The following is a 144,179-nucleotide window of genomic DNA, read 5'->3' as shown; positions in this document are numbered from 1 at the left end:
GCCGCATAGGCGGACTCAATAGTAAAAACCTGGTCACACTTGTCAAACACTATGTTTGGCGAGTGTGACCAACCTGTCAATCACTTTCCAAGCAATGCTTCAAATCGCTTGGAAAGTGCTTGAATATCGCACCCGAAAATCGCGACAAAATCGCGATCATAATCTCGGTGAAATCGCGCAGAAAAAAAACGCGAGATTTCTGGAAAGGAGTCCGGTTTTTGGTGTGCGTTTTAACACGCAACGTAGGCACATAGCCTTAGCGTCTACATGTTTGGCATTTCTGTAGCTATGACAGCCTGCCTAATTTATGGGGGCTGGTCTTACTGGTCACTACAACGTATTGGGGACTTCAACCTACTGGTCACTACAATCGCACTTAGCAATTTTCACTCAGCATCATCCACTGCTACTTGTTTCTGGAAAACACCCATCGATTCAAAATCGTCACAACACCTGTAGATAAATTTCCAAATTGGGGTCGCTGGAGGGTGTGTTCTGTTTTTCTAGAACTTAGGAGCTATGTATTCTTGGAATATCTGCACTCCGGGAGGCAAAAGGCATTCTATGCCTCCAGAGTCTCGCCGTGTGGCTAAGCAGTACTGTACAGCCACATATGGGTATTTTTACATTCAGAGAAAATTGTGGGATGAATTTTGGTGCCTTTCTTACCCATTTGCTACTGTGAAAATGTAAAATCTGAGACTAAAACAAAATATTGGTGCTAAAAATATTTTTTTTTCTTCTTGGCCCAATGGTATAAAATTCTGTGATACACCTGTGGTTTCAATATGATCACTGCACACCTAGATGAAATCATTGAGAGGTGTAGTTTGTCTGATTTTTCTCTTTATAGGTATTTTTGAGTAAAATGTAAATTGCTATTTTATTCTATAAACTATTGACAACATGTCTATGAATTTCCAAGCACTAAATTTTGTATCTATTTTCAGAAAATGAGAAATGGTCAAAATAATAAAAAATGCAGTACTTGAGACCTCAAATAATGCTAAGAAAGCAAGTTCATAATCATTTAGAAACAGCAATACTAATGTTTTAACTCGGGAAGAGTTCAGAAATCAATGTTTTGTGGAATAACCATGATTTTTAATCACAGCTTTCATGCGTCTTGGCATGCTTTCCACCAGTCTTTCACAGTGCTTTTAGGTGACCTTATGCCACTCCTGGTACAAAAATGTAAGCAGTTCTTTGTTTGATGGCTTGTGACTATCCATCTTCCTCTTGATTACATTCCATAGGTTTTCAATGGGTTTCGGTCTGGAGATTGGGCTGGCCATGACAGGGATTTGATGTGGTGGTCCTTCATCCACATATTGATGACCTAGCTGTGTGGCATGGCACATTGTCCTGCTGGAAAAAACAGTCCTCAGAGTTGGGAAACATTGCCTGAGCAGAAGGAATCAACTGTTTTTCCAGGATAACCTTGTATGCGGCTTGATTCATACGTCCTTCGCATAGATTAACCTGCCCAATTCCAGCCTTGCTGAAGCATCCCCAGATTATCAACGATCCTCCATAAAATTTCACAGTGGGTGCAAGATACTGCCTTGTACGCCTATCCAGGTCTCCATCTAACCATTAGACCAGGTGTTGGGCAAAGCTGAAAATTAGACTCATCAGAGAAGATTATCTTATTCCAGTCCTCTATGGTCCAATCCTTATGGTCTTTGGAAAACTTCAGCCTGGCTCTCCTTTGCTTCTCATTGATGAAAGGCTTTTTTCTAGCTTTACATGACTTGAGCCCTGCCTCAAGGAGCCTGTTACGAACTGTTCTTGCCATGCACTTCACCCCAGCTGCCATTTGCCATTCCTTTTTTAGGTCACTTGATGTCATCTTGCGGTTGCTGAGTGACATTTGAATAAGATGACTGTCATCCCGGTCAGTGGAGAGTCGTTTAGCCCTCTGCCGGTCTCTAGCTTTGTTTTCCCCAATGTCTGCTGCTTGAGCTTGTTATAATGGACAGCCATCTTAGAAATATTAAGGATGGAGGTAACTTGACGCTCACTGTGTCTCTCTGCTATTCAAGCCAGAATTGAACCCTTCTTTTCCCTCACTCAAGACTTTGTTCTTTTCAACTCCTTTAGCATGGTTAAAAGTTATTTTCTCTAATCCCCTCCATGACAGCACACAGGAGGTTGCCTCCCCATACTAATTAGGGACAGGAAACAAGGTTAAATAGCCCTCCCCTTCCTCTAATCCCCAGTGTTTTCCTGTCCCTAATAGAGATGACTAGGTTCTGTGTGCTCCGTGGATAGGGCCGGCGAGATCCCGGAGTTTACCTGTGAGCCGGGCAGCCTGGTCGATCGTCCCGGACCTTCCTCCACGGACCCTGCTCCTGCCGCTGGCGAGACCCGCACCATCCTCCGGTGCTCCGGCAATGCTAGATGGTGAGTCGGGCTGGGGGACTCGCGTAGCTCCCCAGCCCAGGATCCGCTCCCCCCGCGGGCCGCAAAAAAAGAGAAAAACAGGTGGTGCCAGGAACTGAGGGGGAGTGATCTCATCCGATTGGATGAAGTAAGGAAACGCTGGATCTCGGTTCCTATTTAAGGACTCCATAAGGTAGGACTAATGTCTGCTTGATGGATGCGTCTTCCCTGAAAGCTGCTTCTGCAGAGACCAGCACAAACCCTGGCCCAGTGAGTACACTTGGAAAAGGGTATACACCTTATTGGTTTAGGACCCATCCTTAGGGCCCCCCCTCCTTTTCTCTTTCAGGGAGACAAGGATCCTACATCAAAAACAGAAGAAAAACCTACAAGCCGCAAATGCGCCATCTGTAGGAAAAAAACTCCCCTCCGATTATAAAAAGACCTTGTGCCAGCAATGCACGGCAAAAATCGTCCGGGAGAAAAACCATCCCTGATAGAGGAAGTAAGAGGGATGGTGCGACAGGAGATCCAGTCGTCCCTGGCTACCTTTTCCCAATCATTCGGGGGGGGGGGCCCTCAACCTCAAGGAAGAGGAAATATGCCCCTGAGGACATCTCAGATTCCGAACCTGAGTCATCGGTTTCAGCGGATTGGAGGGAAGAGGGTGAATTTACCACAACCCAGACAGAAGATGATAGAAATGGTTCTTTTCCTCAGACGATATGGAGGAACTACTCAGCGGTCAGGAACACAATGGGAGTAGAAGAAGATAGACCACCCCACTCTGTGCAGGATGATCTATTTGGCAGCCTGAAGTCTAGGAAGAAAATGGTTTTCCCTAGCCATGATAATATCCAGAATCTAATCTTGGAAGAATGGGAATTACTGGAAAAGAAGTTAAGTATCCCAGGCGAAATGAAGGCTCGGTTTCCCCTGGATGAAGAAGCCATGAAACCTTTAGACTGAGATTCCTAAAGTAGATATCCAGGTAGCTAAAAAAAAAAAAACTACGCTACCCTTCGAGGACTCCTTGCAGCTCAAGGACCCACTTGACCGAAAGATGGATTGTCTACTGAGGAAGTCCTGGGAAGCCTCAGCAACTTCCTTTAAAAACAAATGTCGCATCGGCCTGTGTAACTAGAACCCTATACCTCTGGCTTCAGCAGCTAGAGGACCATATAAAAAGAGGAACTCCGAGGGAAGATCTCCTAACCTCTCTACCACTTCTACAGAAGGCAGCGGCCTTTTTAGCGGACTCCTCGGCAGAATCGGTCCGTATTGCGGCAAGAATATCCGTACTTTCCAACACTACCAGAAGGGCCTTTATGGCTGAAAATGTGGAGATATCTGTTGTGAATTCCCTGGCTAAGACTTCTGAGCCGAAGCTCCCTCTGGAGGTAGTGGAGCTGGCCAGATTGACAGAGGTCTGCCACATGATGATGATGATGATGATGATGATGATGACGACTGGAGATCTGGGGTTACTGATTGGAGTATTTAAGTCTGCAGACTTCCTGCAATCCCTGCTGGTGATTGCTTTCCTGTGCATTCAGAGGTTTGAGGTCTCCTGCCCTGATCCTGTATTGTTCAGCTAAGTGGTTCATTTGCTAATCCTTTGCATCTGATCTGGTTTTGTCTCTCTCTCTGCTTTTTGCGGGTTCAGCTTGCTCCTCTGGGGGCTGTGCTGGACCACCGTTCTATATGTTACAGCCTGTGTCAGTTTGTTCAGTCCCCTGTTATATTGGTCTCTTTTGCTTTGCTCCCAGTTCATACCGGAGTGCTGATATAGTGGGGATGAAGTCGTGTGACTTTAGTTTTTTTTTTTTTTTTGTACATCAGACGTGTTGGATTTTTCAGGGTTTTTGCGTGATTGCAGACAGTGTCTTTCCTTTCCTGTCCTGTCTAGTCAGTTTGAGCCCCATCGTTTGCTCAGTCTATTTTTCTGCTTGCATTTGTGTTTCATCTTGTCTCACCGACAATATATGTTTGGGGGCTATCTATTCCTTTTGGGGTCTGATCCGGGGCAGTTTAGATTTCACCTTTCTTGCTTTAGGCTTAGTTAGCTCTCTGGCTGTGCCGAGGCGTCTAGGACATCGTAGGTACGCTCCACGGATACTGCTAGTTGTGTGGATAGGATCAGGGGTCTGCAATCCGCTCAGTTACCAACCTCTCTGGTTTTCTGGTGGTTTAGCCTGTTTCTGCCATCCTCCTCGGTGACCCATTTATAACAGATATCCTATCGAAGTCAAAATTATGCTCTATTCCATTCAAGGGCAAATACATATTTGGTCCAGCGCTGGACAAACTATTAGAGAAGGTGACCGACAAGAAGAAAAATCTCCCCGAGCCGAAACCGCCCAAGAAAAAGCCCTATCACCCACACCAGGCTCAAACCCCTCAATACAGGGTAAAGGAAAAACAAGGCGATGGAGCTACTCAAAAGGCGGAAGAGGCAGGAATATTTTTCACGACTCCCGCTCAGACAGAGATAAGAAATGACGCCAAGCAGGTAGGGGGCAGAATTGCCGACTACTTCCCGAGTTGGCAGAAGATAACTACGGATCAAAGAATCCTAGACTCGGTCAGATGGGAAATAAAAATAGAATTCTCCTCCAGCCCTCCTCAGAACCTGGAAGTAACACATCTTCCTTTCGGCAAGACTTCAAAAGTTCTGCAATTGGAACTCCAAAAGATGCCATCATCAGTGGTAATCTCACCAGTCCCAGAACTGGAGCAGGGTCAAGGCCTCTACTCCAGGCTGTTCTTAGTAAAAAAAAAAAAAAAAAAAAAAGCCAAGTGGGAAATACCGAGTCATTATCAACCTAAAGATGATGAACCAACGCTTCAAGAGGGAATCGATAAAGACCACGATACCATTGATCGGAGAAGGCTTTGCCATGGCTACCATAGATCTCCAAAGAGGCCTATTACCACGTATCCATCTCATTGGCGATATCTAAGGTTTGCGGTCAATCTAGACTAAGAAGTGCACCACTTCCAGTTCAGAGTTCTGCCTTTCGGAATATCATCGGCACCCCGAACATTTACAAATACAATTGCAGAAGTGGTAGTATTCAGAGGAAAGAAAATGTCATCCCTTACCTGGACGACCTCCTGGTCATGGCTCCCTCCAACACCACTCTAAAGCCCCCATCACACATAGCGATCTCGCTAGCGAGATCGCTTCTGAGTCACAAGTTTTGTGACGCAACAGCGATCTCGCCAGCGAGATCGCTGTGTGTTACTCTGACCAGCGACCGGCCCCCCTGCCAGGTATCGCTGATCGTCCTGGAATGGCCAGGACATTTTTTGATAGCTGGTCTCCCCCTGGCTAGCACGCATTGCTGCGTGTGACAGGCGGGAGACCAGTGTTCAGCGAGCTGCCGCTGGTAGCTAAGGTAAACGTCGGGTTTCTAAGCTGCGTGCAGCGCTTAGAAACCCGATGTGTACCTTAGTTACCAGCGTGCTGGTGCAGGGAGCTGGTAACCAAGGTACACATCGGGTTTCTAAGTGCCGCTCGCTGCTTAGAAACCTGATGTGTACCTTGGTTACCAGCTCTCTGGTAACTAAGGTACACAGTGGTTAACTAAGCGACGTGCGTTGCTTGTTACCCTCCTGTCACTGGTGCTGATCGCTGGTGAAGCTGCCTGTTTGGCAGCTCATCAGCGATCATGTAGCGACACACCAGCGATCCTGACAAGGTCATATTGTTGTCGGGATCGCTGGTGCGTCGCTATGTGTTACAGGGCCGTAAGACAACACCTGCAATCAGTCCTGCAGACCCTGGCATCTCTGGGCTGGATGGTAAATTTGGAAAAATCAGACCTGAATCCCTCAACCAGAAAGGTCTTTCTAGGGATCCTCCTAGATTCCCAGAACCAAATATCCTTTCTTCCGTCCACCAAGCAGGTAGGCGTGAGATCAAAAGTTCGGACTCTAAAAGGTCAGAAAACAGTGACCATAAGGTTTGCCATGTCAGCATTAGGGTCAATGACTTCTTGCATCCAAGCGGTCCCCTGGGCCCAGGACCACTCAAGGATGCTCCAGAGATATATCCTATCCCACTGGAACAAAGACCCGGAGACCCTCAATACGAGAATCTCCCTACCCCAGCACGTAAAACTGTCTCTCAACTGATACTGATAGCTCAACCAGGGAAACCTAGCAAAAGGGACACCCTATATACAATATCCCATGATGTCAATCACAGCAGACGCCAGCAAACGCGGTTGGGGGAGCAATATCACCTCAGGGAGTCTACCAGGGTCTCTGGCCCAAAGGCATGGGAAAACAATCTTCCAATTACAGAGAACTGAGAGCGGTAGAAGAAGCTGTAAAGGCAGCAGAAACCTCAATCCAGGGAACCCATGTCCGGATTTACTCCGACAATATGACCACCGTGGCCCATCTATGTCATCAGGGCAGCACAAAATACGGAAGCCTGCAAAACGTGTCAGCACGAATATTCGGCTGGGCAGAATGCCATCTCCAGTCCCTATCGGCTCACCACCTGAAAGGATCCGACAACATCGAGGCGGACTTCCTAAGCAGGACAGACTTATATCCAGGAGGATGGAGCCTCAATATGAGAGTATTGCATGCCATAACCAAAAAATGGGGTCTCCCAGAGGTAGACCTATTTGCGAATCGGGAGAACGCCAAAACAAAGCAGTACTTCTCCATAGGTCCAAACGAGAAACATTCAAGGGTGGATGCCTTCGCTCACCCATGGAACTTCGGACTGGCATACGCCTTTCCATCAATTCCCCTAATACCAAGAACTCTGCAAAAGGTCAGGACAGACGGGGTCAAAACTATCCTGATCGCCCCTCTCTGGCCAAAAAAGGAGCTGGTTCAGAGCCCTAAAACTAATGAACTCAGAGGGTCCCCTGATCTCATACCTTTGGACCGCGATCTTCTACATCAAGGTCCCATCCTTCACCCGGCTCCCCACAGCTTAAGCTTGGCAACCTGGCTTCTGAAACCACAATCCTGAAAGCCAGAGGCCTCTCAGATGCGGTGACATCCACCTTACAAAAGAGTAGGAAACCAATCACAAACGCCATATATTCCAAAATATGGAAGACTTTCTCAACATGGTATGGATCCACTCCCATGGATCCCTTCCACCCAGACTTGGCAAAGATCCTAGATTTCCTACAAGGCGGCTTATCCAAGGGTCTAAGACCAAGTACCTTGAGGATCCAAGTATTAGCCCTGAGTTCTTCGACCAAAACCTAGCAGAGCATCGATGGATCAAGAGATTTATGTCAGCAGCTTCCAGAATCCGGCCAAATAAGTCCAGCGTGGTCCCAGCTTGGGACTTGAATATAGTACTAAAGGGTCTAATGAGCCCTCCATTTGAACCTATCGACAATAAACTATCTGGGTATCTATCCTGGAAAACAGTACTAGTAGCCATTACAACGGCAAGAAGAGTGGGCGAAATTCAGACTCTGTCCATCAGAGAGCCTTATCTAAGAATTCTGGACGATAGACTAATTTTCCGGCTAGACCCTTCCTTTGTGCCAAAAGTGTCTTCGGATTTCCACAGGTCCCAGGAAATAATACTGCACTTCTTCTGTGATAACCCAAAGGATGAGAGGGAAGAGGGATTCCATTCTCTGGACGTCCGGCGAGCAGTCCTGGTCTATTTGGAAGACACAAAACTCTGGAGGAAAGATCAGAATCTTTTTGTTCAGTATGGCAGACTGAACAAAGGGAAATAAGCATCCAAAAGCTCCCTGGCTAACTGGATCAAGAAAGCAATCACGGCCACTTAGGCTATGTGCACACAGTGTGGAATGTGCTGAGGAATTTTCCGCTCAGATTTTACTAAATCAGCAGGTAAAATGACCTGCAATTCTCCTGCAGATTTAGTGCATATTTACTGCATTTTTTTGTCCGTTTTTTTTTTCCCCCTGCGGTTTTCCACCTGCGGATTTCTAGAATGGAGCAGGTGGAAAACTGCAGCAAAACCGCACTAAAGTGACATGCTGCATTTTTCAATCCGCAGCAAATCTGTGCGGAAAAAAACGCAGCATGTGCTCTGCGGATTTTGATTGCATTAGGCTATAATGGTACTGTACATCACATGCAGTCCTGCTGCGGATCCGCAGGGCCAAATCCGCTGCGGATCCGCAGCAGATTCCGCACTGTGTGCACATAGCCTTATAAAAATCAGGATCTACCTCCTCCGGTATCCCTGAAAGCCCACTCCACTAGAGCTGCCTCCGTCTCCTGGGCAGAAAAGGCTAATGCATCCATCGAGCAGACCTGCAAGGCTGCGAACTGGTCTTCAGTCCATACCTTCACTAGGCATTATAGACTAGATCTCATGTCAGTATGATATCTAGCCTTTGGCAGGAAAGTCCTGCAAGCCGTGGTCCCTCCCTAAACCATTATTCTTTGGTATACCTCCTGTGTGCTGTCGTGGGGGGGATTAGAGAAAATAGAACTACACTTACCGTTAGTTTGGTTTCTAAGACCCTCCACGACAGCATGGGTAATTCCCCCCCCTCCCCCCTAACAAATTTTGTTCATGTGACTTATATGAATAAATACTATTTCAAGCATTTACTCTGTGGTCCTTGGAAAACACTTGGGATTAGAGGAAGGGGAGGGCTGTTTAACCTCTTGTTTCCTGTCCCTAATTAGGATGGGAAGGCAACCTCCTGTGTGCTGTCATGGAGGGTCGTAGAACTACACTTACCGGTAGTTGGGTTTCTATTTTTTTTCATTCCTTTTACTTTTAGGATATTACTAGCACTTGTTTTGCCATCCAGCTTGTCCTATTGCAAGAGGATTGGGAACACTACAGCAGGGTTTTTTATACTTTCCTTCGTTAAATAAGATTTTGTTGAGGTGAACTAATCAGAAGCTCATTAAGTAGAATGAGGGGTACTCTGGTTGGAATTCAACTGACACTGTAATTGAATGGCTGTCAGACATGTAGAGAAGCTGATTTTTATAAAACTGTGCAGTGGTCTCTTCATTTTTGCCAGAGCTGTACCTGTAGCCCAGCGAAAGAAACTCCTCAATACTATTTTATATTGTCAATCCGTTGCCTGAATCTTGAGAAAGCGATGATGTTATGTATGCAGAATGCACATGAGGTGGCAGAAGGCAGGAAAATACACATAACTAAGCTCTTCTTCCGCGACTTAGGAACATTCTTGGCGCCTCCATCTTTTGATCGATTGATGTCAGGGCCGACCAGGACATTGCACGTCTGCGCAGATCAGCAGCCTCCTTGCTTTTGGGCACAAACTTCTTGTGTTCCTGAAAGCCTAGTAAATATTACAATGCAGAAGCAAGAAGACTGCTGGTGCCATTTCCTGGACGATATCTTAAGGGTTAAAAAAAAAAAAAAAATTCAAATGCAGCCATTTAGCTCCAAGAATGATTGGCACTTGGCAGGGAGTGAAACAGTCAATCAATGCCTTTCCCTGTCTCAGGCTGCAGGGTACAGCGGATATTTCTGGGTGCACAGCCATTCTACAGAGGTCGGTTGATGGATCGTTGTGTAATTTCTCCTTTTGGACATGTTGTACACTGAATATTAGACACTGCTCTCTGCAGTGTGCTGTCAGGCTGTTGTAACTCATCTCAGTGCGATCGGATGGCATCCTAGCTGTCACTTTGTATACAACTACTATTCTCTCCTGGCAATTTTTCTTTTTTCATTTTTTAGCAGATTGTGCACTGCAGATGGGCTGCGAAATATAATATATGTTCCCTGAGGGATCTAGTGCCCATCGTTTACTGAGGTCTGCCTGTATAAACTGACTTTTACACAACTGCCGATCAGAAAACCTTTACCTGTTTACATAGCCAGAGCAAAGTAATCTGTGCCCATTGAGTGACCTGTAATAGAGCGCCCAGGGCACAGGCTGCCATTGGCCTGGGCACTGCCTGTCCTGTTTACCCTCCATGATGATCATTAGATAACTGCACCCAATGAATGAGCGTTTTGCTCGTTCCTCGAGTGATCGACATCATGTTTACACTGAGAACATATGGCTAAATAATCGTTTCTAAGGATGTCAATATTTCTTTCCCTTTAAATGCAGCTTTATTTTATTAATAAAGTATGATGTCTCAGATGGCTATGTGGTTTTGGCTTTTTATGCATTTCCCAGGAAAAAAAATAACCCTTTGTATCTGTTATAGTCATTATTCCTGTTTACTAGTACTGTTAGCGGAGTATTTAAAGCCTTCCCTAAATATAGACCCGGCCAGTGCCACCAAGGAGGACGGCTTCTGAGGGATGTTGTGGACACTTCAACATGTTGTGAAGAGCATAATATTTTACCTTTAATAAGTAGAAGTGTAATCTACATAATTTTCTGTCTTTATAACTTTAAAAAGCCGCTTGTATGATGGAGAAGCTCCCCCATGTTGGTGCGTTTGTGTTGTATAATAGCCATGTTTGTCACCTGCTGGCTGAGACTGGGGGCTTATATTATATTACTGTAAATAGGATTAAACGTGACAACGTGTGCTGAAAATACTCCCATCGATAAGTAACCCTTCGTAGTTTCTAAGCCCCCTGCCTACTTGGCACATGTGGTGTACATGGCTACAGGGTGCCGGATGCCACAGCTGGTTTCCCTTTTTCTCGTTCCCATGTTGTAGGGTCTGTTAGACGCTTACATACAAGCTGCATGTATAGGTGGTCTTCTTGGTGAATTCTTGGTCAGGTTTCGTTAACAACTGCCCACTTTTGATGTAGCGGTGGGTAATTTTGTCATAATAGTTTACATGAAAAGATAAATTACTAAATTGCATGAATGCTTGTTATTAGAAACTAGATGAAGGCCCGATGCTGTCACAATGGGGGCAGGCTTTGCAGTGTTGAGAATCTCTCCCCCCGTGTGCTCACCCACCTATCCGCTCTCTTTCCCCATGTGCTGACTTCTCCCGTCTGTGCGCTCTTCTTTGACCTGTCTACCTCATGTGCTATCCCCCTTGTCTGCTGTCTCTCTCCTTCCTGTGCTTTGTTCTCCCCTCATTTGCTGTCCCTTTTGAGCTGTCTAGTGTTTGACGAGTGTGACCAACTTTTTACTATTGAGGCTGCCTATGCAGCAACAGTAGTAAAAAGATCTAATGTTAAAATTAATAAAAAATAAACGTGTTTTTCTCCCCTTCCGACGTCCCGTGCAGCGTTCCCGATCATCGCGATGCTCCCATTCCCAGTAATGCCTTGCGAGACCTTTGATGATGTAGCTGTCTCGCGAGACCGCTACGTCATCACAGGTCCTTGCCACAAGGCATTACTGGGAACGGGAGCTGGCGGGAGCATCGGTAAGGCTGCGCGGGAAGCCGGAAGGTGAATATAACACGATTTTTATTTTAATTCTATTTTTTACAGGAATATGGTGCCCACAGCCTGGAGGACAGTCTCCTCTCCTCCTGGGTACCATCCACAAATGTTCTGCTTACTTTTCGCATGGTGGGCACAGCCACATGCGGAAAGTAAGCAGAACAATGCATCCCTATGTGGGTGTAATCGTTGCAATTCTGCAAAATTAATGAGCGTGTATTTTTCCGCGATGCGATTCCGCCGCGGGAACATCCGCAGCATTAGCACAGCAAGGCGGGATCCCATAGGATTGCATGGGATGCTGTTTTTGCGTTTTCGCGGCAAAATCGCGTGTTAAAAGCCGCCGTGAAAACACTGCAACGTGTGAACACAGCCTAAGAATCTATCTTCAGCAAATACAGATTTTTCATGTTACTGAGACTGGAGAATGTCTTCCTCTTGGGCCACATTCACTCACTCAGTATTTGGTCAGTATTTTACATCAGTATTTATAAGCCAGAATCAGAAGATGTGAACGTGGCCTTCCTCTCTCCATAGAACTTTATGGGCACCAATTGTCATCTCCTATCTCTGTAAATGGGAAAGTCTTTATTTCCTATGGACAGATTTTACCCATGAATTGAGAATAAAAGATCTGTCCAGGAGGAGAAGGAAGCACATTTCCCATGTAAAAGATATAAAGTTTCTTATTTTCATGTGTATTTGGGATTTTATGAAAAATAAATGAGTGTTATACTTTAAGGGGAGCTACTACACCTGTTGACCTGTGAGTATTCGGGGTTGTTTGTTGCCATGTTTGTGCTTGGTTTAGCCATAGAAACAATTCATTAGCAAGTGAGTACAGCATCCAAGGACCTCACAAAGCCTTCAGTGGTCCAAGAAGCGAAAGCCCTTAGTTTCGATTTCCCAGAGTTGAAGGCTGTGGAAGCGTCTATTCTTCCATGAGAGAGAGGTCTGTGTACAGCAGTGATTAATGCAGTACGAATTTCTTTAGATCTGCAAAAAAAGAAAGTTTCCTCTTAGTTTGAAAAACAAAACCTGTCCCTGAGCCTGAGCCAAGGGTTCGGAATAGACTGTAGCCCCTGATCCCTGCCAGGCTCCCAGGGATGGCACAGGGCCCAGCTATGCCGCTGTACGTCAGCTGCGGGGCTGGATTCCTGCCTCTATTCCTGGCTACGCCTTTATCTCTAGGACTATATAAGCCCTCTGCAGACAAGCAGAATTTTCTTTTCTCTCGTCAGCTGCTACAGGGATTCTCGTGGTAAGAACGTTCTGCCCATGTAGATAAGCTGCTCCTGGTGGTACCGCGGCCACAATGGCTGCCAGCCAGGTGACTGAGGCCTGGAGGAGACGCTCTTGGCTGCTGTGTTGTGACATGTGGGAATTTGGTATTTTACATTGTTTTTTTTAGAAGAAGTTTCTTTTTTTTAAACCATGCATTCACCGGTTTCTACATTTTTATTGTTCATAATTTACTGTTTTGGATCCCAAGTCTGTAATTAGCCAGTTATCCTTACTGGAATAGTAATTGCTGTTATGCCCATTTAGCTTCTTGTACGTTTAGTTAATAATCTGCCTGCGGGTGTTGTAGAGATGTAATGGAAAAATCTCTATAAATATATCCAGAGGAGGGTGCGATGGTATTGTATGTGGGGTGGGTATCATGGCGTATATAGGGGCGCATCAGATTACCTAAAGTGATAGGGAGATCACGCCGTAGCCATCACAATGATTGAGGATTTTTCTTATAACCTTGGAATGTTATTAAAGAGGTTGGTTTTTCCATTAATGCATTGATTTGTGTCTAAAATATATTGTTTTGCACTTTGTTTTTTTTAAAAGTTTTACACTGTTCCTTGTTTTCCTGCTCACAGACTTTGGTCATAAATCAGCCGACAGGAGGTAAATAAGAGTCTCCCATTGATCCAGAATTTGCTCACTGATGGATTCTTTTAACTCCTCTTGCAGCCAACAATAGACATGCAGAGACTATAGAAGGCAAAAGGTGTAACATTTTTAATGAAACACAATTACAGAAACTATTTTTTAGCTAAGATTAGTACATTTAAGAAAGATAATAGTCTCCAATGGTGAGCAACCCTTTTTAGGCTATGTGCCCACGTAGCGTTTTAAAACGCTCACTAAAAACCGGACTCCTTCCCAGAAATCGCGCGTTTTTTTCCGCGCGATTTCACCGCGATTTTACCACGATTATGATCGCGATTTTGCCGCGATTTTCGCGTGCGATATTCAAGCACTTTCCAAGCGATTTGAAGCATCGCTTGGAAAGTGATTGACAGGTTGGTCACACTCGTCAAACATAGTGTTTGACAAGTGTGACCAGGTTTTTACTATTGAGGCCGCCTATGCGGCATCAATAGTAAAAGATAGAATGTTAAAATGCTAAAAAAAATAAAAAAATTCGGGGTATATTTACCTTCCGGCGTACCGCGCTGCCATCCCGGGCCTCAGCGTTCCCAGTAATGCCTTGCGAGACCTGTGATGACGTAGTCTCGCGTTGCTATAGCGATCTCGCGAGACTACATCATCACAGGACCTTGCCGCAAGGCATTACTGGGAACGCTTAGGCCGGGAATGCAGCGCGGGACATCGGAAGGTAAATATACCCCGATTTTTTTATTTTTTATTATTTTTTTTACAGGGGGATGGTACCCAGGGCCTGGAGGACAGTCTCCTCTCCTCCACACCGTGGGTACCAACCGCACATGAGATGCTTAACTTCCCGCATGGTGGGCATAGCCACATGCGGGAAGTAAGCGATTCTCATGCATTCCTATGGGTGCGGAATCGCGGCAATTCTTTGCGATTCCGCACAAAAGAATGAGCATGCTGCGTTTTTTTCCGCGATGCGATTCCGCCGCGGAAAAAAGCGCAGCATTAGCACAGCATGTGCGGAATGCCATAGGAATGCATGGGGGGCTTTCTGTACACGATTTTTAAACGTTTTCGCGCCGAAAATCGCTGCAAAAACGCTTAAAAATCGCTACGTGGGCACACAGCCTAAATCTTTCATTCGATAGGTAAATACCCAAATTCATAGTATCAGAGATTTTTGTTTTCTTTAAGGGAAGCTGTCACCATGAAAATGAAGTTCAATCGCAATGCAATAGTCAGACTGTTCATTACTGTGATGACTGCATAGAAATACATGCTGTCACCCATGGGGTTGTGATATCTGACACAGTTTATATTTCTCGTAACCTGTGTTTTATTCACGTGAGCTCCTGCTCTTTCTGGGATTTTTGTCCCATTGGGCAGTCCTATCAGTGATTGATTGACAGCTACCGCTGTATTCACACTTACACATGGAAGGCTGTCAGTCACTGATAGGCCTGCCCAATGTACAGTCAGTGATTGACAGCTGCCTCTGTATACACACTTATACATGGAAGGCTGTCAGTCACTGATAGGCCTGCCCAATGTACAGTCAGTGATTGACAGCTGCCTCTGTATACACACTTATACATGGAAGGCTGTCAGTCACTGATAGGCCTGCCCAATGTACAGTCAGTGATTGACAGCTGCCTCTGTATACACACTTATACATGGAAGGCTGTCAGTCACTGACAGGACTGCCAAAGGGACCAAAAATCCCAGAAAGAACAGAGGATTTCATGATTAAAACACAGATTATTCTGAATGTTTTCTTTTAAAACTGTATATTCATGTACTCAGCTTCCCTTGCTCTATAGCATGGTGTCTGTAGATTGGGCTCTATTTTCATGGTGACAGACTCCCTTTAATTGAGGGAAACTAAGGAGAACCAAAACCATAACTATGAGAATGGAGCAAGGAGATTAGCTGTTCTGTATCAGAAAATATATGCGGTTTTAGTTCGCAAAATATATTAAAACTGGGGATAAACTAGAATATATAACTATGTATAGTACCTGCCATTCCCTGTGTGCTTCCGCTATGTAGCAGTTTTACGCTTCTGGATACCGGTCAGTGATTGCATAGTCTAGAGGGGGTATCCCAAGGAATGGCGTGGTACCTACCCACCGGTCTGTGCGGAGAATGGCAGAAGTACCGTTCCCAATAGCCTGTACAGGACTTACTTCTGTCTGGTGCTGAGGCTGGAGCTCTCAGTGTTCTGGTGTTTCCTTTTGTTTTTCTTTCTACGTGTTGTTGGTTATTAGCATTTTGTATGATACAACCTCGGCTTTAGGTCTACAGAACCCTATGAAGGCTGAATACACATCTTGTGCTGTTCTCGTGCCGACCGGGCACACACTATTGAACCCATCAGCTCCTGATACTTGGTGCTTGTTATTGGTTTCTGGCTGCCACGTGCCGATTACCTCATCGGACACATACTTTTCAGAGCGTTTGTAGACTGAGTCAGATGGTTATTAGCCTAGTGTTTGGATTACCCAAGGGAACATGGTCACCAAATAAAACTATATTACTGCTTGATAGATGAGAAAAGCCTGATAATCAATAAGCACAAGGACGCTCTGCATGCACAGGTACAGGCTCGCACTTGTGTTAGTGGGTCCGTTGGTCTCTTAAGTAACCAAATATGAGTGTTCTCGCGTATGAGTGCATTAAATTGCTTACTTTACCTTATGGGGTCTGTAAACCAAACTACTTGCACATTTCGTTAGTTTCAGAAGGTATTTTCAGCGTATCCCATTAAGTGATTAATGGCTTTCATTAAAAACTGTAGGACAGGTAGTCTGGCTGAGGCGGAGTATTCCCACTGGCCTGTAACAGGGCTGCAGATCGGCCATCTTGTCTGTGACACATGACCCCTACAGCCAGTCAGGGGTGACCATGATGAAGATACTGTTATGGCAGCTGCCAACGGGCACAATTCTTTTTAATTATCATATATAAATAAGGCTTTGCACTTGATGTCACATTTTATTTATTTTTATATCTGGGAACTGTATTCACACTTTTTGTGGCTTTAGTTTGCATCCCCCCCCCTCCCTGAAAAAAAAAGTCAGGGATACTGAAGGCGAGCCATTGAGTTCAATGACAAACTGAATCGAAAAGGTGACATTTATCATATTTTGGATTCCATTTCGCTCACTTAAGTCATTGACTGACTGAATCATATCTGTATGTGTTTTTTTGGGGTTTTATATGGGAGCTCATAACTGAATCCAGTAACGTAGACACACGTAGTCTAAACCCAACCTTAGGGTATGTGCACATGGTGCGGATTCTGCTGCGGGTCCGCAGCAGATTTAGGTGCGTTGCACCATTGTTTTCAGTGGTAAACTGGAAAACGCTGTGCACATGCTGCAGATTTTTTCGCGCTGTTTTGCTGCGGTTTACAATCTGCAGCATGTCAATTCTTTAATGCAGAAAAGCTGCAGTTTCACACCTCATCCATTATGAGGTGTAAAACCGCAGATAAACCGCAGGACCTTAGTCCTGCAGATTTATCTGTGGTTTTTACTACAAAATCCGCAGAGCCAAAAAACTCTGTGCACATAGCCTTAGACTTCTAAACGTTTTATGGCAATACAAGAAAATAGAGGTCTCAATAAGATGCTTCAAAAACTTGATAAATTGGGGTGCCGTAGTATAAACCTGTTCACCCATTGGAAAATGCTGGGAGTTCTGCGATGATCTGCAGACTGTGCGTCGGTGGTTAAAGGGCTGTTTGTTGGGAACTAATGTATATGAAAAAAGATGACTTTACTGGCTTGGCGTTGGGATCGTATGTGGTTTTATTGTTCCGTGTGCTGATGGTGGCACAATTATAGGGGCGCTGATCATTTTGGCTTCTGGGATCAGTCGAGACTTTATGCCCTGCATTAGAAAGTTACTGTATAATATTGATGATTGTTGTCACAGTTTCTCCACAACTGTCTCTCAATATAAAGCAAGAGTTATTACTAGCACTAGTGCTGAATAGACCGTGAGACATTACCTTCGGTACTAGGTTACACATGTTGACATTTACTAAATGAAATTGCAATATTGCTAAATAAATTTGGTTTTTACAATGATAAGTTACTACCTATCCACTGAAAATGGATGAGCTTCCTGATCGGTCAGGGTCTGAAATCTAGAAACCCCACCGATCCCGAGAAACACTGTAAAGGGCCCCATCTGAATGGAGCCAAGGTCAGGCTTGTGAGCCTCCTTTCCACTACATTGATTCTTAATGGGAGTTTTGGCAGTCACTGTGTCCACAAGATGCTCGGCTCTGTCCGTGCACAGGTTGCGCGTGCAGGGGAGGACAGGCCGCAGAGTAGGCCTGTTGGTTGGCGTGGAACAGTGGAGATGGAGTCAACCTTCTCCTTGCCTGTACACTGTCTTCCCACCAGAAGCCCTGTTTTCGCACGCTCAGTCCCTTTTATGTCCACCCCGCCCCCTACAGTCATGTGCAGAAATCTGCTTCAGTCAGAAAGTCCTTCCCCCGGTATCACTGGTGACTGCCCCGACAGTTCCATCATGGGGACACAAGAAGCTGGCCTAGCCCGGTCCATCTCCCTACAAGGGGGGTAACTTGTCCTCTGGGTATAAACCTCCCTTCTGTGCTGTCATTTGGGTAAAAAAACTTTTATGAAGCTGTGGAGTTTCACAGAACCAGGGTGAGAATGAGCAGTCTGCAGGATGGGTAATAACTTGATCAGTGGGGGGCCAACCTAACCTATCCTAGGGGGATTTCCTCTCCTGTGGATGATAACTTCACAACCCCTTTAGCTCCTTATGAAATACATAACAGTATAACGCTGCACAAGGTCTTTCAGGGACATGAATGATGAGGGAAGGGAGGGGAAGGCACGCCATAGCATATGTCGCTGTTTACCAACTTCTAAGGGATTTTGGAACATGAAGAAAGTATTCTAGACAATTACTGCTTGCATCTATGTCCTTAGTTATGATTAGTGTGTGTACGCTTTTTACCCTCCTTTTCTTCCTTTTAAAGGAATAACCATTTCTATTTTTTTGTCCTGGAGACTGAAAAATATCCAGTGGACATTCTGTATCCAGAGCTGAGGATAATAGTCATTCTTTCCCCCACATTAACCAGGATTGTGCTTTTACTTTTCCTGAAATTGAGCTAGTCTAAGTCCTCTTTCACACTTCCGTTTTTGACCATCATTCAAAATCCGCCAGTTTTTTAAAAAAACGGATCCGCCATTTTTTTTTTGGCGGATCCGTTTTTTTCCCCATTGAGTTGCATTACCGGCGGATCTTGACGGATGGCCATCCGTTGGATCCGTTTTTTTTGCAGATCCGCCAAAATGTTTGCGTCCTCCGGCATGCCTGGACGGACCCTGCAACGTTTTTTTGGCTGCAGGATCCGCATTTTTCAGTGCGCATGCCCGGAGAAAGGAAGTCAGCCGGGGATTTAAACCCTAAATCAAATCTCTCTCTCTCCCCTCTCTCCTCTCTCTCCTCTCTCTCCAGTTACAAACGGATCCGCTTTCCGCCATTTTGGCGGATTTTATCTGACAAGAAAAAACGGAAGTGTGAAAGAGGCCTTAGAATTGCGGCTTATGGGCAAGAACATATTATCTCTTGGGGTTTGAATGTGATGATCATAGGTGATCTGAGCCACCTTAGTATCAACCTTAGCACATTATCATCACCCCCTCCCCATCATTCAGTACTTCTCTTTAAATTTTGACACAGTGTGTGATCAAGGCTGCAATCTCTGGTTTGTGAGGCCATCATCCTGTTTCTCGCCATCATTGCTGTATGCAACAACCCTATTTTAGCGCTGCGTATTATCTCAGATCCAACCATCTATTATTCCAAATGGCACCAGAAAGTATTGAACCATAGGGATAATAGCCAAGAAAGTACAGTTGGGAGCCCTCTGTATTTATGAGCCTGATAAGCCTCCTCTCCTTCTCTTGCCTCTCGCCAATTTATGGCTGCAGTGTATCTACACAAATACATTACAGGGTATGGAACAATGTTGGGAAGGTGCTGGCTCTTAGGATGTTGCTGCGTTGTATGTGGCCTGACAGTTGGATCTACCCTGATAATTTGCTTCCCTTAAATGGGGCGGTATATCCTGACAACAGATCTGCTTTAAATATCCTTTTCAGCACCGTTGTCAAGGTCATGTGCAGTGTCATATATAATCGCCTAATGCATCTAAACATTCCTCGCCTTCATTACATACCCACAAGCGGCTGTTATTGTGCATTCCTGTTTTTTTTTTTTTTTTGTTTTTTTTTAAATTCGTTTATTAAACCATAAGCAGTCTTACTATACATTAAGCTTGATACAAATTATATATATATATGTTCACCTCTCCCAAATCTTTTTGAATTTGCCCGGGCACCCTCTATTTTGATACAGTGTACGTTCATATGGGATAATCGAATTTACCAGAGTGTTCCAGGACCCAAGAGAAGGAGGTGAATTCCCCATCCACTGTAATGCAAGTATCTTGCGTGCCATGAACAGCGTCTCCCGTAGAAAAATCCCAACATAATGACCCCATGCCTCCTCATCCCACACTCCAAACAGACAAATCAGTGGCTCAAGGGGAACTGGGGTTTGTACCAAAGATTTTAATAATGACGTCACCTCCCTCCAGTATTGCGCAACAACAGGACAGCTCCAGATCATATGAATAAAATCTGCATCTATTGAATGACATCTCAAACATTCCGATGACTGGTATCGGCCCATCTTAAAGAGTCGAATTGGAGTCAAATATGATTGATTAATAATATACAGTTGTATCATCCTGTTGTTGGCAGACGGAGACACCCAGATTGGTGACTCCAGGATTTCTTCCCATTCTTCACCCTTTGTATCTGGGATGAGCCTCTCCCATTTCTTCTTAACGGAATCTAAGGCACATTCTGTCCCCACTGACAACATATATGTATATAGAGAGGAGATGAGACCCTGAGGGCCCTGTGATTGGAGAATCCCTATCAGGGGTAGAGACGAAATGGCATTCTCTATACCCATACATCTCATGTGCGATTGAAAGGCTGATCTTAGTTGTAGATAACGGAAAAACCCACATCTCCTGTTCCTGCGCGACACAACCTGCTGATACCACTGTTAACTATAAAAAAAAAAAAAGTGTGAATAACAGAAATTGGGAAATTGTTCTATATCTAAAAAAATGAACATGTCAGATGGAAACAAATTTTCTACCCAGGGATCAGTGTTTGTTTTTGTAATCATGAACTAATCAGCAGAACTCAACTATTCAGTCTCTTCAATTAAGGTTAGTTTGTGCAGATCGGTCTCTACTATGTTGACTGAATCAATTTGCCCAGAAACGACTTCAAGTTGATTTTCCAAAAATTCGTGGGTCCCCGCAAATTTGAACATTTTGTGCGAATCGGACGAAAATGAAAGGAAATGTCCCGCACCATATCACACACTGCTGAAGAGTCACATAATGTCAGGCACTGCCAGGTGGGCTTCACCAGAATACCCTGTAGTTATTACATCACATGGTTAGGGCAACCAAATCGGAAAGGTCTATCACTGCCGGAATAAAACATGAGCGACAGCCAAGGAATGCCATTTTAGGATTTTACAGCCTAGAGGTAGGAGGTCAGAGCGTACAGCTCATTGCACATGAGGACAGAAAAAAAGTCAAAATAGGATTGTGGTATACTACTGCAGTGGTGAAACACATAGAAAATGGGAGTGTTTGTCTCAATCTATGACTAATATCCAAAGACTCATGTAAAATAGGGAGGTGCTGGACCTGCAGAGTCATTGTGAGTGTGAATTTATTGATCTGTGATATTCTGAAGTAACATCACCTGAATAGCACCCTTTTTTTAAGCTTCACACACTTCAATTACGAGCCAGGAGGGCAGTTTAATACCTTGTGTCCTAATTTTGCTAGTATAGAAGAATCCTGATATTTCATGTTGCCTGTGTTTCGGACAACATGATTCTAATGACCTGTTCGCTTTAATTGATGTCTGGGCTCTCTTGTGTCTCTCTCTCTGTCATTCACTGTGGATGTTGTTTCATATGTGTTAAGTTTGTACTTACCGTTTTCTTGTTTGCTAAATAATTGTAGATGCCAGAATTCCAGAAGAAAACTGTCCACATAAAAGACCCAGCAAAAGTTGAAGAGATAATATGTGGATTAATCAAAGGGGGCGCAGCCAAGTTTCAGGTAAGTGTTGTGACTTGTATTGCCATATGGATATCAGCTTACATACTGTAGGTCTTGGAGGAATTGTCTTATCAGGATAAGCACATGGTATACTGATGCTGCGCCAGTCATCCATGGAGCGAGCTTCAGCCTCTAAAAGCAGCCAGCGCAGGGTGAAATGTAAAATGGCATGTAAATTTTACATGAGAAAAGTAGTTGCATTGAAAAGTCCCAATAAAAATATTTTTTTCAGGGATTAGTGATGAGCGAACATGCTCAGATAAGGTGTTTTCCGACCATAATCGTGTGCTGAGTGTCTTCAGCGTGCTTGAATATTATGTTCGAGTCCCTTCAGCTGCATGTCTCGTGGCTGTTTGACAGCGCAACGCATGCAGGGATTCCCTGTTTGTTAGACAATCCCTGCATGTGTTGGGGCTGTTGACCAGCCATGAGACATTCAGCCGTTAGGACTCAAACATATTTTTCGAGCACGCTGAAGTCACTCAGCACCCGAGCATGCTCTGAAAACACACTGTCCGTGCATGTTCGCTCATAACTATCAAGGATATAATGAAATCGCACCATTGAAAAACAGGTGTCCAACTCTTCTGTTATTATTGACCACGGATAAAGGGAGCCTAACAGCTGAATCATGATGTCCGAATTTTAGGCCGCATGTTTTCGGCTGTAGGATATGTCTACATGTAGGATTTTTTAAGCATTTTTATTTCTGCTGTTTTTTTGTTCTGTTTTTTTTTTTTTTTTTTTCAAAAAGGAATCTGTAGTTCTTGGACTGGCCAGTGGCTCTCCCGACCTGAGAATGACTGCTTCATATACAGTATGTCTGAGTCTGAGCATTGTCCTCTGATCTCGGGCTGAATTATATGGCCGCCTGACTGCGCCCTAAGATTACTGCTATAGAGTTCAGTTGTGGATGGCATGCTGGTACCTTTTGGGTTGTGACTTCTGTTTTTTAGGTAATGTCAAGTTCCCCACCCGTATTTCCAGATGCTCGGGCTGCTTTGTCCTTCTCTTCTTCCCCTCTTGTTCACTTTGGCTGCAGTGTATAACCCCAGGCACAGCAAATATGTAACCTAGAAAACGATAGTGGAGATCCCACACTTGTGCTTTAATAAAAGGCTTAATGTGTTCTGTCTGATGGATCCATAGACAAAGCTGTTGTGATCTTGTGTCTTCTGGAAGTCATTTGGTGCAATTCTTTCTCTTCGTAGGTCATAACAGATTTTGATATGACATTAAGCCGATTTTCCCACAATGGAAAACGATGTCCCACTTGTCATAGTAAGTATACTTCATCTAAAATTCTGAAAAAAATAATTCCGTGCATTTGTTATTTAAAATCTTTACTTTTTCATCTCTAGATGTAATCGATAACTGCAAATACGTAAGTGATGAATGTCGAAAAAAGGTATGTACCATGTTATGTGTCGCTGAATGTTAATGGGGCTGTCTATGGTGGCACGGCTGCTCTTTAGTAGCTGAGTCATCTCTGGTTTTCAGGTAGCGGGTACAAAGACCACAGTGGGCTGCTGCATGCAGTGTTGGAGGCCCATCGAATAATAAGATTGCTTTCCCGTACCCTTAGAAGTTTCATGAAAATGTGTAGATTTAATCAGCAACGCCAGTCACTGTGTTGTGAATGTATTAATCTACTTATTTAATGCCGGTTTCCTCTCAGGAGGCCATAGATTGCATCATTAGGAGGCAATGCCAGCATGGGAGAAAGAAGGTGGCACGCTACAAATAAACTACAGAGCACATTATAATATAGTTACCTCCATTTTTAGTCTTTTCTTCTTCATTTTGTTTGTCTAGTTACATGAACTGAAAGAAAAATACTATGCGATTGAGATAGATCCAGAGATGACCATCAAAGAGAAATACCCCTATATGGTTGAATGGTAAGTCAGATCTACACCGCCATGTGCCTGCACCCCAGACGAGGAACGACCGTTGTAATACATAGTCCGCTACATGCCTGCGCCCCAGATGAGCTCTGACCATTGTAATGCATAATCCGCTACATGCCTGCTCCCCAGACTAGCTCCGACCGTTGTAATACATAGCCCGCCATATACCTGCACCCCAGACAAGAGCTGACTGTTGTAATACTTTGTCAGCTAGCCGACCATTGTAATGCATAGTCCGCTACAAGCCAGCTTCCCAGACGAGCTCCGACCATTGTAATGCATAGTCCACTACATGTCTGCTGCTCAGATGAGCGACGATCACTGTAGTGCATAGTCCGCTACATGCCTGCACCCCAGACGAGCGCCGACCGTTGCCATACATAGTCCGCCACATGTCTGCTCCCCAGACGAGCGCCGATCGTTGTAATGCATATAGAAAGAACACCGTGAGCACAACTCAAGATGGTGCTAAGGATAGGTTACCAAACCGTTAAAGCAACAAATATAAACCTAGCACTCAACTTAAATATATTTGCAAGTAGGTTTATTGTAGTACACCACTTGAGCTAATCCTCCCCCCCTCAAGTGGTGTACTACAATAAACCTCCTTGCAAATATCTTTAAGTTGAGTGCTAGGTTTATATTTGTCGTTGTAATGCATAGTCCGCCACATGCCTACACCCCAGACGAGCGCCGACCGTTGTAATGCATAGTCCGCTACATGCCTGCACCCTAGACGAGCGCCGACCATTGTAATGTATAGTCCAGTAATAGAAGGCTTCTCGATAACAATCACATCACAGGTTTGGGCCACAGGTAACATGGAGACGAGTTGTGATACACACAGAACAAAATGGGAATGAATGTAGCACACAAGTGGGAGAGGTTATGACCGGATTATTGTGTAGGACGTCGCCCTCCATATTAAGACTAGTGCAGTCAAAAAAAAAAAAAAAAAATATATATATATATATATATTTATATCAGCCAAAGGAATCCAATTTTAAAAGGATACTCCATTATTTAACAAAAATTGGCCACATAGAGGAAATAGATTAAAATAAAGACATAACCAACACTCTCCTGTTTCATCTAGTGTTGCCTGCTTCTCCCTGCTAACTGTCCGCTGCAATGACTTGCCGTCCATGTGCACGTAACCGCTGCAGATTCACTGGCTGCAGCTGCAAGTCCCTTTACTACTTTTGTATGTTCTAAACCCAGGATAGAAACAATATGAGCATATACCCTGCAGTAAGTAAAAGCAATAGTGCATCTAAATAACTTGGAGTACGTTGTAAACACTGTTTTCTCTAATAACCTCCCGGGTGCTGTCGTGAGAGGTTATCCTCTCATCCTACTAGGGACAGGAAATACGAAAGAGGTCAAATAGCTCCTCCTACCCTCGCTCCTCAGTTTTTTCCTGTCTCTACAGGTAGGGATGAAGAGATCATCCTGGGTGCTGTGCTGGTGGCAGACACCTGAGGGGAAAGAGAAAATCCTAGCCGGCCAGCTGGAGTTGGTTGGCGTACCTTCCCTCTCCGCGCAGCTGCTCCTGTCTCCTTGTGGACTCAGGACATGTGCTCCCTCTGTCTGCACTCTCGGTATAGGTCTGGGGGAATCTTCGGAAGGAGGCCTCCTCGAGCTCTCCGTCCCAGCCTGTCCCCCTGCTCTTGCAGCGTCCTGGCCATGAGAGAAGCTGGCCTGCTTTCAGCGTCTCTCTCCCTCACTTGCGGTCCAGTGGCTTGGGCGCCCAGAAGTGACGTCAGACGCCGGCCGGCGAGAGCAAAGCATCAATACCGGTATGCGTTCCAGGCTGGAATGCAAGGGAACATTGTGAAAGAAAAGATCGGATTAACCCATGGCGACTACCGGGAAAGACAGGTCCCCCACTTTAAGGTCCTTAAGGAGGAACAGCCTTCCCTACAGGAGGACACTAAAGGCATCGTACGCCAGGAAATTCAAGCTTCGCTGTCATCATTCTCTCAATTAATATCTGCCCCTAGTGCTCATCCAACAACAAAAAAGAGGAAGCTGCAGCAGGAAGAGGATTCGGACTCGCTGGATTCATTCCAGGAAGAGTTCTAGGAAGAGGGCCAACTGAGCTCGGATTCAGACTCGGGAGAGAATAGATACTACTTCTCCGCAGTGAATATGGAGGAACTCGTAACAGCGGTGAGAAGAACCATGGAGGTAGAGGAAGAAAAGCCAATACGATCCGTACAGGAAGAAATGTTCGGCGGCTTACGTTCTAAAAAGAGCCTGTACTTCCCCATACATAAAAATATAAGGTATAAGGGAGCTAGAGGAATGTGAGATTCCTGAGAAAAGTCTGAGTACTCCATCAGAGCTAAAAGAAAGATTCTCAGTAGACGACGAGTTGGCAGGGTGCTGGTCCGAAATACCCAAAGTAGATGTTCAGGTTGCCCAGGTAACAAAGAATACTACCTTGCCTTTTGAGGATTCCTCGCAGTTGAAGGACCCCTTGGAACGTAAGATGGAAGGTCTCAGGAAATCCTGGGAGATGTCGGCAGCACTATTGAGCACAAATGCGGTCTCCACATCGGTCGCAAGATCAATGTCCTGCTGGCTAACCCAGCTAGAGGACCAGTTAGCATCAGGCACTCCCGAGAGGAAAACCTGGCTTCTCTTCCATTGCTGCAGAATGCTACGGCTTTCCTGGCAGACGCCTCTGCAGAGTCCCTCAGAGTAACCGCTAGAGCTGCGGCTCTATTCAACTCTGTAAGACAAGCCCTGTGGCTAAAGTCATGGATGGGGGATGTTGCGTCAAAAATGAAGTTCTGCTCCATTCCCTTTAAGGGCAAATATATGTTTGTACCTGCACTAGATGAATTGTTAGAGAAGGCCTCAGACAAGAAGAAATCTTTGCCAGAGCCTAGGACTGCAAAAAAAGGGTGCAAAAAAGAGACCCTTTCCTCCTCCATGAGAGCAATCCCCCCCCCCCCCCCAATACAGGGGCAACGGCAAAATGGGATGATGGAGCTACCCCAAAGGGGGCCGCGGTAGGAATCTTTTTCTTTCCCAGGGCCAGTATAAGTGTAGACCATGACGCCCAGAGAAAGGTGGGAGGCCGCATCTCCTGCTTCCTCCCAAGGTGGCGGGATATATCCGCCAACTCCTGGGTTCAAAATTCTATTCAAGAGGGCGTAAGATTAGAGTTCTCTTCTCGTCCCCCACAGAAAATAAGGATAACTCAGCTACCGACTCAGTCTCTCCAATCCACACTGGAAACGGGTCTGAAAAGCCTGCTAGCCTCAAGGGCTATCTCTCCGGTCCCCGAGAGCGAAAAACGGGTCACTACTCCAAGCTCTTTCTTTTAAAAAAACAAAAAAAAAACAAACGGGTCTCACAGAACTATAATAACTTGAAGCCCCTAAACCAGTTTATCTATTACAGGTGATTGAAGATGGAGACCCAAAAGTCAACGGTTCCCCTGATAGGGAAAAACTTCAGCATGGCAACAATCGACCTACAAGAAGCAAACTACCATATCCCAATTCACCTCAGTCATCAGAAATTTTTAAGGTTCGCCGTAACCCAGGGAAGTGCTTCACTATCAGTTCAACATCCTCCCATTTGGGCTCTCATCCGTGCCACGAATCTTCATGAAGATTGTCAGAAGCCATGGCCCACATCAGGGGTCTTCATATTTCCATAGTCCCATATCTACACGATTTCTTGCTAATAGCACAGTCAGCGCAGATCCTGCGAGAACATACAGGGATGACCTTACAGGTACTAACATCACTCGGGTGGTTAGTAAATCACGAGAAGTCAGAGCTCACTCCATCTACAAAGAAGATCTTCTTGGGGATCCTTCTGGAATCTCCGACCCAGACATCCTTCCTGCCCAGGGAAAAGCAGATACAGCTGAAAGCAAGGATAAATATGCTTTGGAGCAGGAAGTCGGTGTCATAAAGGTTTGCCATGTCCATCCTCGGATCCATGATGTCATGCATCCATTCGATAGCCTGGGCCCAGGCACATACCAGAGACCTTCAGAGGGCTATACTGGCACAATGGGACAGATCTCCCAGATCAATGAAATAGAGGATACCAATACCATTCCAAGTACGAGCTTCATTAGCCTAGTGGGTCAACCCAAGGTAATTAAACAACTGAGTGCCTTGGATCCAGAGCCCATTAAGTACCATAGAAGTAGACGCCAGCAAGAGGGAATGGAGAGCTATGGTCTCTCAGACATCCTTCCACGGTCTGTGGTCGGTCGAGATCAGCAGACATTCCTTTAACTTTCGTGAACTAAAAGCAGTGGAGAAGACTCTCAAACAGCCAGGTCTATAGCCCAGAAGACCCATGTAAAGATTTACTCAGACAATGTGACCACGATCTCCCATCTCTGGCATCAGGGGAGGTCAAAACACAGATCTGAATGCCATATCGGTGAAATTATTCTCCTGGGCCGAAAAATACCTTCTCTCGGTTTCTGCTCTTCACATAAAGGGAGCAGACAACAGCGTGGCAGACTTGCTAAGCAGGAAAGATGTTCATCCAGGAGAGTGAAGCCTAAACCCAGAGGTATTCCAGTCGAAAGAAGGGTGTACCCAGAAGTCGACCTATTTGCGAACCATCAGAATACAATAGTACCCCCGATATTTTTCTCTAAACCCAGACGGCAGATGCTTGGGCAAGGACGCCTTGGCCCACCAATGGCAATTCCGTCTGGCTTACATCTTTCCTCCAATCCCGCTGTTGCCAAGAACTCGCCAGAAGATAGGGACGAACAGACCAGAGTCATTCTAATGGCACCACTTTGGCCAAAACGAAGCTGGTACGGCACAATATCTAGCATGAAGGTGGACGGTCCTCTGATCCTTCCACCAATCAAGAACCTCTTAAACCAAGGTCCAGTCTATCATGCGGACATAGAATGGTTACGGCTGACAGCTTGGCTTCTGAATACGTAATCTTGAAGGCCAGAGGCCTCTCTGATAAAGTCATCGGCACACTTCAAAAAGCAGGAAGCCAGTAACCAACGCCATATACCAGAAGATGTGGAAAACCTTTAGGTCATGGTATGCTCCAGAGAGTCCAGACCCTCAACGACCAAATATCGCCCGAATCCTAGATTTTTTGCAAGACTGGTTACAAAGGGGGCTTATACCCAGTACCCTCAAGGTACAGGTAGCAGCATTAAGTTCTTACTTTGATCAAGCCTTAGCGGAACACCGGTGAATAAAATGATTCATGACGGCAGCTACTCGTATTTGACCAAGACCAACTAGTCGGGTTCGCCCTTGGGATCTCAACATTGTCCTAAAGGGATTATCCTTAGACTGATTGGGCTGGAAAACAACATTCCTGGTGGCAGTCACAACTGCCAGAAGAGTGGGGGAGTTACAGGCAGGCACTCTTGGTGGAAGAACCGTACCTGAAAATAGGGGATGACCGACTAGTGTTCCGATTGGACCCCTCCTTCCTGCCGAGAGTAGATACAGATTTCCACAAAGACCAGGAAATAATACCTTCCTTTTGTCAAAACCCTAAAAACAAGAAGAAAGAATTCCACTCCTTAGACGTGAGAAGATCAGTCTTACATTATCTAAACAGGACTAAAGCGTGAAGGAAAGACAAAAACCTGTTGGTGCAGGCCTACGGCCAGAACAAGGGAAAGAAGGTATCTAAGGCTCCAGTGGCTAACTGGGTAAAGAAAGCAATTACCCAGACCTATGAGATCCAGGGCATAACACCCCCAGAAAATCTCACAGCTCCCTCCACCAGAGCAGTAGCGACTTCATGGGCAGAAAAAGCCGAGGCCTCCGTCGAGCAGATCTGCAGAGCCGCCACCTGGTCGTCTGTCCATACCTTTACTAGACATTATAAACTTGATTTATCAGCCATCAAAGACTAGTCATTTGGGAGAAAAATTCTCCAGGCAGTAGTCCCTCCCTGAAACTACGTAGTCTTTGGTATTCCTCCTGGGTGCTGTCATGGGAGGTTATTAGAGAAAAAGGAATTAGACTTACCGGTAATTCGGTTTTTAATAACCGACCACGACAGCACAGTTATTTCCCTCCCCGCTGTACATGTATTTCAATTATTGTTAAGCATTCAAACTGTTGTGGTCCTTTATAATAACACTGAGGAGTGAGGGTAGGAGGAGCTATTTGACCTCTTTAATATTTCCTGTCCCTATTAGGATAAGAAGACCACCTCCTGGGTGCTGTCGTGTTCGGTTATGAGAAATCGAATTATCGGTAAATCTATTTCCTTTTTTGATCAAAAAAAGTGTAAAAACTGTCCACCAGCACCAAGGTGTACCACAATCGGGATGGTCCTAGCCTCTAGTATTAAGACCTTACCATGTGTTAAATCAATGTGAATAAGGTCAGAGCAGCACCTGGTCCCAAATGGACACCCAGCAAACCGGAAGCTTTATAAATGTAAGGTCCAGCTCAAAGAAAGTGCAGGTGAGGCTGTGGTCTTCCTAAGTGCAGAAACAGTGCTTACTAAGTTTCATACATTATTATAAGCACACTTGCTTTTACTTGGCTACTTACAGCAGGGCGTATGTTCATTTTGTTTCTGTCTTGGGCTTTGTCTGGTTTATAGCCAGTAGGAACAGGCTCCTATTTTGCATGTACTTATACTCCAGTACATTTTCATATTCAGCATTGAATGTAGAGTTCACAAGCTCTGGGGTTTTTTACTGCTGTATAGCCTGTATAAAGGGCTGCCTATTGTTTTTAAACGCCTTTTGATAATCTGCTAGATTGATTTCTAAGGCCTAAATCGCTAAAAGAAGATTTACTTCTTCACATGATGTAGCCCCCTTATGTATATTACACACATTATTGGTAGTGCATCTTTACTGCTAGATGTCTCTACTAGAGTTGAGCGACTTTGGTCGGATCGGGTTTCATGAAACAAAATTTGTTTCAGATGAAACTGGTCCGACTAGGGCAAAAAAAGTCGGAGTTTCGTCCGAAACCCGACCCCAATGCAAGTCAATGGGGAATAAACGTCGGCATTGAGCAGATGACATTCATCCACCCAATGCCGACTTTTATTCCCCATTGACTTGCATTGGGGTCGGGTTTCGGACGAAACTCCGACTTTTTTTGCCCTAGTCGGACCAGTTTCATCTGAAACAAATTTTGTTTCATGAAACCCGATCCGACCAAAGTCACTCAACTCTAGTCTCTACTTCTCCACCCTGACAATTGCGCAACAATCTAACATTTTGCTCCTTGTTTAAAAAAAATCCTTGTCCTCTGCAGCACATTGTGTGTTAATAGGACATGTGCTGCCAAGAACTATGGTCGCTTATGCGCACAGACCGATCTATTACCGATTGTTCTGTGTGCATTGGAAATGCAGTTTCCCGGTCTTAACTACTGGCGATCATGAACAGACTCCTCTTAATAGTAATATATTGTATTTTCTTTTTTAGGTACACAAAGTCACATGCACTGTTGATTGAACAACGTTTTCAGCAAGACAAACTAGAAGAAGTTATAAGGGACTCTGACATCATGCTTAAGTAAGTTGTTATTCATAATTTATGTGCAGACAATAACATGCAGGGTCATCTCGCACTTCTCACGTTGCATGGATTTAATGTCTAGCTTCACAAAACACAGAAATGCAAAGCCACAGAAAGAGAACTAAATTTCCATAAAAAATTCAAGAATTAACACCGCAACAAAAGTGCAACAGTATTTACCTGCCCAGGTCACAGAACCAATGCACTAGGATGTCATAAAGATGGAGGCAACACAGGTGCAAAATACTGATGACACAATCAGTCACAACCCACCAATCCATGGACGGAGTGGTTGCCTAGTATCGGCATTGCACACAGATAAGGTTTGTATAGGGCGCTAATCACACACGTAGTGCACAGTGACTGGCTTACAGCCTGTTAGTAATGCCCATACCATCAGATTAGGTGGGCTGCCCAGCCCTAGTGCATCCCCAAGAACAGGCAATCTAGTTTAGAAGGCCAGCGTTGATGGGCTTGGTTGCATCCTGTATAAAAATATAACATGCAAGAAAAATATATATGGTATGTATGAGGTATTGGTTGTTATTTTGGTTGAAATACCCAGGCTTGTAACCCGCGCCAAGGATCCTCATTGCCTTGCAAGTCCCTACACTAAAATTGAAAAGTAAAGCCACAGAAAGAGGATTTAAAATTCCTCCAAAAATTAAAGAATTAACATGGCAAAAAAGGGCAACAGTATTTAACTGCCCAGGTCACAGAGAGTATTAAGACTGACCGTCAATTTCAAACAGAAATCGGGTGTGAACAGATGCTTACCAAGAGGAGCCCTCTCCATATTAACCAACAAATAAAGTAGCACTCTGTAGTGCTATAGCATGCAAACATCAAATTTGAATTGCATTACTGCACTAGAAAATATGAAAAATTAAGAATGCTTCGAGCATAAATTGACCAATTCATGTGTACCCGGCAGCCACCATAAGGCGATTCTCGTTGTTGGGAGCTATCCTGTGGGGACTCCTCTCATGGGTTGCCTACATTAATATGGGAAGGCAGGATCCTGCTGTAATTAAAACCACCAGAGCCTGAGGGCGGAGTGCTCCCTCACAGAACCTATGTATACAAATATCAGAAGATTGACTGTCACTTCCAAACAGAAATCCGGTGTGAACCAGTGCTTACTAAAGGCCACGTCACACTAAACGATGTACCAGCAATCCCACCAACGATCCGACATGATGGGATCGCTAGGACATCGTTAGGCTGATCGCTGGTGAGCTGTCACATAGACAGCCCCAGCGATCAGGACCAGCGACGCTGGACGCTGGTTTCTAATGTAAACGTCGGGTATCCAGGAGCCGCGAGACTCCTGGATACCCGCTGTTTACCTTGGAAACCAGCATGTACGCTAGTTTCCAAGGTAAACAGCGGGTATCCAGGAGCCGCGCCGCCTGGATACCCGACGTTTACATTAGCAACCAGCGTCCAGCGTCACTGATCGCTGGTCTCGCTGCCACACGCAGCGATGCGTGCTGGGCAGCGGGAGTCCAGCGATCGAAAAACGGCCCAGGCCGCTCGAGCACGATCAGCGATAACCGGCAGGGGGGCTGGTCGGTGATCCCCGTCACACACAGCGATCGTTGATGTGTCACAAAATCAGCAATCTCGCTAGCGAGATCGCTTAGTGTGACGTGGCCTTAAGAGCGACCATCTCCATAAATAACCAACAAATAAAACACTCTGTAGTGCTATAGCACTACAATCAGCCTCTGGTGGTTTTGATTACAGTAGGATCCTACCTTTCCATATAAATGGAGGTTATCGGTCAATAAGAGGAATCCCCACAACATAGGTCCCAGCAACGAGAAATGCCTTCTCGAGGCTGCTGGGTACATGTAAATTGGCCAATTTATGCACTAAGTATTTTCAATTTTTCCTATTTTCTAGAGCAGTAATGCAATTCAAATGTCATATATTTCATATTTGCATGCCATAGCGCTACAGAGCGCTACTTTATTTTGCACGTCACAGAGAGTACCACACTCCACAGAAAACAGACTCCAATTCATCAGGGCTGTGGAATCGGTAAGCCAAATCTGCGACTCCGACTCCTCAATTTCCCTTACACCGACTCCAACTCCGACTCAGACTCCCACAAATATTGCTTATATTTAAGTGAAAAATTTATTGTAGTACAATGTGAACATCAGACATTTAATCATTTCTATGATCTAATAATCAAGATATTTAGATAGAACATAATATCTATTTATTGGAATACAACTTTAGAACACAAAAAACTGTAATAAATTGTAAATATGTAATACACCGTATAATATCGATTACATACGGTACAGACCAAAGTTTGGACACACCTTCTCATTCAAAGAGTTTTCTTTATTTTCATGACTATGAAAGTTGTAGATTCACTCTGAAGGCATCAAACAATGAATTAACACATGTGGAATTATATAATTAACAAAAAAGTGTGAAACAACTGAAAATGTCTTATATTCTAGGTTCTTCAAAGTAGCCACCTTTTGCTTTGATTACTGCTTTGCACACTCTTGGCATTCTCTTGATGAGCTTCAAGAGGTAGTCACTGGAAATGGTCTTCCAACAGTCTTGAAGGAGTTCCCAGAGACGCTTAGCACTTGGCTCTTTTGCCTTCACTCTGCGGTCCAGCTCACCCCAAACCATCTCGATTGGGTTCAGGTCTGGTGACTGTGGAGGCCAGGTCATCTGGCGTAGCACCCCATCACTCTCCTTCTTGGTCAAATAGCCCTTACACAGCCTGGAGGTGTGTTTGAGGTCATTGTCCTGTTGAAAAATAAATGGTCCAACTAAACGCAAACCGGATGGAATAGCATGCCGCTGCAAGATGCTGTGGTAGCCACGCTGGTTCAGTATGCCTTCAATTTTGAATAAATCCCCAACAGTGTCACCAGCAAAGCACCCCCACACCATCACACCTCCTCCTCCATGCTTCATGGTGGGAACCAGGCATGTAGAGTCCATCCGTTCACCTTTTCTGCGTCGCACAAAGACATGGTGGATGGAACCAAAGATCTCAAATTTGGACTCCTCAGACCAAAGCACAGATTTCCACTGGTCTGATGTCCATTCCTTGTGTTCTTTTGCCCAAACAAGTCTCTTCTGCTTGTTGCCTGTCCTTAGCAGTGGTTTTCTAGCAGCTATTTTACCAGGAAGGCCTGCTGCACAAAGTCTCCTCTTAACAGTTGTTGTAGAGATGTGTCTGCTGGTAGAACTCTGTGTGGCATTGACCTGGTCTCTATTCTGAGCTGCTGTTAACCTGCGATTTCTGAGGCTGGTGACTCGGATGAACTTATCCTCCGCAGCAGATGTGACTCTTGGTCTTCCTTTCCTGGGGCGGTCCTCATGTGAGCCAGTTTCTTTGTAGCGCTTGATGGTTTTTGCCACTGCACTTGGGGACACTTTCAAATTTTTCCCAATTTTTCGTACTGACTGACCTTCATTTCTTAAAGTTATGATCGCCACTCGTTTTTCTTTAATCAGCTGCTTTTTTCTTGTCATAATACAAATTCTAACAGTCTATTCAGTAGGACTATCACCTGTGTATCCACCAGACTTCTGCACAACACAATAAGGCAAGAAATCCCACTTATTAAACCTGACAGGGCACATCTGCGAAGTGAAAACCATTTCCGGTGACTACCTCTTGAAGCTCATCAAGAGAATGCCAAGAGTGTGCAAAGCAGAAATCAAAGCAAAAGGTGGCTACTTTGAAGAACCTAGAATATGACATACAGTATTTTCAGTTGTTTCACACTTTTTTGTTAATTACATAATTCCACATGTGTTAATTCATTGTTTTGATGAGTTCAGAGTGAATCTACAATTTTCATAGTCATGAAAATAAAGAAACCGCTTTGATTGAGGTGTGTCCAAACGTTTGGTCTGTACTGTGTGTATGTGTGTGTGTGTGTGTGTGTGTGTATATATATAATATTACACACACACACTCACTATGACTTATCTCGGCTAAGATAAAGCCTAGATCCTCAGGCTACATTCACACTATGGGCGTAGCCAGGATCAAACCTGGGGGGGCAGAACCTCATACTGTTCTGCGGAATTTCATACTGCACACCTCAGCTGCTGCAGAACCTCATTCTGCACACCCCTACACTTGAAAATAAAGCCTGCACCTTAAGAAGATGTGGTGGTGAAAGCAGTTTATTTATTCCAACTATCAATTGATGTTGATGTGTTACAGAAGACGAGCAATGCCTGTCCTGGGCGTCCTTTTGGGCAGCTATGAGGTGTCCCTGACTGGTGCTAAAAAAAGGAGTGTTAGTCTGTGTGCTACCCAGCTTTCATTCTTTTTGGTACAGATACGATATGGATAGACAGATATGGATAGAGCAGATTTCTAATCTGCTTTTGCTATTGAAAACATTATCTATGAGCTCAAAAACCTTTCAGGTGATGCAGTTTTTTAAAACGCTGATCTGCTTTTGCAACTGAAAAACGTATCCTCAAAAAACGCTGTGTGTGAATGTAGCCTTAGATCAGGAATAGAACAGTCATTTATAGGACATTTCATAACTTTCCCAAATTCCTATGAAAAAATATTCTGCACATTCTGCATTGAATTACTGTACCCAATTTATTATATATTTTCGGAGTTGGTCCATTTTATACAGACTCCGACTCCACCAAAATGAGCTCCGACTCCACAGCCCTGCAATTTATCAAGACTGACATTTTGCACTTCAGTGCGCTGGAGTAAAATGCACCAAATTCATTAAGACTGATCAATAAGGTGATTGCACCTCTGTATGAATGTGACTCCTCTTTCAGCTGCTGCATGCAGCCAGATGGAAAGTAATCTGCTTAGTGACTGGAGTCCAATTCTGTTGTAATTTACACCTTGTATTTGGTATAAATTGTAATGAATCTGATGGCCAGCAGCCCCTCCTTGCAAGGTGTTACCCACTTACCCAGAAGTTAATGCAGATAACCAGAACAAGCGTAAAAATGCCAAGAGTTGCAAAAATTTTGCAAGATTTCAAACAATTTTACAAAACTACTTGCTGAATCTGACCCATAGTGTTTAATTTTAATGACCTATCTGACAAAGTTCTTGTTAATGCTGGGCCACACTGCAGCCTCAGCTAAGATACGTTCACTATGGCGCTGTTGCATTTTTTGCCTTTTGCTTGTCACACTTGCAGGGATGCTATGTGGCCACACTTAACAAGATACTGTCATGTAGCATCGACATAGCCCAAGCCTAATGGCACGTTGACCGTCTCTCTTCTATTACCAATTTCCTCCACCGATAAAGTTCCCTAATCGTTTTTTGGATTAAAATTCTTGATTCTAGACAGTGGGAGTACAAGATCTACCAATGTGTTTATTTTTTGTGCTGTAGTCTACTCTAGAAGGGCACAACGGCAAATCAAGCAGAATTTATTTTATGCTGAATCCAGTAAATATTGTGCGCCATTTCCATTTATTTGGCTTTTATGTTCACCAGCATAAAGCAAAGAAAAAAAAAATAGAAAAAGGACTTAACCCAACCACCATTACAATTGACGAATCTTGGCAAGCGTACTGGTTTCTGAAATGTAACTGCTCTGACCTGAATTCTTCCTGTAACAATAAATGTATGTTTTTCAGGGAAGGATACGAAACATTCTTCGATAAGCTGAATGAACACACTATTCCCGTATTTATCTTTTCAGCCGGGCTTGGTGATGTCCTGGAAGAAGCTATACGTCAGTCTGGTGTATACTCCCCCAATGTCAAAGTCATCTCCAACTTTATGGATTTTGATGAAAATGTATGTTTTATAGTTTTGGATACTGTACTGTAAGCCGCAGCGAGAAATATTGTGGAAACTGTTCAGTATATAAAAAAGACTTCCATTATTGGAGTTTTGGTGATAGGTTTCCATACTGAATAGAGAATTGCTTTAATTTATCAATAATTTGTGGCAGTACCATTAAGGTGTTCATGTGACTGAGCATCGCTGCTTCTCCCAGCAACATCTGCTAATTGTCTGCAAACTAAAAGCGTCACCTTGTATAAGACTAATTCCTGCTGCCAACACAGAGACTAAAGGTACTGTCACACTTAGTGATGCACCAGCGATCCCGACCAGCGATATGACGCGGTCAGGATCGCTGGTGCATCGCTAAGTGGTCGCTAGTGAGCTGCCACACAGGCAGATCTCACCAGCGACATCGCAGGGGTCGGGGGTCGCTACTTACCTGTCAGACCAGGCGATCCTGCGTCCTTCCGCCCGCGTCCACGCTCGTCTCTCCACAGGAAGCCCAGCAGGAAGCTGACGACGAGAAACAGCCCAGGACGTTCTCGTGCAATCAGCGATAACCAGCGGGGGAGCCGGTCGGAGGTAAGTATCAGACACAGAGATATCGCTAGCAATATCGCTGCTACGTCACAAAACCAGTGACATTATAGCGATATTGCTAGCGATATCGCTTAGTGTGACAGGCCCTTAAAGATGGTTTTATTACTAATGGGGTTAAGATAAAACAATCCTTTTGTGTTTAAAATGGTAAGTAATACAACTAACTAATATACATAAATAATGAAAAGCTGTTCGGCATGTCCAGTAATGATCCGTTAGAAGGATCCAGCAGCGATCTGTTGGCAAATATGTTGTGCAGATACAACTTTTTAGTCTGTTTATAAATAACTGATCTCTGCTCGCTCTGTTTTTTTCTGTTTTTGTTTGTTTTGTTTTTTACCTTGAAGTCTATCGAAAAAGGACCCTTTTTTGCTTACTGGATGCGTTACAAATGGAAGATAACGGATGGCTAATTAACAGATGTTTTCCATAGACTTCAATGTTAAAAAAAAAAACAGATGATATCAGTTTGTTTTTTTTAAAAAAACTGCATAAATTTGTGTCTGCACAATTTCTTTGCCAATGCATTACTGCTGGATCTGTTCTAACAGATCATTAGCGTGACATGTGACCATAGCCATAGCAAGCTTTTGTGCAACTGAGTTGGCACATCAGATCTGACTAAGGCCCCCGTCACACATAGCAACGCACCAGCGATCCAGACAACGATATGACCTTGTCAGGATCGCTGGTGTGTCGCTACATGATCGCTGGTGAGCTGCCAAACAGGCAGCTTCACCAGCGATCAGCACCAGTGACAGGAGGGTAACAAGCGACGCACGTCGCTTAGTTACCCACTGTGTACCTTAGTTACCACCGCGCTGGTGCAGGGAGCTGGTAACCAAGGTACACATCAGGTTTCTAAGCAGCGCGCGGCTCTTAGAAACCCGATGTGTACCTTGGTTACCAGCTCCCTACACCAGCGCACTGGTAACTAAGGTACATATCGGGTTTCTAAGCGCTGTGTCTATCTGCCATGTTTCCCATGCCATCCTGTCTGTGTACTATCACAATTTTGCTTTCTCCGCTCCCCGTACGGTCAGACATGGCCAGTACACAGCAGGGGCACATTTATAAGACGATCTCAGCACAGGAACATTTTATTTAACATCCAATTGTGGAAAATATTATTATTCCAAGATCTATTGATTTAAAATGAACCTTTTGTGGTAAAACCCATTTAAGCAGAGTTCTGTATATGTATGAAGTTTTTTGGAATTTGTCCGGTAACTCTTTGGAGACGTGCATGGATTCTTTCTGATAATACTATTTTTCTGCGTGACCTGTTTTGGTTTAACCCCTCTTATTCTATAAATGCAGCCTTGTAGTCCTTACTTGGTGTACCCCAGTCTTCAGTCTCTGAAGGTGCACCACCATTTATAATGCAATGTTGATGATAAATATTTTGTATTAAAGTTTTTTTTTTTTTTTTCTATATTGACTTCCAGGGTGTGATAAAGGGATTCAAAGGAGAATTGATCCATGTTTACAACAAGCATGGCGGTGCCTTAAGGAGGACAGAATATTTTAGCCATTTGAAAGAAAACAGTAACATAGTGTTACTGGGGGATTCCTTAGGGGATTTAACAATGGCGGATGGAGTGCCTAATGTGGAAAATATACTCAAAATAGGATTCCTCAATGATAAGGTAAGAATAGCTGCCTGTGTGTGAGCCTTGAGTGTAATGTCAGTTTTTACAGTTCATAAGGGCATGAATTGGGACCTTTCTGTCACTCCAGGGACCCCTTCTGCCGTATTATATGCATAGGCCGTGTAAAGGTGTATTAGAGCTCAGAGACCACATTTGGGGCGCTGATTTTGTGGATGGATGCAGAGACGGACAGAATTATATCATAATCATTCCATTGGGCTCCTAAATATCCAGGGCTCTGTTCTCCACTAGCCAGCTCTGGAGCTAACCAAATATGGCTACCTCGGAGCCACTGATGGAAAAGGCTATTAGTCTACATTCACATTTTGCAGCTGTGGGGCATTTTTTGTTCTGCAGTAAAATGATTGTGCAGGGACAAAAACAAAGTGAATGTGGCCTCAACATGTGAAGGCTGTGTCCACTGCGCTAATCAGCTGTCAGTGCCCAATAGGGGCTGCACTAAGAATTAAAGGGGTAGTAACTTCTTTGTCATTCATGGCATATCAAAAGTATATACATTAAATGTCTGACACAAACTCTTACAGGACACTGTAACGCCACCATCAGCACTCTTCAGGCAGACCACCAAGTTTTTAACTTTGCATATTTTTGCTGCTTATGTGGATTTTCTCCATAGAATTGTATTAGATGCTGTAAAAACCGCATGTAATCCGCACACGACTGTATTAATAAAGTTTTTTCAAAGCCAGATACCAGGAAGTATCAAAAACAAAGCAGCTTTATTTAAAACCTGACATAACAAGAAGAGACAAAACCGTAGCCTCAAAAATAAGCTAAAAATACAAGTAACCTAATTTACATAATAGGTGTAGAAGTGATGCAGAAAGTCTGCCCCATAAAATGCTCACCAAATACGCATTGTGGGATCATGGCCTAATCGTATGTTCACACTGTTTTTCTTACCAGGATTTGGAAATAGATTCTGCTCCTACATCCACATCAAATACTTCATTGAATGCTCTGAATAAGTTCCTACTGACTTGAATGGGAAAAGCTCCATTAGTGCACACAATACTGTTGTCTTTCATGTTATTTTGAACCTTTCCCACTAAAAATATTTGTAGTGAATCTGATTCTAAATCCTGGTAAAATCCTGTGTGAATAGTCTCTAAAGAGGAAGAGGTGATGCATCATGGGTTTTTTACTTACTGCCTAAGATTTCAGAATTCTCATAAACTACAGTGGAGTGAGCCACAGACCCCAAAGACCACCTAACTCGTACTCTTTTCTGTAGTATCATATGGGTTAAGAGATGCCATTCTCCTGAAGTATGAGGCATCCAGAGATGTCTGCACAGGGCACCATTACTACGTGCCAGTCCCTGTGTGGCTGCTCACATATCGGGAACCTGTCAGACAAGCAATGTCCTGTCCATATGGTTGGGGGCCGCACAGTATGGCATCGTGGGCTGCAGGTTGTGCTCCCTTGGTCTATAGTAAGCTTTGTATATAAAAATTGTGCCAACTTAAGAATGAAAAATCTGATGCTCTGGGAGGTGAAACATAAATGAAGTGTTTCCTCAGACTGTAGTGTTGGTGGCTTAGCTCTAATATAAGCTATTGAGGTCTGTTTGTAATATAGCTAAAGGAACAAAAAAAGCGCAATAGGGTCTTATCCGGGTTATTGCAGAAAAGATAAATTAGAATTTACTCACCCTTTTTAGGAGAGATTAAAGCATGTAGGATCAGTAATCTGCTTGCTGCACGTCCAAAGGTCAACTCTGCGACCGCTTCAACATCTGATTTCGGAATAAATTCTTGGACTTTTGTGCGCTACCAGATAAAATCACTAATCCAGTGTTTAGGAGAAAGATTAATCCATTTATTTCCCAACGCGTTTCGAAATGTATACCATTTCTTCTTCAGGGGTTGACATAATATGTCATCCCCTGAAGAAGAAATGGTATACATTTCGAAACGCGTTGGGAAATAAATGGATTAATCTTTCTCCTAAACACTGGATTAGTGATTTTATCTGGTAGCGCACAAAAGTCCAAGAATTTATTCCGAAATCAGATATTGAGGTCTGTTTGATTGCTGTCTAACTCCTTGTACTCCACTGAATGAAGCGGTTGCAGTGCCCCAGTTGATTGGTGGGTGTGGAGAACCAGGTATTGATGGGCTATATTGAGGACCTCCATGTTAATAAATGTATCACCTATCTTGTGGAAAGGCAATATGTGGTCTATAGGACATCCCTTTAATGATGAGGCACGTTTTTCTTAAGGCTCTGCCAGGTTACTCCTCTGATATGCCTCCTGGCAATATACTAACAGTTGGGTGGTACCATTTATGTGGTCAATGGAGCACACTTTGACTTTATCGAATTTATTCTGCTGTAGGGTCACATCCACTGGAAAGGGATGGTAATGCTAATTTGTTAGGTTTTCTAAAATATTTTGCTGCTGTTCTGCATTTACCAGATTGCTCTTTGCATAGCAGCGCGCAAAATGCCCAGCAATTCAAATGCAGAGATTATTCCCTGTATGTGCACATTCTGTAATATTATATTGTGCAGGGTGAGTCACTCGTTACTTTACCTGGAGAAATTGCTGTAACTTCTAAAATAGACCATGTATTGTACTGAAATTTGGACTATACATACCTTGGTTCATGAGAAACTGATGGTTTTAAAGCAGGTGTTGAAAATGTCCACTGTTCGCATCCAAGCACGCCTGTACTATTGTTTGAATGTATTCCGCAGGATGTCTGGGGTCATAGCCTGAATTTCTCGCTGTATGGCCCCAAAGGATAAAATCCAGCAGTGTTATACCAGGCAATCTTGGTGGCCACAGACCCATGGAGGTTACTCTGTCTTCAAACAAGGCTTCAATACAGTTTGGATGGTGGATTTCGACCCCCAAAATTTCTTTAGAAACTCACATTGGCACCTTTTTAAGGACTTGGTTTTCACAATGAAATTGCACTCCTCCAAATGTATCTGTACATTCACAAATGAAGACGGAATTGACAAAAGTGAAAAGCAAGTCCCACACACAAACTACTGACATGCTGAAAGTCTATCTCGTAGTGGAGACCACCGGTGGGACAAGTCAGTGAGACCACTCTGCACAAGGATGTTTCTCGTTGCTGTGGTTCATTGCTCTCTCATTTCTCATGATCCAAGTTATGTACAGTCCACATTTCAGTACGATAGATCGTCTCTTCTAGAAGTTACAGCAGTAGCGAGTGAACCTCCATGTACTTGTATTAGCACAGAAGTAAATGTCTTGTATGTTTGTTTCCTTTCTTTGCAGATCGAGGAGTCTCTAGAAAAATACATGGACTTGTATGATATAGTGTTAGTCAAAGATGAAACTTTGGATGTGGCTAATTCCATTCTGCAAAAGATCCTTTAGGCTGCTCAGATGGAAATCCCTCCCACGCCAGCATGTAGGACTCTTCAACTGCTGGTTTGGTTTTTCTCCTTGTTTGTGATTTTTGTTTTATTTTTTATTTAAATATATTTCCTAAACCCATTTTGGACTTTGAAAGCACCTTACCTTTCAGCACTGCTGCTTTATCATACCTCTGAGTTTTATCGTCTTCTACTTCTGCAATCCGTCCGTCACCTTGAATGCAGCTAACCAGCAATATAGAATGGCAAGAATGAAGAATGGAACCGTGTAAAGAGATGAAATGGATCTTTATTTTCTTATGCACTATTAGATGTTGTATTTTGTATAAGCATATATGTTTTGAAGGCCAAAATGTGCTCGTGTTAATGCTGTTTGTACAATCTTTTTATGTATTAAAATATCTACTTTATTCATTGACCCCATGTACAGAGCTTCAGTTACACTGCACTGTAACGTAAGGCTGATCCTTCTACTAGACAGTCTTCTACAACTGTTCTCTCATTGTCCAATATGTCCCTCAGCCACTCCAAAAGATTATCAATAAAGCAAAGGACGTTATTCAGTGCTGTGAGTGCAGGGAGAGTGGATAACAAACAGAACCTGTTCTCTCCCCACACGCTAGAAAAGGAAAATAGGAACTGAAATTGAGTAACATAAAGCTTGGACAACGTGTTCCTGAGAACTACATTGCTGGTGCCTTTTACTGCTCTTCACAAGTCCACTGATAGGGGGTGCTGGTGGTCTGTGTTCTCAACCTACCAATGCGTTCAACGGAACTGTATAAATCCTAATGTAGTGCTCCCCCTGGTGGTGGCTAATTGGCTGCAATGTGATAAGGTTAGAAAAAATAAGTGTGTGTATTCTGTCTAGCGCTGTAGAAAGGCGATTTTGGATTAAAGTAAAATGGACAATTTTGCTGCTCTTTAAGGACAAATTCAGACAAGTTATTTGGGGTGACTGCATTTAATGGATATAAATTTGATATCTACAGTAAGTTAGATTTTTTGGGGGGAGGGGTGACGTTTTTACCATTTGTTGTAAATGTTAGGCTGGTTATTACATTTCTTTTTTTTTTTTTTTTTTCTTTGGCTCTGCTGAACCCAAGTTAAATTAAACAGTAGGATTTGGGAGTGATTGCAATAAAACCATCCTGAGAGCTGAGTGCACAAACTCTGCTCTGCACAGCCATACTGGATCTGCTGTACGCCGTTTGTGCAGATAGACACAGTACATCTAGGAGAGAATAGCTGTGTGTATAGTGTCATGGAATCGCTCCTCCATCTGAAATCTAAGGTATATGGAGGAATAGCAAAAGCCTTATGCACCTTTTATGACATCGTTATTACGGTTCTGTACCAAACGGAGCAGTAATGTCTGTGCAGGAGCCCCCAATCCCCAATGCGATATTCATCCTACAGCTGAATATCTCGCCTCCTATGGAAACCTTCAAAAGGAACCTGAAGACCTACAGTAACCTCCCCCCACTATCCACCAAACCGCTGCACGACCAGCCCTACCCTCACCTCCTGTATCCTCACCCACCCCCTATAGACTGTGAGCCCTCGCGGGCAGGGTCCTCTCTACTCCTGTACCAGTTGTGACTTGTATTGTCCATGATTATTGTACTTGTTTATTTATTTATTTATTTATTTTTTATTATGTATACCCTTTTTCACATGTGATGTGCCATAGAATGGCGCTACGAGACTGCCATTATCTGGCCGCAGAAGACTGAAAAATATAGTCCGCTATGAACACCGCATTTACTACCCAGTATTACCCCGCTTCTGATCTTGTCACTGTGACATGTAATTATGATGTCTTTTATGGGGCTATTTTTTTTCTTTTGAGTCATGGAAAACAAAAAGCCACAATGCAGAGTTTATCATTTATTTATAAAAGTTGATCACTTTGCACTTGTAACATTTATTTAATTATTAGATGTGTATCTTTGTAGGTCGGTTTACATATACCAATCGTCTGTGCCTTATCACAGCCACACACTAAAGGGATTGCCTGGTGAAAATGTTACTGCCCATTGTATGGATAGATAGCGTGCAGATTGGTAGGGGTCTGACAGCTGGGACCCTCCACGATCAGCAGATCTGTGAACTTCATCCCTGTTAGAATGAAGCGACCGTGCACATGCCGACTGCTGCTCCATTCGTTCCATGTGGAGCTATGGAGTGTTGCGCTCACCTTCTTCCAGCAGATGAAGCGGTGGTCGGCGTGCTCCTTATGGGGGATCAGTTCTGCTGATCAGTGCAGGTCCCCATGGTCGGACCCCTACCTATCAAGGTGTAATCGCCTTTGGTGTGGATAGGTGATGACTTATTTTCACCAGCCAATCTAACGGACATCATATAATCCCACCCATGCATTGCGGCAAAGAGCTGAACCACTTGTAAAGCCGCTGTTCTCCATTGAACTACAGCACCATTATTTGATTTTCCCAAATAAGCTGCACGTGCCCAAAACTATCCAGTCTACGGTGGCAAACGGCCACACAATAATAAAAGTAATACAGCAAGGCGGCTATTGGCTCCAACAAGTGGGGATGGTTTCAGGGGAGTCTGGCTGTTGGGAGTGCGGAAACTTGAACTTTTAGGAAATTTTTTCATGTTTTGCAAATACAAAGTATTCTGTAAATAAAAGAGATTAACACTGAGATGTGCATGAATCAACCAGCTGCCTAACAATGGATTTTATCAGTAAGGAAAGTAATCCAATAACATACGGGGATGGTTTCTGGCATGTCAGTGGCCTCCATACTACAGGACCCAAACTGTTCTCTACAAATGAATGAAGCGCTAATCTGCTTACATATATCATTGCTCCATGTGCCCAGATAGAGCACCCACCATGGTGCGGTCTGTGTGCACAGTACATCACTATAACGGCAGGTGCAGACGAGCGTGTTTTCAGTCCTAGTGCAATCCACAAAGCATTGGATCGAACTTGGACCGTGTAAATCCATTCATGCAGTAGATACGCAATGAATGCAAATAGCACCAAAATGACCCCACTGAGTATATGGGGTTTTGTCATCTTACTGGAACAATAATGCCTTGAACATCGTGAAAAGTGCGTGCTGATACATTTGTGTTTGACAACTCACCTACCCTATTTTTCTGCCAGAACTGTCTTTACTATCTCTTGATGTCTTTGATCTAACATGTTAGAAATGAGGAATGTAATGGATATTTTCTCTCTCCAAAATCTCGGGGTCGATTCTTCAAGACGGGCATTTTGTATGCAAATCTAAAGAAACTGTGCGACTCCACCAGAAATATATTCTGGTGAGGGGCTGATGTACAATTGTTATAATTTGAAACTTTATCGGCCTAGATGATGATAAATTTGTCGGGTGCGCTTGTTCTCGGCTTGTCCAAGCTCCGACTATTTTCCCAAAAGTTACCTGGGCTGGCTGGATGGGAATAAAACCACCTACATTTTTGCAGCACTTGCCCCCCCCCCCCCTTTCATTTCAGTAAATCGTTTTATTAACCAATGGACTAACTACCAAAGGGAGGCTATCAAGTTAAAGCTCATCCATTGAAGTGATATATAAACCAAAGAAAAAAATGGAACCAAGAGCAATTAATAAAATATAAGATTTTATTGTTATACAAAATAGAATAAAATACAATTTTGAGAAATTAGTTATAAAATTAGAAATAAGGGAATCGGCGACACCCAGTTGCCACATACAGGTATAGGTAGGTAACAGTACAAATTGCAGTATCTGAACAAAGGCATATAAAAGGAACGAAAAATGGCTCTCTATATCCCTAAAATACAAAGGCGCCCAATATCTTCGCAATATTCACAGAGTGCAATAATGCATGAGAATAGTCCAAAATTAGGATTAGGCCAGGTACATAAAGAGGAATATAATCCTATATCAATCACAGCTACTATCTGGGGGAAATAAGTATAGCCACCAGTCTGAGACAAATATATATAAGAAAATTGGAAGTGACCCTAAAATAGGAGTTACTGGTAACCACAGATAAAAAGGCTGTCAGCCAATGTGAGAGAGAGAGCCAGAGGTAAATAAAGTCTGTAAGGGTACGTGCACACGCTGCGGAATCCGCTGCGGATTAATCCGCACGGATTTTGCAAAAACCGCAGATAATCCGCAGGTCCAAAGACCTGCGGATTATCTGCGGTTTTGCCTGCGGTTTGGTCCTGCGGATTCACTATCTCCACAATGGTGGAGATAGGAACCCGCAGCGGTTTCCGCAGAAAGAATTGACATGCAATTCTTTCTGCGGATTCAAAACCGCAGCAAATCTGCGCGTTTTTTTCCGCAGCGTCGGCACAGCGTTTTTTTTTTCCCATTCAAATGAATGGTACTGTACACCGCAGCTAAAACTGCTGCGTGTCCGCAGCGGCCAAAACCGCTGCGGAATCCGCAGCGTGTGCACACAGCCTAAGCGAATACCAACCTATCTAATGTGGACAGCGGGATAGTTGGTAAATAACTCTCACATTGGCTGACAGCCTTTCTATCTGTGGTTACCGGTAACTCCTATTTTAGGGTCACTTCCAATTTTCTTATATATATTTGTCTCAGACTGGTGGCTATACTTATTTCCCCCAGATAGTAGCTGTGATTGATACAGGATTATATTCCTCTTTATGCACCTGGCCTAGTCCTAATTTTGGACTATTCTCATGCATTATTGCACTCTGTGAATATTGCGAAGATATTGGGCGCCTTTGTATTTTAGGGATATAGAGAGAGCCATTTTTCGTTCCTTTTATATGCCTTTGTTCAGATACTGCAATTTGTACTGTTACCTATACCTGTATGTGTATGTGGCAACTGGTTGTCGCCGATTCCCTTATTTCTAATTTTATAACTAATTTCTCAAAATTGTATTTTATTCTATTTTGTATAACAATAAAATCTTATATTTTATTAATTGCTCTTGGTAACAATTAACTAACTAGTAAGATTGGACGTTTTTTACTTTTGAATGACTGGCTATTTTTTTTCTACCACTCAGAGCAGCATTAATACAAGTAAATAGGAGTGAAAAATTCTCATTCATTTGTACTGAAATTCTCATCACTTCTACAGTACAGTGGAAGTGGTGCCCAGATGAGCCCACTTCTTGGGAATGCTGGGGGTCCCACTGGTGGGATCCTCACCATAAATGTACAAGACGGAATATCGTTCTACTGAATCTCGTGCATATTTTGGACTGATTTTGCTCTAGAATCGGAAATCTTGATTTCTACTATACTGTCTGCCAATTTCTGGCACAAATTATAAGAAATCCACTAGAAACGTTGTAGGGTGGTGTAAAACCCCTAAAAATCATAACTTTTCTAATGCCAGTTTTGTATTAGTAAATCACTTGATGAATGCCCCCTTAGGCTATGCGCACATGGCATCTTTAATAGTTTTCCAGGTTGAATCTGCTTCCATAAAACACCGGCAGCTTTGCGAATGTTCTTGTGGCCCCATCTTTTACTCTATGCTGTGAAATGCAGAGAGCAGGTGTCTTCCCAACAGAAGCCCCCTGAAGAATAAGCATGTCACTTCTTTTCATCACTTTAATTTTCCAAATCCAAAAGCTGTTAAAAGACATGCTATAAGACGGTACATGGACGCAGCAATGGCGTTTTGACAATTGTGCATTTTGTTAATTTCATTGGGCAAAATCTGCCTGAAAAAGTCACTGTGTGCACATACCCTTAATTTTTTTTCTCTTGGATCATAGTGAACAAAAGTAAATTTACCCTTACCTAACTTAATACTGATTGTATTAAAGAACCTGTTAGGCTACTTTCACACTTCAGTTTTTTGACGTCGGTCACAATCCGTCGGATCGACGTATCCGTCGCAGAGTGTGAAAAACGGATGCGACTGATCCGTTTTTTTTGCCGGATCCGACTGCCCTATAAGGCAGGTTTATATACATTTGTGGCTGTGGATATTGGAGCATGCTCAGTTTAAAAAAAAGGAATCCGTCGCTGGATTTCGTCATTTGACGGACAGCGACAGATCCGGCGCCCATAGGCTTCCATTCTGGCAAACGACGGACGGCACCGTATCTGTCGCTGTCCGACTCTTTGACAGCGACAAAAAAAGTTACTTTGCCCGTCATCTCCGGCCGCCGGACAAACAATTTCCGAAGGATGCAGCGAACGACGGCTGAAATGTGCGGCCTTCAGTTGGAATCCGTCGCTAATACAAGTCTATGTGAAAAAAACGGATCCAGCGGCATCAGCTGCCGGATCCGTTTTTTCAAAATTTGACGGATTGCGACTGATGGCAAAAAACTGGAATGTGAAAGAGGCCTTAATTAGACATCTTCAGTAGACCATTCCATTAGTAGAGCCTTGCCTACATAATAACTTAAAGCACCCGTCTAGTGTTTTTTTCTTCCCCATTTTAGTAATGGAATGGTGCCACTAATCTAAGATCCCGACCCCTACTATTGTTAACAGCTGCCATTTTTATCTGTTAGTGGATCCGCTCAATGCAACTTCAGCAGGTTGTGGGCTGCAGGATAGCTCCAGTGTTAGTAGAGTACAGCTGCTGGAATACTCATCGCTCTGCACCAGACTGTGCGCGAGGAAAGCAGTGAGTATTCATTGCTCTTCAGTTGCGCAAACATTGTCAGCCACTGGCTTTCAGCTGCTGCCGGCGGTCATGTGTGCCGCTGCTTAAGAGAAATGAATATTCACCTCTCTGGGCGCACAGTCCGGCGCAGAGCGGTGACTATTCCAGAAGCTGTGCTCTGCTTGTGAGCATCGCATGACTTCCCTGCCTTGTGCTGCTTACAAGCATAAAGCAGCTGCTGGCAATGGAGCAGGACGCTGCGAGGGAGCGCCAGGAAGGCAAGTGTAATGTTTTTGTTTTCTGATGGGGCCCTGCATGCCAGGATGGAGGCCAAACATACCAAGATATTATTATAGAGAAATGAATATTCATTGTCTTCCACGCCCATGGGCGTGGAATGCAATGAATATTCATTTCTCTTTAGCAGTGGGAACAGAAGATGGCCGCAGCTGCCAGCTCCAGCCTCCTGTGACCCGCTGCTCCGCCGACGCCGCTCCCCCACCACAGCCAGACCCAGTACATCCGGACTATAAGACGCACCCCCTTATTTTCCTCCACATTTTGGAGGAAAAAAAGTGTCTTATAGTACGAAAAATATGGTAATACATGGGGCAGGAAACCTACATTAGTGGGACCTCCCCAGGGATGATACAAATAAAATCGCTGGAGTGGTGCTTTAAAACCACTTGTGAATCATAGTCTCATGAAAACACTACTTTATCCCACTGAGAAGGAATCCCTTTTACGGCGGAACTCTACAACACTTATGGATTCTTCCCTCTATAGGAGTAATGAAATTAGTCACATGCGATTTATGGTCACCATATAGCTTCAGCCTAACCCCACATATAGGCATAGAAGGAATGTACATTATTGCAACTGGTATTGTGAATAACAGCGACAATCTGCCTTTCTGGTATTATAATATATAGAGACAAGTATTTATTTTCTAAACCTTTTCTTTCAGATTTCTGGATGGTTTTTCATTTGAGATTGGGACCTCAGACAATTTTACTGTCAAACTCGTCAGAAAATACTCCATGTGGAGTGTTGTATGCGGTGTCAATGTCCTTGTATTCAGTGATTTATACCATCCACTCATTGTACTTTTCACCATCTCACTAAGCTTTCACAGTGCATTCGGAGACAAACTCTGGCTGAATGTTACAGTTCATCGTGTCTTTCTTTATCCTCTTGGGCTTTTAACTTGAACTCTGCTTTTGTTATTTTGCCATCTTCATTTCGATCTTGGTTTTTAAACATGTTCTCTATAATCTTGGCTGCATCAAAACCAGGGGCTAGTTTTCCTTTACCCGTTTCAACCTGGGCATTAATGTATTCTGAAAACTACAAGAGTAAAAAGTTAAGTGTCAGCACATTTCTCATCAGTTGTGTGAAAGACAAGTTCAGAAGGAAAAGATACTAATAACTATGAACTACCTCTTAGGTGCAAAGAGAGATTACACATAAGGGCATGTGTGCAGAACATTTCCGGTGGTATAACCGCCCAGTCTTTGTAGGTGCAGCTGCTTCAGAAAAAAACCCGAGGGTCTTTTTGCTAAAGTGGCTTATGTGTATTTGACATTATAGTGTCGGGTGGCTTCATAGTAGAAGACATCTGAAGAATGAACATATTCTTTTAACCACTTTACAGTTTTCTAACCCCGGAGGGGTTAAAATAAATGCCATTAGACTGAACATGAGCACTGCGATGTTTTTACATTGCTGTGCACTGTTCATTTCTTGGAGCGGTGTTGCGGTGCTTTCTCAGGTGGATTTTTAGACATTCGGTACACATACCCTAGGGTGCGTGGATAAGTAGAGATATTGGGTGTGAATGCCAAGGGAAGGCTAATATAAAATAATTTTCAAATATGAGACAAATGGGCATCGTAATCAGCAGAAAAGAATGGCATGCGCTGTGTACTACTCTCCGTCCTAGAATTTAGATATGAAAGCCCTTCTTCAGGTCTGAACCCTAGTGGGTGTCATGTATGTTGAATTCTTACCCAATTTGCTTTAATGACCCCTGTGATAAAAGTAAAACACAAAAAACCTCTACTGTTAACTGCTATCAGAAGGAAAATGGCAGAATTTTAGTTCTGTCATACTCCTATGATATACTAAGACAAAGAAACCTTGGCATGCCTCTGCTGGTACAATGGTGGCCCATGAAGTCCTAATACCCTTCATCTCGCGGCTGGCTTACTTTGCTCACACTACTAACACCTCTGCTATTTCATTTCTGAAATGGCTTTACCTTTTGATGAGTCGCACATCGAAAAATAGAGTAAAGATACGTCCCTACTTACACAAAGACGGTAGCAATGCATTGGCTTGTGTTTGATGTTTGCATTTCTATATTCCTTGTGTAGATAACGCCCAGTCATTCTTATTACATAGATATCTGGCACATACCTCTTCCAAAGATATCTCCTCATTTTCATCTTTGTCAATCTCTTCAAAAAGGTTTGGTACCACGCCGCCATTCCATATGAACATGTATCCATCAGGTAGGCCAGGTATCAATTCCAGCAGTTCAATGTTAAATATCAAAACTGCACTTCCCGGTACTTCTCCCTCTGACATATGATGGAATAAAGAGGACACAGAGTTTCATTGCCACTTTTCACACGATGACTACATGTAAATAGCCATTATAGATAACTCTCTGTTCATATTAGCATCATTAGATACGGTGTTATCCCAGCATGTTCCTGTGCTAACCGAGTGTCTTCAGCATCCTCGAACAATAGGTTCAAGTCCCCGCGGCTGCACACCTCGCGGCTATTCGACAGTCACAACACACGCAAGAATTACCTATTTGTTAGAATTTTTACTTAAAGCACAAAGGAAATGTGTCATCTTTAATTTTAGCGCTTCTAGAAATAATTTCATCTTCTAGCTTAAATGTTCACAATGACAGTAATTTTGACCAGGGTGCTCAAACTTTTACATGTCATGGAATCTGGTCTCAATAAAGGGTCATACAGTGGGGAAAAAAAGTATTTAGTCAGTCAGCAATAGTGCAAGTTCCACCTCTTAAAAAGATGAGAGGCGTCTGTAATTTACATCATAGGTAGACCTCAACTATGGGAGACAAACTGAGAAAAAAAAATCCAGAAAATCACATTGTCTGTTTTTTTTTCATTTTATTTGCATAGTATGGTGGAAAATAAGTATTTGGTCAGAAACAAGCAATCAAGATTTCTGGCTCTCACAGACCTGTAACTTCTTCTTTAAGAGTCTCCTCTTTCCTCCACTCATTACCTGTAGTAATGGCACCTGTTTAAACTTGTTATCAGTATAAAAAGACACCTGTGCACACCCTCAAACAGTCTGACTCCAAACTCCACTATGGTGAAGACCAAAGAGCTGTCAAAGGACACCAGAAACAAAATTGTAGCCCTGCACCAGGTTGGGAAGACTGAATCTGCAATAGCCAACCAGCTTGGAGTGAAGAAATCAACTGTGGGAGCAATAATTAGAAAATGGAAGACATACAAGACCACTGATAATCTCCCTCGATCTGGTGCTCCACGCAAAATCCCACCCCGTGGGGTCAGAATGATCACAAGAACGGTGAGCAAAAATCCCAGAACCACGCGGGGGGACCTAGTGAATGAACTGCAGAGAGCTGGGACCAATGTAACAAGGCCTACCATAAGTAACACACTACGCCACCATGGACTCAGATCCTGCAGTGCCAGACGTGTCCCACTGCTTAAGCCTGTACATGTCCGGGCCCGTCTGAAGTTTGCTAGAGAGCATTTGGATGATCCAGAGGAGTTTTGGGAGAATGTCCTATGGTCTGATGAAACCAAACTGGAACTGTTTGGTAGAAACACAACTTGTCGTGTTTGGAGGAAAAAGAATACTGAGTTGCATCCATCAAACACCATACCTACTGTAAAGCATGGTGGTAGAAACATCATGCTTTGGGGCTGTTTCTCTGCAAAGGGGCCAGGATGACTGATCCGGGTACATGAAAGAATGAATGGGGCCATGTATCGTGAGATTTTGAGTGCAAACCTCCTTCCATCAGCAAGGGCATTGAAGATGAAACGTGGCTGGGTCTTTCAACATGACAATGATCCAAAGCACACCACCAGGGCAACGAAGGAGTGGCTTCGTAAGAAGCATTTCAAGGTCCTGGAGTGGCCTAGCCAGTCTCCAGATCTCAACCCTATAGAAAACCTTTGGAGGGAGTTGAAAGTCCGTGTTGCCAAGCGAAAAGCCAAAAACATCACTGCTCTAGAGGAGATCTGCATGGAGGAATGGGCCAACATACCAACAACAGTGTGTGGCAACCTTGTGAAGACTTACAGAAAACGTTTGACCTCTGTCATTGCCAACAAAGGATATATCACAAAGTATTGAGATGAAATTTTGTTTCTGACCAAATACTTATTTTCCACCATAATATGCAAATAAAATGAAAAAAAAACAGACAATGTGATTTTCTGGATTTTTTTTTCTCAGTTTGTCTCCCATAGTTGAGGTCTACCTATGATGTAAATTACAGACGCCTTTCATCTTTTTAAGTGGTGGAACTTGCACTATTGCTGACTGACTAAATACTTTTTTTCCCCACTGTATATTAGTGTATATACAACTTAAATGAACGTCCCATTTCAATTATAATATCAATGTGAAGAAATTGTAAGGAATGAAGAAATCCAGAAGTCCCAAATCTTAGAGAACTTAAGTAGACAACCTCTACTCCGATAGATCGTTTTTAATCATACGGTATTGTTAACTAGTTCAATCCAGGATTGTAATATCGGATGTGAACTGCCCAACCATCATAAGGCTAAGAATTTCCTAGACAGAACCAAAGTCTCTCGCAAGAACAATTTTGTATAATGTTCCCATGTCTCTTCTTCAAGTTACCTAAACAGGCAAATAATGCGTGACAGAGCACAGGGATGAATGTTAAGGAGGATAGGAAGTCCTCTCTTGCCAGCAGGATGAAACAATTGGACAGGCCCATATCATATGTACAAAATCTACATCTAGGGTATAACATTGTGGACATTCTAAGGTGGGAGAATGTTCCATAAGAAATAGTTTTGAGGGAGTAAGATATGATTGATGAATAATGTAAAGCTGAATCATTTTAATGTTAGCAGAGGGGAAAACCTGAGTAGGGGACGACTCCTGAATAGTGGGAGTTAAACGTCTCCATTTATCTTGTACTGTTTGTGGGTTAAGTTCCATGCCCGTCGATAGCAAATATGTATACAGGCTGGATGGATATAAGGCCTTGTGTGCCTTAAGAATTCCTATTAACCCCTTTACCTCAAGGGTGGTTTGCATGTTAATGACCAGGCCAATTTTTACAATTCTGACCACTGTCTCTTTATGAGGTAATAACTCTGGAACGCTTCCATGGATCCCAGTGATTCTGACATTATTTTCTTGTGATATATTGTACTTCATGTTAGTGGTAAAATTTAATTCATATAACTTTATCTTTATTTGTGAAAAAACAGAAATTTGGCAAAAATTTCGCAATTTTCCAACTTTGAATTTTCATGCCCTTAAATCACAGAGATATGGCACACATAAAACTTAATAAGTAACATTTCCCACATGTTTACTATACATCAGCACAATACATTTTTTTTTTTTTAGAAAGTTATAAGAGTTAAAAGTTGACCAGCGATTTCTAATTTTTACAACACCATTTTTTTTTTTTTTAGGGACCACATTACATTTGAAGTCACTTTGAGGGGTCTATATGATAGAAAATACCCAAAAGTGACACCATTCTAAAAACTGCACCCCTCAACGTGCTCAAAACCACATTCAAGAAGTTTATTAACCCTTCAGGTACTTCACATGAATTTTTTGAATGTTTAAAAAATGAACATTTAACTTTTTCTCACAAAAAAATTACTTCAGGTCCAATTTTTTTATTTTACCAAGGGTAACAGGAGAAATTGGACTGCAAAAGTTATTGTGCAATTTGTCCTGAGTACGCTGACACGTGATATGTGAGGGGGAACCACTGTCTCGGCGCATGGTAGAGGTCAGAAGGGAAGGAGCAACGTTTGACTTTTTCAACGCAAAATTGGCTGGAATTTAGACCGGACGCCATGTCACGTTTGGAGAGGCCCTGATGTGCCTAAACAGTGGAAACCCCCCACAAGTGACCCCATTTTGGAAACTAGACCCCCCAAGGAACTTATCTAGATATGTGATGAGAACTTTGAACCCCCAAGGGCTTCAGAGAAGTTTGTAACGTACAGCCATACAATTAAAAAAATTATATTTTTTCCACAAAAATGATCTTTTCACCCCCAATTTTTATTTTCCCAAGGGTAACAGGACCCCAAAAGTTATTGTGCAATTAGTCCTGAGTACGCCGATACCCCATATGTGGGGGTAAAGCACTATTTGGGCGCATGGCAGAGCTCGGAAGGGAAGCAGCGCCATTTGACTTTTTTGGCTGGAATTGAGATCGGACGCCATGTCGCATTTGGAAAGCCCCTGATGTGCCTAAACAGTGGAAACCCCCCACAAATGACACCATTTTGGAAACTAGACCCCCAAGGAACTTATCTAGATATGTGGTGAGAACTTTGAACCACCAATGGCTTCACAGAAGTTTATAATGTACAGCCGTAAAATAAAAAAAATCATATTTTTTCCACAAACATGATCTTTTAGTCCCCAATTTTTTTATTTTCCCAAGGGTAGCAGGAGAAATTGGACCCCAAAAGTTGTAGACCAATTTGTCCTGAGTACGCTAATATCCCATATGTGGTAGAAAACTACTGTATGGGCACACGTCGAGACTCAGAAGGGAAGTAGTGACATTTTGGAATGCAGACTTTGATGGAATGGTCTGCGGGTGTCATGTTGCCTTTGGAGAGCCCCTGATGTGCCTAAACTGTGGAAACCCCCCACAACTGACCCCATTTTGGAAACTAGACCCCCCATGGAACTTATCTAGATGTGTGGTGAGCACGTTGAACCCCCAAGTGCTTCACAGAAGGTTATAACGCCCAGGCGTGAAAATAAAATAGGGATTTTTGTGTTCTCACCGTAAAATCCTTTTCTCTGAGCCAGTCATTGGGGGACAAGGACACTGGGTGTTATGGTGCTTGCCACTAGGAGGACACTAAGTAAACACAGAAAAAAGTTAACTCCTCCCCTGCAGTATATACCCTCTCGCTGGCTGGGAATTCCCCAGTTCGGTGAAAAAAACAGTAGGAGCATTAAACGAATGACAATAATCATAACTCTGTCAAAACCTAAAAATGTTGCAGTAAGCCAATAGGCAAAACAGGGTGGGTGCTGTGTCCCCCAATGATTGGCTCGGAGAAAAGGATTTTACTGTGAGTACACAAAAATCCCTATTTCTCCTACGCCTCATTGGGGGACACACAGTGGGACGTCCTAAAGCAGTCCCTGGGTGGGGAGCATACAACTGCTAAAACCCCATGTACCACTGGCTTAACACTGGTACTGCCGAATGCAGGATGTGTCTGCCAAGAGCTGCATCCACAGAGGCCTGAGCATGAATTTGGTAATGTTTTGTAAAGGGATGCAGGCTGGACCAAGTCGCAGCCTTGCAGACAGGCATGAGAATGAATTTGGTAATGTTTTGTAAAGGTATGCAGGCTGGACTAAGTCGCAGCGTTGAAGACCTGTTCTGCCGACGCCTCGTGCCGAATGGCCCAAGAGGCGCCCACTGAGCGGATAGAATGCACCTGAATCCCTGCTGGGACAGGTGTGTCCCGGACACAGTAGAATTCCTGAATAGCCAAGCAAATCCACCTGGCTAGCGTGTTTTTTGAAGCGGCTAGACCCTTCCTATGCCCCTGTGGAAGTACGAACAGGACATCTGACTTGTGGAAGGGAGCCGTCCGCGAGATGTACCATCTCAGAGCCCTGACCACATCGAGGGTGTGGAAGGCCCTCTCAATGGAATGGACTGGAGCCGGACAGAAGGAAGGCCAAACAATTTCTTCATTGAGATGAAAAGAATACCCGACTTTGGGCAGGAAAGACGAGGACGTCCTGAGAGCTGCCTGGTCCTGATGAAAATTCAGGAACGGAGGACGGCAGGACAGGGCTGCCAATTCAGAATCTTGTGTAATTGGCGTAATTGCCGCTAGAAAGACCACCTTCCAAGAGAGAATAGCTAGTGGTACGTCCTGCAGTGGTTTGAAAAGAGCCTCCTGTAAGGCTCCGAGAACCAAGCTAAAAGTCCCATGATTCCAATGGCCCTTAAAATATAGAGGCACCATCTGGGAGACTCTCTGAATTAATGTCTTAATCTGAAGTCCGGTGGCAATTTTGCATTGGAATAGCACTGACAAGGCTGAAATCTGGCCCTTGAGCGAGCTAAGCACGAGACCTGACATTAATCCGGATTGTAGGAATTCCAATATGGAAAGAATAGAAAACACCAGTGGGGATCGACCATGGTCCTTGCACCACGAGCAGAAGGTTCTCCAGGTGCGGTGATAAGTGCGCATGGACACGGGTTTCCTAACATTAATCATGGTGGAGATCACATCGGGAGAAAAAACAGCCTGTGCTAAAAACTAGGATTCAACGGCCACACCGTCAAAGACAGGGCCCCGGAGTTCTGGTGGTAAATCAGGCCCTGTGAGAGTAGATCCATGCGATCTGGAAGTCGCCAGGGAACGCCAGCGACTAGTTGTACTAGTTCTGCATACCATGGCCGGCGCGACCAATCTGGCGCGACTAGGATCACTGGTATTCCCTCTGCTCTAATTTTCTTGATGACCCTCAGGAGCAAGGGAAGAATGCGCGGGAGTCGAAACCAGTGCCACAGCTGAACTAGGGTGCCTGCTCAGATGGTGCATGGATCGCGCGATCGGGTAAAGAATCGAGGAACCCTGTTGTTTAGTCTTTAGGCCATATGATCCACATCCGGAGTCCCCCAGCGATGGCAGATCTGCTGAAAAAACTTCCGGATGAAGAGACCACTCTCCTGAGGCAAGGCCTTGGCGACTGAGAGAAAAACCACCACCCAATTGTCCACACCCGGGGTGTGGATTGCTGAGATGGGCGAATGGTTGGTCTCGGCCCAATGGAGGATGTGACTCACTTTGTGCATGTCCATCCTGCTCCGAGTACCCCCCTGACGGTTGATATATGCTACAGCTGTGGCGTTGTCGGATTGGATCCTGATGAGGTGACCTACGAGGAGATGGTGGAAACTCAGTAGAGCTAATTTGATCGCTCGAATGTCCAAGATGCTGAAGGGGAGACGTGACTCTCGAATTAACCAACGACCCTGTGCCGTGTGGTGACGAAGAAAAAAACGCACACCAGCCTAGGAGACTGGCGTCGATGGTCACCACCGACCATCGTACTGGGAGAAAGAACTTCCCTTAACTCAGGGAGGATTTCAGTGTCCCCCGCTTGGGTGCTCGTCTGACCTGCAGGGACATAAGGAACCGGCGGTCCAGGGAGAACGGATTCTCGTCTCAAGTTAACAGCAACGCATGTTGTAAAGGGCGGAAATGTAACTGTGCGAATGGGGCCGCTCCCATCGCTGCCACCATGTTTCCGAGAACTGTCATGCTGAAAACGTATGGAGTGAGAAACCGCTCGGGAAAGAGTCCGCGCTGCCTGTTGTAAGGCTCGGGCCTTTTCTGGAGTGAAAATGACCAACCCGCGGGAAGAGGCCAAGATCAATTCCAAAAAGGAAATCTGCTGGACCGGTGTTGGGGAAGACTTTTCGAAGTTTATCTTCCGACCAAGGAGAGAAAGTGTATTTACTGTGATATTCACGGATTTCTCGCAGGCTGGAAGGGATGGACCCTTGATCAGCAGGTCGTCCAGATACGGCATTGCCACCACTCCCCGAGCGTGGAGAATGGCCATGACAGCCTCCATGGCTTTGGTATAGACCCTGGGGGCAGTGGTGAGACCGAAGGGCAAGGCAACGAACTAGAAGTGTTCTTCTCGAATTGCAAAACGCAGGAACTGCTGGATGATAGGGACTCTCCCTTTTGCATGGAGGCGACACCGATCGGAGGAATTCCATTCGGAATCGCCATACTTTGACAAACTGATTTAACAGCTTGAGGTCCAGTATGGACTGCATCGTTCCTTCCTTTTTTGGAACCACAAAAAAAGGTTTGAATAAAAAAAAAATCGCTGAACCATTTGTCTTGAGGGACCGGAAGGATGACTCCGTCCCTTTGCGGCGCATGAACGACCCGAAGGAAGGCTGTGACTGAATGACAGCAGACGACCGCCTACTTTGTTGGTGTCTGCTGGATACCACAACAAGTCATTGAGTAGAGGATCTATGGAATCTGCTTCCTTAGATACAGATGCTGTCAGCCTGGGTTTCCAAGAGCGGTTAGGTCTGTGAGAGACCTGGGAACCTCTGTCTCCACGCGGGGACCGACCTGATCTGGAAGAGAAGGTTGTGGAGGATCAGCTGGAGCTGTTGCGAAAAAGGTCGAAAAACGAGTCGGCTGCTGATTCCGAAAACGGCCGGGCAGTCCCTTGTCGGGGAAGAAACCTACTATTCCCACCGGAAGTGTCAGAAATTAGCTGGTCTAGTTTATTGTCCACACTGGCGACCAGTTTAATATGGCAGCGAAGTCTCTGGAGGTGGAATCTGCCCGCCAGTCGCGTAGCCATAGGGCTCTTCTGATGGAGACTGCATTAGCGGTTGCCTTAGCAGCACAATTAGTGGCATCTAAAGAGGTGTCTACTGCAAAATCCCCTGCGTGAATTATCTGCTTGGCGACACTGGTTGTCTCCGGAGGAGGATTGCAACCTTGGAAGGCAGTAATTAAGACTTCTGCCCAAGTGGCCATTGCCTTAGCCACTCAAGTCGCCGCGAAAGATGGGAAAAAAGCCGCTCCTGAAGCTCCAAAAACTGAACTGGCGAAGTAGCCAATTTGACAATTGGAGGGGTTTCTGACTGAAGAGCCCTCAGAAACGTATTGAAGCGTTTTAGGAGCAAGGCACAATACAGGAGGATCCACCGAGGGGGACTGTAACCAATCCTTCATTAGATCTGGAGTAAAGGGGTATTTAGCCTCGATAGCCTTTGGCCCTGTGAACCGCTTATGTGGTCGGTTCCTACGTTTCTAGACAATGTCCTTCAACTCTGGATGGCTGGCAAATACCCTGCGTACACGTTTAGTCTTCTTAAAGGAGATAACGTGTTCCGGAGCGGGAATATTCTCCTCGTCCAACGTCAGAAACTTGTTGACTGACTCTGTCAGATAATCAAGCGATTCATGGACATTTGGGGAATTCTGAGAGACTGACATGTCAGACTCGAATTCAGAGACATGTTCTCTGCGAACATTAGGAGAGGTAGAGCGAGAGACAGAGCTCGCCGATGCTGAATCGCGAGCGTGACTAGGGGACATGTCATGGGTCCGCTTTCTAGAGACCTGAGGATCACTTGCACGAGCACGGCCCCTGCTGTCGGACGGTTCCCAGCCATTGCCAAAACCCTCCTCAGGCGGTAAAGATGCGTTCTGACTTAAAGAGGATTCCTGGAAAAGTCTATAGCCTTGGTCAATGACTCCACAGACCATGACAAGGACGCAGCCCACTCAGGGGGACTAAACGCAGGGAGCACCTTGCACAGGCGGCGGATGACGTTTTAGCAGAAGCCGGGTCGCAATCCGTGCATAGCGGATTAGTCTGGGTACTGGGCAAGGCAGTCTTGCAATAGGTACCAGCGGTAAAGAACACAGTGCGCTTCTTATTAGCCCTTTTTCTTTTTTTTTTGCTTCCTTAGACTGAGACATAGTGCCCGTGAAAGGGTTACAAGCAGAGCCTGGGCTGCAGCTGCAGGGGATGTGCAGCGAAGAGGTTAAGCTTTTCTCTGAGAGCAGATGCAGCTTACCCGCGGTCCTGATACTGTGTCCCTGGGAGGAATATCGGTGGCCCTGCAGCGTCACCAGATGTCCATCCGTGCGCGCACCCCCGCAGCCGTCACAGAGCCCAAAGAGCAGAGAAGGGGTTAAGGACATGGCCCCCGAGACTAGCAGGGTACCTCTCGTACAGAGCGAGAGGCGCTAACAGTGGGCGGCGCTATGTAAATTGCGGCCTAGTAGGCCGAAAAGCCGGGGGCTAAATTTTTGGGCCTACCCGCGGCGAGCGCCGGGCGAAGGGGGGAGCGGGGGCCGCGATGGGGTGTCGGTATGCCGCCGCTGAGACTCGGTCAGCGCTTTTCCCAGGGACCAGGACCCGACCCCATACCTCCAAATCCGGTGCTCGGTCCGTCTGCGCTGTCTAGGAGCCTGCAGGTTTCATCCCATCTCAGATCCTGAGGTAAAAAAGCTCCCGGGCGAGCCGGAGAGGTTGTTTACAGGGGTATTGCTCAATCGATCCACCCTATGGGCAGGAGGACGGAGAGGTATGTATGGGGCTGATTCAGGGCATCCGAAAGCGCTGGTCAAATCTTCTCCGTGCGTTCCGTGTGCTCGCCCTTGTATCCGTGAGGGGTACCGGGGCCGTAAAGGAATCATCTCCTGAAGAATCAGCCCCAGTCGTTGCAGGAAAGTGTACGGGGAGGTATACTCCGCGTGCTTGCCTGTTGTTGGTTCGGGGGAGAGCGGGCCGTAGAAAGGAACCGTCGCCCCCTTCACTCCGTTAATTAAAAAATAAAAATTTACAAAAAATTCAAAAATAAAATAAAAACGGTGGGGTCTGAAGCCAGACCCAAGTGCCTCCTACAGACACTAAGCAAGAACTGGGGAATTCCCAGCCAGCGAGAGGGTGTATACTGCTGGGGAGGAGTTAACTTTTTTCTGTGTTTACTTAGTGTCCTCCTGTGTCCCCCAATGAGGCGTAGGAGAAAAGATCATATTTTTTCCACAAACATGATATTTTAGTCCCCAATTTTTTTATTTTCCCAAGGGTAACAGGAGAAGTTGGACCACAAAAGTTGTTGTCCAATTTGTCCTGAGCACACGGATACCCCATATGTGGGAGAAAACTACTGTATGGGCACACGTCGGGGCTCGGAAGGTAAGTAGTGACGCTTTGGAATGCAGACTTTGATGGAATGGTCTGCGGGCGTCATGTCGCGTTTGGAGAGCCCCTGATGTTATGAATGGGTCACCAAGGAGGAACAACAAAAAGCTAAGTCCAGAAAACCAGAGAGGTTTGTCACTATGCAGATTGCAGATCCCTGATCTTAACCACACAACTAACAGTAGCAGTGGAGCGTTCCTACGTCGTCACCGCCGGAGGACTACATAAACCTAAAGCAAGAAAAGGGAAAACTAACTGCCCCAGAGCAGACCCCAAAGGAAAAGACAGCCCCCACACATGTATTGACGGTGAAGCAAGATGAAAACACAAACACAGGCAGGAAAATAGGCTGAGCAAACGATGGGGCCCGACTAACTAGAAAGGACAGGAAAGGAAAGCCACTGTCTGCAATCTGCCAAAAAACCCTACTAAAAATAATGTCCAACACGTCTGATGGCAAAATTAACCCTGAAGTCACTAGACTTCTCCCACTATATCAGCACTCTGAAATATTCTGAAACAGAGCAAAAAGAGGCCAGTCTAATAAGGGACAAAAAGGCAAATTGGCAAATACAGATAAATAGGAGTGGAAGTTCAGCATAGTCCCAGCAGGGGCAAGCTGACCACACAAGAAACTGAATTGACCAGCAAGAGCAAGTGTGAACATTAGCAAAAAACAAACTTAACTTAAGAAGACTGGAAGAGAGCTGAAGTCCAACACCTGAGAAGCAGACTGAATCACCAGCACTAGGATAGGGCGTCGGCTGTCTTATATCCAGTCTGATACTCCAGAGATCCAATCGTTATCCTTCTCATCAGGTGGCAGATCACTACCACTTAAACCAACCTCACTACCTCCTGTCACCACCAGAGGGAGAACGGAAGGAGAACTCTCAACTGGTGGAGCAGAAAATGAGCTCATAACACCCTGATGTACCTAAACTGTTGAAACCCCCCACAAGTGACCCCATTTTGGAAACTAGACCCCCCAAGGAACTTATCTAGATGTGTGGTGAGCACTTTGAACCCCCAAGTGCTTCACAGAAGTTTATAAGGTAGAGCCATAAAAATAAAAAAATCATATTTTTTTTCCCACAAAAATGATATTTTTGCCCCCAATTTTTTATTTTCCCAAGGGTAACAGGAGAAATTGGACCACAAAAGCTGTTGTGCAATTTGTCCTGAGTAGGCTGATACCCCAATATACCACTGTTTGGGCGCATGGCAGAGCTTGGAAGGGAAGGAGCACTGTTTGACCTTTTCAATGCAGAATTGGCTGGAATTGAGATCAGACGCCATGTTGCGTTTGGAGAGCCCCTGATGTGCCTAAACAGTGGAAACCCCCCAATTCTAACTCCAACCCTAACCCCAACACACCCCTAACCCTAATCTCAGCCCTAACCCTAGCCCTAAGGCGAGCCCTAACACTAAGGCTATGTGCAAACGTATGCAGAAAATTTCTGCATAAAAACTGGACTCCTTCCCAGAAAACGCGCATTTTGCGCAAAAAACGCGCGTTTTTTTATGCGTTTTTTTTCCGGAGCGGTTCCAGTCTTATAAAAAATAGCTAGAAATGCGGAATTTTCCGCGAAATGAATGAGCATGCTGTGTTTTTCCACGATGCGGTTATTTCGCGTAAAGAAACGCATCAATATGCACAAGAAGTGCGGAATTCATTAAAATGAACAGGATGCATCTTTTAAGCATTTTATTTGGTAAAACCGTGAAACGCTTACGTGTGCACATACACTAATGGGAAAATGGAAATAAAAATTTTTTAATTTTATTATTTTTCCATAACTAAGGGGGTGATAAAGGGGGGTTTGATTTACTATTTATGGCGGGTTTTTATGTTTGGCAGCTGTCACACGCTAAAATATGCTTTTTATTGTAAAAATAGTTTTTGCATCACCACATTTTGAGAGCTATAATTTTTCCGTATTTTGACCCACAGAGTCAGGTGAGGTCTTATTTTTTGCGGGACGAGTTGACGTTTTTATTGGTACTATTTTCGTGCATGTGACATATTTAGATCGCTTTTTATTCCGATTTTTGGGACGCAGAATGAACAAAAAACAGCATTTCATGAATGTCTTTTGGGGGGTGCGTATACACCGTTCCGCGTGTGGTAAAATTGATAAAGCGGTTTTATTCTTCGGGTCAGCATGATTACAGCGATACCTCATTTATATCATTTTTTTATGTTTTGGCGCTTTTATACAATAAAAACAATTTTATATAAAAAATAATTATTTTTGCATCGATTTATTCTACGAGCTATAACATTTTTATTTTTTTGCTGATGACGCTGTATGGTGGTTCGTTATTTGCAGGACAAGATGACGTTTTCAGCGGTACCATGTTTATTTATATCCGTCTTTTTTGATCGCGCGTTATTGCACTTTTTGCTCGGCGGTATGATGATAAAGCATTGTTTTTTGCTTTGTTTTTTATTTTTTTTAATGGGTTCTGTAAAGGGGTTAACTTGTGGGACAGTTTTATAGGGTGCGTCGTTACTGACGCAGCGATACTAAATATGTGTACTTTTATTGTTTTTTTATTTACAAAAAAAAAATAATTTATTAGGGAATATTTTTTTTTTTTAAATATTTAGGAATTTTTTTAAAATTATTTTTACACTTGATTTTTTTTTTACTTTATTTTATTGTCCCGGGGGGGGGGGGGGGGGGACATGACTGTAAAGTGTCAGATCGCTGATCTGACACTTTGCAGTGCACTATGTCAGATCAGCGATCTGACAGGCGCTGCAGAGGCTTTCTCAGTTCCTGCTCTCAACAGGCACTGAGGAGGCCGCATCCCTGCAGGACCCCAAAGGTCCCCGCGGCCATATTGGATCCGGGGGCCTGCAGGGAGGAGGCCCTCGGAAAAGCACGATCACATGGCGCTGCTCCGAGGGTCTTAGGGAAGCATGCAGGGAGCCCCCTCCCTGCGTGATTATTCCCTGTGCCCCCGGTACACTGCAATCATGTTTGATCGCAGTGTGCCGGGGGTTAATGTGCTGGGGGCGGTCCGTGACCGCCCGTGGCACATTGTGGTCGGGTGTCAGCTGATTATCACAGCTGACACCCAACACTATCAGCCTCCTAACTAATTCTGCTAGATTACTTAGAGGTAACATTTTAGGGACAGTAGTTTAAGGTTCTTATATACAGTCATGGCCAAAAGTTTTGAGAATGACACAAATATCATATTTTCACATGATCTGGTTTTTATGTGTGTTTGTCAGATGTTTTTATCACATACAGAAATATAATTGCAATCATATTATGAGTAGCAAAAGGTTATATTGACAGTTAGAATGAGTTAATGCAGCAAGTCAATATTTGCAGTGTTGACCCTTCTTCTTCAGGACCTCAGCAATTCTCCCTGGCATGCTCTCAATCAACTTCTGGATCAAATCCTGACTGATAGCAGTCCATTCTTGCAAAATCAATGCTTTTATTTTGTCTGAATTTGAAGGTTTTTGTTTGTCCACCCGTCTCTTGATGATTGACCACAAGTTCTCAATGGGATTAAGATCTGGGGAGTTTCCAGGCCATGGTCCCAAAATCTCTATGTTTTGTTCCCTGAGCCATTTAGTTATCACCTTTGCTTTATGGCAAGGTGCTCCGTCATGTTGAAAAAGGCATTGTTGATCGCCAAACTGCTCTTGGACGGTTGGGAGAAGTTGCTCTTGGAGGACATTCTGGTACCATTCTTTATTCATGGCTGTGTTTTTAGGCAAGACTGAGAGAGAGCCCATTCCCTTGGCTGAGAAGCAACCCCACACATGAATGGTTTCAGGATGCTTGACAGTTGGCATGAGACAAGACTGGTGGTAGAGCTCACCTGGTCTTCTCCGAATAAGCCGTTTTCCAGATGTCCCAAACAATCGAAAAGGGGATTCATCAGAGAAAATGACTTTACCCCAGTCCTCAGCAGTCCACTCCCTGTACCTCTTGCAGAATATCAGTCTGTCCATGATGTTTTTCCTGGAGAGAAGTGGCTTCTTTGCTGCCCTCCTTGAGACCAGGCCTTGCTCCAAGAGTCTCCGCCTCACAGTGCGTGCAGATGCACTCACACCTGCCTGCTGCCATTCCTGAGCAAGCTCTGCACTGCTGGTAGCCCGATCCCGCAGCTGAAACACTTTTAAGAGACGGTCCTGGCGCTTGCTGGTCTTTCTTGGGCGCCCTGGAGCCTTTTTGGCAACAAGGGAACCTTTCTCCTTGAAGTTCTTGATGATGCGATAGATTGTTGACTGAGGTGCAATCTTTCTAGCTGCGATACTCTTCCTTGTTAGGCCATTTTTGTGCAGTGCAATTATGACTGCACGTGTTTCTTTAGAGATAACCATGGTTAACAGAAGAGAAACAATGATGCCAAGCACCAGCCTCCTTTTAAAGTGTCCAGTGGTGTCATTCTTACTTAATCATGACAGATTGATCTCCAGCCCTGTCCTCATCAACACCCACACCTGTGTTAATGGAGCAATCACTGAAACGATGTTAGCTGGTCCTTTTAAGGCAGGGCTGCAATGATGTTGAAATGTGTTTTGGGGGATAAAGTTCATTTTCTAGGCAAATATTGACTTTGCAAGTAATTGCTGTTAAGCTGATCACTCTTTATAACATTCTGGAGTATATGCAAATTGCCATTAGAAAAAATGAAGCAGTAGACTTTGTAAAAATTAATATTTGTGTCATACTGAAAACTTTTGGCCATGACTGTACTTGACAGAACTATTTGAGCTGTAGTTGTAACAATTCCACCCCTCAGTGCTGAGCTGTCCAGTGATTGACAGTTCATTTGTCCAGTCTTGTGTAGGAGCATACTGAGCTGTCTGTGTTTTTATTGACAGCTAGGTTGTCCAATCAGAGACTGGGAGGTGCTGAGCTCACGTCAGGTGCTCCCAGTTCCCTTGATTGTTCACCTATTTAACAGATAGCTGAAGCTATGGCTGACAGCTAAGGGTGTGCACACACGCTGCGGATTCTGCTGGGGAATTTTCTGCGCGGATTTGTCTAAATCCGCAGGTAAAACCGCAGGTCAAAAGACCTGCGGTTTATCTGCAGATTTTCTGCAGTTTAGCCTGCAGGTTTCCCCTGCGGTTTGACACCTGTCATGGAGCAGGTGCCAAACCGCAGCAGAATCCGCACAAAGAATTGACATGCTGCGGATTTGAAACCGCAGCAAATCCGCGTGGAAAATTCTGCACCGTGTGCACTGCGGATTTCATTTTCTATTGATTATAATGGTACTGTACACCGCAGCAGAAACTGCTGCAGATCCACAGGATCCGCAGAAGAATCCGCAGCGTGTGCACACACCCTAAGTGTGGTTGATTTACTCTGTGCCTTGTAACTTGTTTGCTGATCTATCGCTGCCTGACCTTGGACCTCCTTCTGACCATCTGTCTGTTTAACCCATTTGCTCTGATCCGCACTCCTGGTATTTTGACCTCGGACCGTTACCTGACTGAGATTTTGTCTTTTCCCTCTGTTTATGACATACCCTCCTGGCTATTGACCTCGGACTACTTGACTATCCCAGCTCACAGTTAGTTGTCCATGAGAAGTGACTCAGCAGCACAGTAGTATTTTGGAGACCAAGAAGACTGCTGTAGTACTGTATAGTTAAAAATATTGCAACCCTGATGAAAATCTAAAAAAAAAACAAAATATATACAAGCTTGAAAATGCTTTCTGAAATACTCACCTACTCCAGCTTCTCCATAACCAAAATGTGGAGGAATGACAACTGTGCGTTTTTCTCCGACACACATGTCTTGCAGTCCTATATCCATTCCCATTATCACTTGTCCAGATCCAAGAACAATGTTGTATGTTTTTCCATATTGATGTCTAAAGAGAGAAATGAGGATCAGAGACTTGTGTGTACTGAAAGTATAGTTGGATACCATCATGCACATCATGATGTAACAGCCAGTGCAGAACAGGCTTAGGCTGGGTTCATACTGCGTTAATGCAGTCCGTTTAACGGATTGCGTTACACCGCGGCATAACGCGAGGTAATTCAATCCGTTAACGCTGCCATTCAATACCATTACCGAGCGCATCATTAACGCATGCCATAATCGGCATGCACTAGCGATGTGCCGTCATTATGTTACGGACCCTCGGACACGGTCTGCAGCGTCCGAGGGTCTGTCACTGTTAGCGCAGATGAAGTATCTGCCCTAGCGGTATACCATAACGCGATCGCGTTATGCTATAGCGTTAACGCAGTCCGTCAAAGCTATGCGTTGAACGGACTGCATTAACGAAGTATGAACCTGGCCTTAGTTGTTATCTACAAGTTGAGTAGTAATTTTGCAAACAGTAACAATATAAGTATCAAATAAAACTTATTCGAAGTTAAGAACTCCATAAAAGTAGACATGTAAAGAAAAATAGTGCAAAAATACAGTTAAGGGAAGTTATAAGTGGGTAGAAGTTAAGCTACAGTCACATGTCTGCGTGTGGCTCTACAAGTATAGACCTGTCGAGGGGTTTCCTGACCCTATTTCGACAGCTTTATGGCTATATACGAAGCTGTCGACTTTGGGCTAAAAAGACTCGCAGTTGGCCTATGCATCGGACCACTACACACGGATATGTGAATGTAGCCTTAGGGTGATAACGTAAAGCCTTTAAGAGACCAACACACAGACTCTTTGTTTCATATCTAAATGGGCTGTGAATCACACATGGAAAATAATTCACAGTACAATGAATGTCAAAATCTAAATATACAATATCTGCAGAATTCAGGGCACATGACGGATTTACACAGCATGTCACAGTTCAGTCCAATAGATTCTACCCCTCACAAAATAATAGGATGAAATCTACTTAAAGATCTGCATGTAGCCTGGAAACATTTTTCCCTGTAGCAGAAAATGGCAGACAGGACTGTCCCTACCCTGGTTTTAATCCATGTATGACTGACTGGGGTGGGTGACTAGCGTGTTGGTTCCCTGTTGTATGTACGCTGTACTTTGCCTGTGTTACTGACGGAATACCTCACACTCATCTCTTATTTTGTAAAACACAACTAATGCATTGCGTGTCCATTTCCTTTTGCTATGTAGTATGTCTGTAGGCTCACTGTATGGAGTATGGTAGGTGGAAACGTGTAAGCAATGATAGCTGAACTTGTAAAAATGGTGGAAATTCCAAACATTTCCCGCTCTTTGGTTTATATAGTATACAGTTTTGAAGTGCACAAGGAGTAAGTGATATATCCCTGGAACCAGAGACTCTGCTGCTACGTTCAGATTAAAAAAACCTGCTGACAGATTCACTTTAACTGCAGTATTATTCTGCAGTTTTCTATATTCCTAAAATTCTATATTTCTATTGTAGTTACATATATACTTCAATGTGAACTTACGTGGAATCTAGCATGGTGCCATCCATAAGGGTTGCATTATAGTGATACTTCAAATAGTCCCCCTTCTTGCTCAGGACAGTGCAGTTGACTGGTTTATAATTTAACGTGACGCTGACAGAATCATCAGGGTTGTGGAAATCAACAATGACAATATCAAAAACCAGCACTGCAGATCCTGGGATCTTTCCTTGGAAGAGGAGAAGAGAAAATGATACATAGTCTATCAATATATACAGCTGTTTAATATACACATGTAACACTAAATTCACACTTGGTGTTTTTTCTGTGCTTGTTTTTTTAATCTCACACCTTGGTCGACCTATGTTTACCATCACTAATTTAATTAAACTGTACTAATCCCAACTGCCATCTCTGGTGACTCTGGTAAACCTGACAAAATCACAAAAATAAATGGGTTTCATATACTGCTGTACTTGGTTTTTTTTTTCATTACCATTGCTTTCAATGGGTGAAAAACACTGAAAAAACACTAAAAGAAGTGACATGCTTTATGTCCAAAAAACCATGCAATTTCAAAATACTGATGACAAAGAAAAACAATGTGTGCGCAAGAGATTTCTGAAATCTCATAGGCTTTGCTAGTACTGTAAAACGCAGCTGAAAATTAGTGTAAAAATGCAGCAAAAATGCCCAGTGTGAACTTAGCCTGATGGGTTGTCTCATAAAGCCAATGCCTTTCCATATGTCCTACCAAGGTTAATAGACATCAATGAGCAAGGATGGAGAGTCGCTATGTACAAACGTTCACCATCTGACACACACAACCATCTCTGTATTACGAGGCAGGCCATTCATCTGCAGCTGCTGTAGGGGAAATGTCTCGTTGGCATCAGCTTCACAAGAAATATGTTTTGTTGGGCTGCTGAAAGTGGTGGTGGACTCAATTCCAATTACAAAAGTGGAGTGAGGGTTTGCCTGAGACACAGCAGGCTGCTGCCTGGCGCAAGACTCAGTTTCCTGAAGAAAAGGAAACTTAGATCTTACATTTACATCTTCAGACTGTGATTTAGTGTAAGGCCGGTGTCCCACTTGCAACTGCAATGCGAGAAACTCGTGCGAGTCTCTCGCCTCAATACTCGGTACTGCTGCCGGCGGTTCGGACCATTCAGCGGCATAGAAATACATGCAGCCGCACACTCCGGTCCCGAGTGCCGGCGGCAGTGCCGGGTATTGAGGAGACAGACTTGCACGGGTTTCTCGCATTGCAGTTGCAAGTGGGACATCGGCCGAAGGGTGAAAGTAGGGAGGTGGAAATTAACTGTTATTCTGACATTTTCCTACAACTGTGATGTGACAGTTTGGAAGTACAACATCCATATGAACATTTCCAGATTTAGTCCTACTCGTTATCAGCAGAACGGTACAGTATGGTCTCTCAGCTGGACGTCCGCAGGGCTAAACCACCGACCACCTTACATCCCATGTATACAATAGGCACTTACCTGTTCCTTCTTCACCATATGCAAGATGAGGTGGAATTGTGATTCTCCGCTTTTCTCCAATGCACACGCCCAGCAAACCTTCATCCATACCAGCGATTACATAGCCCTTTCCGATGTAAGTGTCATAAGTGTGGTTTCGAGAGTAACTAGTGTATGGAACAAATAATATCAGAAGGGAAACACAGATGACTTTCCAGGAATATCTTCCACGTAAAGTATATAAGGCAGTGGGTTCAAATGGGAATGAAACATAATTCCAGCAAGTATCCTGAATTTTAGTAGGGCTTAAGAAACATTAAAGGCCTGTCATAGACACAAAGAAAGTACATTTTAATTAATAGATCTTAGAATAATAAGATTCCCTGCTGTCCTGTCTGTATACTCTTTTCCTTTCTGCCCTGCCCAGGAGATGTGGTATAATCAGACCATGTTCCTGTACAGTCAGACACGGCCATTACACAGTACACAGCAGGGGCACATTTATAAGATTATCTCGTCACAAGAACATTTTTTGTCAAACACATCCAATTGTGGAAAATATTATTTTAAGATCTATTTCTTTAAACGTACTTTGTTTATGGGAAACCCCATTAACTTAGGATAGTCTACAATGTAAATATAGGAGTATGCAGCATGGTATATCTTCTTTTAATAATCTTGGTACAGCTGCCACAAAGCAGCCTCCTTAAGAATGAGAAAAAGCCAGCATTTTGTTTCCAGAATGTAAAAATCTGCACCTCCAGTGTTCTGTCCAATTTGTTTCGACCATATGGTTTCAAAGGAAACCTGAGAGCCTAGTCATTCAGATCCCTGGCGACTTCTCCTCACTTACCCCCCTTGTGTGACCAGTCACTCCAGGGGAGGGGAGCGGAGCGGGAAGTAGCTACCTTGTTCCCTCTTTTTAACCCCTTAGTGGCCAGGCCAAATTTTTCAAATCTGACCAGTGTCACTTTATGTGGTAGTAACTCTGGGACACTTCAACAGTTTTCAGTGATTTTGAGACTGTTTTTCCATGGCACATCATACTTTATGTTAAGAGTAAATTTATGTCAATATTTTCTGTTTATTTATAAAAGCATCAGAAATTTGACAAAAAAATTCTAAAAATTAGCAATTTTCAAAATTTGAATGATTATCTCTTTAATCCAGACAGTCACACCACATAAAATAGTCATTAACCCCTTCACCCCCAAGAGTGGTTTGCACGTTCATGACCGGGCCAATTTTTACAATTCTGACCACTGTACCTTTATGAGGTCATAACTCTGGAACGCTTCCATGGATCCTAGTGATTCTGACATTGTTTTCTCGTGACATATTGTACGTCATGTTAGTGGTAAAATTTCATTCAAATAACTTGCGTTTATTTGTGAGAAAAATGGAAATTTGGCGAAAATTTTGAAAATTTCGCAATTTTCCAACTTTGAATTTTTATGCCCTTAAATCACAGAGATACGGCACACAAAAAACTTGATAACTAACATTTCCCACATGTTTACTTTACATCAGCACAATTTTGGAACCAAAATTTTTTTTTGTTAGGAAGTTATAAGAGTTGACCACTTTGAGGGGTCTATATGATAGAAAATACCCAAAAGTGACACCATTCTAAAAACTGCACCCCTTAAGGTGCTCAAAACCGCATTCAAGAAGTTTATTAACCCTTTAGGCGCATCACAGGAATTTTTTTGAATATTTAAAAAAAAATGAACATCTAACTTTTTTTCACAAAAAAAATACTTCAGGTTCAATTTTTTTTATTTTACCAAGGGTAACAGGAGAAATTGGACTGCAAAAGTTATTGTCCAATTTGTCCTGAGTACACTGACACCCCATATGTGGGAGAAAACTACTGTATAGACACACGTCAGGGCTCGGAAGGGAAGTAGTGACATTTTGGAATGCAGACTTTGATGGAATGGTCTGCGGGTGTCATGTTGCCTTTGGAGAGCCCCTAATGTACCTAAACAGTGGAAATCCCCACAAATGACCCCATTTTGGAAACGAGACCCCCTAAGGAACTTATCTAGATGTATGGTGAGCACTTTGAACCCCCAAGGGCTTCACAGAAGTTTATAATGCCGGGCATGAAAATAAAAAAATCGTATTTTTTCCACAAACATGATCAATTAGTCCCCAATTTTTTCATTTTCCCAAGGGTAACAGGAGAAATTGGACCCCAAAAGTTGTTGTCCAATTTGTCATGAGTACGCTGACACCCCATATGTGGGAGAAAACTACTGTATGGACACACGTCGGGGCTCGGAAGGGAAGCAGTGACGTTTTGGAATGCAGACTTTAATGGAATGGTCTGCGGGTGTCATGTGCGTTTGGAGAGCCCCTGATGTACCTAAACTATTGAAACTCCCCACAAGTGACCCCATTTTGGACACTAGACCCTCCACGGAACTTATCTAGATGTGGGGTGAGCACTTTGAACCCCCAAGTGCTTCACAGAAGTTTATAACGCTCGGACGTGAAAATAAAAAAATCATTTTTTTCCACAAAAATGATATTTTTGCCCCCAATTTTTTATTTTCCTAAGGGTAACAGGAGAAATTGGACCCCAAAAACTGTTTTGCAATTTGTCCTGAGTAGGCTGATACCCTACATGTGGGGGTAAAACACTGTCTGGGCGCATGGCAGAGCTTGGAAGGGAAGGAGCACCATTTGACTTTTTCAACTCAGAATTGGCTGGAATTGAGATCAGACGCCATGTTGCATTTGGAGAGCCCCTGATGTGCCCAAACAGTGGGAACCCCCAATTCTAACTCCAACCCGAACCCCAACACACCCCTAACCCTAATCTCAGCCCTAACCCTAACCCTAGCCCTAGCCCTAACCCTACCCTAACCCTAGCCCTAACCCTAATGGAAAAATGGAAATAAATACATTTTTTTATTTTATTATTTTTCCCTAACTAAGGGGGTGATAACGGGGGGTTTGATTTACTATTTATGGCGGGTTTTATATTTGGCAGCTGTCGCACGCTAAAAGACGCTTTTTATTGTAAAAATAGTTTTTGCATCACCACAGATTGAGAGCTATAATTTTTCCGTATTTTGACCCACCGAGTCATGTGAGGTCTTATTTTATGCGGGACGAGTTGACGATTTTATTGGTACCATTTTCGGGCACGTGACATTTTTTTATCACTTTTTATTCCGATTTTTGGGACGCAGAATGAACAAAAACCAGCGTTTCATGAATTTCTTTGGGGGGGTGCGTTTACACCGTTCCGTGTGCGGTGAAATTGATATTATTTTATTCTTTGGGTCAGTACGGTTACAGCGATACCTCATTTAGGTTGTTTTTTTATGTTTTGTCGGTTTTATGCAATGAAAACTATTTTATATAAAAAATAATTATTTTTGAATCGCTTTATTCTGCGAGCTATAACTTTTTTATTTTTTCGCTGATGATGCTGTGTGGCAGCTCGTTTTTTGCGGGACAAGATGACGTTTTCAGCGGTACCATGGATATTTATATGCGTCTTTTTGATCGCGCGTTATTACACTTTTTGTTAGGCGGTATGATAATAAATCATTATTTTTTGCTTCGTTTTTTATTTTTATTTTTTAAGGGGTTCGCTAAAGGGGTTAACTAATGGGACAGTTTTATAGGGCGGGTCGTTACGGACGCGGCGATACCTAATATGTGTACTTTTTTTTTATTTCCAAAAAATAGATTTATTTGGGGGAATATTTTTTTTTTTTTCTAATTTATTTGGCGATTTTTTTAAAATTATTTTAACACTTTAAATTTTTTTTTTTAACTTTATTAAATAGTCCCAGGTGGGACATCACTGTCCTGTGACAGATCGCTGATCTGTCACATCACAGATCACTGTGACAGATCAGCGATCTGTCACAGGCAGTGCAGAAGGCTTCCTCATGCCTGCGCTTTGCAGGCACTGAGGAAGCCAGCTTCCTGCAGGCCCCCATCGCCATCTTGGTTTCGGGGGCCTGCGGGAAAGGAGCCCCCCACAGCAGCGCTGCACATTGCGCTGCCGTGGGGGGCTCAGGGAAGCACGGAGGAAGCCCCCTCCCTGCCAATGCTTCCCTTTAACCCCCGGTACACCGCGATCATGTTTGATCGCGGTGTGCAAGGGGTTAACGTGTCGGGGGGTGGTCCGTGACCGCCCCTGACACATTGTGCCGGGTGTCAGCTGTGATAATCACATCGTACTATCCCGTCCATGGGCATAGGGGCCCGGGTCCCATGGACGGGATAGTACGTCGGATGTCAGGAAGAGGTTAAATATCACTGACCTTATGTCTGCTTTACATCAGCACCATTTTTAAAATATCCTTTTACGGTATTTTGTTAGGATGTTGGAAGGTTTAAAATTGTAGCATCAGTTTTCAGTTTTTTCAAGGAAATTTACAAAATGTAGTTTTTTAGGGACCTATTCAGTTTTGAAGTGACTTTGGCGACCTATTTGTCGCAAAATCCCAAAAAGTGAGACCATTCTAAAAACAGCACCCCTCAATGTGTTTAAAATTGCTTTCAGGTAGTTTATTAACCATCCAGGTGCGTTTCAGGAATTAATATAAAGTGACATGACAGGAATGAAAAAATTTCAATTTGCCACCTAAATGTTGCTAATTTTTGAAGAGGCCGCTATAGCAGACTCTAAGGCCATTTTTTGGCCATGGATTGCCATGGGAAACATCAGGACAACACGATCATGAACTCAGGGTGCCGATGGGGTTAAAGAGGGAGCCCCCACACTGTTAACCATCTAGGTGCTGTAGTCACTATTAACAGCAGTACTTAAAGGGGCTAAAGTGAACCTGTCACCCCCTCCAGGCGACTTTAAGTAAAAGAGCCACCTTGTGCAGCACTAATGCTGAATTCTGTCAAGGTGGCTCTTTTATTTAGGGTACCTTCCACCGCAGAAATAATCTTTTTTAAAATTGGTCAGACATACCTGATATTTGACAGGGGGGCAGGTCTTTCCCCATCTGAACGAGACGCCTCACATCCGTCACTCATATCTTCTTGCGTTGTTTGCTCTGCCTCCTCATTTTTCTTTTCAAATCCTGGCGCCAGCGCTGTAGTATGTATTCTGGGGCATGCGCAGTGACAGCTGCCCGTCCTCTCTCATGACTTCTTGGACTTCCTATCGCGCGGCCAGAGATCCCGCCCCGCAGTCGCTTATGATTTATTCACACTGCAGGGCTGGGAATCTTGGGCATGCGCAGTAGTTATCTGCGGCTCTCATGCCCAAGATTCCCAGCCCCGCAGTGTGAATAGATCATAAGCGACTGCGGGGCGGGATCTCTGGCCGCACGTCCACGCAGGCGCGATAGCAAGGCCAGGAAGGTGGCTCTTTTACTTAAAATCGCGTGGAGGGGGTGACAGGTTCCCTTTTAAAAAAAACATGTTTGGTGCCAAAACCAATTGAGGCCGATGCAGAAAGGTGTCAGCTGTAGTGTACAGTCGATAGTTGCTGCATTTTCACCTGTAGACGGATGCTATTGTCTGATTTATGAGGACAGTAAAAAGACGTATCGGTGGTCACTAAGTGGTTAAACTATGCTTTTCTTTGAATTATTGTAGCATTTCAGAGTTAAACATACCTGGCTGAAATTATACATGCTGCCTGAGGTTCGGGCAACGTGTATCAGCTGTCAGGTTCCCTTTTATGATATGATACAATCCTACCCACACTGCACACACCTTAAGCAGCAGTACTGTCTGTAACAAAATCTCTGAAAATTGCTCTTGTCTGTGTATTAGAGGGACTGTAGAATGTGACTAGCCATGAAGCCCTGAAATCTATTTTTAATCTCAGAAACAACTTTCAAAGCTGCCAGATTGGTTTCATTATTCTTGTATTATAACTAAAGGGGTTGTTCCACTTTTTCTTACACAATGCATGTATTCGGGTCGAAAGTTTACAATTGAGTGTAATTAAAAATGTCGCACCTTTTCTTTTTTACCTGCTCTTAGTTTTCCTTCATATTCAACTTTAAAATGGTCAGTGGTCATAAATCAGCTGCGGAGCAGAGAAAGGAGTTACACACTCCTTGTCACACCGCCACAGCAGGCTGACTGATAAATGATCAGCCGGCAATAGACAACGCACCGCAGAGGCTGCAGACGATAAACGGTGCAACATTTATTAATGACAAGTTGCAAAAATTCTTTTAGCCCTAATTACATGCATTTAAGTAAAAGTGGAAACCATTTTTAATAATCATTAGAATCTGCAGTTTTTACTAGGTCAAAAGAAAGAAGCATTTGTATACCTGGAATCGAAGAATGTGCCATCCAATAACGAGCCATTGTAATGGTACCGGACATAGTCACCGGCCTGAGACTTCCTCTCACAGTCTTCTGGCATATGCTGGACTTCTACAGTGATACCATCTTTTGGGTTGTGTAAGTCCAGCAAGACAACATCGAAAACAAGAGTGGCCTGCGAGGGAATATCTTTACCTGCACAGCAAAGGGGAACAAGTATGGTTTACACAATATGTGCTGCAGGCAGGAGCGGGTCACTACCACTGTACTAATAAATGACACAAAGTAACATGCCACCATTATCTATCTCATCATCATTCAGGGAGGAGAACAGAAGAGCGGAAACGTTTATAAGCCAAATTTCACGGCTACTGTCAAGAAAACACAGACTCGAGGACCCTTATATAAACTGCATGAACAGCTTCAATACAAAGTATTAAAGTGACTCGGCCAGTTCAGAATGCTTCAGTGCTTCACAGTGGGGCCGATCATTTATATACACCTTCCCACCGGCTTGTAATCCCTCAATCACCACGGCCTCCCTCCCGCCTCTCTTGACAGTTTCATAGAGCCAGAGAAGGGAGGAGATAGATGGAAACCAAGCAGATGGGAAGGTGCACTTATATATTAAGCCCTGCCATGCTGCACTGAGCACCTGTGCTTGGCTTGAACAGTCATTCTGTGCAGATGGAGTCCATTTAAATTAAATGGGTTTTCTCGTCATGACAATCGCTGCACAGTACTCATGACTCGTCTTCTGTACTTGAAAAGCTAAAAACCGTTATCATTGAATAAGGAACATCAATTGTCCATAATTAAGAAATCTCCAAATCCCTCCTGTCATTCCAGTGTGGCCGGTAAGCCAACTAGGTCACTTTTATCGATGGCCGGCAATTATTAGGGTGCAGTAGAACAGGAGAAAGTTTCAATGTGATTCGATTTCTCCTACATTGCTTATTTTTCTTACAAGAAGCACTTGTTCAGTTTTTAATGCATTTTTAAAACCAAAGCCCAAATGATGAATATGGAATATAGTCCATGGTTGATTGTTTCCTATCGAGTTCACCTTGGGCTTTGCCACAAAAACTACATAAAAAACAGCCTAGTTTCACACACATCATTATACTGACAAGTGCACGTTTTTTGTGACTTCATTTTAGATCAGATATAAGTTCCTATAATAGTTTGTTTACACTGCAGATATTATGATTATAAAGACTTAAAATTTTTTTATTAAGTACACAATAAAAGAAAAACCAGACAAATAAGACATAATACAATACCATAAAATGTCATAATGTAAGAAGGTAGTTACATCGTGAACACATAAGCCATAAGTAAATATAGTGATCATAAAAGTTCCATCCGCAACAAAGTTCATATAATGAACAGACAAAGAGTACAAAAACTCAAATAAAGTGCATAGGAAATGTAATAAGATCATAGATACCCGTGATCAATGGCTAAATGCGTCTTCAGCTCCAGGAGGGAGCTGGAGACGCATTTAGCTATTGATCACGGGTATCTATGATCTTATTAAATTTCCTATGCACTTTATTTGAGTTTTTGTACTCTTTGTTCATTATATGAACTTTGTTGCGGATGGAACTTTTATGATCACTATATTTACTTATGGCTTATGTGTTCACGATGTAACTACCTTCTTACATTATGACATTTTATGGTTTTGTATAATGTCTTATTTGTCTGGTTTTTCTTTTATTGTGTACTTAATAAAAAAATTTTAAGTCTTTATAATCTGGACTTTAATTTGGTTTATTCATTAGTTGAGAAGGTTTCTGTTGTCTTTCATGAATATCCGTGCATGCTATATTGGTTGTTGACTGCAGATATTATGTAAAATATAATCTGTCACCTAGATTCATGTAACCCAGGTCTTGGGCAGCATGATGAGAGACTGGCTACATGATGGCAGCACGTATAGTGACAGGTTCCCTTTAACAATGCCACTTTAATGTCATCTTACCATCACCATCTTCTCCATAGGCGAGAAATGGCGGGACTGTGATTATCCGTTTTTCACCCACACACATTCCAAGTAGTCCAGTGTCCATTCCAGGGATCAGCCAACCAATTCCCACATAGGTGTCATACGTTCTCATACGATTGTGACTTGAGGGGAAGAAAATATAAGTAAATCATTAGTGTTATGAACAGGTCACCGAGGAGGATGGCAGGAATAGCCTAGGCCACCAGGAAACCAGAAAGGTTGGTCACTTAGCGAATTGCAGACCCCTAATCCTAACAACACAACTAACAGTGGCCGTGGAGCGTACCTACGATGCTCTAGACGCCTCGATACAGCCGGAGAACTAACTAGGCCTAAAGCAAGAAAGGTGAATTCTAAACTGCCCCGGTATAGAACTCCAAAGAAATAGCCCCCAAACATATATTGTCAGTGAGACAAGATGAGACACAAACGCAGGCAGAAAATAGACTGAGCAAATGATGGGGCCCAAACTGTCTAGATAGGATAGGAAAGGAAAGACACTGTCTGCAATCACGCAAAAACTCTAAAAAATCCAACACGTATGATGTATAAAAACACTGAGGTCTCACGACCTCTCCCCCACTATATCAGGATTCTGGTGTAAACTGGCAGCAAAGCAAAAGAGACTAATATAACAGGGGACTAAACAGACACAAGCTGTAACATATGGAGCGGGGTCCAGTACAGTCCAAGCAGGGAGCATGCTGAACCCACACAGCAAAGCAGAAAGAGGCAAAACCAGATCAGAAGCAAAGGATTAGCAAATGAACAACTTAGCTGAAAAATGCAGGATCAGGCAGGAGACAGCAGACCTCAAGTTGCACAGGAAGAACTAATCACCAGCAACAATTGAGGGAAGCCTGCTCACTTAAATACTCCCAATCAGTAACCCCAGATCTCCAATCATCATCGTCAGGTGGCAGACCTCTGTCAATCCGGCCAGCTCCACTACCCACAGTAACCACCAGAGGGAGCCCCGACTCAGAAGTAAGGGAATTCACAACACATTGTATTAGAGAGCGGGGACAGAGATCTAGTCTGGTAGAAATTGTGCAGGGTGAAAATGCATTTTTAGTTTTGTATTTTTTCCACAGATTCTGATTCCATATCTATAGTATTACAGGGTATTTTCTACAGTCTACAGAATAAAATAGCATCATATTTCCCAAGGAACTCATTTGTAGTGCTTGCAATAGGAAATAAACCATTGTATTCACTTATAGGGAGCTGTGTACATGACAGTACTGAGAGCAATAACCAGCACTGGGGACTGAAGATGTCTGTATGGAGCCTTGGTGGATCTGCTTTGGTAACTACAGTTAGGCTGTGTTCACACACAGCGCTTTTTTTCCGCGTTTTTCCCATGGATTTACCAAAAAATCCACTCAAAAAACGCTTAAAAGAAGCTTCCTATTCATTTTAATGCATTTTTTGTGCATATTGATGCATTTTTTACCGCGAAAAAAACGCTGCATGCTCATTAATTTCGCGGTAAATTCCGCATTTCTGGCTATTTTCTATGTGTTTGGGGCCGCGCGGAAAAAAAGGGTCAAAAATCGCGGCAAAAACGCGCAAAAATCATGGCAAAAACGTGTGTTTTCTGGGAAGGAGTCCTGTTTTTATGCAGAAATTATCTGCACACCTGTGCACATAGCATTACAGAAGAAAACTGATAATAAATGATCATAGATACCTGGAATCAAAAAGCGTCCCGTCAGGCAAGGTTCCATTGTAGTGGTAGCGGATGAAATCAGACACTTGTACCGTTCTAGTGCACGATTCTGGCTTGTAGTATGACTCTACTTCAACTTTGTCATCTGGGTTCCAGATATCCATTAAAAGGACATCAAAGTGAAGCACCGCATCCGGGGGAATCACACCAGCTGTGAAAATGAAGAAAAAAAGAATCTTCTTGTACATATTCTCACATACATGCTCAGCGCAGAGCTGAAAAAAGGAAACGACGAGTCTCCCTCTGCTGCTATTGCTGAGAAATGTGACCGCACTGCAGAAGAAACATGACGGCCGCTAGTGATGAGCGAGTATGCTCGTTGCTTGGGTTTTCCCAAGCATGCTCGAGTGTCCTCCGAGTATTTTGGTGTGCTCGGAGATTTAGTTTGTGTCGATGCAGCTGCATGATTTGTGGCTGCTAGACAGCCTGAATACATGTGGGGATTCCCTAACAAACAGGCAATCCCCACATGTATTCAGCCTGTCCAGCAGCCGCAAATCATGCAGCTGCATCGACACAAACTAAATCTCCGAGCACACCAAAATACTCTGAGGACACCCGAGCAACGAGTATACTCGCTCATCACTAGACGGGACCTGTAGTCTATCATGTAAATGCATCCTGGGGAAACATTCACAAATCCAAACTTCTGAACTGAAAATCTGCTTCATTCTTCCGAAAGGGATTGTTTTATCATTAATGACATCGATTTCTGCAAGCCTCATTCTTCTTCTGCCGCAGTAAGGCTGCGCTCACACGTCGCAAGTTTTTTTGCATTATCGCAGCGTTTTTTAACGGGCGATTTTGCCGCGAAAATGCAAAAAAACAGCATCCCATGCAATCCTATGGGATTCCGCAATGCTGTGCTAATACTGCAGATTTTCCTGCGGCGGAATTGCATCGCGGAAAAATCTGAAGCATGCTCATTAATTTGCGGAATCGCCGCGATCCCGCACCCATAGGAATGCATTGTTCCGCTTACTTCCCGCATGTGGCTGCGCCCACCATGCGAAAAGTAAGCAGAACATTTGCGGATGGTACCCACGGTCCGGAGGAGACTCTCCTCCAGGCTGTGGGTACCATATCCCTGTAAAAAATAGAATAAAAAATAGGGTTATATTCACCTTCCGGCATCCCGCGCAGCCTTCCCGGGCCTCAGTGATGCTTCCGTTCCCAGTAATGCCTTGCGAGACCTTTGATGACCCCGCGGTCTTGCGATAATGTAGCGGTCCCTATTCCTCGCGAGACCGCTACAGCATCGCGAGACCGCAACATCATCAAAGGTCTCGCAAGGCATTACTGGGAACGGGAGCATCGCTGAGGCCCGGGAAGGCTGCGCGGGACGCCGGAAGGTGAATATAACACCATTTTTTATTTTTTTATCATTTTTAACATTATATCTTTTACTATTGATGCCGCATAGGCAGCCTCAATAGTAAAAAGTTGGTCACACTCATCAAACACTATGCTTGACGAGTGTGACCAACCTGTCAATCAGTTCTTCAAGCGATGCTACAGATCGCTTGGAAAACGCTAGCTTTCTGCAAGCTACAGACACTTGCAAATCGCTAGTTTTTCCGCGGGAAAATTGCGGGAATTTAAAATGCGATTTTCCCGCGGAATGGAATTCCGGAATTCTCGCGGTAACTTCCGCGAGAGTTCCGCTACGTGTGAACTTAGCCTCAGATGTTTCTTTAGGGCATGTTCCCAAATGTGGTGGATATGCTGAAACAGCACCTCCAACCCTGTCAGCTGCCCCCTATGTACAACTTGAGATACGGTAAATGTAACTTTTGATGGAGGTGAGATATACATTTTTGCCTGATTGATGTTTTGGTGATTTACTTTTTTGGTAAATTTATGAGAAAATAAGTGAATCCATTCTCCCATTAAATTCTATGGACTAGGAAATTGGCAAAACAGGCCAAATGTTAGCAGATCTGGGCACAACGCGCTACTTTACCATCATATGACATACAGAATCACCCCCACCATCATTAGTACATCCACATCTGGTGCCACTGTGAGGCTATGTGCCCACGTATGAAGAAAATTTCTGCATGAAAACCGGACTCCTTCCCAGAAAACACGCGTTTTTATGTGTTTTTTTTCCGCGTGTCCCCAGTCTCATAGAAAATAGCTAAAAACGCGGATTTGAGCATGCTGCGTTTTTTACTGCGATGCGTTTTATTCGTGGAAAAAAAACGCATCAATATGCACAAAAAGTGCAGAATGCATTAAAATGAATGGGATGCTTCTTTTAAGCGATTTTTAAGCGTTTTTGCTGGTAAAAACGCTTAAAAACGTGAAAAAAACGCTTACGTGTGCAGGCCTACATCGGCGTTCCGAGCCCGGCTACCAGGAAGAAGATGGGCCATTCTCTTACGCAGCTCCAGGCCTCGCCTCTTAACAATTTTGTAAGCTGTACATGTAAAATACATAAATGTATTTTACATCACATACTAAAAAGATAACGCACACCAGCATGTAACGCATCCATGCAGTGAGAAAAAATGCAATATAAAGCATACAAAAGTGAAAACTGAGTGTAACAATTATTACAAAGGAAAGTGGAAGAAAACTGTTTTCTGTCATATTTTTGGCCTTTTTGTACATTTTTCTAAAACAAAGCCAAAAAAAAAAACAACAACCATACAAGCAAATCATTGAGCTCTGTGGCATTGCTGATGTAGATGGCACACTCATTGGAGCAGCCGCCAAGACGCAGGAGTACCAGATGATTTTAGGATTCTTTTAACAGGCGTTTAAAACGTTGAGGACGGAAAATATCTTGCAATGCATGCAAAGGAAAGGGTTAAAGGGAACCTGTCATGGTGATTTTATACCACAAACTGATTGTTCGTATGAAAAGGCGCTTCAAGGCCACGTTCACAAGGTCAGTAAGTGGCGACGTGTTACTTTTAGGCTGTGCACACATTGCAGATTTGGTGCGTTTTTCCTTGCAGATTTTCTTTTAAAACCTGAAGCAATCCTGATGCCAACAATGTGAATGAGAAACCTGACTTGTCATGCACATGTTGCTTATTTTTGACTTGCAGATTTGGTGTAGAAAATAATCTGCTCAATGTCAATTATCTGTGCCTTTTTGTCCTGCGTTTTTCACCACTGACTTCACTCAAATCAGTCAAAAACGCAGGGAAAAAACACAGGTGTTTTTCCTGCCAAGAATTCTAGAAATGGTGCTGACATTTTACTCAACATATGCACATACCCTTATGCTTTTCCTCTGATTGTTCCACTCCTGGTTTTTGCTTAGAAATACTGATGTAAAATACTGACCAAATACTAAATGTCATGATCCAGCACAGGGTTTTGTCTCTGGCCAGTCCTGGTCAGACAGGGGTTAATTGTTTCTTGCTCTCTCTGGCAGAGGGCGGCTATTTAGTTGCCACTCGACCTAGGTCCGGTGTCAGTTAAACTCCTGCCCTCGGCTGAGTTAGCTGACCCCTTGCGTACGTGTGCCTTGTGCCTGATATCTTGTTGCTTATTTGGTTTTGACCCGGTCCGTCTCTTCGTTTTGAGTTTGTCTGCTGTTTTTGTACTGTGTATTTGCCCGTTCTGGTTTACTGATTTCTTGCTACGTCCTGACTATCCGTTCTGTCTCATCCTTTGGTACTGTCGTGCTATCTCGTGTTTTGACCCCGGCCTGAACTGTTTACAGTACAGACCAAAAGTTTGGACACACCTTCTCATTCAAAGAATTTTCTTTATTTTCATGACTATGAAAATTGTAGATTCACTCTGAAGGCATCAAAACTATGAATTAACACATGTGGAATTATATAACTAACCAAAAAGTGTGAAACAACTGAAAATATGTCTTATATTCTAGGTTCTTCAAAGTAGCCACCTTTTGCTTTGATTACTGCTTTACACATTCTTGGCATTCTCTTGAAGAGCTTCAAGAGGTAGTCACCGGAAATGGTCTTCCAACAGTCTTGAAAGAGTTCCCAGAGATGCTTAGCACTTGTTGGCCCTTTTGCCTTCACTCTGCGGTCCAGCTCACCCCAAACCATCTCGATTGGGTTCAGGTCTGGTGACTGTGGAGGCCAGGTCATCTGACGTAGCACCCCATTACTCTCCTTCTTGGTCAAATGGCCCTTTCACAGTCTGGAGGTGTGTTTGGGGCCATTGTCCTGTTGAAAAATAAATGATGGACCAACTAAACGCAAACCGGATGGAATAGCATGCCGCTGCAAGATGCTGTGGTAGCCATGCTGGTTCAGTATGCCTTCAATTTTGAATAAATCCCTAACAGTGTCACCAGGAAAGCACCCCCACACCATCACACCTCCTCCTCCATGCTTCACGGTGGGAACCAGGCATGTAGAGTCCATCCGTTCACCTTTTCTGCATCGCAAAAGACACGGTCGTTGGAACCAAAGATCTCAAATTTGGACTCATCAGACCAAAGCACAGATTTCCACTGGTCTAATGTCCTTTCTTTGTGTTCTTTTAGCCCAAACAAGTCTCTTCTGCTTGTTGCCTGTCCTTAGCAGTGGTTTCCTAGCAGCTATTTTACCATGAAGGCCTGCTGCACAAAGTCTCCTCTTAACAGTTGTTGTAGAGATGTGTCTGCTGCTAGAACTCTGTGTGGCATTGACCTGGACTCTGAGCTGCTGTTAACCTGCGATTTCTGAGGCTGGTGACTCGGATGAGCTTATCCTCCGCAGCAGAGGTGACTCTTGGTCTTCCTTTCCTGGGGCGGTCCTCATGTGAGCCAGTTTCTTTGTAGCGCTTGATGGTTTTTGCCACTGCACTTGGGGACACTTTCAAAGTTTTCCCAATTTTTCGGACTGACTGACCTTCATTTCTTAAAGTAATGATGGCCACTCGTTTTTCTTTACCTAGCTGCTTTTTTCTTGCCATAATACAAATTCTAACAGTCTATTCAGTAAGACTATCAGCTGTGTATCCACCAGACTTCTGCACAACACAACTGATGGTCCCAACCCCATTTATAAGGCAAGAAATCCCACTTATTAACCCTAGTCAGAGAAAAGAGGGAGACACAAAAGCGCAAATAGGGTCTTATCAAACGTTACACAGAGTTGCCCACCAAGAGAACTACTCACCTGGTGAGAGTGAAGGAAAGACATATATTAATGGCGGCTGCTGCAGATCCACAGGTCAGTGCAGGACCTGGTTGAAGCATACACTTAGGTAGGAAGGAAGAATCATCCCCACACTGCCGCAAGAAGAATTCCAAAAATTGTAGAGGTTTCAACGTGGTTTATTCTACATGTTTCAGGGTTCAGGTGACCCCTTCATCAGGACATACCACAAATATTGTACAAGAGTCATAGGCATACAGGGTTTAAGTACACATCAGCATTTGAAAACGACGCCCAATGGATCAGATGACACCCAGTGTCAAAGTTCAGGCTCATCAGAAAGTTCACATGAAGATTAAAAGTCATCAGAGAAATACAAATTAATATCTTACCCAGTTAACCTTATTTTTGTTTGTAGGATAACAAAATTGAAAAGGAGAGATATCATGGAAAGAGAAAAAAATAAAAGTGGCGAGAAACACAGTCTCACTGAGAAAAGAGGTGGAATCGAACTCACTTTAGGGTACGTGCACACGCTGCGGAATCCGCTGCGGATTAATCCGCACGGATTTTGCAAAAAACGCAGATAATCCGCAGGTCCAAAGACCTGCGGATTATCTGCGGTTTTGCCTGCGGTTTGGTCCTGCGGATTCACTATCTCCACAATGGTGGAGATAGGAACCCGCAGCGGTTTCCGCAGAAAGAATTGACATGCAATTCTTTCTGCGGATTCAAAACCGCAGCAAATCCGCGCGTTTTTTTCCGCAGCGTCGGCACAGCGTTTTTTTTTTCCCATTCAAATGAATGGTACTGTACACCGCAGCTAAAACTGCTGCGTGTCCGCAGCGGCCAAAACCGCTGCGGAAACGCAGCGGAATCCGCAGCGTGTGCACACAGCCTAAGAGTGATAGAATAAATTCAGAGGTGAAGGCATTTATTTTGAGCTACTGAGCTGGAAGGATGGACTCTTGAAGACCACGGATTGCCAACGTTGAACCATAGTTAAAATACTTTTTTATTAATAAATATTAAAAGAATTTTTTTATATATTAAAAGTGGAAATGTGTTTGTCAAGTTATTTGGAAGTATATTATACCACAAAAAGAAATTTTCTTAAATGAAAAGGGGAGAGAATATAGTTGAAACAAACTAATAATTAAGAAATGGGGAGTTAAAACACTGAAGCATACAGCAAATGAGGCTCTGGTCCAGAAAATAAAAACAATTATAAAATGAGTTTATAGGATCCTGAATTAAACTGACGAGAGAGATGCTAAAGATCCTTTTCTGCTTGTCCTTAAATTTACACCTCTCTGAGTGTTTATTCGAATGCTTCTAAATGGACATGATCGGTCTTACTAAATATTAATACATAAACATTAACCTTTTCGATATCTCCATGTGTTATATATATATAATTTCCGCATTAACCGGCTCCTTTATGTCTGCTCCTTATCAGTGGCAAAATGAAATGAAGTTCTAGAGATCTTCGTATAGAAGTTTCCTCAGCTCAGGATGTCCTCTGACTTTGAAGTTGCTTCTTGGCAGCACGGAGAAGCTGTTTGCGCTTTCACATTTTAAAAGGTTTGTTTTTTTTCCACATCTCTCTCGTCAGTTTAATTCAGGATCCTATAAACTCATTTTATAATCGTTTTTTATATTCTGGACCAGAGCCTCATTTGGTGTATGCTTCAGGCTATGTGCACACGTAGTTTTTTGGGTGTGCGGATTTTGGAGAGAAAACCGCAGGTAAATCCGCAGGACAAAAGTCCTGTGGTTTATCTGCGGTTTTGCACCTCATAATGGATGAGGTGTAAAACTGCAGCATTTCTGCACCAAACAATTGACATGCTGCGGATTGTAAACCGCACCAAAACCGCGCGGAAAAATCCGCAGCATGTGCACTGCGTTTTTTTTTTCCATTGAAAATAATGGTACTGTACAACGCAGCAGATTTCACTATGTGTGCACATACCCTCAGTGTTTTAACTCCCCATTTCTTAATTATTAGTTTGTTTCAACTATATTCTCTCCCCTTTTCATTTAAGAAAATTTCTTTTTGTGGTATAATATACTTCCAAATAACTTGACAAACACATTTCCACTGTTAATATATAAAAAAATTCTTTTAATATTTATTAATAAAGAAGTATTTTAACTATGGCTCAACGTTGGCAATCCGTGCTCTTCAAGAGTCCATCCCTCCAGCTCAGTAGCTCAAAATAAATGCCTTCACCTCTGAATTTATTCTATCACTCTTAAGTGAGTTCGATTCCACCTTTTTTCTCAGTGAGACTGTGTTTCTTGCCACTTTTTTTTTTTTTCTCTTTCCATGATATCTCTCTTTTTCAATTTTGTTATCCTACAAACAAAAATAAGGTTAACTGGGTAAGATATTAATTTGTATTTCTCTGATGACTTTTAATCTTCATGTGAACTTTCTGATGAGCCTGAACTTTGACACTGGGTGTCATCTGATCCATTGGGCGTCGTTTTCAAATGCTGATGTGTACTTAAACCCTGTATGCCTATGACTCTTGTACAATATTTGTGTTATGTCCTGATGAAGAGGTCACCTGAACCCTGAAACGTGTAGAATAAACCACGCTGAAACCTCTACAATTTTTGGAATTCTTCTTGCAGCAGCGCGGGGATGATCCTTCCTTCCTACCTAAGTGTATACTTATTAACCCTGACAGGGCACACCTGTCAAGTGAAAATCATTTCCGGTGACAAGCTCTTGAAGCTCATCAAGAGAATGCCAAGAGTGTGCAAAGTAGTAATCAAAGCAAAAGGTGGCTACTTTGAAGAACCTAGAATATAAGACATATTTTCAGTTGTTTCACACTTTTTGGTTAATTATATAATTCCACATGTGTTAATTCATAGTTTTGATGCCTTCAGAGTGAATCTACAATTTTCATAGTCATGAAAATAAAGAAAACTCTTTGAATGAGAAGGTGTGTCCAAACCTTTGGTTTGTACTGTACGTTTGTCTATGCCCCTTGGTAACTTTGTCCAGGAGTTATTCTTCTAGGAGTTTTTCTACAGCTCCTACCTCTCTGGAGCTTAGGCCACACCCCCAGCAGTCACGTGCTTCAGGTCCTGTTGGTCTGAAGCACACATACTCACTGCTCCTGCCTGCTCCACAGGTATCTCTGAGCACAGTCTGACTTACTCAGGACATGTGCACTGGCTCAGTGAGCAAGTGCAGTGCTGTGTCCATGACATTATAACTGACCGCTACCTTTTTTTTTTCTCCCCTGTGTGTGTGATAGATCCTATGCACGCTCTTTCTGAGCAGGTAAAGCACCTGACTCAGATGTCTCAGAAACTCATTGAGGAACAACAAGTTCTGGCTCAGTCTCAGCAGATGATCGCTGACACTATGCAGGGGACGTTATCATCTGGGGCTCAAGATGTTACATTAGTTTCCCCTGAGTCCCAGGTTAAATTGCCCGATACCTTTTCCGGAGATAAAAAGGAATTTAAAGTTTTCAAGGACGGCTGTAAGCTTTTTTTCTCATTAAGACCGCACTCTTCTGGGGATGAAAGTCAGAGGGTGGGGGTCATTATGTCTCTGTTAAGGGGAGCCTCCCAGGCTTGGGCTTTTTTCCTTCCTACCACTGCCCCTGAGCGAATGACTGTGGATGCATTTTTTGAGGCCCTGGGGCATATTTATGATGAGCCTGATCGCGTAGGCTGAGGACATGGTGATGAGTGTATATCAGGGGAAGCACTCAGCCGAGTGGTTTTGCTCAGAGTTCAGACCCTGGGCTGCTGAGGTCTTTTGGGATGATGCCGCCCTCCGGGGCTTGTTCCGTAGAGGCCTGTCTGAACGTCTGAAAGATGCCTTGGCACTTCAGCCTACGCCTGACTCTCTGGAAGATGCTATGACACAGCTGTCTGAATGGATCGCAGGCTACATGCGAGAGGTGTGATGCAGATTGAGACCCCGTTATTCTCCAGTGGAAGGGGAGCCAGTCCTACATTGTAGTCCATAGAGATGGGAACTATCGACATTAAAGAGAAAGAAAGGAGACGGCGGCGCTTAGGAAAGCTGTGTTTTTACTGCGGTGACTCTGGACATTGGAAAAAGGACTGTCCCTCCTGCCCACCGACTAACAAGCGGCTGGCTGAGTCTGGGTGATCATCTTGGAGGGCACTCAGACTCTCAGGTACCCGTTTCTTAATTTTCTAAGACACTGTTAAAGGTGGAACTTGGTGTTAAGAACTGCTTTTTCCCTACTTCGACTTTTGTGGACTGTGGGTCATCCTTGAACCTTATTGACTCTAAGCTGGTGGCCAGCTGTAGATTAGGGACAGTTAGGTTGGAGACTCCTAAAAAAATAATGGCCATTGATTCTACACCTCTCACGAAGGACCGTCTCCATTTTGTTTCTGAAGAATTCACCCTCAGGGTGGGGGGCACTTCACCAGGAGCGTATGTCATGTTTTGTTTTGGATAACCTCTCTGCTGGCCTGGTGTTAGGGTTTCCCTGGTTGCAATGGCATAACCCGATTATTGACTGGGGTTCCCGGGATATTGTTAAATGGGGAACCAATTGTTCTGAAAGATGTCTTGCTACTGTGTCTGTGTCGTCCGTTGGTCTGGAAGGTATTCCGGAGTACCTGAAGGACAATATGGATGGTTTCTCCGAAAATGAGGCTGAAGTTTTACCACCACACCGCCCATTTGATTGTGCCATTGACCTGGTTCCAGGTGCTAAATTGCCCAAGGCCCGCTTGTATAACCTCTCGGGTCCCGAGCGGGCTGCTATGAAAGAATGCATTTCCGAGAGTCTTCGTAATGGACACATTCGTCCTTCTGTCTCTCCCATGGCGGCGGGTTCTTTTTCATAAAGAAAAAAGATGGTGGTTTGCATCAATGCCTTGATTTTCGAGAATTAAATAAGATAACTGTGAGAAATACTTACCCCCTCCCACTTATTCCTGATTTGTACAACCAGTTGTCTGGGGCTAAGTGGTTTTCGAAATTGGATCTGCGGGGAGCATATAACCTTATCCGGGTCCGGGAGGGGGATGAGTGGAAAACTGCTTTTCTCACTACTGAAGGGTTGTTTGAGAACTTAGTCATGCCTTTCGGTCTGACCAATGCTCCAGCAGTCTTCCAAAATTTCATCAATCATGTGTTCTCTGATTTTTATTGGGCGTTTTATGGTTGTGCATTTGGATGACATACTTATCTACTCGCCTGATAAACAGGCTCACATTGGTCATCTTTGGGCAGTTCTCCAAAGGCTCCGGGAGAACTGTCTCTTTGCTAAGCTAGAGAAATGTTCATTTTTTGTTCAGGAACTGTCTTTTCTGGAGTTCATTGTGTCTGCTGAGGGGTATCGCATGGATCCTAATAAGGTGCAGGCCATTGTTGATTGGGTTCAACCTCGTGATTTGAAGGCTCTGCAGCGTTTCTTAGGATTCGCAAATTATCGCAAGTTTTTAAGGGGGTTCTCGCAGGTAGTTAAACCTCTCACAGATCTGACACAAAAGGGGGCTGATATCAAGAATTGGTCAGCCGCAGCGATGGCAGCGTTTCAGTTTTTAAAAATGTTTCATGTCTGCTCCGGTTCTTATTCAACCGGACCCGTCTGAACCATTTATTGTTGAGGTGGACGCCTCGGAGGTTGGGGTGGGGGCGGTGTTGTCCCAGGGACCCACCCCTTTGACTAATTTGAGTCCCTGTGCCTTTTTCTCTAAGACATTCTCTCCTGCGGAGAGAAACTATGATGTTGGGAATCGAGAACTTCTGGCCGTGAAGTTGGCCTTTCAAGAATAGAGGCATTTTTTGGAGGGGGCTGTACATCCTATTACCGTGCTTACGGACAACAAGAACCTATCTTACATTGAGTCAGTTAAAAGGTTGACTCCTAGACAGGCTAGATGGTCACTTTTTTTTTCCCGATTCCAGTTCTTGATTACTTTTCTGCCAGGATCCAAAAATGTCAGGGCTGATGCCTTATCACGCAGACTGTATCCGGTGTCTCCCCCCGAACCTCCATCCTCCATTCTTCAGCCTGGGGTGGTGGTGGCAGGTGTTTCTACTGTGTTGGAGCAGGAGATTCGGGAAGCTCAGTCTCTTGCCCCTCTGGCTAAGCCGGTGGATAAACTTTTTGTACCAGTTCAATTTCGCCTCAGGGTCCTTCGGGAGTTCCACGACTCAGTTCTGGGTGGACATCCAGGGATTTCGGCCCGGAAGGCCATTGCTAGAGTATTCTGGTGGTCTTCTTTAGCCTCTGATGTTGGGGAATTTGTTTCTGCTTGTGGTGTATGTGCCCGTGCGAAAACCCCCCATAACCGGCTGGCCGGGGAATTGGTGCCACTGCCAATTCCTGATAGACCATGGACCCATTTGTGGATTTTATCACCAATCTTCCCCCTTCCAAGGGTAATACCATCATCTGGGTAGTGGTGGACAGGTTTAGTAAGCCGGCACATTTTGTACCCTTGGCGGCTTTACCTAACGCAGAAACGCTGTCCAGAAAGTTTTTTTGAGCATGTGGTGCAGTTGCATGGGGTACCCTTGAATGTGGTGTCTGATAGGAGGGTGCAATTTGTTTCCAGATTTTGGAGGGCGTTTTGTAAGAGGTTGGGTATTGGTCTGTCTTGTTCATCCGCTTATCATCCAGAGACTAATGAGCAGACTGAGCGTACCAATCAGTCTCTGGAGCAAATTCTGCGTTGCCTGACCTCAGCCTGACAGGATGATTGGTGTACTGCGTTACCTTTGGCCGAGTTTGCGTTTAACAACCGCATTAACCAGTCTACGGGCACATCCCATTTTGGAGAGTTCTCCCGTTTGGACTCTGGGTGTCCTGGGGCAGATGAGACTATCCAGCAGTTGGGGGAGGTATGGCGGGAGGTCCAAAAGAACATTACGAAGGCTCAGACTAAATATATGTTTTTTGCAGACAAAAAACGGTCCGAGGGGCCTGTGTTCCAGGTTGGGGATAAGGTATGGTTGTCTACCAAGAACATAAGGCTCAAGGTCCCCTCTGCGAAACTTGGACCTAACTTTATTGGTCCTTATGAAATTACCAAAGTGGTTAACCCGGTGGCTTTTCGGTTGCGTCTCCCGCCGTCTCTACGGATCCCCAACATTTTCCATAGGGCCCTTTTGAAACCTGTGGGGAGGGATCATTGTCTTCCCTGCCACCGGTTTTGGTAGACGGGCAGTCTGAGTACGAGGTGGAATGAATTGTTGACTCTAGGTTGGTCCGTCGTGCTCTTCAGTATCTTGTGCATTGGAAAGGCTACAGTCCGGATGCCAGGCATCCTGAGAAACCCGGGGGTCCAGTCGCCCCCCATTGAGAGGGGGGTACTGTCATGATCCAGGACAGGGTTTTGTCTTTGGCCAGTCCTGGTCAGACAGGGGTTAATTGTTTCTGCCTCTCTCTGTGGCAGAGGGTGGCTGTTTAGTTGCCACTCGACCTAGGTCTGATGTCAGTTAAACTCCTGCCCTCGGCTGAGTTAGTTGACCCCTTGCGTACATGTGCCTTGTGCCTTATATCTTGTTGCTTGTTTGGTTTTGACCCGGTCAGTCTCTTCGTTGTGAGTTTGTCTGCTGTTTTGGTACTGTGTATTTGCCCGTTCTGGTTTACTGATTTCTTGCTACGTCTTGACTATCCGTTCTGTCTCATCCCTTGGTACTGTCGTGCTATCTTGTGTTTTGACCCCGACCTGATCTGTTTACATCTCTGTCTATGCCCCTTGGTAACTTTGTCCCAGAGTTACCCTTCTAGGAGTTTTCCTACAGCTCCTAGCTCTCTGGAGCTTAGGCCACGCCCCCAGCAGTCACGTGCTTCAGGTCATGTTGGTCTGAAGCACGCATACTCACTGCTGCTGCCTGCTCCACAGGTATCTCTGAGAACAGTCTGTCTTACTCAGGACACGTGCACTGGCTCAGTGAGCAAGTGCAGTGCTGTGTCCATGACACTAAACATGTGCATGTGGCCAAACGCTGAGTAAATCCTTACCTTGCTTGTAGAAATTTGTTTTGCCATTTTAAAGAAATCCAAGTTGAAACTGTATGCTAATGAGCTGCAAGTGCAGTGGGATGAACATTGCACTTACAGCCCTACTGAACTCTATTCCTATTCCCGGCCTGCCGCCTGCCTTATATTTCCGTGACCAATCATTCAGAGACATGAGGCAGACAGCAGGAGGGAAAATGCAGAAAAGGAGATTTGTAGGTGCAGTGCCCGCCCACTGCACTTGAATTTCATTAGCATAGCATTTCAACTATGAATTTCTCTAAAGACTCATTCAGACATCCGTGCATATCGGTCCGAGATTGGACAACTATTGCACGGACTGGCCATGACTATCCCGACCCGAGTGTGACAGCTTCATGTATTTCTATGAGACTGTCTTATTCAGGTTGGGAGAGCCGCAACCAGTCCGTGCATTGCGGTCCGATCTATGACCGACGTGTATGGACGTCTCAAAGAGCCCTACAACAGCAAGACCGATTTCTACAGGAAAGGTAAGGATTTCATCAGCATTAACGCCTTTCCGACATCAGGCGTAATAGCATTAACGCCTTTCCGACATCAGGCATAATAGTACGCCGATGTCGGAGTCCCTCCCTTTGATGTGGGCTCCGGCGGTAAGCCCACATCTTTCCCGGGATATGTCAGCTGTTTTGAACAACTGACATGAGCCCGCAATAGCCGCAGGTGGAATCACGATCTACCCTCGGCTATTAACTAGTTAAATGCCGCTGTCAAACGCTGACATTTAAATGGCGTTTCCGGCAATCGCGCCAGAAATATGCACACCGGTGACCCGCGTCACGTGATTGTGGGCCACCGGTGCATCGGCATGACAACCAGAGGTCTCCCTGGAGACTTCTATGGTTGTCAGTGCCGGATTGCTGTGAGTGCCACCCAGTGGTTGGCGTTCATAGCAAGTCAGTAATTCTGCTACATAGAGGCGATCTGACCATCGCCTCTATGTAGCAGAGCCGATAGTTGTGGAAGCTTCTAGCCTCCTATGGAGACTTTTGAAGCATGCCAAAATTTAAAAAAATGTGTTTAAAAATATAAAAAAAATAAAAGTTCAAATCATCCCCCTTTTCGCCTCTTTCAAAATAAAACAATAAAAAAAAATCAAACATAGATATGTTTGGTATCGCTGCGTTCAGAATCGCCCAGTCTATCAATAAAAAAGGATTAACCTGATCGCTGAACGGCGTAGAGAGAAAAAAAGTCAAAACGCCAGAATTACGTTTTTTTGGTCGCCACAATATTGCATTCAAATGCAATAATGGGCAATCAAAAGATCATATCTGCACCAAAATGTTATCATTCAAAACTTCAGACTGGCACACACAAAATAAGCCCTCACCCAACCCAAGATAACGAAAAATGGAGACGCTACGGGTATCGGAAAATGGCGCAATTTTTACTTTTCATCAAAGTTTGGAATTTGTTTTTCATCACTTAGATAAAAAAGAACCTAGACATGTCTGGTGTATATGAACTAGTAATGACCTGGAGAATGATAATGGCAGGTTAGTTTTAGCATTTAGTGAACCTAGCAAAAAAAGCCAAACAAAAAACAAGTGTGGGATTGCACTTTTTTGCAATTTCACCGCACTTGGAATGTTTTTCCCGTTTTCTAGTACATGACATGGTGAAACCAATAGTCTCATTCAGAAGTACAACTCATCCTGCAAAAAATAAGCCTTCACATGGCCATATTTATGAAAAAATAAAAAAATTATGGCTCTGGGAAGGAGGGGAGCGAAAAACGAAAACAAAAAAACGCAAAAAGCTCCGGGGGGTTAAGGGATTAAAGCACCTTTACATACATGCAATTAGATTTTGATATAAAATCCTGATGACAGGTTAAAATTGAGAAGCATTTGCAAAACTGACATATATTTTGCATGCATCTTGTAACATAGACATAAATATAATTTGAAATGAACAGTTTTCTGTCCATGAAAATCATGCAGGCGGTGACTTACCCACTCCTGTACTCCCATAGGCAAGACTAGGAGGAATCTTCACTAATCGCCTCTCATTTACACACATGCCAATCAGTGCTTTGTCCATTCCTGCAATGATCTGTCCTTTTCCCACAAAGACATTATAGGTTGTACCCCGGTCATAACTGCAAAACAAATATTTCTCATTGATGAGTTATTACTAAACCTGTAATCACTCAAAGAATAGAGCTACATAATTTGTAAAAATCTCTGAGCTCGCCTGATTCTGCTGCTCTTTTCTGTTTCCACTTTTCTGCTTCACTTCATTGCAGATTTGTAGCTTTCGGAGCGCAATATGTGAAATCTCTGCTTGCAGTCCAACCAGGTATTTCTTCATATTTTCTCTGGCGGCATGCACTTTCACCCCTCCCTCCCAGAACCTACCAATCATATCTTTTCAGCTTTGATTGGCAGCATCTGGGAAGGAGAGAAGAAGAAAAAGAGAAAAGACTCTAAAGAAACACCCAGTTGAACTTCAAGCAATTCATTGCCCTTACCATTTTTTGTGTTTTTCTACCTCATAATATGGAATTTCACTGTTTTTTTGAGGGTTTGCATCAGTTCATGTAAAGAACATGCCTACAACTGTGAATATTTGGTTTTCTTTTTGTTTTGAAGCAAACAAGAACTAGAAGAAAATAACAGAAAACTTCAGTGTGCATAACTATTCACCGTCCTATAATCAATACTTTGTAGAGCCTCCTTTTGCGCAACTTCAGCTGCAAGTTCCTTTGGATAAGTCTCTATAAGAATTCCACATTTTGCCACTGGGATATTTGCCCATTCGTCAAGGCAAAACTGCTCCAGCTACTTTAAGTTAGATGGTTTCCTCTGGTGAACAGCAATCTTCAAGTCTGACCACAGATTCTCAATTGGATTAAGGTCTGGGCTTTCACTAGGCCACTCCAAAACATTTACACGTTTCCCTTTAAACCACTCAAGTGTTGATTTAGCAGTATGCTTTGGGTCATTGTCTTGTTGGAAGGTGAACCTCCATCCCAGTCTCAAATCACCGACAGACTGAGACAGGATTTGCTCAAGAATATCCCTGATTTCGCACCATCATTTTTCCCTTTGACTTATACCATTTTCTGTTTCTGCTGCCAAAAACATCACCAGAGTATGATGCTGCCACCACAATGTTTCACTGTGAGTAAGGTGTTCTTGGGGTGATGAGCTGTGCTGGTTTCACATGGGGTAGGATGGGAAATCACATGGGGCTGGATTGGAGACACCAAACTGAATTCTTGGCTCAGGTGCTCTGAGTGGAGCTAAGGGATTTTTAAAAGTTGTTTAACTTTACTTTTTTTGCAACTGACCGGTCCTTTTTATTAAACAGAGTACAGAAAAATATATGGTAATTATGTGTAAAACAAAAGTACAGGAGACTGTTATCAGACCTGCTCCTAAAGGATGTTCACAAGGTTAATTTACCCAATGAACCAATCCACAATCAAGAAAGTGTCAGAAACAGTAAATGTTCCATCATTTTGAGTATTTAGGTGCAGTCTTGACATATATTACAGATACAAAAATGCACAATACTTGTATGCACACAGCTGTAGATAAAATCATGGAAAATCATTAGTATGAAGAGTTTTATTTGTATTGGCTTTATGGTTTACATTTGGTTGCAAAAAATGAGCTTCACACTTATGATAAGTCAGTTTTATGACATTTCCTAAACACATTGTATCTGCTGGAGTGATCAGAACACTGCAGGAAGGAAGCACTATAGTTATGAAAATCTGTGCGCCTACACAACTTTTTTTTAGACTTTTTCCCAATCTACAACTACAGTAGAATGTCCTATGAAATCTTAACATATTACTTGCAGATTTTTATGCAGATCTGATCCTATGCTTTGCAAAAGGTAAAATCCGCTTTGAAAGTCAGATAAAAATCTGTGACAGAAGTTCTGACATGTTGTGAATTAGAACATCTGCAGTTTGATCTCATCTTGCAGCTTGCCCCCATCTTGCAGCTTGCCCTCATCCTGCAGCTTGCCCTCATCTTGCAGCTTGCCCTCATCTTGCAGCTTGCCCTCATCTTGCAGCTTGCCCTCATCCTGCAGCTTGCCCTCATCCTGCAGCTTGCCCTCATCCTGCAGATAGCACTCTGCAGCTTGCCCTCATCTTACAGCTTGCCCTCATCCAGCAGCTTGCCCTCATCTTGCAGCTTGCCCTCATCCTGCAGCTTGCCCTCATCCTGCAGCTTGCCCTCATCTTGCAGCTTGCCTTCATCCTGCAGCTTGCCCTCATCCTGCAGCTTGCCCTCATCTTGCAGCTTGCCCTCATCCTGCAGCTTGCCCTCATCCTGCAGCTTGCCCTCATCCTGCAGCTTGCCCTCATCCTGCAGCTTGCCCTCATCTTGCAGATAGCACTCTGCAGCTTGCCCTCATCTTGCAGCTTGCCCTCTGCAGCTTGCCCTCATCCTGCAGCTTGCCCTCATCCTGCAGCTTGCCCTCATCCTGCAGCTTGCCCTCATCCTGCAGCTTGCCCTCATCCTGCAGCTTGCCCTCATCCTGCAGCTTGCCCTCATCTTGCAGCTTGCCCTCATCTTGCAGCTTGCCCTCATCTTGCAGCTTGCCCTCATCTTGCAGCTTGCCCTCATCCTGCAGCTTGCCCTCATCCTGCAGCTTTCCCTCATCTTGCAGCTTGCCCTCATCTTGCAGATAGCACTCTGCAGCTTGCCCTCATCTTGCAGCTTGCCCTCTGCAGCTTGCCCCTCATTCCAAATAAACTTTGTTTGCTTCACCTAAATGAAGTTTTTAAAATGCTATCACATGTATTCTATTGGAAAATCTGCACAAAAAGACAAGGCGGGTTAGTAAGAAAGATAGGAGAATGTTTTAATTAAATAGTTGGCTTTGCTTGCCTTGCACAACAATGTCAGAATACACTTGATGGTTACAATTAATGTTTCTTATTTATTGTAGAGCCAACATATTCTGCAGAACTGTACAGGGATTGTCATCAGTTACATGGTTCTTGCATTGTGGCTCAGAACTGAAATAACAAATTGATCTTCAGTAAGTTTTTTGACCGTGGAAAGAAAACCAGAGTACCCAGGTGAATCCATGTAAACCCGCAGAGAACGCCATGCAGATGTTGCCTTTGCTTTGGCTATTAATGAGCTAACCATGCAGCCCGATCCTCCACAAGTTCACGTAGGCCGATCTGGGCCCAAAGTGGCTGCCGGTGGCTGTCAGTCCGACAGTGCTGCTCTGGTAACTTTCATTCCTGCTGCCCACACATTTAGCCATGATATTCTGCGTCAGCATATCCATCTTTGATGTACAGACCCATAATATGGCACCATAGACTTCAATAACTTCTTGTAGCTAATAGGCACATACTGTGCATTCTGATCCTTAAACAGTTAAAGCAGGGGTCCAAAACACGCAGCCCTCGAACCACATGCTGCCCCTGAAGCTACTTCATGCGGCCCTCAGGTACTGTAGACCCCTTGGTGATCCCAGCCTGGTCCAGGGGGATGCCGACAGCAGCGTTTCAGCTGAAATAAAACACTGCCAGCGGCTTGCATTGGGCTCTGTGCTGCAATACATTTCAATTGAATGTGCGTCCCAGGGCACACATTCTACTGAAATAAAAGTGCTGCCAGCGGCGGCTCTTGTATCGATCATCAAGGGGTCTACAGTGCCTGCGTCAACATGTACAGTAAGGATGCGGAGGAAACCGGTTTTATGTGTATATGAAGAATGGTTCAATAGGGGGCATATCTAAATATGGGGACCTGGATGGGGACATATCTACAATATGTGGACCTGGATGGGGCCATAACTACAATACGGGGACCTGGATGGGGCCATTACTACAATATGGGGACCTGGATGGGGACATAACTACAATATGAGGACTTGGATGGGGCCATAACTACAATATGGGGACCTGGATGGGGACATATATACAATATGGGGACCTGGATGGGGACATATGTACAATATGGGGACCTGGATGGTGACATATGTACAATATGGGGACCTGGATGGGGACATAACTACAATATGGGGACATGGATGGGGACATAACTACAATATGGAGATATAACTGCAATATGTGGACATAACTATATGGGGACATATGTACAATATGGGGACCTGGATGGGGACATAACTACAATATCGGAACCTGGATGGGGACATAACTACAATATTTGTATGTTCTTCCCGTGTTTGCATGGGTTTACTCTGGATGGGGCCATAACTACAATATGGGGACCTGGATGGAGACATATATACAATATGAGGACCTGGATGGGACCATAACTACAATATGAGGACTTGGATGGGGCCATAACTACAATATGGGGACCTGGATGGAGACATAACTACAATATGGGGACCTGGATGGGGACATAACTACAATATGAGGACCTGGATTAGACCATAACTACAATATGAGGACTTGGATGGGGCCATAACTACATTATGAGGACTTGGATGGGGCCATAACTACAATATGGGGACCTGGATGGAGACATATATACAATATGGGGACCTGGATGGAGACATAACTACAATATGGGGACCTGGATGGGGACATAACTACAATATGGGGACCTGGATGGGGACATAACTACAATATGAGAACTTGGATGGGGCCATAACTACAATATGGGGACCTGGATGGGGACATATATACAATATGGGGACCTGGATGGGGACATATGTACAATATGGGGACCTGGATGGGGACATATGTACAATATGGGGACCTGGATGGGGACATAACTACAATATCAGAACCTGGATGGTGACATAACTACAATATTTGTATGTTCTTACCATGGTTGCGTGGGTTTACTCTGGATACTCCAGTTTCGACCCAATATATACTAACTACAATATGAGGACCTGGTTGGGGATATCACTACAATATGGGGACCTGGATGGGGACATAACTACAATATGGGGACATAACTACAATATGGGGACATGGATAGGGACATATATACAACATGGAGACCTGGAAAGAGACATAACTATAATATGGGGACCTGGATGGGGCCATAACTACAATATGGGGACCTGGATGGGAACATAATTACAATATGGGGACCTGGATGGGGACAAAATTACAATATGGGGACCTGGATGTGGACGTAACTACAATATAGGGACATGGATAGGGACATATGTACAATATGGGGACCTAGATGGAGACATAATTACAATATGGGGACCTGGATGGGGCCAAAACTATAATACGAGGACCTGGATGGGGATATAGCTACAATATGGGGACCTGGATGGGGACCTAACTACAATATGGAGACATATATACAATGTGGGGACCTGGATAGGGACATAACTACAAAATGGAGACATAACTACAATAAGAGGATATGGATGGGGACATGACTAAAATATGGGGACTTCATTACAATATGAGTGCACATTTGTTATCACCACATCCAAAACGACACAGGCTCTAAAAAAATAAAACACAGCAAAAATGTTGAAAAGATGTATGGAAAAAAAATGGTATCACTAAAAATTTCATTTTATCCTTCAAAGAATACGGTCCCCCAAATTCATATTTTTTCTATATGCGGCCCATATATTTCCCTTCTGCTTTCAAACATGCCACAATCACGCCTATCCTTAAAAAGCCAACCCTCGACCCAACAGCCATGTCCAGTTATCGCCCAATATCGTTGCTCCCATTCGCTTCCAAGCTCCTGGAACAGCACGTCCACGCTGAACTTTCCTCCCACCTCTTATCTAACTTGCTGTTTGACAATCTGGTTTCCGTCCCCATCATTCCACTGAGAGAGCCCTGACCAAAATTACCAACAACCTACTTACAGCCAAAGCTAACGGACAATACTCTATACTCCTCCTTCTAGACCTGTCCTCTGCTTTCGACACAGTTGACCAATGCCTCCTACTACAGATCCTCTCCTCCTTTGGCATCAAAGACCTCGCCCTATCCTGGATCTCCTCATACCTTTCTAACCGCACATTCAGTGTCTCCCACTCCCACACTACCTCCTCATCCGACCCCCTCTCTGTTGGAGTCCCCAAAGGCTCTGTTCTAGGACCCCTACTCTTCTCAATCTATACACTTGGCCTGGGACAACTCATAAAGTCCCATGGATTCCAGTACCACCTTTATGCCGATGATACTCAGATCTACCTCTCTGGCCCAAACGTCACCTCTCTGCTCTCCAGTATCCTGGAGTGTCTATCAGCCATATCCTCCTTCTCCTCTCGCTTCCTCAAACTCAATGTGGACAAATCTGAACTGATCATCTTTCCTTCATCTCACCGATCTTCCTTACCCGACCTATCTATAAAAATTGACGACATCATGCTTTCCCCCGTACCAGAGGTCCGCTGCCTCGGAGTAACCCTTGACTCTGCCCTGTCCTTCAAACCGCACATCCAAGCTCTCTCCACCTCCTGTCGCCTCCAGCTCAAAAATATTTCCAGAATCAGTCCCTTCCTCAACCCTCAATCTACTAAAATGCTTGTGCATGCCCTCATCATCTCCCACCTTGACTATTGCAACATCATTTTCTGTGGCCTCCCTGCTAACAGCCTCGCACCTCTACAGTTCATCCTTAAATCTGCCACCTGACTAATTCATCTCTCTCCTCGCTACTCCTCCGCTTCTCCCCTCCGCAAATCTCTCCACTGGTTCCCATTCGCTCAGCATATCAAGTTCAAATTACTAATACTGATGTCATGATCCAGGACGGGGTTTCGCTTTGGCCCGTCCTGGTCTGATTGGGGGTTAATTGTTCCGCCTCTCCTTGGCAGAGGGCGGCTATTTAATGCTCACTGGACCTAGGTCCGGTGTCAGTTATACTCCTGCCCTCGGCTGAGTTAGTTGACCTTGTGCGTCCGTGTGCCTTGTGCCTGATATCTTGCTTGCTTGTTTGGTTTTGATCCGGTTCTGTCCCTGTTACGAGTTCTGCCTGTCCCTCTTGTACTGCGCTACCTCTCGTGTATGACTCTCTGCTTGTGACCCGACTTCTCTCTGCTCGTCCCCTTGGTACCGCGTCGCCCTCTTGTGTATGACCTTTGGCTTTGTCTGACCTACCGTCTGTTTACCCCTCCTGTACCTCGCTGTCCGTACTGTGAATGACCTCTGTTTTGCCCGACTCTGAGTTTTCTGTCTTCTCTGAAAGCAGGACGCTAAGCCCCGCCCCCTGGCAGTCACATGACCGTAGGTCCCGTGCCGGCTTGTTAAACTTCATCACTAAGGTCCTGCGCACCTATACTTTCTAGCTTTCCTGCTCCCCAGCGGTCCCTACAGTGCGGGTGAGTCCCTGCTCAGCGGAGGCTGTACGCCGGCGCTGTCAGGATCCTGATATTATAATTGACCAATACCATTTTTTTTTGCTCCCTTTCTCCTGTGTGTGTGATGGATCCTATGCACGCTCTTTCTGAGCAGGTTAAACACCTGGCCCAGATGTCTCAGAAACTCCTTTAAGAACGAGCCCTGGCTCAGTCTCAGCAGCTGATCGCTGACATTGTGCAGGGGGTTTTTTCATTGGGGGCTCGGGATGTTACATTAGCTTCCCCTGAGTCTCCAGTGAAGTTACCAGATACCTTTTCTGGAGATAAAAAAGAGTTCAGAGTTTTCAAGGAGGGCTGTAAGCTTTTTTTTTCCTTAAGACCACACTCTTCTGGGGATGAAAGTCAGAGAGTGGGGGTCATTATGTCTCTGTTAAGGGGAGCCCCCCAAGATTGGGCTTTCTCCCTTCCGACCACGGCCCCTGAGCATATGACGGTAGATGCATTTTTTAAGGCCCTGGGGCATATTTATGTTGAGCCTGATCGTATGCGTATGGCTGAGGACATGGTGATGAGTTTGTGCCAGGGAAAGCACTCACCCGAGTGGTTTTGTACAGAATTCAGACGCTGGGCTGCTGAGGTCTGTTGGAATGATGCCGCCCTCCGGGGTTTGTTCCGTAGAGGCCTGTCTGAATATCTGAAAGATGCTTTGGCTCTCCACCCTCCGCCTGATTCCCTGGGGGAGGCTATGACACAGGCCGTCCGAATGGATCGCCGGCTACAGGCGAGGGGAGTGATGCAAAGTGAAAGACCATTATTCTCCCAAGGAAGGGGAGCCAGTCGTATATTGGAGATCACGGAGATGGGAACCATCGACCTCAAGGAAAGGGAAAGGAGACAACGGCGCGTGGGAAAAGGCTGTTTTCACTGTGGCGATTCTGGACATTGGAGGAAGGTTTGCCCCTCCCGTCCACTAACCAAGCGACTGAGCCAGGGTGATTGTCATGGAGGTCACCCAGGCTCTCAGGTACCTTTTTCTGCCTTCTCTAAAATGTTGTTGCAAGTGGAACTTTGTTGTGGGAGTGTCTCCACATCCACTTCTGCCTTCGTGGATTGTGGATCAGTATTGAACTTTATTGACTCTAATTTGGTATTCAGGTGTAAGTTAGGGACAGTTAGGTTGGAGACTCCTATTCACATTGTGGCCATTGACAAAACACTGGTAAAGAATGACATTATGTTTCGTACTGAAGTTTCTTCTTAAAGTGAGTTCCTTGCACCAGGAACGTATTTCATGTTTTGTAATGGACAACCTGCCAGCGGGACTGGTGTTTGGGTTCCCCTGGTTACAATTGCATAATCCTGTAATTAATTGGGAATGTCGGGACATTGTTAAATGGGATCCCTATTGTTCTGAGAAATGTCTTGATACTGTGTCTGTGTTGTCCGTGGGTCTGGAAGGTATTCCGGAGTGCCTGATAGACTATAAGGACGTTTTCTCCGAAAAAGAGGCTGAGGTTTTACCACCACACCGCCCATTTGATTGTGCCATTGACCTGGTTCCAGGTGCTAAATTGCCCAAGGCCCGCTTGTATAACCTTTCGGGTCCAGAACGGGCTGCGATGAAGGAGTATATTTCCGAAGGCCTCCGTAAGGGACACATTCGTCCTTCTGTTTCTCCTGTGGCGGCGGGTTTCTTTTTTGTAAAGAAAAAAGACGGTGGTTTACGCCCATGCCTCGATTTTCGTGAGTTAAATAAGATAACTGTGAGGAATACGTATCCCCTTCCACTTATTGCTGATTTATACAACCAATTGTCCGGAGCTAAGTGGTTTCAAAATTAGATCTACGGGGAGCGTATAACCTTATCCGAGTCCGAGTCGGAGATGAATGGAAAACCGCTTTTCTCACTACTGAAGGGTTGTTTGAAAATCTGGTCATGCCTTTCGGCTTGACCAATGCTCCAGCGGTCTTCCAAAACTTCATAAATCACGTGTTCTCTGATTTTATTGGACTTTTTTGGTGGTATATTTGGATGACATATTGATCTATTCTCCTGATAAACAGACTCACATTGGTCATGTTCGGGCAGTTCTCCAAAGGCTCCGGGAGAACTGTCTCTTTGCTAAACTGGAAAAATGTTTGTTTTTTGTTCAGGAACTGTCGTTTCTGGGGTTCATCGTGTCTGCTGAAGGGTATCGCATGGATCCTAATAAGGTGCAGGCCATTGTCGAGTGGGTTCAACCTTGTGATTTGAAGGCTCTGCAGCGTTTCCTAGGATTCGCCAATTACTATCGCAAATTTATAAAGGGGTTCTCACAGGTGGTTAAACCCCTCACAGACATGACTCAAAAGGGGGCCGATATCAAGAATTGGTCAACCACAGCGGTAGCGGCATTTCAGTTTTTGAAAACATGTTTCATGTCGGCCCCGGTTCTTGTTCATCCGGACCCGTCTGAACCATTTATTGTTGAGGTAGATGCCTCAGAGGTGGGGGTGGGGGCGGTATTGTCCCAGGGACCCCCACTTTGACCAATTTAAGACCTTGCGCCTTTTTCTCAAAGAAATTCTCTCCTGCGGAGAAACTATGGTGTGGGAAATCGAGAACTTCTGGCCGTTAAGTTGGCCTTTGAAGAATGGAGGCATTTTTTGGAGGGGGCTATCCATCCTATAACCGTAATTACGGACCACAAAAACCTAGTTTATATTGAGTCAGCTAAGAGGTTGACTCCTAGACAGGCTAGATGGTCACTTTTTTTTTCCCGATTCAACTTCTCGTCTCGATCACTTTTCGGCCAGGATCTAAAAATGTCAGAGCAGATGCGTTGTCACGCAGTCTAGATCCGGTTTCCCCCCCGGAACCTCCATCCTCCATTCTTCAGCCTGGGGTGGTGGTGGCAGGTATTTCGAATATGTTGGAACGAGAGATTCGGGAAGCCCAGTCTCTTGCACCACCGGCTAAGCCGGTGGACAAACTTTTTGTGCCAGCTCAGCTTCGCCTTAAGGTCCTCCGGGAGTTCCATGACTCAGTTCTGGGTGGACATCCAGGGATCTCGGCTACCCGGAAGGCCATTGCTATAGTATTCTGGTGGTCTGCTTTAGCCTCTGATGTTGGGGAATATGTGTCTGCTTGTGATGTTTGTGCCCGTGCAAAAACCCCCCATAACCGGCCGACCGGGGATTTGGTACCACTGCCAATACCTGAGAGACCATGGACGCATTTGTCCATGGATTTCATCACCAACCTTCCCCCCTCCAAGGGTAATACCGTCGTCTGGGTTGTGGTGGACAGGTTTAGTAAGCAGGCACATTTTGTACCTTTGGCAGCTCTACCTAATGCAGAAACATTGTCCAGATTGTTTGCTGAGCATGTGGTGCGGTTGCATGGGGTACCCTTGAATGTGGTGTCTGATAGAGGAGTGCAATTTGTTTCCAGATTTTGGAGGGCTTTTTGTAACAGGTTGGGTATTGGTCTGTCCTTTTCATCCGCTTATCATCCAGAGACTAATGGGCAGACCGAGCGGACCAATCAGTCTCTGGAGCAAATTCTGCGTTGCTTGACCTCAGACCAACAAGATGATTGGTGTTCTGTGTCACCGGTGGCTGAGCTTGCATTTAACAACCGCGTTAACAAGTCTACGGGTACATCTCCCTTTTTCTGCAACTATGGGTTTCAGCCTCATTTTGGAGAATTTTCCCGTTTGAATTCTGGGTGTCCTGGGGCAGATGAGACGATCCAGCGGTTGGGGGAGGTATGGCGAGAGGTCCAGAGTAATATTACGAAGGCCCAGGACAAATTTAAATTTTTTGCGGACAAAAAACGATCCGCGGAGCCGGTGTTTCAGATTGGGGATAAGGTATGGTTGTCCACCAAGAATATAAGACTCAAGGTCCCCTCTGCGAAGCTTGGACCCAAGTTTATCGGTCCTTATGAAATTACCGAGGCAGTTAACCCAGTGGCTTTTCGGTTGCGTCTTCCGCCATCTCTGCGGATCCCAAATGTTTTTCATAAGGCCCTTTTGAAACCTGTGAGGGCCGCTGGGGAGGGATCATCAGCTTCCCCAACACCGGTTTTGGTAGACGGGCAGTCGGAGTACGAGGTGGAACGAATTGTCGACTCCAGGTTGGTCCGTCGTGCCCTTCAATATCTGGTACATTGGAAAGGCTACGGTCCTGAAGAACGCTCGTGGGTTCCTGCTCGATCGGTTCATGTGGATCGGTTGGTCCGGGCCTTTCACGCCAAGTACCCTGAGAGACCTGGGGGTCCAGTGGCCCCACATTGAGAGGATGGTACTGTCATGATCCAGGACGGAGTTTCGCTTTGGCCCGTCCTGGTCTGATTGGGGGTTAATTGTTCCGCCTCTCCCTGGCAGAGGGCGGCTATTTAATGCTCACTGGACCTGGGTCCGGTGTCAGTTATACTCCTGCCCTCGGCTGAGTTAGTCGACCTTGTGCGTACTTGTGCCTTGTGCCTGATATCTTGCTTGCTTGGTTTTGATCCGGTTCTGTCCCTGTTACGAGTTCTGCCTGTCCCTCTTGTACTGCGCTACCTCTCGTGTATGACTCTCTGCTTGTGACCCAACTTCTCTCTGCTCGATCCCTTGGTACAGCGTCGCCCTCTTGTGTATGACCTTTGGCTTTGTCTGACCTACCGTCTGTTTACCCCCCTGTACCTCGCTGTCCGTACTGTGAATGACCTCCGTTTTGCCCGACTCTGAGTTTTCTGTCTTCTCTGAAAGCAGGACGCTAAGCCCCGCCCCCTGGCAGTCACATGACCGTAGGTCCCGTGACGGCTTGTTAAACTTCATCACTAAGATCCTGTGCACCTATACTTTCTAGCTATCCTGGTCCCCAGGGGTCCCTACAGTGCGGGTGAGTCCCTGCTCAGCGGAGGCTGTACGCCGGCGCTGTCAGGATCCTGATAACTGACCTACAAGGCCATCTATAACCTGTCTCCTCCATATATCTCTGAACTAATCTCCTGATATCTTCCCTCACATAATCTCCGGTCCTCCCAAGACCTCCTTCTCTCCTCCTCACTTATTCGCTCTTCGCCCAACCGCCTCCAAGACTTCTCCCGAATATCCCCATCCTCTGGAATTCTTTGCCCCAACACGTCCGACTATCAACCACACTCGGATCCTTCAGACGGAACCTGAAAACCCATCTCTTCAGGAAAGCTTACAGCCTGCAATGATCCCCGCTGCCTCCTCACCACTACTGAGCTACCGCATCATCCCTGGAGCTGCTGCATCCCTCCAACCTACTGTCTCCTTCCCCACCATCCTGTAGATTGTAAGCCCGTAGAAGGGCAACAACCCCCTTCTTTGGACGTCAGGCGCTCAGACCATCCTCATGGAGTCGGCTTCTGTTTGTGCAGACACATGCACATTTGTGGCCTGCTGTAGGTCATTTTGCAGGGCTCTGGCAGTGCTCCTCCTGTTCCTCCTTGCACAATGGCTGAGGTAGCGGTCCTGCTGCTGGGTTGTTGCCCTCCTATGGCCCCCTCTACGTCTCCTGGTGTACTGGTCTGTCTCCTGGTAGCGCCTCCAGCCTCTGGACACAGACACCGCAAACCTTCTTGCCACAGCTCGCATTGATGTGCCATCCTGGATGAGCTGCACTACCTGAGCCACTTGTGTGGGTTGTAGAGTCCGTCTCATGCTACCACGAGTGTGAAAGCACAACCAACATTCAAAAGTGACCAAAACATCAGCCAGAAAGCATTGGTACTGAGATGTGTACTGTGGTCCCCACCTGCAGAACCATTCCTTTATTGAGGGTGTCTTGATAATTGCCAATAATTTCCATCTGTTGTCTATTCCATTTGCACAACAGCATGTGAAATTGATCGTCAATCAGTGTTGGTTCCTAAGTGGACAGTTTGATTTCACAGAAGTTTGATTTACTTGGAGTTATATTCTGTTGTTTAAGTGTTCCCTTTATTTTTTTGAGCAGTGTATGTGTGCCTCGAGGATTCAGATGGAGAAACCTTCTCTCCACAAAGCTCCTTCCAGTCATCGAGTCAGATGAGACCCTCAGCAGCTAGATAGGGGGAGGCCATAGTATGATCGTTACAGAACAGGCATGACATGCTGTCTATTTTGGTTTGTGATGAACTTTAAATACAGAAAAACAAAAAGGAAACTGCTGTTACTAATGGGGGGGACATCTAATAATTCAGTTATGTTTTTTTTAGTCTAATGGGTTGACAGCCATTTACACTTAGCAATTATCTGTGGGGAACAAAAACATACCAGGCATCAGAATATTCATACTTGCTTGTAAACGCACAAGAATACAAGAATGAAAAAATGATAATAGAAGTGCTGAAAATTGTATAAATGGTTAATAACATTCATTGCTTTGTTACTAGTAAGATCGGATTAGAGCATAAAATAGTTTACTGCACATATAACAATTTTACCTATAGATAATCCATCCTATGGTAGTAACAATGTTCAACAAAATGGTGTAAGAATTTTTTCTATTTTTTATCTGTTCTAATTATCATAATTTTTAGGTGAAACCCAACTCAAAGGAGGAGAACGTGGCTGCACCGAGACGCTGCTGGACTCTATACTGGGGGGCCAGGTGGCAGAGACTTAGCACACATGTAATGTAGCACTCCGGGAAATCACAGTGGTCTGCGGGGCGGCTTGTTTCACACCATGCTGCTTTACTATGTTAGTCACATGTTTGTATAAAACAGGATTGTTTCATCATCTTTTATGATATGTCACAAAAGTGTGTCCTTTCAGTATAGCTTGAAGCAATGCTTCTAGATTACCTCTGTAAGGCCACGTTCACACAGTCAGTATTTTATATCAGTATCTGTAAGTCAAGTCCTGGAGGGGGTGAGAAATACGCAAGTGGTGCACATGTTTCTATTGCTCTTTTCCTCTGATTGTTCCACTACTGGTTTGGGATTCTGATGTAAAAGACTGAATATGTGAACACGGCCTAAGGCTGCATGTGATAGAGCACGCCATGGCTCTTTTTCCCACAGGCTGTCACTTGTCTCTCCACAAAAAAAAACACATTTTAATGAGATTTGTGTACAGACATCATCATCCTGCCTCTGGAGGTAAGTAGGCCTATAAATAATATGTCCCCATCTTATTTTATTTCGCTTTGAATAAAGTTGCTTAGGACACATAGGGTCAGTTATGAGGGTATTTATGCTCGCTATGAGTATGTCTGATGATAAATCCCCACTTTCCAACCCTGGTTTGGGTAGCAGGACAGGTGCTTTTTTATATTGACTACCGGCATTTCTACACTTGTCTGCACACAGTAATTCACTCCTTATGTCACTCAGAGTACTATACGTGTCCCCAAATGCCCAGTCCATTGATACCCTCAGCTCTGTGGACTTGGGTCTTTTGAAAGAAGGTGCCGATACCCACATTAGAGGAAGGGGACAAGACTTGGATGTCCAAGGGATGTGTGAGCACTGCAGCCCATTAGTGGCCACTGACTGGCTGCAGCGCTCACATGACATAATGTCACAGCAGCACCAACATCGCTGGAACGGCTCCTGTGCAGGATGAGTATAAGCTTTTTTATTTTACTCAGGGGACTACAGTATTAGAAGGGGTTATACAAGACTTTGTAGAATAAAGAGTACACGGCACTCAGATAGCGAGAGTTAGGTGCCCAAGTACGGTATCCTTATTTTTTTAAGTTATTTATACAAGACTTTGGTTATTTTTTTCCTATGGGGCTAAAAACTTGCAGGCAGCTAGTTGCTAACTACCTGCCTGTCCTGCATTGTACCGATCTCTGCCGGCTCAGAATGGTCACGGACTACTTCTGCCAGCAATTCGCTTTGCTTGGGTGATGTCATGTCGACAGAGCAGCAGCTCAGTTCAACTCACTGACATCAGCGTAAGCGCCGTTATAACTTTTCCCACGGAGTTCATAGGCTGTGAATTTGCAGGACTTTTCTGACAGCACCGTGAGAGTGTGAACTTTCTCACGCTCGCGAGACATCAGTGAGGTGAAAGGAGTTTACCGCAAGTCACTGTGCTGAGCAAGCATGTACAGCTCGGTGTCTCTGCTGGATGACAGGCTGTATAGTCGCATCACGCAACAATGCAGCCTGCCATCTAGATGTAGAAGAGCTAGATGCATCGCAGGACAAATGGATTATCTCCTCGGCGGACAGGTAAGGAATATTGTTGTTCATTATTTTAATTATGTTACAGGAGACATTGGCTTCAGTGTATTGGGCGTTGACGTGAGTCTACATGTTTTTGGTAAATTTATTTCATTAGATGAGTCTGTGTAATTTTTTCAGTTAAAGGACTTTATTCTGGGAGTGTTTTTTTAATACAGTATTAGTATGGGATTAGTAATGGGGGCAGCTTATAGACGCATCTCTAGTATTGACCTCTGGCCTTTATGTCCCCTGACAATACAAAGCTGACATCAACACCCTCAACTATCACGTCACTTGCCACAACTGCAAAGTAAGTGGGAAGAGTGAGGCTAAGTGCCAGAATTGGCACATCTTATGGATGCACCATTTCGGGGGCGGCTGAGAGCTGATGTTTTTAGGCTTGGAGGAGGCCTATATCCTAGGCTATGAATATCAAGACACAGCTATATGCCTAGCTTTTGCTGGTAATTAATTATAAGTGAACTGTATGTCATTTTGTGTGGAGGGTTCCCCATTTTAATAACCAGGAAAGGCTAAGTATACAGCTGTGCGCTAATATCATTAGCCTGGGAAGCTCCATGGGTATTACCTCTTCTCAGGCTATAAACATAGGCCCCCATCTCTCTGCTTTCCCTCTTCGAGTTAAAAAAATGTCGGAGGATCCTTCACCTTTTTTTCCCGAAAGGAGTTTATTTACTAAAAAAAAACATGTACAGTACACTACACACACAAAGCACTATTTATATATCTCACTTACATATTTATATCTATCCATCTATCTGTATCTCTCTATTTATATACATATATTTCATAAAGAATATTTCTAGGTGTAAATTACATAAAGAATTAAGCTCATGTTAAAATCACATTACACTAGGATTGCATTCGCATGTAAATCAGATGCTAGTTGTTAAAAATTGGATTGTACTTGCATGAAAATCGCAGGACACCCGCATGACACTCATCTCACTTTTCTGGAAAGAAATCAGAAGGTTTTTTTTTTCACAGTGATGGGTAGGAGCCCTAAGAAGGAGTTGTCCAAGTAGTAGTGCTTTTCACTATATTTTTATAGATTTTTTTGTTTGAATTGCCCTTTTTACATTTGTTTGTTTTTCAAACAAGACATTTTTTCGAGGAACATGATTGATTGTTTATATTTACATATTTTGCCAATATGTTGGTGGTGAGTAACTGTAGGCTCAGTTCATTCCCTGGGTTCTCTTTAGCACTGTTTTATACTGAAGTAATGAAGCTTGTCCTGACGAGGTCTCCACTTCTACAGACAAACCCTACTGCAGTTGTTTTCTAGTCCGCGTTACAGATCTACAAGTGAAAAGTGTAAAGAAACCATAGTGGAGAATTAGGAGTGAAGAACTATAGGACATCGGTGCTAGAAGCCTTCTTAATTATGTATTAACAGCTTTCTTGCAAGCCGACCAGGCCTATAAAAATGTTGGGCACAACGTCCTTACTGATATTCCAGGCAGCCTCTGCAAAACCCATTCCCTCGCAGCAGACGAATGTGGGGACGTGGACAATCCTTGGGAGTCAGGTTTCAGCTTGCCCCTAATTGAGACCAGAGGAAGCAAGCTGCTGCTGATTTTTAGCTCTTGTGTCCTGTATAATAAGGGCACATACATAACTTGTGTCGCTCTGCCGACAAATTAGTACAAATGATTAGAAATGTTTTATGGACGGGAATCCGCTGCACTTACTGAACGTTCACACAACACATCACTGCAGGTCTTTTACACAACGCATCACTGCAGGTCTAATCTGAGCTGGAGCAGGTCCTCTGTTCCCACAGAAAATGTGGCGCATACTGGCTACATTTCATAGATTTACAGCACATTAGTGCGATAAACTGAAGACTGTGACATGGAAAAGTAGAGTCGAGAGCTTGGGCTACATATGCTAGAGTTGGGATCGCTTTCATTATTGGAGCCTAATGTGCGTGTAATATATTTGCATTAGAGCGCTGCCGGATAATACTTATATTTGTGTATGAGAATGACAAAAATCATCACCCAAAGATGTAGTGTGATGTTCACAGGCCGTGTACATGGTATACTATGCCCACTATGCAGTCGCGCTGCACACGATCTATACTCACTTTTAGGCCTCGCGCACACTGGCGTATAACATGGCTGAGTGCTGTCTGATGTTTAATTGGATAGCACTCAGCCCAGTGTTATACTATGGGGCAGGGCAGATTACATTCTCTTGCCAATTCTGGATGAGAGAACAGTCACAGCATGCTGCAAGTGCATCCCATAATCAGACCATGCGCACCCATATAAGCCTATGGCTGAGTGTGAAACATCGGACTGCACTCGGATGTCATTCGACTGCAGTCCGACATTCGCAGACTCAGACAATGAAGAAGGTGGAGTAATTACTTTCTCCATCTTCTCCACACCTGTGCTGCGATTCTCTCATGCGAAAGAATCGGATCATAGTAAGAAGACACTTGGCTCAAACTCTGTCAGTGTCATCAGCGTAATGAGTCCGACTCTCACATGAGAGAACATACGGTCGTCTGACCGCAGCCTAAGGCCGGGGTCACACTTACCGACGCAAAATACGGTCAGTATTTTACATGCGTAATACGGATGACAGACCCCTAAATAGTGCTCCGTATGTCATCCGTAAGCAAGGTGTGGTCGCGTATTTTGCGCATGTCAGCATCCGTATGTAATCCGTATGGCATCCGTATGCTGAGATTTTCTCGCAGGCTTGCAAAATGGACATATAATGGAGCCCTATGACAGTTTTAATAAAGAAATGAAAGAATAGATATAGACACATAGAATGTGTGTGTATATATATATATTTATATATATATATATATGTATTCTATGTGTCTATATCTATTCTTTCGTTTCTTTATTAAACCTGTCAGTGTGAGTTTACTGTATAGCGCACTGAATTGCCGGCTTTGCTAAAAGACACCTGGTGAGTATTTCTCGCAGGTCACAGGTGTGATCCGTGTGTAATCCGTATTTTTTGCGCACCCATAGACTTGCATTGGCGTATTATGGCCGTAGTACGCTGACAATCGCAGCATGCTGCGATTGGCACGGACCGTAGAATACGGATGAGAAATATACGGCTGGTGCGAGGGACCCCATAGAGAATCATTGGTCCATGTCTAATGCGTGCTTTTAGCGCCTCTCACTCGGCCGTATTCCTCGCCAGTGTGACCCCGACCTTAGACTGTAGTACTAGTACTAATTGCAATGGGGGATCTGCATCGTGTGTGAATGCAGAATTGTGCTTCCAACCTCCAAAGCAGTGACGTTTCTCCGACTGGTAATGGGCCTGCAGGCCCCCCGGGGACTATTCATACATGCTGTGACTTCCACAGCCCCCACATGCCTGTGGTAGCCATATAGTAACTCAGGCATGCACAGCAACACGTGACATCTTACACCTTTCCATAGATGTAAAAGAATGAATGGCCAAAAGACAGAAGATTTGTTTCATATTTCAATTTTTCACCGCTCTTGCAAATTTTCTAGAAAGTGAACAGCGCTCAGTATAAGGGCCTGCCCCGGCCTGACAATTTACCGCAGAATTTGGCATAAATTACAGCATATAATTTAAATGAGTCGTCCATTACTCAGACGCCTACGGACGTAGCAGCACTCTCTCCCTCTGTATTTCCGATTCGTCTGAAGGAGGGGAAAGTGGACGCTGATTGACCACAGGGTTCGTGGACGTCAGATTGCGACCCGCTCGCTGGGAGACGCAGTGCCAACACCGCTGGAACAGCGCCAGCACCGGAGGTGAGTATAAGGGGGAAGCACACGGACTGAGAAGGGGATGTCTGAGGAGTGAGAAACCCCTTTAAGTTTATAGATTTCATAATCTTGTATGGACTCTTAATAAATTAGGCGCACCTTAGCCTCGTGCTCCTTTTTAATGGCTTTACTATTTGCACCTTATTCTTTTGGGCCCCAATTCATCAAAGGTTTTAGCCCCAAAAAATTGTCATAAAAAGCTTTAAAAAGTTGCAACAGTTTTTGCATTAGTGATCCCTGGGCCGGCCCTGCAGCACTCACCCAGGAAAATAATAAAAAGTCTATATCCCATTGCAGGTAGAAGGTCACCGAATGAAAGTGCTGTGATGGCTGCAGCCACAACTTGGCATAAATCTTGGTGCATTGGTAGCAACGCAATGCCCAATGCGATGAATGAATGGGTGAAGGGGGAAACATGAAACAATGGATGGGAGGGATGGATGATGAGTGGTTGATTGTATGGATGGCTAGGTGATTGGTGGGTTGCATGATTGAATGGATGGTTGACTGGACATATTATTGCATGGCTTGATGATTGTATGGTTGGATGACAGTATGGCTTGATGATTGTATGGCTGGATGATTGTGTAGGGAAGGTGACCTGACGGACGGACGGACTAGTCAGAGTGAAGAAAGATAGGTTTGCACAGTGTAGGTAGGAGACAGTGATTACAGTGGGGAAACAACTAGAAAAGTGTAGTGGACGTGCAGTACCTTGGGATGACCATTAGATGGCAGGGTGGAGTGTGAGCAAAGGACTTTACAGCAGCTTAGGGCTTTAGAAACTGTTGGTCATGGGGGGCGTGGTGACAGTTAGAGTGACAGTTTCAAGGAACCGGGGAAGTTATAAATACTGAGGGAGGGTTCCAGAAAGTTCCAGTCCCCAGGGGGAGCTCAAGTGACAGGAGGACTACGACAGTCTGTGCACTCTGAGGAGAATCCAGACCAGGGGGACTGAGGAGAGAGGACGTCAGGGGGGTGGTCCTGACAGGAAAGGACCGCAGTTGAGACGAGGTACTGGGTGTAAGACACCGTATGTGACACGACGACTGAGCAGTAGAAGCGCTGTTGGTTAATGGGCCTAAGGCGGCCACAGTGACGGAACTGTCAGGAGCGTCGACAGTAAAGGAGGGGACGGTGTGTGCAGACACGTCTCCAGTGTACGGTGTGAGAAGCGGCTCTGGAAACGGAGGGCCGCGAGGAGTGCCGTCAGTCGGACGGCAAGTGAAGAAATAAACTTGGACCTGTTGCACCCAGAATCTGCCTCCATCGTGTCTCTGTTGTCATCTCTGCGCGGTATAAAAGTAGGACCACCCCCCCCAGCTCGGCACCCCACCACCGACACTACATTTGTATGGATGGATGACAGTATGGTTGGATGATTGTATGGCTGGATGATTGTATGGATGGATGATTGTATGGCTGGATGATTGTATGGCTGGATGATTGTATGGCTGGATGATTGTATGGTTGGATGACAGTATGGCTGGATGATTGTATGGCTGGATGATTGTATGGCTGAATGATTGTATGGCTGGATGACAGTATGGCTGGATGATTGTATGGCTGGATGATTTTATGGCTGGATGATTGTATGGCTGGATGACTGTATGGCTGGATGACTGTATGGCTGGATGACTGTATGGCTGGATGATTGTATGGCTGGATGATTGTATGGCTGGATGATTGTATGGATGGATGACAGAATGGCTGGATGATTGTATGGATGGATGATTGTATGGCTGGATGATTGTATGGTTGGATGACAGTATGGATGGATGATTTTATGGCTGGATGATTGTATGGCTGGATGATGGTATGGATAATTGTATGTATGGATGGATGATTGGTTGGATGATTGTATGGTTGGTCGATTGGATATTTTATTGCATGGCTGTATGATTGTATGGCTGGATGCTTGATTAGTTATGGACGATCTGTGTGTAGATGGCAGTAAAGGGGGTTTTACACTAAGCGATATCGCTAGCAATATCGCTATAACGCCACCGGTTTTGTGACGTTATAGCGATATTGCTAGTGATATCGTTATGTGTGATACTTACCAACGACCGGCTCCCCCGCTGTCCATCGCTGATCGCGCGAGAATGTCCGGCTCCATTTCTCGTCATCCGCTTCCTGCTGGGCTTCCTGCTGTGACGACGAGCGACGCGTGGAGGCGGGCAGGAGGATGTCAGGATCGCTGTGTGTGAAAGGTGAGTGTCGTGCGCTGCGTCGCTGCTGAATTGCTGTGAGATCTTTCTGTGTGAAAGCTCACTAGCGATCATTTAGCGATGCACCAGCGATCCTGACCGGGTCGGATCGCTCGTCGGATCGCTGGTGCATTGCTAAATGTAAAAGGGCCTTTAGGCCCCTCTGGGTGGAGATGGCAGTAAGGCCCCTCTGGGTGGAGATGGCAGTAATGCCCCTCTGGGTGGAGATGGCAGTAATGCCCCCTCTGGGTGGAGATGGCAGTAAGGCCCCCTCTGGGTGGAGATGGCAGTAAGGCCCCCTCTGGGTGGAGATGGCAGTAAGGCCCCCTCTGGGTGGAGATGGCAGTAAGGCCCCCTCTGGGTGGAGATGGCAGTAAGGCCCCCTCTGGGTGGAGATGGCAGTAAGGCCCCCTCTGGGTGGAGATGGCAGTAAGGCCCCCTCTGGGTGGAGATGGCAGTAAGGCCCCCTCTGGGTGGAGATGGCAGTAAGGCCCCCTCTGGGTGGAGATGGCAGTAAGGCCCCCTCTGGGTGGAGATGGCAGTAAGGCCCCCTCTGGGTGGAGATGGCAGTAAGGCCCCCTCTGGGTGGAGATGGCAGTAAGGCCCCCTCTGGGTGGAGATGGCAGTAATGCCCCCTCTGGGTGGAGATGGCAGTAAGGCCCCCTCTGGGTGGAGATGGCAGTAAGGCCCCCTCTGGGTGGAGATGGCAGTAAGGCCCCTCTGGGTGGAGATGGCAGTAATGCCCCCTCTGGGTGGAGATGGCAGTAATGCCCCTCTGGGTGGAGATGGCAGTAATGCCCCTATGGGTGGAGATGGCAGTAATGCCCCCTCTGGGTGGAGATGGCAGTAATGCCCCTCTGGGTGGAGATGGCAGTAATGCCCCTATGGGTGGAGATGGCAGTAATGCCCCCTCTGGGTGGAGATGGCAGTAATGCCCCCTCTGGGTGGAGATGGCAGTAATGCCCCCTCTGGGTGGAGATGGCAGTAATGCCCCCTCTGGGTGGAGATGGCAGTAATGCCCCCTCTGGGTGGAGATGGCAGTAATGCCCCTCTGGGTGGAGATGGCAGTATGTCCCCTCTGGGTGGAGATGGCAGTAATGCCCCTCTGGGTGGAGATGGCAGTAATGCCCCTCTGGGTGGAGATGGCAGTAAGGCCCCTCTGGGTGGAGATGGCAGTAAGGCCCCTCTGGGTGGAGATGGCAGTAAGGCCCCTCTGGGTGTAGATGGCAGTAATGCCCCCTCTGGGTGGAGATGGCCCCTCTGGGTGGAGATGGCAGTAATGCCCCTCTGGGTGGAGATGGCAGTAATGCCCCTCTGGGTGGAGATGGCAGTAAGGCCCCTCTGGGTGGAGATGGCAGTAAGGCCCCCTCTGGGTGGAGATGGCAGTAAGGCCCCCTCTGGGTGGAGATGGCAGTAAGGCCCCCTCTGGGTGGAGATGGCAGTAAGGCCCCTCTGGGTGGAGATGGCAGTAATGCCCCCTCTGGGTGGAGATGGCAGTAATGCCCCTCTGGGTGGAGATGGCAGTAATGCCCCTATGGGTGGAGATGGCAGTAATGCCCCCTCTGGGTGGAGATGGCAGTAATGCCCCTCTGGGTGGAGATGGCAGTAATGCCCCTATGGGTGGAGATGGCAGTAATGCCCCCTCTGGGTGGAGATGGCAGTAATGCCCCCTCTGGGTGGAGATGGCAGTAATGCCCCCTCTGGGTGGAGATGGCAGTAATGCCCCCTCTGGGTGGAGATGGCAGTAATGCCCCCTCTGGGTGGAGATGGCAGTAATGCCCCCTCTGGGTGGAGATGGCAGTAATGCCCCTCTGGGTGGAGATGGCAGTATGTCCCCTCTGGGTGGAGATGGCAGTAATGCCCCTCTGGGTGGAGATGGCAGTAATGCCCCTCTGGGTGGAGATGGCAGTAAGGCCCCTCTGGGTGGAGATGGCAGTAAGGCCCCTCTGGGTGGAGATGGCAGTAAGGCCCCTCTGGGTGTAGATGGCAGTAATGCCCCCTCTGGGTGGAGATGGCCCCTCTGGGTGGAGATGGCAGTAATGCCCCTCTGGGTGGAGATGGCAGTAATGCCCCCTCTGGGTGGAGATGGCAGTAATGCCCCCTCTGGGTGGAGATGGCAGTAATGCCCCTCTGGGTGGAGATGGCAGTAATGCCCCTCTGGGTGGAGATGGCAGTAAGGCCCCTCTGGGTGTAGATGGCAGTAATGCCCCCTCTGGGTGGAGATGGCCCCTCTGGGTGGAGATGGCAGTAATGCCCCCTCTGGGTGTAGATGGCCCCTCTGGGTGGAGATGGCAGTAATGCCCCCTCTGTTTCATGCCCTTGCAGCCCCTTCCTCAGACATCATACAATGTGTTAGTACTGGCACCTACCTGGAATCGAACTTTGTGCCATCCGGGAAAGTGCCATGGTAGTGGTACCGCACGAAGTCTCCCTCCTGGACAGTGCGTGGGCACAGCTCGGGCACCGAGGTCCTGTCTATGTGCAGCTGGTCCCCGGGCACCGGCGGGGCGTCATTACAAGTCACAAAACTTACTAGGAAGGCGGCCTGCAGGGCCAGTACCGGCCAGCGGCTGAGCGGCATCCCCGGTGGAGCGGCGGGAGGGCTGGCTCTGTGCCGTGCACCCATGATGTGGCGGAGCGCCGTGTGTCAGCGGGGGGCAGAGCAGGGGAAGGAGGCGAGCGCCGACACTCGGCGAGGATGGGAGTGCGGACGGGCGGGGGAGGAGCTAGTGAGGGAAAGTATGTGGAGGGCTCCGGGAGCAGGGTGCACCTCCCGCAGCAGGCACGGCGCCCGCGGGCACAGGCGGCAGCTCGGTGACGGGACACATGTACCCAGCCTCACCCTGCACTGTCAGACGGCGCAGAGCAGCACATCTTTATTACTGTATTTATTAGTGCAGAACTTCTCTTTACCGGTGTGTGGCGGCGACCATTAGTGATATATGTAAACGTGGACACCCCCCTCCTTTCTCCAGGTCGTACAAGCCCCTCATACTCATCATGGTGGGAGGAGACCATGTAGAGGGAGAGGAGGGGGGATCAGTCCCTCTATAACTTTAACAATGACTGTTGTAGGAACTCAAGACGGGATGTTGTAGCTCCCTCTGAGGGAAGGAGAGTGCTGAGCACAGGAGGGGAGGAGAGTGCTGGCACAGTAGAGGAGAGTGCTGGGCACAGGAGGGGAGGAAAGTGCTGAGCACAAGAGGGAAGGAGAGTGCTGAGCACAGGAGGGGAGGAGAGTGCTGGCACAGTAGAGGAGAGTGCTGGGCACAGGAGGGGAGGAAAGTGCTGAGCACAAGAGGGAAGGAGAGTGCTGAGCACAGGAGGGGAGATTACTGGGCACAGGAGAGGAGGAGAGTGCTGGGCACAGGAGGAGGGGAGGAGAGTGCTGGGAACAGCAGGGGAGGAGAGTGCTGGGAACAGGAGAGGAGGAGAGTGCTGGCACAGTAGAGAAGAGTGCTGGGCACAAGAGGGGAGGAGAGTGCTGGGCACAGGAGGGGAGGAGAGTGCTGGGCACAAGAGGGGAGGAGAGTGCTGGGCACAGTAGAGGAGAGTGCTGGGCACTGGAGGGAAGGAGAGTGCTGGCACAGTAGAGGAGAGTGCTGGGCACAGGAGGGGAGGAGAGTGCTGGCACAGTAGAGGAGAGTGCTGGGCACAGGAGGGGAGGAGAGTGCTGGGACAGTAGAGGAGAGTGCTGGGCACAAGAGGGGAGGAGAGTGCTGGGCACAGGAGGGGAGGAGAGTGCTGGGACAGTAGAGGAGAGTGCTGGGCACAAGAGGGGAGGAGAGTGCTGGGCACAGTAGAGAGTGCTGGGCACAGGAGGGGAGGAGAGTGCTGGCACAGTAGAGGAGAGTGCTGGGCACAGGAGGGGAAGAGAGTGCTGGGCACAGGAGGGGAGGAGAGTGCTGGGCACAGGAGAGGAGGAGAGTGCTGGGCACAGGAAGGGAGCAGAATGCCGGGCATAGGAGGGGAGGAAAGTGCTGGGCACAGGACAGGAGGAGAGTGCTGGGCAGAGGAGAGGAGTAGCGTGCTGGGCACAGGAGAGGAGGAGCATGCTGGGCACAGGAGGGGAGCAAAATGCTGGGCACAGGAGAGGAGGAGCGTGCTGGGCACAGGAGAGGAGGAGAGTGCTGGGCACAGGAGGGGAGGAGAGTGCTGGGCACAGGAGAGGAGGAGAGTGCTGGGCACAGGAGAGGAGGAGCGTGCTGGGCACAGGAGAAGAGCGTGCTGGGCACAGGAGGGGAGCAGAATGCTGGGCACAGGAGAGGAGGAGCGTGCTGGGCACAGGAGAGGAGGAGAGTGCTGGGCACAGGAGGGGAGGAGAGTGCTGGGCACAGGAGAGGAGGAGAGTGCTGGGCACAGGAGAGGAGGAGCGTGCTGGGCACAGGAGGGGAGCAGAATGCTGGGCACAGGAGGGAAGGAGAGTGCTGGGCACAGGAGAGGAGGAGCGTGCTGGGCACAGATGAGGAGGAGCGTGCTGGGCACAGGAGAGGAGGAGCGTGCTGGGCACAGGAGGGGAGCAGAATGCTGGGCACAGGAGGGGAGGAGAGTGCTGGGCACAGGAGAGGCGGAGAGTGCTGGGCACAGGAGAGGAGGAGAGTGCTGGGCACAGGAGGGGAGGAGAGTGCTGGGCACAGGAGAGGAGGACAGTGCTGGGCACAGGATGGGAGCGGAATGCGGGGTGTAGGGAAGGTGACCTGACGGACGAACGGACTAGTCAGAGTGAAGAAAGATAGGTTTGCACAGTGTAGGTAGGAGACAGTGATTACAGTGGGGAAACAACTAGAAAAGTGTAGTGGACGTGCAGTACCTTGGGATGACCATTAGATGGCAGGGTGGAGTGTGAGCAAAGGACTTTACAGCAGCTTAGGGCTTTAGAAACCGTTGGTCATGGGGGGCGTGGTGACAGTTAGTGACAGTTTCAAGGAACCGGGGAAGTTATAAATACTGAGGGAGGGTTCCAGAAAGTTCCAGTCCCCAGGTGGAGCCCAGGTGACAGGAGGACTTCGCCAGTCTGTGTGTCCTGAGGAGAATCCGACCAAGGGGACTGAGGAGAGGGAAACGTCAGGGGGTGGTCCTGACAGAAAGATACCGCAGAAGAGACGAGGCAGTGAGTGCCATATACCGTATTTGACACGACGACTGACCAGTGAAAGCGCTGTTGGTTATTGGGCCTAGGGCGGCCACAGTGGCGGACCTTGCAGGAGCGTCGAACAAGTGAAGGAGGGACAGTACGCATATGTACGTCCTTATTGTAAAAGTACGGTGTGTAAACGGCTCTGGAAACGGAGGGCCGATAAGTGAAGAAACGTGCGGTGTGCTGCGGAGGCCGTCAGGCGGACGGCAAGTAATGAAATAAACTTGGACCTGTTGCACCCAGAATCTACCTCATCGTGTCTCTGTCATCATCTCTGCGCGGTACAAAAGTAGGACCACCCCCCCCCAGCTCGGCACCCCACCACCGACACTACATTTGGCGTAGTCGGCAGGATCGCCGCCGCTAATACGCTATCTTCTGCGGCAGGCCTGCAACTGAAGGACTGAGGAAAACTTGGACTGCTCTATTTCGGATTATAAACACCTGTGGACTAAAAATTACTGACCTGTGGATTACAAATTGGGACGCTGTGTCGGATCTGTGTTGCTTGCAGAGGATCCAAGGCAGTAGCTGATTCTGCCCAAGATGGCGGTATTACTTCAGCGCAGAGGAGAGGTCCGGGTGTTTGCAGTTGTTCAGAATGGACTGGGACCCCCTCCAACGTACCCCAAAAGGAAGCAATATATGCCCGGAGACCGACGTTTCCATATATTGGACCCTGGCAGATGGATGGAAAGGTCTGCCAACGCCCCACCCAGCAGGAGGAGTGGCACAGAAGAAAAACTTGGCTGCGGCTGTCTGACGCCATTCGAGTGCTGCCCAACGGACGGTATGAGATGCTGCGGGTGTCGGGGCATCGGCCGCCTAGAGTGGCAATGGCGGCGAGAGATGGAGCTGCAACAGAAGTCATCTTCAGATTTACGGGCAGGCAGCGGGATGCTGAGCCGGGGAGCGGAGCCTGAGGGGAGTCAGCGAGAACGGCTGCCACCAATACCAGCAGAGGACTTCTCAGCGGAGCCCCCGAGTCCGGAGGGAAGGCCCGCAGGACAGTGGAGCAAGGAACGGAGGCTGCGGGGGAAACTGCGTGATGATGAAACGGAGGCCGCAGCGCCGGGGAAGGTGAGAGTACCCCCGGCCCTACCAGTGCCTCCCCAAGCGGCCCCCACCATTCTGCTGCAGCACGCGGCCCCCTGCGCACCGGAAGGCCTAGTTACCACGGGCCCCGTGGTGTATGCAGAGCTGAGCGAGGCCCCCGCTCATGTCCCCGAACTACCCCGCCCGGAGTCACCAGGGCGGAGCTTATTTACAGAAGGCGCGGTTGCGCTCCCTCGGCCGGTGTCAGCCTCATCACCCGAACCGGCCGTTACTCCGGCTTTGCTGGGAGTTGTGGATGCGGCCTACCCTATGGCCGCGGTGAAGCCAGTATTGGAACCGGCTGGGGTCTGTTTATCGGGCCCTGTGGACCAGCCCTCCGGAGTCACGGCTGCTCCCATCCGCTACCCGGCCCCAGCGACTGCTGGGCCACAGATATCATCGGCCGCCTCTACCCCACGCCCTTTCTCGGCAAGGTCCCGCCCACCGGACTCTGGGACTGGCGCGGTACCCTCCGTTTGGGTTGCGGAGGTGGTAAAACAAAAGAAGGTTCGAGAGCAGGAGGTATGGAGCCTGCTTCATTCAAAAGGGGGAGGGAAAAGGAGTGCTGGCGATGTTTATTGTTAAACGTTGAGTTTTAAAGCAAAAGAAAAAAAAAAAAAAATTATAAAAAATGGGTACTTGTGCTATTATAAAGTTGTTTATTGTATAATATGCCAAAGTAAAATGCAACAGGTCCGGGTAAGGGAAGGTCTGCGGGACCAAAGGAAAGTGTGAGATCCGGTAGGGATCTAAGAGTTGAGGAGGTCTGGGAGACCGGGACGCCGACCATGACATGTAACTGAAAGAAGGAAAATGAGTTGGAAGACGTGAGAAAGACAGCCGTCCTAGGTCAGGTCCCCAACACCACGGACACCCCTGAAGAAGGAAAGGCGGGCGCCGGCAATGATCTGGTAGGTGAGTGGCCTCGATCATGGCGTACCGGATAGTGAAAGGTAACAGTAGGGGAGAGTAGGGGAAAGATACACGCCGTAGAGAGAATACGGGTGTACCTTGCCCAATTTGAAAGACGTTGTCATGTGGCGTGCGCGCTGGTGAGTAGCAGTAGGCTGCTCAGAGCATAGTGCTCCCAGTATGGTTCGGCCCCCGCAGATAGTGGGTTTGGCTCAACTTCTGGTCCGACAACAGAATGTAGGTGTAGATTCAGAACGACGAAGGCAGGGATGACGATTGTCGAGGACGACAATGGACAAAGGAAGGGAGAGTGTAGGGAAGGTGACCTGACGGACGAACGGACTAGTCAGAGTGAAGAAAGATAGGTTTGCACAGTGTAGGTAGGAGACAGTGATTACAGTGGGGAAACAACTAGAAAAGTGGGCCCCAATTCATCAAAGGTTTTAGCCCCAAAAAATTGTCATAAAAAGCTTTAAAAAGTTGCAACAGTTTTTGCATTAGTGATCCCTGGGCCGGCCCTGCAGCACTCACCCAGGAAAATAATAAAAAGTCTATATCCCATTGCAGGTAGAAGGTCACCGAATGAAAGTGCTGTGATGGCTGCAGCCACAACTTGGCATAAATCTTGGTGCATTGGTAGCAACGCAATGCCCAATGCGATGAATGAATGGGTGAAGGGGGAAACATGAAACAATGGATGGGAGGGATGGATGATGAGTGGTTGATTGTATGGATGGCTAGGTGATTGGTGGGTTGCATGATTGAATGGATGGTTGACTGGACATATTATTGCATGGCTTGATGATTGTATGGTTGGATGACAGTATGGCTTGATGATTGTATGGCTGGATGATTGTGTAGGGAAGGTGACCTGACGGACGGACGGACTAGTCAGAGTGAAGAAAGATAGGTTTGCACAGTGTAGGTAGGAGACAGTGATTACAGTGGGGAAACAACTAGAAAAGTGTAGTGGACGTGCAGTACCTTGGGATGACCATTAGATGGCAGGGTGGAGTGTGAGCAAAGGACTTTACAGCAGCTTAGGGCTTTAGAAACCGTTGGTCATGGGGGGCGTGGTGACAGTTAGTGACAGTTTCAAGGAACCGGGGAAGTTATAAATACTGAGGGAGGGTTCCAGAAAGTTCCAGTCCCCAGGGGGAGCCCAGGTGACAGGAGGACTTCGCCAGTCTGTGTGTCCTGAGGAGAATCCGACCAAGGGGACTGAGGAGAGGGAAACGTCAGGGGGTGGTCCTGACTGAAAGATACCGCAGAAGAGACGAGGCAGTGAGTGCCATATACCGTATTTGACACGACGACTGACCGGTGAAAGCGCTGTTGGTTATTGGGCCTAGGGCGGCCACAGTGGCGGACCTGGCAGGAGCGTCGAACAAGTGAAGGAGGGACAGTACGCATATGTACGTCCTTATTGTAAAAGTACGGTGTGTAAACGGCTCTGGAAACGGAGGGCCGATAAGTGAAGAAACGTGCGGTGTGCTGCGGAGGCCGTCAGGCGGACGGCAAGTAATGAAATAAACTTGGACCTGTTGCACCCAGAATCTGCCTCATCGTGTCTCTGTCATCATCTCTGCGCGGTACAAAAGTAGGACCACCCCCCCCCAGCTCGGCACCCCACCACCGACACTACAGGGGCACAGGAGAGTGCTGGGCACAGGAAAGGAGGAGAGTGCTGGGCACAAGAGAGGAGGAGAGTGCTGGGCACAAGAGAGGAGGAGAGTGCTGGGCACAGGAGAGGAGGAGAGTGCTGGGCATGGGCACAGTAGAGGAGAGTGCTGGGCTCAGGAGGGGAGGAGAGTGCTGGGCACAGTAGAGTGCTGGGCTCAGGGCCGTGCACTGGGACTATGGTAGTCTCCCTGTAGACTCATTCTACGTGGCTGATGTGTTGGCAGTGACATGTATGAAGGGAGGAGAGACATGCCAGCCCTCCCCTACACTGTATCATTGGCCCCCCACACAGCTGTCATGTCAGCATAGCCCGGAGGGCACCAGCTCAGGTCCCAGGACTGTTCAGTGTCTTACAGCACTTCATGGCTTCCAGATATCCAATTGTGATCAAAAGGTTTCATACCCCGGCAAAGCCATTTCTTGTCAAACTACTGTGTTTTCTCTTTTTAAATTATAATGACAACCCAAAACATCCAAATGACCCTGATCAAAAGTTCACATACCCCATTTCTTCATACTGTGTATTGCCTCTCTAACATCAATGACAGCTTGAAATCTTTTGTGGTAGTTGTGGATGAGGTTCTTTATTTTCTCAGATGGTAAAGCTGCCCACTCTTCTTCGCAAAAAGCCTCCAGTTCCTGTAAATTCCTGGGCTGTCTAGCATGAACTGCGCGCTTCAGATCTCCCCAAAGTGGCTTATTGATATTGAGGTCAGGAGATGGTTACTCCAGAACCTTCACTTTGTTCTGTTGTAGACAATGACAGGTCGACTTGGCCTTGTGTTTTGGATCATTGTCATGTTAGAATGTCCAAGTACGTCCCATGCGCAGCTTCCAGGCTGATGATTGCAAATTTGCCTCCAGTATTTGCCGATAACGTGCTGCATTCATCTTTACTTCACCTTTGACCAAGTTTCCTGTGACTTTGTAGCTCATACATCCCCAAAACATCAGTGCTCTACCTCCATGCTTTACAGTAGGAATGGTGTTCCTTTCATATAGGCCTTGTTGACCTCTCCAAATGTAACATTTGTAGTTGTGGCCAAAAAGTTCAATTTTGGTCTCATCACTCCAAATTACCTTGTTTAGGAAGTTTTGAAGCTTTTCTCTGTGCTGTTTTGCGTATTGTAGACGAGATACTTTATGGCATTTGCGCAGTAATGGCTTTCTTCTGGCGACTCGACCATGTAGCCCATTTTTTTTCAAGTGTTTCTGGCATGCCCCGCGGGGCTTTGGGGTACTCGGTACCGGGCACGTCGACTTCAATGGGGGACGGTGTCACGGCAGCAGCGACCCGGTCCGTGGCCCTGGGGCGTCCATTAAATAAAATAGGGGAAGGGGACAAGTTGTTTGTGATGTTGTTAGATGTGGTAAAAATGAAGATAAAGTTTATAGATGATTAAATTCGTGACGCCACCTGTGGTATTCTGGTCAGAGGTGACCAGCGCTGCGGTGTTGTACCCTTGAAATTGTTGGTGTGTCGCAGCTAAGGTGAAAATAGCTCTCCACAGGTAGAGCAATAGTCCCAGGGCAAAGATGTTTGATTAATAGTTAAGATGGCTGTAAACATTGGGGTGCAGAGTAATGAGAGAAGGACACAGAGAGGTGCAGTTTCTTTACCTTTTATTGGTAATTGGTTGCAATCCGGAGTACCACATACAGGTGATGGCTTGAGTCCGGCTTGCCTGGAGGCATTCAATGGATCCACCCTGCCAGGTGTGGGTTTAGGACCTTCCTTCTGCACTTTGTGTGTGGGTCTCTGCTGTTTGTAACTAAGCTGAGACCCTCTATTGCGTGATGATTTCTCTAACCTGTACGGCTGTCAGCGTGAGCCTATTCCACGGGTACCGTCCTTTTCTCCATCAGCCCCGAGTTCCTTATCCACTGCCGTGCCCTCAGGTGTTCAATGTCGCACAGGAACTTACAGTCCCCTGTACTTTCAGATTCGGCGATCAGGACATACAGCTCCTGACCACCAAGGACTCTGGCGTCCCTTTTCTCTGTATTAGTGCCTCACTCTGGGGTCTGCTATATGCAGTTTTAGCTTCCCCAAAGCCCCTTCTCTCTGCTATCGTCCTTCCCCTCCTGTCAGATCAGTTCTCCGTCTCTAACTGACAGGATCTTCCAGAAAGATCTTTTTACATCACGTTTAACTGTCTTGTCATTTTCCTCACAGCTCATAGCTCCCTCGTTTCCATGACAACCCCCTCAGCTCACCTCTAGCTGACTCACCAACCCCCTCTGCTGACCAGAATTTATAAGCAACTCCCTTTTCTGACCTGCAGCAGGAATTGTGATTTAATCTATGTCACCTGGCATGGGGGTTCCCTTTCTGCCTCCAAGCATGACTTCACCTCTTAGAGGGAGGCAATGTCACTGTGAAAACCGGACTCTGGGGTGTCACATTCCCCCCCAGTTAAGTTCAGTACTCCTGAACTGAGGAAATATAACAGGAATTATTAACAACAACAATTAATGAAAATCTGCAAAGTCTTAAAAGTGCTCCACCTCCATGCTTTACAGTAGAAATGGTGTTCCTTTCATATAGGCCTTGTTGACCTCTCCAAATGTAACATTTGTGGTTGTGGCCAAAAAGTTCAATTTTGGTCTCATCACTCCAAATTACCTTGTTCCAGAAGTTTTGAGGCTTGTCTCTGTGCTATTTTGCGCATTGTAGATGAGATACTTTATGGCATTTGCGCAGTAATGGCTTTCTTCTGGCGACTCGACCATGTAGCCCATTTTTTTTCAAGTGCTTCTGGCATGCCCCGCGGGGCCTTGGGGTACTCGGTACCGGGCACGTCGGCTTCAATGGGGGACGGTGTCACGGCAGCAGCGAACCGGTCCGTGGCCCTAGGGCGTCCATTAAATAAAATAGGGGAAGGGGAAAAGTTGTTTGTGATGTTGTTAGATGTGGTAAAAATGAAGATAAAGTTTATAGATGATTAAATTCGTGACGCCACCTGTGGTATTCTGGTCAGAGGTGACCAGCGCTGCGGTGTTGTTCCCTTGAGACTGTTGGTGTGTCGCAGCTAAGGTGAAAATAGCTCTCCACAGGTAGAGCAATAGTCCCAGGGCAAAGATGTTTGACTAATAGTTAAGATGGCTGTAAATATTGGGGTGCAGAGTAATGAGAGAAGGACACAGAGAGGTGCAGTTTCTTTACCTTTTATTGGTAATTGGTTGCAATCCGGAGTACCACATACAGGTGATGGCTTGAGTCCGGCTTGCCTGGAGGCATTCAATGGATCCACCCTGCCAGGTGTGGGTTTAGGACCTTCCTTCTGCACTTTGTGTGTGGGTCTCTGCTGTTTGTAACTAAGCCGAGACCCTCTATTGCGTGATGATTTCTCTAACCTGTACGGCTGTCAGCGTGAGCCTATTCCACGGGTACCGTCCTTTTCTCCGTCAGCCCCGAGTTCCTTATCCACTGCCGTGCCCTCAGGTGTTCAATGTCGCACAGGAACTTACAGTCCCCTGTACTTTCAGATTCGGCGATCAGGACATACAGCTCCTGACACCAAGGACTCTGGCGTCCCTTTTCTCTGTATTAGCGCTTCACTCTGGGGTCTGCTATATGCAGTTTTAGCTTCCCCAAAGCCCCTTCTCTCTGCTATCGTCCTTCCCCTCCTGTCAGATCAGTTCTCCGTCTCTAACTGACAGGATCTTCCAGAAAGATCTTTTTACATCACGTTTAACTGTCTTGTCATTTTCCTCACAGCTCACAGCTCCCTCGTTTCCATGACAACCCCCTCAGCTCACCTCTAGCTGACTCACCAACCCCCTCTGCTGGCCAGAATTTATAAGGCAACTCCCTTTTCTGACCTGCAGCAGGAATTGTGATTTAATCTATGTCATCTGGCATGGGGGTCCCCTTTCTGCCTCCAAGCATGACTTCACCTCTTAGAGGGAGGCAATGTCACTGTGACAACCGGACTCTGGGGTGTCACATCCCCCCAGTTAAGTTCAGTACTCCTGGACTGAGGAAACATAACAGGAATTGTTAACAACAACAATTAATGAAAATCTGCAAAGTCTTAAAATTGTAAAAATTATCAAAAACCAGACAAGAAAAAGAAACAATTGCACAGTCCTTACGCTGCTGTCTTTGTGATTGTACCTGGAGTTTGGTTGGTGGGAACTGCCTTATCCCACTTTGTGTGTCGTCCCTGGGCGTGGCTACAGGGCACTCTGTAGACTGGCCTGTTTTTCGGCCAGGCCGGCAGCTTATTTTCAAGGCCTTTCTGGAGTAACTATTTACAAATTAAAGTTCTGACCACACATAGTCCTGTGGCCCAATTGTCCTTTAACTGGTTAGTACGAATACTTTAAAAAGGTTCATACAGCAAGTCTCTGTAGGCTCTCATGCTTAACAGTTACCACTATACATTCTTATTACTTTATTTACATTATGTAATCTCTGTAACGGGCAGTTAATGTAAATAAAGGGATCTTACCTCTAGTACTACGAGTGGATCTACGCAGTATAGGTATTTCTGATGACCTGACCTGTTCTCTGATGTCTACTGTTGGTGCATTAGTCACTACGCTATAAGTACAGTAGAATTGTGTAAGATAGGTATTCTAGACTGCCTTCTCGTTACTCCTAGACTCACCATGAGGTTGTCAGATTCGCTGTTAGCAGGGGACAGATTTCCACATTCCTCTGCAGATGTGGTATCTGTTACTGGATCCATTTCATTATGAGTCTCTTCTTCATCTGGTGCAGTAGGCTGATGAAAGGTTAGAACTGGTACTACTATTGCCTGATTTACTTGTGTCCACGTCCGAGGAAATTCTCCAAGTATAGTTTGAATCTTTTCTTCCACCTCTTGTCCTTCAATTGATCAGGGCACATCTTTAGATGATCTCTTGAGACTGCTTCTAGATTCGCCTCCATCTTTGCTGATGATACATACTTTGGTGTTATTAAAGTCTGAAGGTATCACGGTGTATAGCTCTGCCTCCCACTGGTCATCTAGTTTGTGAACACGTCTCTTTCTTTTGAGTACTTGTTCTCCTGGTCCCAAGGGAACTGCAGGGGCGTGTTGATTGTAATTTATTTCCTGCCTCTGTCTTGCTTGGGACAAACTTTTCTCCACACATTCTTGCACTTTGCGGTATTGTTGCTGCCGCTCTGTATCCCAGTCTGCATCTGGTGATGTTGTCTCAGGTGTTAAGACTCCCATGTCCAAATCAATGGGTAACTTGCTAGGTCTTGCTCTCATCAATTAGGCCGGAGTGAAATTTGTGGAGTTTACCGGTATATGATTATATAGATCTACCAGATCTGGCAACTACTCTGGCCACTGGTTTCATTCTTCCAGAGGTAAGGTCTTCAATAAGTCAATTACCACATGGTTCATCTTCTCAAACATGCCATTTGTCTGTGGATGGTATGGCGTCGTTCTGATTTTCTTGCAACCGTACATGTTACAGAACTCCTGGAACGCTTCTGCCTCAAAGGCTGGACCTTGGTCGGTGAGCACTTGTTCAGGGTATCCGTGCGGTCAACAAAAGTGTTGCTGAAATGCCTTGGCTGCTGTCTTCGCTGTTTGGTCTTTAACAGGCACGACTACCAAGAACCTTGAGTAATGGTCCACGATGGTCAAAGCATAGGTGTAGCCATTCCTACTCGTAGTTAACTTCACGTAATCCAAGGCTACCAGTTCAAGCGGCTGTTTTGTGATGATCGGCTGTAATGGGGCTCGCTGGCTGTTTCGGTCTTTTCTGCGCAGGTTGCAGGGGCCATATTCTCGGCACCACTTCTCAATGGAACTCCTCATGCCAACCCAGTAGAACCTTTCACGAAGTAGGACCTCCAACTTCTTACAACCGAAGTGTCCTGCTCCATTGTGGTACGCCTCTAAGACCATTGGCGCATCCCTCTTCAGGACTACCACCTGCCAGACCAGTTAGTGTGTGCGCGAGTTGATGTTTCTCCGACACAGTTTACCCTCATAGATGAACAGCTTGCCTCTCTCCTTCCATAGTTGCTGTGCTTCCTGTGGGTCATCTGGACCAGGGTGTGCATCAGCTTGTGCCAGGCACTCCTTTACTAGGCGAACAGCTGGGTCACTATCTTGTATCTCTGTCCACTCATGATGGGGTAATGGATTCAACGTTACCTCTCGTACGACAAAGCGCTTATTCCTTACTCCTTGGGAGCGCTGGGCTGCAATTGGACGGTGGAAGGCTGGTAACTCGATTTCTTTTGGATCTTCTCCCCCATCTGGGGGCATCCTGGACAACGCATCCGCATTAGCGTTCTTATGTCCTGCTCGGTACTTGATGGTGAACTCGTAGTTGGACAGCCGGGCCATCCATCGCAGCTCAAGTGACCCGAGCTTTGCCGTTTCAAGGTGGGTTAGCGGATTATTGTCTGTGTAGATGGTGAACTTTGCGGAAGCCAAGTAGTGTTTGAAGTGCTCTGTTACCACCCAGTCAATGGTGAGGAACTCCAGTTTAAAGGAACTGTAGTTGTCGGGGTTCCTCTCAGTGGGACGAAGCTTCCTGCTGGCGTAGGCAATCACTCTCTCTCTGCCTTTCTGCACTTGTGAAAGCACTGCTCCCAATCCTACGTTGCTGGCATCAGTGTAAAGTACAAATGGTTGGTCATAGTCAGGGAAGGCCAGGACCTCATCTCCTATGAGGGCCAGTTTCAACTTGGTGAAGGACTCTTCTATCCTTTTGTTCCACTCGAACGGAAGACTCTTGTTCTTGGCCTTCTTGGATTGGCCAACCAGAAGATCTTGCAGCGGTGCTGCTATTTTGCTGAAGTCCTTGATAAATCTTCGGTAGTAGCCTACTAACCCAAGAAATTGCCTCACTTCATGAATAGTGCTGGGTCTTTGCCAGTCCCGGATAACGGTGACTTTGTCAGGATCAGGTGCCACACCTTCCGCGCTCACCATATGGCCTAGGTACTGCACCTTGGGTTTCAAAAGGTGACATTTGGACGGCTTTACTTTCAAGCCAAAGTTAGATAGGGGTTCGAATACCTCGCCCAGGTGCTTCAAATGGTCTTCATAGGTTTTGGAGAAGACGATGATGTCGTCCAGGTACAGCAGAACGGTTTCAAAGTTTTTATGTCCAAGGCAGCATTCCATTAACCGCTGAAATGATCCTGGCTCATTGCTGAGCCCGAACGGCATGTAGTTAAACTCGCAGAGGCCCATTGGTGTTGTAAACGCTGTCTTCTCTTTGTCTACCTCTGCCACAGGAACCTGCCAATACCCACTGGTGAGATCTAAGGTAGAGAAATAATTAGCAGTTCTCAGTGCAGCTAGTGATTCCTCAATTCTAGGTAATGGGTAAGTGTCTTTATGTGTAATGCTGTTAATCCGCCTGTAGTCTACACACATTCTCATAGTACCATCTTTCTTCTTAACGAGGAGTAATGGAGCTGCCCAGGGGCTACAACTATCTCTGATTACCCCAGCCTCCTTCATCTCCCGTAACATACTCTTGGCACGGGGTACAGACCGGTGTCTCTCTTTAATGGGTGGATGACCTCCGGTGGGGATATGATGTTGGACCCCTTTTGCCTGACCAAAGTCTAGAGGATGTTTGCTGAAGACCCGTTCAAATCTCGAGCCACCCGGTAAGCCCCATGCTTTTGGTGCGAAGAGGTGGAGTCAGTGCCCACGTGTAGCCGCTCACACCAATCCTCCTGCTGCCCTTCAGAGCCATTCTCTTCCACCTTGTCAGACGGAAGCAAGGGTTCTAGTGCCTCTATTGCATTGTTACTGACAGTGAACAACTTAGCAAGGGTGGCATACCGGGGTAAATGGACCTCTCCCCACAATTTAAGAGTATTGGTACTCTTCCCTTGCGGACATCAACTACCCCTCTGGCTGTCAGGATAGTGAGCCTACTATCAGAGTACATGGGTTCTACCATGGCTTGGTAATCTTGACCCCTTAGGCCTATTGCTGCCCGACACCAAATTAACATTTCACTTCTGGGAGGTACTGCAATGGAGAAAGGATCACTTACTCTGACACTGCCGACTTCTCCACCAGACAGGTCTACCTGTTGTCTTTGCATCAGGGCTCTGATCTCCTTTTGCAGAACCCGTTGCTGACTGGAGCTCGCGGTCTCGGCTACCTGTTGTAATAAAGCAATAATTTCTCCAAGACAATTTTCAATTACATTAGTGCCCAAAGTGATCATAGGATGGCATTCTCGTTTGTCAATATCTACTATAATCAAACCTTGCGATTGCAATTCTACTCAGCCCATCTTGATGGTCACCTCTTTATATCCCATCTGAGGCAAGGGCTGACCATTGCTGGCAAAGATGACAAGATCTTTATCTGGGCTATGAGTAATGTCTGAATCTGCCCAGTACTGCTTAAAAAGAACATATGGCATCGTAGTCACCTGGGAGCCGGTGTCCAGTAAAGCGTTCATCGGAAAGCCGTCAATCACGATAGGCAGGACTGGCCGTCCCCCTACGTACTTGTCTCTCCAATTTGGTGGGCCTGGTCGTCTTACTCCTGAGGGTTGAGCCTTTGCCCCAGGGGTTGCTTGTTTAAATGACAGGATCTTGCTAGGTGTCCCGCCTTGTTGCAGCGGCGACAGATGAGCTGTCCGTCCTCGTCGTAATGATCGCTGTCTCTCCCTCTGGTCGGTGGGATCCTCTTCTGCTGTCGCCATGGGACGTCATCTGGACTGGAGGCCAGCTGGATCTTCTTCTTTGGAGTCTGTTGCAGAGACTGCACAGTTTTTGTGAGTGCAGCCACACTTTTGGTTAGTTCCTTGACTTGGCGACGTAAGTCTGCAGCAGAATCATCATCTTGAGACAGCTTGTCAGTCTCAATAGAGGTCTTTGGAAAGGATGCTGCCTCCTGCTGGTATGTAATTGCAGGATGCTTTGAGGACTCTGTGCTGCTAGGATTTGGTTAGCGCAGAACTCGGATGGCTCTATCCTTAAAGTGTCCAAAGTTCAATTCAGGATTTTGTAGTGCCATTATGCGCAGCTGTGTCTTTTGATCGTTAGACTGGAGTCCCTCTGAACTGCTCTGTTAGTAATTGTAACGAATGGAAGTGGAGGCAGAGATGGTGAAGTTCACATTCGTTTTTATTTTTTAAGTGGAACCTCGGGACCACGGTCCGGGGGGCTCCAAAGGGGGCGTGACTAGTGAGCCCTGGGTACCCGTAGTAAAGCCCCTCAGACAGGGCCAGAATGGAATACCCGGAGGACACAGGTGCTACCTCCAGTTAGACCCCGAACATGTGGCAGCTGTCCCAGCGGGACCAAAAGGGATAACAGTAGTTACAGCAGAGTCCGTAATGAGCTGGGTCCTGGATCCGGGTAGATGGTAAGGAGTCAGTTTAAGTGACCTTCACACAGTCCTCAGATACGGATAGCTGTTAGCGGAACGGGATGGCTTACGCCCAGATGGTTGCAGATATAACCAGGAAGCACAGGACACTGATATGCTGTGGAGACAGAGAGCATTAGACAATGCACAGAGACTGCAGACGCAGCGCAGACAGGTTAGCATGAGAACCGGATGTAGCAATGATAGATACTCGTTGCTCCGGCGCTCTCCCTATGGAGGAGAGGCCAGAAATAGCAGCCAGTGCGCTGCCATTGGTTAATTGCACTTTTTGAATAATGCACGCCGCCCCTTTAAGAAGGCAAGAGAGCCTTAGCTACAGATCTCCTCACAGTACGCCAGGAGGTGGAGGCAGGAGGGAGGCCAGAATGCTGAGCAGCAGCATGAGATCCAGAGGAGGCCAACTGCTGCCTGAGGGCAGCATGTGAGGCTCGAGGTGATTGCCCAGAACGGAGAATAGTGGCAGGCCTGGACACAGCGCCAGGACGGGGACCAGGTGTAACAGTATCCCCCTCAAGCCTGCGTAGAACCGTTTAAGGAGAAGAGGAGCCTGGGTGTTCTCCCAGGCTCCCAAGATCTCTCCTCAGGACCAAAACCCTTCCAATCCACCAGGTAGTAGGTCTTACCACTTACTTTTTTTACGGCCAGGATATGTTTTACCACAAAAACATCATCCTCCGATTTTTTGCAATTCTGACCAGTGTCCCTTTATGAGGTAATAACTCTGGAACGCTTCAACGCATCCTAGCGATTCTGAGAATGTTTTTTCGTGACATATTGGGCTTCATGTTAGTGGTAAATTTAGGTCGATAATTTTTGCGTTTATTTGTGAAAAAATCAGAAATTTGGCAAAAATTTTGAAAATTTCGCAATTTTCAAATTTTGAATTTTTATTCTGTTAAACTAGAGAGTTATGTGACACAAAATAGTTACTAAATAACATTTCCCACATGTCTACTTTACATCAGCACAATTTTGGAAACAAATTTTTTCTGTTAGGAAGTTATAAGGGTTAAAAGTTGACCAGCGATTTCTCATTTTTACAACAAAATTTACAAAACCATTTTTTTAGGGACCACCTCACATTTGAAGTCACTTTGAGGGGTCTATATGGCAGAAAATACCCAAAAGTGACACCATTCTAAAAACTGCACCCCTCAAGCTATTATAAAACTACATTCAAGAAGATTATTAACCCTTCAGGTGTTTCACAGGAACTAAAGCAACGTGGAAGGAAAAAATGGACATTTTAATTTTTCCAACATAAATTTTCTTTTAGCATCATTTTTTTCATTTTCACATGGGTAACAGAATAAAATGGATACTAAATTTTGTTGGGCAATTTCTCCTGAGTATACCGATACCTCATATGTGGTTATAAACCACTGTTTGAGCGCACGGCAGGACTCAGAAGGGAAGGAGCACATTTGACTTTTTGAATGGAAAATATGCTGGAATATTTAGCGCTTGCCATGTCGCGTTTGGAGAGTCGCTGCAGGGCTGCCACTAGGAATTTCGGGGCCCCATACTGGCAACATTTTCGGGGCCCCTTTGAGACTCCGCCCAGTCTCCACTCCAGCCCCGCCTCCACCCCTCAAACTGTCCACAGTCCCACCTCTCTCTTGGAAAAACTGCACTTCTCATCAATCACACATTAACAGTTCCCATTACCAGATCACACATCTAGCCAGCAGCTCTTGTTTTGGCCAAAAGATTTTTTAAATCTGCCACCACGACAAGCTAGACTCTTTTGGCCGGGCCCTACTCTACTCTAACCTATTAAACATTTGCTAAAATATCCAATACAATTTAGGGATAGTTTTTATTTATTTTTCAATTTTTAAAAAGACCAATAATATCACATCCAAAGAGACAAATACCACCGCACCATGTCCAGACCACATATTACCACCACATAGTGAGCTATAATACCACATACAAAGAACAAATACAGCCACATCATGACCAGACCACATATTACTACCATAGTGACCGAATAATATCACATACAAGGAACAAATACCACTGCACCATGACCAGACCACATATTACCACCACATAGTGACCTATAATACCACATACATGGAACAAATACAGCCACACCATGACCAGACCACATATTACCACCACAGAGACAGAATAATAGCACATACAAGGGACAAATACCACCACACCATGTCCCAAACACATATTACCACCACATGGTGACCAATAATACCACATACAAGTAACAAATACAGCCACACCATGACACGACCACATATTACCACCAGTGACAGAATAATTGCACATACAAGGAACAAATACCACGGCACCATGCCCAGACTACATATTACCACCACATGGTGACTGAATACTATAATACTGATCATTACTAAAAAAAACCATAATACTATCACCATAAGTGCTATTATACACAGGAGAGCTGTACTTAGAATGTAGTGTCTGTGTACAGGTAATACAGTGATCACCGGTGACATTATGCACAGGACCTCTGTATATAGTGCCAGTGTACAGGTAATACAGTGATCACTGGTGACATTGTACAAAGGCACTGTATATAGTGTACAGGTAATACAGTGACCACTGGTGACATTGTACACAGGAGCTCTGTATATAGTGTCAGTGTACAGGTAATAAAGTGATCACTGGTGACATTATACACAGGAGCTCTGTATATAGTGTCAGTGTACAGGTAATAAAGTGATCACTGGTGACATTGTACAAAGGCACTCTGTATATAGTGTATAGTGTCATTCTACAGGTAACACACTGACTCACCATTGACGTCTCTAGGTGAAGTCCTTCATCTTTGTTTTTCATCGTTCATTCAGCACACACCGCTATCACGTCTTACAGCCAGGGCTCGTCTCTGCAGGAAATAACAGATTAATCTAGAGCTCCGCTTGCAGAACACATTACTTATTTTTTCCCAACTTCTACACTATACCAGATGAAGAAAAAAAGGCGACAGTGTCGCTCTGCACAGTAACAGGACCGCCCCCCCATTTACAACAGTATCCTCAAAAAAATAAAATAAATATATCACTGCAGTAATAATATTCCTCAATTAGCCCCTATGATAATAATAATATCCCCCATCCTGGCCCCCGTGTGTCTCATTCCTGGCTTCAGCCATATTTTCTCTCATCCTGCCCTCATGAGTATCCATTCTACCCCCATATGATCTCCCGATCCTGCCCCGTCTACATTGTATCCATCCTGCCCCATGATCCTGCACCATGTGTCTCCCATCCTGCCCCGTGCTGTGTCTCACTTTCACATTCTGCCCCCCGTGTCTTACTGTCATATTCTGCCCCCGTGCCTCACATTCTGCCCCTCCTGTGTCTCACTGTCACATTCTGCCCCCTCCTGTGTCCTATTTTCACATTCTGCCCCTTCCTGTGTCTTACTGTCACATTCTGCCCCCGTGCCTCACATTCTGACCCCTCCTGTGTCTTACTGTCACATTCTGCCCCCTCCTGTGTCTCACTGTCACATTCTGCCCCCTCCTGTGTCTCACTGTCACATTCTGCCCCAGGTCCATTCTGCCCCCTCCTGTGTCATTACTGACATATTCTGCCCCCATGTCTCGCATTCTGCTCCCTCCTGTGTCTCACTGTCACATTCTGCCCCCTCCTGTGTCCTATTTTCACATTCTGCCCCTTCCTGTGTCTTACTGTCACATTCTGCCCCCGTGCCTCACATTCTGCCCCCTCCTGTGTCTCACTGTCACATTCTGCCCCAGGTCCATTCTGCCCCATGTCCATTCTGCCCCATCCTGTGTCATTACTGTCATATTCTGTCCCCATGTCTCGCATTCTGCCCCCTCCTATGTCTCACTGTCACATTCTGCCCCCTCCTGTGTCCTATTTTCACATTCTGCCCCTTCCTGTGTCTTACTGTCACATTCTGCCCCCGTGCCTCACATTCTGCCCCCTCCTGTGTCTCACTGTCACATTCTGCCCCAGGTCCATTCTGCCCCATGTCCATTCTGCCCCCTCCTGTGTCATTACTGTCATATTCTGCCCCCGTGCCTCACATTCTGCCCCTCCTGTGTCTCACTGTCACATTCTGCCCCCTCCTGTGTCCTATTTTCACATTCTGCCCCTTCCTGTGTCTTACTGTCACATTCTGCCCCCCGTGCCTCACATTCTGCCCCCTCCTGTGTCTTACTGTCACATTCTGCCCCCTCCTGTGTCACACTGTCACATTCTGCCCCCTCCTGTGTCTCACTGTCACATTCTGTCCCAGGTCCATTCTGCCCCATGTCCATTCTGCCCCCTCCTGTGTCTCACTGTCATATTCTGCCCCCATGTCTCGCATTCTGCCCCCTCCTGTGTCTCACTGTCACATTCTGCCCCCTGCTGTATCTGTCACATTCTGCCCCCATGTCACACTTTCTGCCCCCTTCTGTCTCACTGTCACATTCTGCCCCCATCATGTCTTACATTCTGCCCCCATCATGTCTTACATTCTGCCCCCATCATGTCTTACATTCTGCCCCCATCATGTCTTACATTCTGCCCCATCATGTCTTACATTCTGCCCCCATCATGTCTTGCATTCTGCCCACATCATACCTGCATTCTGCCCCATCATGTCTGCATTCTGCCCCCATCATGGCTTGCATTCTGCCATCATGTCTGCATTCTGCCCCCATCATGTCTAAATTCTGCCCCCATCATGTCTAAATTCTGCTGCCATCATATCTGCATTTTGCCCTCATCATATCTGCATTCTGCCCCCATCATGTCTTGCATTCTACCCCATCATGTCTTGCATTCTGCCCCATCATGTCTTGCAGTCTGCCCCCATCATGTCTTGCAGTCTGCCCCCATCATGTCTTGCAGTCTGCCCCATCATGTCTTGCAGTCTGCCCCCATCATGTCTTGCAGTCTGCCCCCATCATGTCTAGCAGTCTGCCCCCATGTCTAGCATTCTGCCCCCATCATGTCTGCATTCTGCCCCCATCATGTCTTGCATTCTGCCATCATGTCTGCATTCTGCCCCATCATGTCTAAATTCTGCCGCCATCATATCTGCATTCTGCCCTCATCATATCTGCATTCTGCCCCCATCATGTCTTGCATTCTACCCCATCATGTCTTGCATTCTGCCCATCATGTCTTGCATTCTGCCCCATCATGTCTTGCAGTCTGCCCCATCATGTCTAGCATTCTGCCCCCATCATGTCTGCATTCTGCCCCCATCATGTCTGCATTCTGCCCCTATCATGTCTGCATTCTGCCCCCATCATGTCTGCATTCTGCCCCCATCATGTCTGCATTCTGCCCCCATCATGTCTAGCATTCTGCCCCATGATCTCTTGCATTCTGCCCCATCATGTCTTGCAGTCTGCCCCATCATGTCTAGCATTCTGCCCCCATCATGTCTGCATTCTGCCCCCATCATGTCTGCATTCTGCCCCCATGTCTAGCATTCTGCCCCCATCATGTCTGCATTCTGCCCCATCATGTCTGCATTCTGCCCCCATCATGTCTGCATTCTGCCCCCATCATGTCTGCATTCTGCCCCCATCATGTCTGCATTCTGCCCCCATCATGTCTGCATTCTGCCCCATCATGTCTGCATTCTGCCCCCATCATGTCTGCATTCTGCCCCCATCATGTCTTGCATTCTACCCCCATCATGTCTTGCATTCTGCCCCCATCATGTCTTGCATTCTGCCCCCATCATGTCTTGCATTCTGCCCCATGATCTCTTGCATTCTGCCCCATCATGTCTTGCAGTCTGCCCCCATGTCTAGCATTCTGCCCCCATGTCTAGCATTCTGCCCCCATGTCTAGCATTCTGCCCCCATCATGTCTGCATTCTGCCCCATGTCTTGCATTCTGCCCACATCATATCTGCATTCTGCCCCCATGTCTAGCATTCTGCCCCCATGTCTTGCATTCTGTCCCCATGTCTCCAATCCTGCCCCCGAGTCTCCTTTCCTGCCCCTGAGTCTCCTTTCCGCCAGGGAAACATATTGCCCCTTTCAATAATAAATTAAAATATTATCTTTTTTCTTACCTGGCCTCCCTCCTGTGTTAAAGATGGAGCTGCAGCTGTCTGAGCTGAAAGGACCTGTGGTGACGTCATCATCATTTGATCAAGGGTCGGGCTGATCAATGGTGAAGGCCTGTGGTAATGATGACGTCACCACAGGTCCTTCAGCACTTCTGTAGCTCTGATGTCGGCCGCTGTGGGGGCACTGCTGAAGTGTGCGCTGCAGGCCCGGCTGCAGCGCACACTTGGGGCCCGCCTGGCACCCCATGACATGCAGCACTTGGGGCCCGATGACTGGAAGCACAGGAGCGGGACCCCTGATCTGCGGGGCCCCCTTCTGTACTGCTGTTCATCGGGCCCCATACAGCAGTAAGGGCTGTCATGCCCTGATGGCGGCCCTGAGTCTCTGTGTGCCTAAACATTGGAGCTCCCCCACATGTGACCCCATTTTGGAAACTAGACCCCCCAAGGAACTTATCTAGATGCATAGTCATCACTTTGAACCCCCCCAGGTGCTTCACAAATTGATCCGTAAAAAAAAAAGTACTTTTTTTTCACAAAAATTATCTTTTAGCCTCAGTTTTTTCATTTTCACATGGGCAACAGGATAAAATCGATCATAAAATTTGTTGGGCAATTTCTCCTGAGCACACCAATACCTCATATGTGGTCATAAACCACTGTTTGGGAGCACGGCAGGGTCCGGAAGGGAAGGAGCACCATTTGACTTTTTGAATGGAAAATTAGCTCCAATCGTTATCGGACACCATGTCGCGTTTGGAGAGCCCCTGTGTGCCTAAACATTGGAGCTCCCCCACAAGTGACACCATTTTGGAAACTAGACCCCTTAAGGAACTTATCTAGATGTGTAGTGAGCACTTTGAACCCCCAAGTGCTTCACAAAAGTTTATAACGTAGAGCAGTGAAAATAAAAAATCATTTTTTTTCCTCAAATTGATTTTTTAGCACGCTATTTTTTATTTTCACAAGGGTAACAGGAGAAATTGCACCACAAAAGTTGTCCAGTTTGTCCTGAGTACGCTGGTACTCCATATGTGGGGGGGGAACCACTGTTTGGCGCACGGCAGGGCTCAGAAGGGAAGGAGCGCCATTTGACTTTTTGAAATGAAAATTAGTTCCAATCGTTAGCGACACCATGTCGTGTTTGGAGATCCCCTGTGTGCCTAAACTTTGGAGCTCCCCCACAAATGCTGACTTTGATGGAATGGTCTGCGGGCGTCATGTTACATTTGCAGAGCCCCTGTGTGCCTAAACAGTAGAAACCCCCCACATGTGACCTCATTTTGGAAACTAGACCCCCTAAGGAACTTATCTAGATGCATAGTGAGCACTTTGAACCCCCAGGTGCTTCACAGAAGTTTATAACGCAGAGCTGTGAAAATAAAAAATCATTTTTTTTCCTCAAAAAAAAATTATTTTTAGCCAGCAATTTTTTATTTTCACAAGGGTAACAGGAGAAATTTGACCCCAAAAGTTGTTGTACAGTTTTTCCTGATTACGCTGGTACCCCATATGTGGGGGGGAACCACTGTTTGGGCGCACTTCGGGGCTCAGCAGGGAAGTAGTGACATTTTGAAATGCTGACTTTGATGGCATGGTCTGCGGGCGTCATGTTACATTTGCAGAGCCCCTGTGTGCCTAAACAGTAGAAACCCCCCACATGTGACCTCATTTTGGAAGCTAGACCCCCTAAGGAACTTATTTAGATGCATAGTGAGCACTTTGAACCCCCAGGTGCTTCACAGAAGTTTATAACGCAGAGCCGTGAAAATAAAAAATCATTTTTTTTCCTCAAAAAAATTGATTTTTAGCCCACAATTTTTTTTTCACAAGGGTAGCAGGATAAATTGGACCCCAAAAGTTGTTGTCCAGTTTGTCCTGAGAACGCTGATACCCTATATGTGGGGGATGACCACTGTATGGGCACACGTCAGGGCTCGGAAGGGAAGTAGTGACATTTTGAAATGCTGACTTTGATGGAATGGTCTGCGGGCATCATGTTACATTTGCAGAGCCCTTGATGTACCTAAACTGTGGAAACCCCCCACAAGTGACTCTATTTTGGAAACTAGACCCCATAAGGAACTTGCCTAGATGTGTGGTGAGCACCTTGAACCCCCAAGTGTTTCACAGAAGATTATAACGCAGAGTCGTGAAAATAAAAAAAATGTTTTTTCCTAAAAAAAATATTTTTTGTCAGCAATTTTTTATTTTCACAGGGGTAACAGGAGAAATTGGACCCCAAAAGTTGTTGTACAGTTTTTCCTGAGTACGCTGGTACCCCATATGTGGGGGGGAACCACTGTTTGGGCACACGTCGGGGCTCAGCAGGGAAGTAGTGAC

General features: G+C 45.5%; 2 protein-coding genes across 3 annotated transcripts in view; one reads left to right on the top strand and one right to left on the bottom strand.

The window, feature by feature from the left end:
- NT5C3A (5'-nucleotidase, cytosolic IIIA) overlaps nucleotides 1-43,080 on the top strand; it is a 63,649-nt gene extending 20,569 nt beyond the window's left edge. Inside the window, exons 1-9 of one of the 2 annotated variants that reach the window (XM_073549954.1) lie at nucleotides 12,881-12,974; nucleotides 21,720-21,818; nucleotides 23,030-23,099; nucleotides 23,180-23,226; nucleotides 23,634-23,719; nucleotides 31,158-31,247; nucleotides 36,879-37,041; nucleotides 39,081-39,281; nucleotides 42,562-43,080. In XM_073549954.1, the coding sequence (XP_073406055.1) occupies nucleotides 21,720-21,818; nucleotides 23,030-23,099; nucleotides 23,180-23,226; nucleotides 23,634-23,719; nucleotides 31,158-31,247; nucleotides 36,879-37,041; nucleotides 39,081-39,281; nucleotides 42,562-42,663 (858 nt within the window). In that variant the 5' untranslated portion in view covers nucleotides 12,881-12,974 and the 3' untranslated portion in view covers nucleotides 42,664-43,080. Of the gene's footprint in view, nucleotides 1-12,880; nucleotides 12,975-21,719; nucleotides 21,819-23,029; nucleotides 23,100-23,179; nucleotides 23,227-23,633; nucleotides 23,720-31,157; nucleotides 31,248-36,878; nucleotides 37,042-39,080; nucleotides 39,282-42,561 lie in introns of those variants that run through there. The other variant, XM_073549953.1, reaches the window with a different exon arrangement.
- A 5,137-nt stretch (nucleotides 43,081-48,217) lies between these two features.
- Nucleotides 48,218-120,359, bottom strand: FKBP9 (FKBP prolyl isomerase 9). Its single transcript, XM_073549952.1, has 10 exons — nucleotides 119,999-120,359; nucleotides 96,165-96,310; nucleotides 81,060-81,249; nucleotides 79,343-79,488; nucleotides 77,361-77,550; nucleotides 71,104-71,249; nucleotides 69,641-69,827; nucleotides 67,964-68,109; nucleotides 51,662-51,825; nucleotides 48,218-50,590 (listed from the first exon to the last, which is right to left on the bottom strand). The coding sequence occupies exons 1-10, from the start codon at nucleotides 120,253-120,255 to the stop codon at nucleotides 50,408-50,410; spliced, it is 1,755 nt and encodes a 584-aa protein (XP_073406053.1). The 5' UTR covers nucleotides 120,256-120,359; the 3' UTR covers nucleotides 48,218-50,407.
- Nucleotides 120,360-144,179: the final 23,820 nt, after the last annotated feature.

Source organism: Dendrobates tinctorius, unplaced genomic scaffold (assembly GCF_039654945.1).
Source record: "Dendrobates tinctorius isolate UK_male_01 unplaced genomic scaffold, ASM3965494v1 ptg000162l, whole genome shotgun sequence".
Classification (NCBI taxonomy): Eukaryota; Metazoa; Chordata; class Amphibia; order Anura; family Dendrobatidae; genus Dendrobates; species Dendrobates tinctorius.
Note: the sequence above shows the minus strand (reverse complement) of the source record. Positions and strands in the feature narration are given on the sequence as shown.

Bases quoted from the DNA above. Each gene is read 5' to 3' on its own strand.
- FKBP9 (XM_073549952.1), bottom strand. From the start codon at position 120,255: ATGGGTGCACGGCACAGAGCCAGCCCTCCCGCCGCTCCACCGGGGATG. The intron at 71,250-77,360 runs GTATACAAATGC...TCCATACACTAG, and splicing joins GGCACATTCTTCGATTCCAG to TTACTCTCGAAACCACACTT. The intron at 68,110-69,640 runs GTAAGTTCACAT...TTCTCTCTTTAG, and splicing joins GGCACCATGCTAGATTCCAC to ACATCAATATGGAAAAACAT.